Here is a 114071-nt window from a genome sequence, read left to right on the forward strand (position 1 = left end):
TAAAGTGGGTAGAAGAATGGCGTCGGAGGGGATGGCTGCCGTTTTACGGGCTGCTAACCAATTGTGCTATTTTGTGTGTTTTTTCCCGCATTATTTATAACTTATTTTGTATATAATATTGATGCTATTGTCTCTTATGACAAAAAATAGTTTCTCGATATCAGGACTATCAGGAAGTAGTTTCTCGATATCAAGGACGAGTCACCTCAAACTGGACAAAGATTTTTTCTTTGTTGAGTCTGAAGCAAATTATATAATGTTGCTCCCAGACAAGGCCCAAATCCTTGTCATTCACATGAAGAAAATGAGGAAATACAGAGGGCGGAGATCAGGATGCCTTGTGAAAATTATTCGGCGAGTGGGTAACCTGCCTCTAACATCCATTCTATTAGCCAACATGCAATTACTGGAGAATAAATTGGATGAGCTTTGTTTGAGACAATCCTACCAACGGTACATTAAAAACTGTAATATCTTATGTTTCACCGAGTTATGGATCAATGACGACACATATAATATACCTTTGGCTGGGTTTTCTGTGCATCGGCAGGACAGAACAACTACGTCTGTTAAGACGAGGGGTGGGGGTGTGTGTCTATTTGTCAATAACAGCTGGTGCGCAATGTCTAATATTAAGGAAGTCTCGAGGTATTGCTCGCCTGAGGTAGAGTACCTCATGATAAGATGTAGACCACACTATCTACCAAGAGAGTTTTCATCTATATTTTTTGTAGCTGTCTATTTACCACCACAAAACCAATGCTGGCACAAAGGCCGCACTCAACGAGCTGTATATATCAGGTATGAAGGTAAAACCCAGATGCATACAACAACGTATTAACGATGGTTTAATAATCCAACAAGTGCAGGCAATAGACAGGTCAAGTCAGGCAGGGGTCAGTAAACCAGAGGTGGTGCAACGGTACTTGTTTGCAGACAGGCTCAGGGTCAATGTAGGCAGAGGTCAATAATCCAGATGGGGAAACGGTACAGGTCGGCAGGCAGGCTCATCGCCAGGGGAAGGAAGGCAGAGTGGTCAGGCAGGCGGGCTCAGAGTTAGGACAGGCGAGTGTCAAAACCAGGAGGGCGAGAAAAAGAGACTGGGGAAAAGTAGGAGCTGAGACACAAACATGCTGGTTGACAAACAAGATGAACTGACAACAGACAAACAGAGAACACAGGTATAAATACATAGGGGATAATGTGGAAGATGGGTGACACCTGGAGTGGGGTGGAGACAATCACAAAGACAGGTGAAACAGATCAGGGTGTGACAGTCCTGTGGATTTAAAATAAAAATGTAGGACAAAACACACATCACGACAAGAGTGACACCACAACACTACATGAAGATAGAACTAAGACAACAACACAACATGACAAGACACACATGACAACACAGCATGGTAGCAACACAACATGAAAACAACACAGTAGAAACAACATGGCAGCAGCACAACATGGTAGCAGCACAAACATGGTACAATCAATATTAGGCACAGACGACAGCACGAAGGGAAAAAAGGTAGAGACAACTATACATCACGCGAAGGAGCCACAAGTGTCAGTAAGTGTCCATGATTGAGTCTTTGAATGTAGAGATGGAGATAAAAACTTAACACTGGAGAAATTAAGTTTTCACTTCAGTTCAATGAAACAAGCTGTCGTTACAGTACACCTAGCAGCATCGAACGCAACAGTCAATTAAGTAACAAAGTAACAAACAAGCAAATTTCTGGTCTGCAAATTTCTGCAGTGCAAACTTGAATGTTGTGAAAATTCTGTGCAACTTCCAGCACGCGTTTACTGTGAACACTGAGATTGTACCAACTTTAATGTACTGTTTTAGCATGACGAAATAGGATACTGTGGCTATTTTATTATAATGTAGGCCTAACAGAGTGGCCTTCCATAACAAACAATGTATAAAATGCATCCCATAACATTTTAACATGGAAATAGCAGTTCTATCATTCAGCCTACAGTAGCAGCCACTGTGTGGTGTTCATGAGACTTTTGAAAAAAACATGCAGGGCTTGACATTAATGTGTTTATCCACTTGTCCCTCAGACAAGGAGGTGAATGAAATTTATTTTGTGTTGTTTGATGCAAGAAACCACTTTACAAAATAAAAAGCATTTTTATTCGTATACCATTATTACAGAGAATCAGACAAATTATGCTACCCTCTGCCTATTGGCTCCTTAGGTCCAAAATGCAAACTTAAAGGTCCTTAATGATGTCAACATTGCCCTTGATTCTAAGAAATGTAGTGGTGGTGCTATTTTTATTGAGTTGGCCTAAGCTTATCATATGGTAGACCATTCTGTTCTTGTGGGCCGGCTAAGGAGTATTGGTGTCTCTGAGGGGTCTTTGGCCGGGTTTGCTAACTACCTCTCTCAAAGAGCGCAGTGTATAGAGGCAGAACATCTGCTGTCTCAACCATTGCCTGTCACCAAGGGAGTACCCCAAGGCTCGATCCTAGGCCCAACACTCTTCTCAATTTACCTCAATAGCATAGCTCAGGCAGTAGGAACCTCTCTCATCCATTTATATGCAGATGATACAGTCTTATACTCAGCTGGCCCCCCCGAATGTTCTGTGAAACGCTCTACAACAACACTTTCTTAGTGTCCAACAAGCTTTCTCTACCCTTAACTTTGTTCTGAACACCTCTGAAACAATGGTTATGTGGTTTGTTAAGAACAATGCCCGTCCTCCCCACTGGTGTGATTACTACCTCTGAGGGTTTAGAAGTACTTGAGAGTATGGCTAGACGGTGCAATGTCCTTCTCTCAGCACATAGCTGAAGGCTAAGGTTAAATCTAGACCTGACCTCCCGAGTGGTGCTGTGGTGCTGTGGTCTAAGGTACTGCATCGCAGTAGGTACTGCATCGCAGTGCTAGCTGTGCCACTAGAGATCCTGGTTCAAGTCCAGGCTCTGTCTCAGCTGGCCCTGACTGGGAGACCAATGGGATGGCGCACAATTGGCCCAGCGTCGTTCGGGTTACAGGAGGGTTTGGCCGGCAGGGATGTCATTGTCACATCATGCTCTAGCGACTCCTGTGGCAGGCCAGGTGCATGCATGCTGACACGGTTGTCAGGTGTACAGTGTTTCCTCCGACACATTGGTGTGGCTGGCTTCCGGGTTAATCGAGCATTGTTTTATTTATTTATTTCACCTTTATTTAACCAGGTAGGCAAGTTGAGAACAAGTTCTCATTTACAATTGCGACCTGGCCAAGATAAAGCAAAGCAGTTCGACACAGAGTTACACATGGAGTAAAACAAACATATAGTCAATAATACAGTAGAAACAAGTCTATATACAATGTGAGCAAATGAGGTGAGAAGGGAGGTAAAGGCAACAAAAAAAGGCCATGGTGGCAAAGTAAATACAATATAGCAAGTAAAACACTGGAATGGTAGATTTGCAGTGGAAGAATGTGCAGAGTAGAAATAAAAATAATGGGGTGCAAAGGAGCAAAATAAATAAATAAATAAATAAAATAAAATAAATACAATAGGGAAAGAGGTAGTTGTTTGGGCTAAATTATAGGTGGGCTATGTACAGGTGCAGTAATCTGTGAGCTGCTCTGACAGCTGGTGCTTAAAGCTAGTGAGGGAGATAAGTGTTTCCAGTTTCAGAGATTTTTGTAATTCGTTCCAGTCATTGGCAGCAGAGAACTGCAAGGAGAGGTGGCTAAAGAAATAATTGGTTTTGGGGGTGACCAGAGAGATATACCTGCTGGAGCGCGTGCTACAGGTGGGTGATGCTATGGTGACCAGCGAGCTGAGATAAGGGGGGACTTTGCCTAGCAGGGTCTTGTAGATGACATGGAGCCAGTGGGTTTGGCGACGAGTATGAAGCAAGGGCCAGCCAATGAGAGTGTACAGGTCGCAATGGTGGGTAGTATATGGGGCTTTGGTGACAAAACGGATGGCACTGTGATAGACTGCATCCAATTTGTTGAGTAGGGTATTGGAGGCTATTTTGTAAATGACATCGCCAAAGTCGAGGATTGGTAGGATGGTCAGTTTCACAAGTGTATGTTTGGCAGCATGAGTGGAGGATGCTTTGTTGAGAAATAGGAAGACAATTCTAGATTTAACTTTGGATTGGAGATGTTTGATGTGGATCTGGAAGGAGAGTTTACAGTCTAACCAGGCACAGGTATTTGTAGTTGTCCACACATTCTAAGTCAGAGCCGTCCAGAGTAGTGATGTTGGACAGGCGAGGTGCAGGCAGCGATCGGTTGAAGAGCATGCATTTAGTTTTACTTGTATTTAAGAGCAATTGGAGGCCACGGAAGGAGAGTTGTATGGCATTGAAGCTTGAATTGAACCCTGTGGCACCCCCATAGAGACTGCCAGAGGTCCTGACAGCAGACCCTCCGATTTGACACACTGAACTCTATCAGAGAAGTAGTTGGTGAACCAGGCGAGGCAATCATTTGAGAAACCAAGGCTGTCGAGTCTGCCGATGAGGATGTGGTGATTGACAGAGTCGAAAGCCTTGGCCAGACCAATGAATACGGCTGCACAGTAATGTGTCTTATCGATGGCGGTTAAGATATCGTTTAGGACCTTGAGTGTGGCTGAGGTGCACCCATGACCAGCTCTGAAACCAAATTGCATAGCAGAGAAGGTATAGTGAGATTTGAAATGGTCGGTAAGCTGTTTGTTGACTTGGCTTTCGAAGACCTTAGAAAGGCAGGGTAGGATAGATATAGGTCTGTAGCAGTTTGGGTCAAGAGTGCCCCCCCTTTGAAGAGGGGGATGACCGCAGCTGCTTTCCAATTTTTGGGAATCTCAGACGACACGAAAGAGAGGTTGAACAGGCTAGTAATAGGGGTGGCAACAATTTCCGCAGATAATTTTAGAAAGAAAGGGTCCAGATTGTCTAGCCAGGCTGATTTGTAGGGGTCCAGATTTGGCAGCTCTTTCAGAACATCAGCTGACTGGATTTGGGAGAAGGAGAAATGGGGAAGGCTTGGGTGAGTTGCTGTGGGGGGTGCAGTGCTGTTGACCGGGGTAGGGGTAGCCAGGTGGAGAGTTGCAGTGATGAGACAAGACTGTAACTACCAATTGGGGTGAAAAAAGTGTTTGACTTGGTTTCCTCTATTGTAATCACTCCTCTTTCACCTCAGCTGCCAAACTAACCCTGATTCAGATGACCATGCTAGATTACGGGAGATGCAATTTATAGATCGGCAGGTAAGGGTGCTCTCGAGCAGCTAAATGTTCTTTACCATTTGGCCATCAGATTTGTCACCAATGCTCCTTATAGGACACATCTCTATACTCCTCTGGAAACTGTTGCAAGACCCGAATGCTTATTTATAAAACCCTCTTAGGCCTCACTCCTCCCTATCTGAGATACCTACTGCAGCCCTCATCCTCCACATACAACACCTGTTCTGCCAGTCACATTCTGTTAAAGGTCCCCAAAGCACACACATTCCTGGTTCGATCATCTTTTCAATTTGCTGCAGCTAGCAACTGGAACAAGCTGCAGAAAACACACAAACTGGACAGTTTTAGCTCCTTCTCTTCATTCAAAGGCTCAATCATGGACACTTACTGACAGTTGTGGCTGCTTCACATTATGTATTGTTGTCTCTACCTTCTTGTCTTTGTGCTGTTGTCTGTGCCCAATAATGTTTGTACCATGTTATGTGCTGCTACCATGTTGTGCTGATGCCATGCTGTGTTGCTTCCATGTTGTTGTCATGTTGTGTTGCTACCATGATGTGTTGTCATGTTTTCCTGCCATGCTATGTTGTTGTCTTATAGGGAACATTGGTAACAAACATAACTGGCTGCATTAGTCTCTCAGGTCCACTGTTGTTTTACTGTTCTATTCTACTGTATTATATCCACTTGATTAGAAATATGTAATGTTTTTATCTTTATTACGTGTTATTATTTTTTTATGTATGTGAAGCACTCTGGACTACATTTATGTACGAAATGTGCAAGATAAATACAGTTTTATTTTATTTTATTTGAGACGTCATCAGGAATCTGCTGTCAAACCTCTCCCTCCCCTGTGAATATCCATCAGCTCTAAAACAGTCGGAGTATCTTGCCAGTATCTTTCATCTTTAAGCTGCCAGATGCCTCTTACTCTCTTCAAATCACTACAGAATGTGAGGATTGGTCTGTAATGCGGCTGCCACCCTGCAGAAAGTGAAAGGGGTGCTTTCAAGACAGGAACAACATACTTTACACATTGGTATCAAAATGAAAAAAATTGTGTTTCTCTTTTCTGGTGTGTGTCAGGCCCAGGAGACAGGACGGCTGGTCAGGAGGTCCTCCCACTATGTCTGAGGAGAGGATGGAAGTGTCTGATTCTTGCCTGAAGAGAGAAACATGACAGGGCAGCGAGAGAGAGCACAAGAGTGCAGGAGAGACATGGAGGGAGAGAGAGAGAGAGATAAGTACCCGTCTACTGTAGAGGATGTACAGTTATTCTCACCACCAGTGTGAGCTCCATCTGGGTGGCTTTAGCGGATCCTACTGATGAAACACCCTGAAATCATTATCTCCATTGCACTGTAACTAACAAAGTGATTTGCATGGAGATGATAATGATATAATTCACATCAAAGAAAACGTTCCGAAATCAAAATTGTTGACGACTAGTACAAAAGTGTTGTGAAATGTTTCCAGGCGGCAGGGTAGCCTAGTGGTTAGAGTGTTGGACTAGTAACCGGAAGGTTGCAAGTTCTGCCCCTGAACAGGCAGTTAACCCACTGTTCCTAGGCCGTCATTGAAAATGTGAAAATAAGAATTCTTTCTTAACTGACTTGCCTAGTTGAAAAAAGGTAAAATAAAAATATGAATTATGGTGTCTCAGAGAGCTTCAGGTGATATAATTCGGCATTACCAGCGTTTTGAAAAGTTTATTCACAATATTTTTTATCAAGTTCCCCCTGAATGAGAACCAACAAACCCAGACAACCACATCGTCGGATGTGGCAGGGCTTGCAAACTATCATGGATTACAAAGGGAAACCCAGCCGCGAGCTGCCCAGTGACGCAAGCCTACCAGACAAGCTAAATGTCTTCTATGCTTGCTTCGAGGCAAGCAACACTGAACCATGCATGAGTGTCCCAGCTGTCCCAGATGACTGTGGGATTACGCTTTCCATAGCCGATGTGAGTAAGACCTTTAAACAGGTTAACGTTCACAAGGCTGCAAGGCCAGACCGATTACCAGTATGCGTACTCAGAGCAGGATCTGACCAGCTGGCAAGTTTTTTCACTGACATTTTCAACCTCTCCCTGACCCAGTCTGTAATACCGACTTACTTCAAGCAGACCACCATAGTCCCTGTGTCCAAGAACGCCAAGGAAACTTGCATATATGACTATCGCCTCATAGCACTCACATCTGTAACCATGAAATGCTTGGAAAGGCTTATCATGGCTCACATCAACAACATCATCCCAGACACACTGCACCCATTCCATTTCGCATACCGCCCCAACAGTTCCACAGATGATGCAATCTCTATTGCACTCCACATTGCCCTTTCCCAACTGGAAAAAAGGAACAAGTGAGAATGCTGTTCATTGACTACAGCTCAGCATTCATAACCATAGTGCCCTCCAAGCTTGTCACTAAGCTAAGGACCCTGAGACTGAACACCTTCTTCTGCAACTGGATCCTGTACTTTCTGACAGGCCACCCCCAGGTGGGGAGGGTAGGCAACAACACATCCACCACGCTGACCCTTAACACGGAGGCCCCTCAGGGGTGCGTGCTCAGTCCCCTCCTGTACTCCCTGTTCACCCATGACTGCCCTGCCACTCACGACTCCAACACCATCATTAAGTTTGTCGACGACACGATGGTGGTAGGTCTGATCGATGATGAGACAGCCTATAGGGAGGATGTCAGAGACCTAGCAGTATGGTGCCAGGACAACAATCTCTCCCTCAATGTGAACAAGACAAAGTAACTAATTGTGGACTTGAGGAAAAGGAGGGCCAAGCATGCCCCCATTCACATTGACAGGGCTGTAGTGGAGCGGGTCGAGAGCTTCAAGTTCCTTGTGGTCCACATCGCTATCATGATCCAAAAACTCCAACACAGTCCTGATGAGGGCAAGACAACGCCTATTCCCCTTCAGGAGGCTGAAAATATTTGGCATGGGACCTCAGATCTTCAAAAATGTATACAGATGCATCATCAGGAGTAGTTTCATCACTGCCTGGTATGGCAACTACTCGGCATTCGACTGCAGGGCGCTACAGAGGGTAGTGCGAACGGCCCAGTACATCACTGGGGCCGAGCTTCCTGCCATCCAGGACCTCTAAACCAGGCTGTGTCAGAGGAATGCCCTAAAATAGTCAAAGACTCCAGCCACCGACATCATAGACTGTTCTCTCTGCTACAGCAAGCACCAAGTCTGGGACCAAAAGGCTCCTTAACAGATTATACAGCCACGCCATAAGACTGCTGAACTGTTAATCAAATGACTACCCAGACTATTTGCATTGACCCCCTTATTTATTATTATTTATCAGAATTTTTTGTACTAACTGTCTTGTGCAGCCTCAATGTACACTCACTGGACTCTAACACACACACACACACACACACACACACACACACACACACACACACACACACACACACACACACACACACACACACACACACACACACACACACACACACACACACACACAAACACATTCTTTCACAATCTTCACATAAGCTAATCAATTTACCCCTACCTACATGTACTTATTACCTCAACTACCTTGTACCCCTGCATTGACTTGGTATTGTTATTTTATAGTGTTACTATTTTTCCTTTAGTTTATTTAGCACATTTTGTATAAGGGCTTGTAAGTAAGCATTTCAGGGTAAGGTCTACATCTGTTGTATTTGGTGCATGTAATAAATAAAATGTTACTTTATAGAGTTTTTTTTAGTAAGTTCTGGCTTGCGGAGAGGACCTTTTCCAAAAATTCTATTTTTTTGGTGTCAGATGGTGAATGGCGCTAGCTATTACCGGATTATTAGCAGGCAAGGGATTAAGGTGTCAATCTGCTGAGGTCTATCCTATGGTTCTGTCTGCCATCTGTACTGACAGAGGAAACAATGAATCCCCTCGTATTAATTAATATGCAGATGAGACGCACTGAACCGCATCAATAAGATGCTTCCTGAACATGGCATCGGCATGGCAACAACTGCAGGTGATGCCACAGGACAATATAACCAGCTATATTTATAAACGACAATAATGGTTTCTCCAGCAGAGAGCCCAGTCAGTCAGTTATGTTGTCAACAATGGCATAATAACAATGCTTCGGGTCGTGCTGAAGAACAACCCTTAGCCGTGGTATATTGGCAATATATCACAGCCCCTCGGGCCTTGGTGCTTAATAAATATTACATAGCCGGTAAAGCCTATCTGGGTACAGAGGGGTTCTCAAACCACTAAAAGCTGCCATGATACTATGATACTAATGTGGTTGTAGCAGTAGAAGATAGAAGTTAATATAACACTGAGTGAATGCTGACTGACAATACAGAATAAAAGTGTGTAGAAATGGCCTGCGTGCCATTTGGGATGCAGAGATGGAAACCTTGAAGCTATCTGAGCCTTATCATCTGGTCATGGGGTAGGAGTTCCTCGGGAGTGGCTGTGTGTTTTGGTTTGGTATACCCTGCCTACACAGACACAACCCAGAGCTTAGTAACACAAGGCCCAAACAATTGTCATCCTGCTTCCGTACGTATACGGCTTCCAATGCTACGGAGGAAAGAGTGGTTCAAAACTGGGCTGAGTAGATATATTTTAGGCCTCTATTATTCCCTATAAATGAATATACAAAACTGCTTTGTGCCTTTAAAGGGCACATGGAGGCCAGTTACTTCAGTGAATGCCTTGAACACAGAGGATCCGCTAAATCAATCTATGTCCATTTCATTGGAGAACCTATTAGACATTATCTGTGGTGCGTCACAAGGTCTTATAATTTTTTTAGGTCAGTTCCATGGTTTTAGATGCAAAGAGAGAACAGACGTCAGGAGGCTGTTTTAAAGATTGCTGTTCTTTCAAACATAAGGTCAATTACAGTCGCGTCCCAAATGGGACCCTATTCCCTATGTAGTGCAATACTTTTGACAATACTATTCCCCATTATGTAGGGAATAGGATGCCATATGGGACACAGCCTAAGAATGTTGTTTTGGGACAGTGATGGAAATGAAGAAAACAAGTTCACATCAGTTCTGAATGATCAAATGATCATTTGATCAAATTATGTGTAAGAACGACAGTTGTATAAAGAGGGCTCCAACTCATCATTGTAACTGTAACTGCATTGTGGGTTAAGGGCTTGTAAGTAAAGCATTTCACGGTAAGGTCTACACTTGTATTCGGCGCATGTGACAAATAAAGTTTGATTTATGTGAACTTCTTGCCATGCCAAACATGACAAAGTGTGGCAAGGAGTGGCATGATAGGACAAACAGACTGGTGCCCAGACTGGCTGTGGAGAGGACCTCCTCACTCTGTCTCCTACTGCCTCTGACAGGGCTGTGGAGAGGACCTCCTCACTCTGTCTCCTACTGCCTCTGACAGGGCTGTGGGAGAGGGACTCCTCACTCCGTCTCCTACTGCCTCTGACAGGGCTGTGGGAGAGGGACTCCTCACTCCGTCTCCTACTGCCTCTGACAGGGCTGTGGGAGAGGGACTCCTCACTCCGTCTCCTACTGCCTCTGACAGGGCTGTGGGAGAGGGACTCCTCACTCCGTCTCCTACTGCCTCTGACAGGGCTGTGGGAGAGGGACTCCTCACTCCGTCTCCTACTGCCTCTGACAGGGCTGTGGGAGAGGGACTCCTCACTCCGTCTCCTACTGCCTCTGACAGGGCTGTGGGAGAGGGACTCCTCACTCCGTCTCCTACTGCCTCTGACAGGGCTGTGGGAGAGGGACTCCTCACTGTGGGAGAGGAATTTATCAAATAATCAATCTAAGAGATGGAGCATGTGCCACATCAACTTCCCTATCCTGTCTTCTCCTATCCTCTCTTAACTGTCAGCTTGTTTAAAGAAGTGAAGCATCGTCTTGACGTTGGGACATTTTCAACAACTCTGGATGTGCTCTGTCCTGTCCTCCTGACTGTCCTTATTTTTTTGAAGATGTGCAGTCTGCAGAGTCATGTCCCTGCTGCCGGGCTGATGGGAAACATACACAACTCGTACCTCTGCTCTGTCTCATTGTCCATGCTGACAGTGAGGAGAACAGAACCTGATGTTGTCATATGTTTACATGAGCTTGTAAAACAAAGTAGCCTCTTAATTATTGTAAGGATTGGTTGTACAGTGTTTCATCTTATGTAGGTTGTTTCTATAGAAAAGCTTCTCCAGTTTTATCTTGTAGGGACTTGATGAGGTGCTCTTAGATGTTCACTAAGAATGTGAGCACATCTACAGTACATGCTGATTGTAAATGCTGTAAGGATTATACAAATTGACAAATAATTCTGAAGATTTTAGGACACAATGCACAGAACATAAATGTTGCATGTCCCCAACTAAATTTTCCCACATCAGGTTCATTAGTCCTAACGCAATTTCTTCTGTTTCTCAGTCCTCCTAACTAAACGAATTGAATGTAACTCAATCAGATTATTAATACTAGTTCAATTAGTCAACTATGCCTCTTCAGTTCTCCTCTAATGTGATAAAGACAACTGTTCAGCACGAACATGTGTTAAACTGTCAGAGCCATGGGAAATGCCCTACTATGTTCAGCCCCTGTCCTCCTGCACTGAGGTTATTGTCTGTCTCTCTGTTTGCTTCAGGATGAATGTCACCTGGCTGACATTGGAATTTACAATATTATTTACAATATTAAGTTCCCTCAGGAACGTTCTATAGTTCTGCATTCTCCATCCCCTCTGTTCAGTCTTCCTAACCCTATCCAGTGGCTCCAAATTGAAAGCCATCACAATTCTCTTAGTTCTACTTTATTCAGAAGGATCCAAATTAAGTTATTGAAGTGTCTGGAGGAGCATAATAACGTTGCTCACTTCATCAACTGCATCAACATCCCATGACAAATTCAATGCCATCTGTTACACCTCATGAAATAGTTCAACGTCATGTTTTTCTCCACTACATTTATTGGAAAAAGTTGATTAAATTTGAAAAGGGTCACTCAGTTAAATGTGCAGTGGTTTGGATATTCCCTGCAATGTTGCCATATGTAATGTTGTCTCTGGCTGGAACAAGCTTTTACTTGGAATTATAAAATCTTTTTTTTTTTTTTACCAATCAATCAATTCACATGGACATGCATCTCAAAGGATGATAGTGGATTGTGCGTCTGTGTTACCCCGGCATGCTTTTCATTTGCGAACAAACACACTCCTACTGAGTCACGAGACCCTCCTGAAGTCTATCAACCGAAGAGCGCGCGAAGCTGGAGGCAGCGAAGAGGATGTGTGCGTCTCTTCAAACCGGCTTGATTGCGTGTTTGCGAATGTTTTGAACGAGGGTGGATTTCTTACACTTTAAAACGTCCAAGATCACACCTTCTACTGAATTGAATGCTTACGAGTCCCGATCATTCTGATGGAATTATGTTGATAATTCTGTAATATCATTTATTCTGCAAATATCTTTGATCGCGACCAGAGAGGAAGACACTATTAGCTTGCTCTAATTATAACGTTGTTACTTTAGGCTCCTTATTCAGTATATGCTACTACTGTCAACTGGAATACACAAAGGAACATGGTGGAATAGTTTTTCTTCGTCCTATTTCTGTTCTGCAACCCACAGAAGACCTGCTGTTGTAGGCCTATGTGTTTCAAGTAATGGAAGAGAGGTGTTTCATTTTTTGACAATCACATGTCATAGTCAAAACGTACAGGACCGAGAGGGTAAGTTCAGCTGTGTTTTTGCTTGCGTGTATAATGCATTTGTATAGTATATTGGCATCGATGGGATGCCCTGCGAACAACCACATTGAACGTTTGAGGAAATGAATGGCTTTAGCCAAATTCAGTTATTACCAGCAGTTGATATCATATTCATTTGATAATAAACTAGTACATAATTAAATTATCCATCAAATGTATATAATTGCTTTGCTGACTTTGTTGTTAGATTCTGCTAAATATTTTGCTTTATTGCCATGAACATCTGAATAAGTCAACCTGGCCTCAGAGTAAGATTTATTATGTAAATCGGACTCACTCTATTTAGTATTACACATTACATAATGAATGGAATAGCAGTCATATAATATCCTATGAATTACAGGACGTATAATGATGACCTGACTAGATCATAAATGAACAATTGTCCAGACAGAGGCTTGAGTTTACGAATTGACGGTTTATTACACCAACTTTACACAGGCTACTGTTTGGGCCGTAGCACACGCCAAATAGATGACAGATAACCCACAAGCCAATCGTGACCTTCTCTTGTGAAACCCAGACGTAAGAGAGAGAGAACAAAGGCTGAACCTGGTCTTAACTTCCAATGCTCCACCCCCTGCCCAACCCCCTCCCGCCACTCCGCCAACCACCAGGATGCCCGGCATCAGAACATTCCAGGCATTCCCGTGATTGGCAGATAGCAGATTGATTGACAGGTCGGACCCCGCGAACACCGGGTACTGGTCAGTACAACACAACCACCTCCTAGCCTAACACATAACACACAGCTGTCTGTGCGGGTCGCTACACAGCCCCCCCACCACAAAGTCCCTCGTCCCCGAGGGAACAAACAAAGTCTCTGAAGCGACCCGGAGGTCTCCTTTGCCTGCGTGGCCGTGATGGTCGCAGAGTGCCCCTCTGGGACCCAGGGGATGAAGGCAGGGATATGGGTGACAAGGAAGCGGGAACGGGTAATACAGTCCGTGGCTCTGGGGAACCACGCGGTGACACAGGGGGAGACAGGGGAGTGGGCTGTCTGGAGCCTTGTCTGCGGCACCTGAGGGTGGGTGCCTGGAGAATGTCATTGCCAGAGAGGGGAATTGTGGGGGTTCCTGGGGTTTGGGGAGAAGAGGCACCTCTGTATGGGGCTAACCTGTCCCGGTGCAGTGCCACCTTTCTCCCCCTGGGAGGAAGCTGCACCCGGTACACAACCTCCCCTACCCTCTCCAGGACACTGCAGGGTCCCACCCAGTGACTGTCCAACTTGGGGCATCTGCCTTTTTTTTCCTTAGGGGGCTGTAGACCCAGACCAGCTCCCCAGCCACAAAGTGCCTTCCCCGGGTGTGCACGTCATAGTTCCTTTTCTGCCTCACACCTGCATTCACCAGCTGCTCTCTGGCGAAGGTGTGGGCTGTCTCCAGGCGGTCCTGGAGTCTCCGGGCATACTCCGGCCCCGGAGGAACATGAGGGCTATCCAGGGGCCGACCAAACGCCATCTCCGCAGGGGTGCGGATCTCTCTCCCCAGCATGAGGAGGGCAGGCGTGCAGGAAGTGGAGTCTTGGACAGCGGAGCGGCATGCCATGAGGACCATAGGCAGGTGCTTGTCCCAGTCACGCTGGTGTTTGGAAGAGACGATGGCCAGCTGCTGTCCAAGCGTTTTGTTGAAGCGCTCCACAAGGCCATCACTTTGAGGATGGAGAGGAGTAGTGCGGGTCTTGTGCATACCCAGCCTCTCACACATGGTGGCGAACACACGGGACTCAAAGTTTCTGCCTTGGTCGCTGTGGATGGACTCTGCAGCTCCAAACCTGCTGAACATCCCCGCTGTCAGGGCGTCGACGATGGTCTCTGCCTCCTGGTCAGGCAGAGCATAGGCCTCGGGCCATTTTGTGAAATAGTCCATGGCCGTGAGCACCCAGTGGTTTCCACTGTCTGTGGTGGGGAACGGCCCAACTACATCCACTCCCACCATGGGAGCCCCCACTGGGAACTGTTGGAGCTGAGCATGAGAGTGGCCTGGGGGGCCCTTTCTCGCTGTGCAGTGGTCACAGCGACGGCCACATCCCTCTTGTGCTGCCCCCAGTAAAAGCCCTGAAGGAGGCGGCGGAGTGTTTTTGTAACCCCAAAGTGTCCAGTCCCCCACCCCCCCATGAGTACTCTGGAGCACAGCCTCCCGCAATGCTTTTGGGACCACCACCTGCCACCTCTCCTCTCCCGTAGCTGACTCCTTCCATGCGTGCTGTAGCACGCCATCAGCCAGCCACAGTCTCTCAAACTTTCAAACAACCCTTTGGTTGCGAGTGAGAGCTCTGTCACCTCTTCCCATGGTGGCCTCACCTGCACCTCTACCCACTGTAGCACTGGTTGTAGGTCTGTGTCCCGTCCCTGCTGCTGCCCTCATTCAGCCACGTCGACAGTCTGCAGCTCACAGCAGACAGGCCCGCTTGCCCGACACACTGTGGCACAGACCCTCTCCTCTGCACACAGCTCTCTCTCCCGTTCCTCTTTCCGCTCACAGTGGCGGCAGCCGTCTGCAGTACAGGGCCGACGGGACATGGCGTCGGCGTTGGAGTGGCGTGCCCCTGCCCTGTGCACGACCGTGAAGTCATACGGCTGAAGCTCCTCCAACCAGCGTGCCACCTGCCCCTCTGGCTCTCTGAAAGACATGAGCCACTGGAGAGCAGAGTGGTCAGTCCTTACAGTAAAGGGCAGACCACCCAGGTAGTACTTGAAGTGTTTGACGGAAGCCACAACAGCCAAGAGCTCCCGCCGGGTGACACAGTAGCGGCGCTCATGTTTGTCAAATGTTTTGCTGAAATACGCCACCACTCTCTCCCCCTCTGGCCCCACCTGGGCCAGCACCCCACCCATGCCCACATTGCTCGCGTCTGTGTCCAGGATAAAGGGGCAAGGTGAGGTCAGGGGGCGAGCACGGGGCCTCGATCAGTGCACGTTTGAGGGTGTTGAACGCCTCCTCACACTCCACTGTCCAAGTGAAAGCCTTGTCCTTCGGCAGCAGGCGGTTCAGTGGAGCAGCAACGCTTGAGAAGCCCCGTACAAACCTCCTGTAGTACGAGGCCAGGCCCAGGAAGCTCTTCAGCTGACGCTGGTCGGTGGGGGTGGGCCAGTCTCTAACAGCCCCTACCTTGTGCTCCATGGTGCTGATCCCCTCCTTCCCCACTCGGTGGCCCAAGAAGTACACCTCTCTCCTCATGAAGTGGCACTTCTCGGGGTGGAGCTTCAGACCTGCGGCAGCCACCCTCTCCAGCACACGCCGTAGCGCCCCCAGGGCTGACTGGAAGGAGCTGCCATGGGCCAGGATGTCATCGAGGTATACCAGACACTGCTGTCGGGGGATGCCATCCAGCACCCTGTCCATCAAACGCTCAAAAGTAGCTGGAGCGTTGCACAGGCCAAAGCACAGGACCTTGAACTGCCAGTGTCCTCTGTTAGTGGAGAACGCAGTTTTGGCTCTGGCCTCTGGGGAGAGGGGCACCTGCCAGTAGCCACTGCGGAGGTCTAGTGAGGAGAACCAGGAGGACCCCTAACCAGGTCCAGCGACTCATCGATACGTGGTATGGGGTATGAGTCCTTCCTGGTTACCTCATTCAGCCGCCTGTAGTCCGCACAGAACCTCAGCTTGCCCCCCTTCTTCGGAACCATGACGACTGGCGCCGCCCAGGGGCTGTCTGAGGGCTCAATGAAGTCTGCCCGCTGCATCTCCAACACAGCCTTGTCTGCCGCCTCCTGGCGTGCCAGCGGGATACGGCGGGGACGCATCTTGATGGGTCGAGCATCACCTGTGTCGATCTCATGCTGCACCAGATGAGTCTGACCCACCTCTTCCTCACTCAACGCAAAGCTGTCTCTGAATTCAAACAGCAACTGCCACAACCGTTCCTGCTGCTCAGGGTCAAGACCAACACAGTTCCTCCCCATATCTCCCTCACTGCAGACAGTGTCCTCTCCTCTCCCATCTGGGGTAGCTGGGCTGGGGGTGCGGCCCGGGCTCACAGAGGGCTGTGTCATGGAGGTAGCTGGGGGAATGTAACACACCGCCCGCCGTAGGTGACAGGGGGACTGGGGAAAAGTCACACACAGCTGTGGGGAGGGGCGCAGCCATGAGTCTCTGCTGCTTTAACTGTTGGAGTAAAGGGTTTGTTGGGTTGAGTGAATGTGACATTAGGGGGGCCATGGTGACTTCCGTCCCTCCCTGGAAGCTCAGTGTGCCCCTATTTAGGTCTAACTGGCAGCCTGTGCTCCTAAGAAAGTCCAACCCCAGAATACAAGGGTCCTGCACAGCCGCCACCCACACAGGATGACGCACAGTCCTGCCCCCTACTGTCAGAGTCATTATTCCCTTCCCTTTCATGGGTGCCAGCTCACCTGTGACTGTGCGGAGCTGCACAGTTGTAGGCTCACACTGAGTCCAACCTGGCACAATATCTGGCCTCACCAGGGTTACTGTGGACCCAGTGTCCACCAGGGCGGAGCAGGGCACCCCTCCACAGTGACAGGGACATGACAAAAGTCCCCAACACAGGTCCGGCCCACCACAACAACAGGCTCCATCCGCTTGCCCTCGTCTGCTTCTGGGGGAAGTGGAGCCTTGCTTCCCCGTCTGTGCCGGTGGGCTCCTCCTGAAGATGATGGTGGTTGGGATAGAAAGCCAGGGGTCCGCACTACCCGGTCTATGCGGACCCCGAGCCGTTTCCCTGAGCTCTGGGGGACATGGGGCAATCTCGGCGCAGATGGCCTGGCTGGCCACAACCCCAGCAGACCCTGGGACCAGGGCGTGTGTTTCGTTCCGCCTGTAGCGACACAGCACGAATGAGTTTTGTCATTTCGGCCACCCAAGCAGGCTTTTCCGGCTCCGGGCTGCTCTGCCCCCCAGCTCGCACAGAGGGTGTGTCTCCCTGCACCCCCACCAAAGCCCCAGCTGAAGCCCCAGCCCACACCAGCTCCCTCTCCAAAGCCATCTCCAAGGCTGTCTGCAATGACTCAGGATGAGCCAGCTGGGTCTGTATGCGCAGCTCCGTAGGAGAGAGCGCCTGTATGAACTGGTCCCGTGCTAGCTCGCTCTGCACGGAGGGGGCATGTGAGCATATGCCCGCCGAGAGAGGCTCTCAATGTCATTAGCTAGCACCCGTAGAGGCTCTCCAGGCTGCCTGCGTCTATTACTCAGTTCGGAGCGCAGTAGCCCGGGCTGTACACACTGTCCATAGCGCCTCCTCAGTGCTCCCACTAAAGCCCCATAATCATGCCTGTCCTCGGGGCTAATCAATATCAAACAGGCCAGAGCTTCATCCGTGAGGCATAAAGCCAACTGCAGTGCCCTTTCTTCATCCGACCACCCCTAAAATGAGCTAACAGTTCAAACTGAGCATGAAAAGCTTCCCAATCCGCCTTACCGGAATACTTCGGGGTCTTAACAGATACGGACGCAGCCGGGAACTGGGCGCCGCCATGTTTGTTTACATCCTGAGCCCCAGATTCCTCGTCACGCCACGTCGACGTCACCACTTCGGTCCGCCCACCAGAATCCGCGCGAAATACATTCGACGAAGCACTCATGCCCGCTTCAGCCGCCATCGCTCTAACGTCCTCCCTCAAGCGGCCTCTGCGCTCCGACGCCCTGGCGATCTCCTCAGACAGAGCCCCGACGTCCATTCACACGCACCTCCTTGGCCATAATCATCCCCTACCTCCACCTTCACTTTCGGATTCCCTCGAAGCATTTTCAATCCCCGTTCTCACCTACGGTAGCTAGCCACATAAGTAAGCTAGCTAGCTGGCTAACTTGTATCAACGTTTTTACTTCTGACACCAATGTAATGACCTGACTAGATCATAAATGAACAATTGTCCAGACAGAGGCTTGAGTTTACGAATTGACGGTTTATTACACCAACTTTACACAGGCTACTGTTTGGGCCGTAGCACACGCCAAATAGATGACAGATAACCCACAAGCCAATCGTGACCTTCTCTTGTGAAACCCAGACGTAAGAGAGAGAGAACAAAGGCTGAACCTGGTCTTAACTTCCAATGCTCCACCCCCTGCCCAACCCCCTCCACGCCACTCCGCCAACCACCAGGATGCCCGGCATCAGAACATTCCAGGCATTCCCGTGATTGGCAGATAGCAGGTTGATTGACAGGTCGGACCCCGCGAACACCGGGTACTGGTCAGTACAACACAACCACCTCCTAGCCTAACACATAACACACAGCTGTCTGTGCGGGTCGCTACAGTATGTACACATTGGATGACTTAAGTTATCATATTTGGAGGACATATAAACTCAGCAAAAAAAGAAATGTCCCTTTTTCAGGACCCTGTCTTTCAAAGATAATTTGTTAAAATCAAAATAACTTCACAGATCTTAATTGTAAAGGGTTTAAACACTGTTTCCCATGGTTGTTCAATGAACCACAAACAATTAATGAACATGCACATGTGGATCAGCCCTTAAGACACTAACAACTTACAGACGGTAGGCATTTAAGTTCACAGTTATGAAAATTTAGGAAACTAAAGAGGCCTTTCTACTGACTCTGAAAAACAAAAGAACGATACCCAGGGTCCCTGCTCATCTGCATGAACGTGCCTTAGGCATGCTGCATGGAGGCATGAAGACTGCAGATGTGGCCAGGGCAACAAATTGCAATGCCCATACTGTGAGATGCCTAAGACAGCGCTACAGGGAGACAGAACGGACAGCTGATCATCCTCGCAGTGGCAGACCACGTGTAACAACACCTGCACAGGATCGGTACATCTGAACATCACACCTGCGGGACACGTACAGGATGGCAACAACAACTGCCCGAGTTACACCAGGAATGCACAATCCCTCCATCAGTGCTCAGAATGTCCGCAATAGGCTGAGAGAGCCTGGACTGAGGGCTTGTAGGCCTGTTGTAAGGCAGGTCCTCACTAGGCATCACAACAACGTCACCTATGGGCACAAACCCACCATCGCTGGACCAGACAGGACTAGCAAAAAGTGCTATTCATTGACGAGTCGTGGTTTTGTCTCACCAGATGGTCGGATTCACGTTTATCGTCGAAGGAATGAGTGTTATACCGAGGCCTGTACTCTGGAGCGGGATCGATTTGGAGGTGGAGGGTCCGTCATGGTCTGGGGCGATGTGTCACAGCATCATCGGACTGAGCTTATTGTCATTGCAGGAAATCTCAACGCTGTATGTTACAGGGAAGACATCCTCCTCCCTCTTGTGGTACCCTTCCTGCAGACTCATCCTGACATGACCCTCCAGTATGACAATGCCACCAGCCATACTGCTCATTCTGTGCGTGATTTCCTGCAAGACAGGAATGTCAGTGTTCTGCCATGGCCAGCGAAGAGCCCGGATCTCAATCCCATTGAGCACGTCTGGGACTTATTGGATCGGAGGGTGAGGCCTAGGGCCATTCCCCCCAGAAATGTCCGGGAACTTGCAGGTGCCTTGGTGGAAGAGTGGGGTAACATCTCACAGCAAGAACTGGCAAATCTGGTGCAGTCCATGAGGAAGAGATGTACTGCAGTACTTAATGCAAGTGGTGGCCAGATATTCACTGTTGCTTTTGACCCCCCCTTTGTTCAGGGACACATTATTTCATTTATGTTAGTCACATGTCTGTGGAATTTGTTCAGATTATGTCTCAGTTGTTGAATCTTGTTATGTTCATACAAATATTTACACATGTTAAGTTTGCTGAAAATAAATGCAGTTGACAATGAGTGGATGTTTCCTTTCTTGCTGAGTTTAGTATTATACTATGTATAATAGTTTAGTATTATATTATGTCTTTCTCTGAGACCAGGTTGCTTTGTGCCTGCTAGCAACAAAGGAGAATTACAGGGAGAATTTACATTGGTGGTTTTAAAAAAGCAAAAAAAGTGTTATACCTTTATTTAACTAGGCAAGTCAGTTATGAACAAATTCTTATTTACAACGCCGGCCAGACCTCTGGGCCAAGACTCTGGGCCAGTTGTGCTGCCCTATGGTACTCCCAATCACTGCCGGATGTGATACAGCCTGGATGGTTAGGAAAATAATGACACTGATGAGTTATGTAAAAGACATGGAGACATGTTGGTTGAGTGGGGTTGGGGCAATGGATGGGTGGTTGGAGGTGGAGGCCCACTTCTTTTTGTTTCTATCCCTCTACATACTAAATGTATTTTGTACTTTTTAAACTATTTAATATGATCATAATTATCAATACTTCGTATTTATGTACTATTTTAAATGTTACATTTTTATTTTGGAGTGGCAGTCCACAATTAAATACAATATGAACTGAATATGCAGGTTAAGTTTTATGAGCCCCCCCCCCCCTCACCAATGAAAAAATGACAACATAAATACAAATGTTGACACACAAAAAAACATATTATACTTATTGGAGGTGCAAAGATGTAAGTAAATGACCAAAAGTCTGTCCAGTGAGTCCAGTCTGCAACCAAACCATTAAACCATTACTGATCTGTGTCCCTGTCTCTGTCCACTGCCTCCCCAAAATGTAGATAAGGGGTAATCAATGTTATCTAATCTAACCTGTCTAGGTGAGTGAGATTGCCTAGCAGTAGCAGCGATGTCTCAACTGTACTACCGGAGGACAGACAACTCTTAAGAGGAAAAGGAGGGAGGAAGGGAGGGATGGTGGAGAGGAGAGGAAAAGGGAGGGACTGTCTGGGCGAAGAGGAAAAGGGGAGGGAGGAAGGGGATCCTACAGGGACCGGATCCCTCTGAGGATTGTCAGGGCCGAGTCTGAACTGTCTGGCCTGGAAAGGAACTACCTGGGAGCAGTGGAGAAAGGAGACTATGCCTCAGTCAAACAGGCTCTAGAGGTAGGGATGCAGGGCGAAGAGGAAAAGGGGAGGGAGGAAGGGAGGGGATGGTGGAGAAAGGAGACTATGCCTCAGTCAAACAGGCTCTAGAGGTAGGGATGCAGGGCGAAGAGGAAAAGGGGAGGGAGGAAGGGAGGGGATGGTGGAGAAAGGAGACTATGCCTCAGTCAAACAGGCTCTAGAGGTAGGGATGCAGGGCGAAGAGGAAAAGGGGAGGGAGGAAGGGAGGGGATGGTGGAGAAAGGAGACTATGCCTCAGTCAAACAGGCTCTAGAGGTAGGGATGCAGGGCGAAGAGGAAAAGGGGAGGGAGGAAGGGAGGGGATGGTGGAGAAAGGAGACTATGCCTCAGTCAAACAGGCTCTAGAGGTAGGGATGAGGGAGAAGAGGAAAAGGGGAGGGAGGAAGGGAGGGGATGGTGGAGAAAGGAGACTATGCCTCAGTCAAACAGGCTCTAGAGGTAGGGATGCAGGGCGAAGAGGAAAAGGGGAGGGAGGAAGGGGATGGTGGAGAAAGGAGACTATGCCTCAGTCAAACAGGCTCTAGAGGTAGGGATGCAGGGCGAGGTAGGGAGAGGAAAAGGGGAGGGAGGAAGGGAGGGGATGGTGGAGAAAGGAGACTATGCCTCAGTCAAACAGGCTCTAGAGGTAGGGATGCAGGGCGAAGAGGAAAAGGGGAGGGAGGAAGGGAGGGGATGGTGGAGAAAGGAGACTATGTCTCAGTCAAACAGGCTCTAGAGGTAGGGATGCAGGGAGAAGAGGAAAAGGGGAGGGAGGAAGGGAGGGGATGGTGGAGAAAGGAGACTATGCCTCATTCAAACAGGCTCTAGAGGTAGGGATGCAGGGCGGAGAGGAAAAGGGGAGGGAGGAAGGGAGGGGATGGTGGAGAAAGGAGACTATGCCTCATTCAAACAGGCTCTAGAGGTAGGGATGCAGGGCGGAGAGGAAAAGGGGAGGGAGGAAGGGAGGGGATGGTGGAGAAAGGAGACTATGCCTCGGTCAAACAGGCTCTAGAGGTAGGGAAGAAGTGAGGAGAGGGAGGGATGAGTGGGGAACGGGGAGGGAGGGAGGGAGGGAGAAAAGAGGTGGAGAGAGGGAGGAAGGGAGGGGAGATTAAGGAGGTAGGAGAAAGCATACTATACTTCCATCAAACAAGCTCTAGAGGTAGGGATGGAGGGAGTAGAGGGATGGGAGATGGAGAAAGGTAAGAGGTGAGGTAGGGAAGAGAAGGGAGGGAGAGAGAGGGGAGGGAGGTAGAGAGGGAGGGAGTGAAAAGAAAGGAGGAAGGAATGGAGAGATGGAGAGAGAGACAGGAAAATGGAGGGAGGGACAGGAAGAGGGAAGGGAGGGAGGGATAAATAAGTCTCTAGAGGTAGGGATGGAGGGAGTAGAGGGATGGGAGATGGAGAAAGGTAAGAGGTGAGGTAGGGAAGAGAAGGGAGGGAGGGAGTGAAAAGAAAGGAGGAAGTTCAAGTACAATATCAATAAACATGATACAATTTGCTTTCTTGATACCGTAAAACTAAGTAATCATCCGTTGTCACCCCCCACGCTTGTAGGAGGCAGAGATATACTTCCGGATCAACATTAACTGTATAGACCCTTTGGGCCGCACAGCTCTGCTGATCGCTATAGAGAATGAGAACCTGGAGATTATAGAGCTGCTGCTCACCTATAATGTGTACGTTGGTGATGCTCTCCTACACGCCATCCGTAAAGAGGTGGTGGGGGCCGTGGAACTGCTGCTCAACCATAAGAAACCCAGCGGGGAGAAACAGGTAGGATACTTACAGTGTGCTTCCCAAATGGCACCCTGTTGTTGAGTGTTGGCTATAGTCACTTGGTGGAGGGGTGACTAGCCTACATTCACCTGCATACAGCACACTGTCCTTGTGTTATCACATACCAATAGGCTACCTGCTTTACAATCAGACTGGTCTTGGGAAAGGCCTTAGACCTGACATGTCGACATAGAACAGTCTCTACTATATGCCCTCTTGTTTTTCCTGTGCATTACACTAACCCATGCCCTACCAGGCACATACTCATTCCTATAAGGATACATTTTTTAACAACCTTTTTTTTAAACCTTTATTTAACCAGGCAAGTCACTTAAGAACAAATTCCTATTTACAATGACGGCCTACCAAAAGGTAAAAGGCCTCCTGCGGGGACAGGGGATTAAAAATGTAAATAAATTAAATAAAAATATAGGACAAAACACACATCACGACAAGAGAGACAACACAACACTACATAAAGAGAGACCTAAGACAACAACACAGCATGGTAGCAACACAACATAACAACAACATGGTAGCAACACAACATGGCAGCAGCACAAAACATGGTACAAACATTTGTCGTGGCTTTACTATCATTAAATGAGACTTTGTTTTTAACAAATATTCTCTGCAATTAGTATTACGCGGTTAAACTGATTAATCATGTAACTGTAATTAACTAGGAAGTCGGGGCACCAAGGAAAATATTCAGATTACAACGTTATAATTTTCCTAATATAACTTTTCAGATATGTTCATATCTGATCAATAGTCTTCTGAATTAATGAATGATTTATTTTACCTCACGTTAGTCTCATTCCAAACGTCTTAAATTGTTGGTTATCTGCACGAACCCAGTCTTCACTATGAGTCATCCATACATCAATTGTCTTAAATAATTTATTTATTAACTAAATAAAAAATCACAGAATTGCACACACAAACAAACAGAGTAAAAGTGGTTACAAGAAATGATAGGGGAATGTGCCCTAGTGGGCTAAACTGGCATGGCGGCTTGTTAGATAAAAAGGGAAGTGGGGGTCGACTGAGAAGTCCCTACAGAGTTGATAATTATAACAATTGAAATACTAATCCTTTGCACATGAACGCTCACTCATTCGGGAACAATTGCAATCAGATTCCAAGAACACAGGATGAGATGTTACTATCCTTTGTGCAAGCACTTCCAAGAGTTAATGAACAGTGAGCCTGGTGAAATTTGGGGAGCGCATAGTCAGTTGTGTACCTTTGGATCCTAGGGTGTTTCGGCCTTTCACACTATACACCCTCCCCAAAGGCGGCCAGTGACAGGGTGATCAATCCTACGCTTGCGTCCCATTCCCAATTAGTCATAGGAGTTGCCTTGTTGTTGATAGCCAACATCCCATGGGACTATGCATGGCAGGGGCTTCCTCCTCCCTGAGTCAAGCATTGTTGACCGCATACCTCCTGGCCCTCTCACTTCGGGGCCCAGCTGGGGACTTTCATCTTCATCCAGAGCCACTGACTGATGCCTTCTGCCGCCTCCGATACAGCTTTGATTTCCGAACACTGGCTCTGGCCCTTAATTCCCAGCCTCATCTACTGAGTCCTCCCAGGGTACTGTGAGCTCAATGATGAAGACCTTCTTGAGTGAACGGGACCAGAGCACCATGTCAGGTCTTAGGGTGGTGGTTGCAATCTCCGGAGAAAACACAAGTTGCCGGCCAATGTCAGCCAGCATTTTCCAGTCGCGGGCCAAGCGCAGCTGGTCTCGCTCTAATGGTGTAGAGCCACTCTTCGGTGGTTTAACCCCTTCGTGGACAAATGTCGTCCGTAAGGGGTGTGATGCTGCTGGGGGTAGTAGGGAGTTGGTGGCAGCTTGCTTGTCCTCCAGGGTGGACGCAAGGTTTTTAAGGACTTGGTTGTGACGCCAAGTGTAGCGTCCTTGGGTGAGGCTTGTTTTACACCCTGTGAGAATGTGCCTGAGGTTGGCTGGCATGGAACAGAGGGCACAGTCCGGATCTTCACCATACCATTGGTGAAGATTAACTGGTGTTGGAAGGACGTCATATGTTGCTCTGATGGAAAAGCTCAACCGCCTCGCTTCCATGGCCCACAGATCCTTCCAGCTGATCTCCATCTTCTCCACACTGTCCCATTGAGTCCACTGTCCCTGTTTGGCAAGAGAGACTGCCTTGGCCCACCTTGCAGCCTCCTCCTGATGGCGTACTTCCTGCACTTACCATCTTCCGGCGCTCTGGTGCAGTGGCCTTACTCCAAGCAGCACGGCTAGTTAGCCCAAGGCCTCCTCTCCCTTGCTGAACATGATGTCAGCATGTCTGAGGGCTGCTGTTGCCTCCTGGACTGCTTTTCCTGGCCTCCATTTGCACCCAGTTGCCAAGGTCGGCACGTTGTTGCTCACCACTGGGTCTCGAGATTCATTCAGTGTCATCTGGAGCCTGGTTTTTGCACACTTGAATTCCTCTGTTAGACTGGTGAGGGGCAGCTTGAGGACACCATCTCCATAGAGGCCTATGGTGGTAAGGCATCGTGGAACTTCGAGCCACTTCTTTAAGTAGCCTGTGACTCCTCTTTCCATCTTCTCCAATGTTGAGATTGGAACCTCATACACTGCTAGGGGCCACAACACCCGTGGTAGGAGACCCAACTGCAGACACCAGGCCTTTAACTTTCCAGGTAGCTAGGTGTTGTCGATGGACTGTAGGCTACTACTGATGTCTTTGCGCAGCTGTTGCACCTGGTCTTTGTCCTTCAGGCTTGCATCATACCACCTTCCGAGGCTTTTTACCGGCTGCTCAGACACTGTTGGGATTTGGTCATCTCCGATGAAGAATTTCAGGTCAGAGAGTACTCCCTTCACAATCGAGATGTTGCATTACTTGGTTGGTTTAATCTTCATACGGGCCCAGCTGATGTTCTCCTCAAGTTTTCTGAGCAGTCTCCTGGTGCATGGGACAGTGGTGGTCAATGTTGTAATGTCGTCCATGTAGGCTCTGAGTGGAGGGAGGCGGAAACCAGAGTCGACTCGCTGTCCACCAGCAACCCATTTTGAGGATCTGATGATAACCTCCATTGCCATTATCAATGCCAACAGAGGAATGGTACATCCCGCCATTATACCTACATTCAGGCACTGCAATGAGGTGGTGAACTCTGAAGTGGTGAAGCAGAACTGCAGATCTTAGAAGTACGACTTCACCAGGGTTGTGATGGTGTCCGGTATGAGGAAAAATCTGAAGGCAGACCACAAAAGTTCATGGGGCACAGAGCCAAATGCATTGGCGAGGTCGAGGAAGACTACATGGAGGTCCCTTTTCTCCACCTTGGCCATTTGGATCTGGTGCCAGATCATGCTGGAATGTTCCAAGCAGCCAGAGAACCCTGATATTCCTGCCTTCTGTACAGATGTATCGACATACGCATTCCTTTGCAGGTACTCGGCCATCCTCTGGGCAATGACCCTAAAGAAGATTTTACCCTCGACATTCAGTAAGGAGATTGGGCGGAATTGGCTGATGTTCACTGCATCCTTCTCCTTATGGATCAGGACCCCGCCTGCCCTACGCCACACTTTGGGTATGATCTTCTTCTGCCAAGCTGTTCTCATAAGACTCCAGAGGAACCTCAGGACGTCTGGTGCGTTCTTATATACTTTGTATGGGACTCCATTTGGCCCCGGGGCTGATGCTGTTCTTGCCCGTCGAACTGTGTTTTCCACCTCTTTCCATGTCGGAGGGCTGGTCTCAATATGATGTTCCAGGGGTTCAATGGGTGGGATATCTGATGGGATGGCCAGATGTTCATGTCGCTTTGAGTCAAAGTTTGTTGTTCTCAGGTGCTCCTCTATGTCTTTCTTTGTTGTTTTTAGAGCTCCACTTTTTTCCTTTGTGAAGAGACTTGAAGGGATCTTTATAGAATCGAGTTCTAGTTTGTTCTTTCTTCCTTCTGCGTTTCCGTAGGTTCTCTGCTCTACGGAGGGATGTCAACCGGGTTTTGATGTCAGCCTGAAGTGCCTCTATGCCCTCCTTTTCCACTCCCCGAGGCCTTCTTCCACTGTTTCTTAAGCTGTCTCCAACATGGTAGCAGCACAAAACATGGTACAAACATTTGTCGTGTCTTTACTATCATTAAATGAGACTTCGTTTTTATCAAATATTCTCTGTAATTAGTATTACGCGGTTAAACTGATTAATCATGTCACTGTAATTAACTAGGAAGTCGGGGCACCAAGGAAAATGTTCAGATTACAACGTTATCATTTTCCTAATATAACTTTTTATATATTTTCATATCTGATCAATAATCTTCTGAATTAATGAATTATTTATTTTACCTCACGTTAGTCTCATTCCAAACGTCGTAAATTGTTGGTTATCTGCACGAACCCAGTCTTCACTATGAGTCATCCATACTGTCTTAAATAATTTATTTATTAACTAACTAAACAATCACAGAAGTGCACACACAAACAAACAGAGTAAAAATGGTTACAAGAAATGATATGGGAATGTGCCCTAGTGGGCTAAACTGGCATGGCGGCTTGTTAGACAAAAAGGGAAGTGGGGGTCGACTGAGAAGTCCCTACAGAGTTGATCATTATAACAATTGAAATGCTAATCCTTTGCACATGAACGCTCACTCATTCGGGAACAATTGCAATCAATATATATATTTACACTCCGTGTGTCATCTTGATCGCTGTTGATAAGTTAGTTTCTGTTAGAGAGTTTCCATCTTCTCTCTCTCTCTCTCTATCTCTCTATGTCGTGGGTAGTTCAGAGTGACATTCATTCATGTTGTTGTAGAATGGATGTCTCTGCGGTTGTCGTTCTTCGCATTCAATGATACCGAATTCCTAGCTGCAGACTAGTAATTCATATCAAAGACTCGTTCTTATTCTGTTGGTATCGATAGTCTAAGAGTTTAACCACGTGGTATGGTTAAAAGATTCAGCCATCGTCTCAACCTTTGTCCTCTCGTAATGGAGAAAAACATGGTCTAGTGAGAATTTCTCAAAGTTGGGGTTTTATTCAGGAGTTGCAGAAAAGGGCCTGTCCCAGGATGCCCGACCCTAACTGGGTTCATGGGCGGTCCTCTGATTTAGTTTAACTCAAAAGGGAATTGGAGTTTTCTTCATTAAACAGTCCAGAATCACGTTACACAATTTTACAAACAGTATCATCCTCACTCATTCATCTTATACAACAATTAGATATAAACCTCATATCTGAGGCTATTATATAAACAGCGTTATGGTAATGTGGTCACACCGTCTCCCATGAGCTTCACCAAAATGTAACAAACAGACCAGTTCTTAGCTGAATTCTTCACCGATCTTTTATACCTTCTCCGGAACATAAATGTTGTTCGGACCTCAAGTTCTGTGAGGTGGAAGAAATTCCTTTGTTCTCTATGAAACTTCACTCTGTCTCTATACTGTGTGACCATGAGGCGGGGTCTTCCCTAGGAATTTACGACCTCTCTGACCACAGCAGCCTGGTTGTAGGAGCAGAGAGAGGGGGATGGTGCTCGCTGTACCCAAAGAGGGCAACGTCATGACAACAGCGTTATGGTAATGTGGCCGCACCGTCTCCCATGAGCCCCACAAAATTGCACCAAATGAACCAGTTTATAGCTGGGTTCTTCACTGATCTTTTATACCTTCTCCGGAATATAAATGTTATTCGAACCTCAAGTTCTGTGAGGTGGAAGAAATTCCTTTGTTTTCTATGAAAGTCCGCTTTGTCTCTATACTGTGGCCATGAGGAGATAATCTCCTCCAGGAATTTACGACCTCTCTCTGACCACAGCAGCCTAGGTGTAGGAGGCAGGGAGAGGGGGATGGGGCTTGCTGTACTCAAAGAGGGCAACGTCATGACACATTATTGGGCACAGACAACAGCACAAAGGCCAAGAAGGTAGAGACAACAATAATTCACGCAAAGCAGCCACAACTGTCATTAAGAGTGTCCATGATTGAGTCTTTGAATGAAGAAATTGAGATAAAACTGTCCAGTTTGAGTGTTTGTTGCAGCTCGTTCCAGTCGCTAGCTGCAGTGAACTGAAAAGAGGCGCTTTGGGGACCTTTAACAGAATGTGACTGGCAGAACGGGTGTTGTATGTGGAGGATGAAGGCTGCAATAGATGTCTCAGATAGGGGGGAGTGAGGCCTAAGAGGGTTTTATAAATAAGCATCAACCAGTGGGTCTTGTAACAGGTATACAGAGATGACCAGTTTACAGAGGAGTATAGAGTGGAGTGATGTGTCCTATAAGGAGCGTTGGTGGCCAATCTGATGGCCGAATGGTAAAGAACAACTTCAACCCTATTTTATTTTTAAGGGGATAGAAATTAGCAGATTTAAGTGTAACAAATTAGATTACTTGCAACTAATACCCCCCACCTTTTTTCTATATAATGTCCCTACCCCCATTTCCCCTGGTTTTCCCCTCAGTGGAAAACATACAAATTCAAGTCTAACTTTCAACTGAGAGAAAATGTGCATGTGCAATTTACACGTGTTTCTCCATGCTATTACACGCTGGATATTTGAACCATATGATGTTTGTGAATTACATATTTTTCCTCCTCCCCTCTTGCTTCTGCACATAATTCCCTTTTCACTTCTCTCTCTGTATGTATTGGTCTACTCTAATTAACAGGTTCTCTCAGAACTGAAAGGAAATACGCTACTATGGGCGATTTACACATTTTCCCCATTCACTTGCACTCTGGATATTTGAACCATAATTCTTACAGTATATTCTCCACAGCATCTTTTCTACACATAATTGCCTCTTCTCTTCCATCTCTGTGTTGATTGATTTGGTTGTATCCCAAAATGGAACCCTATTCCATATTTAGTTCATACTACCCTATAGGCCCATATCAAAATATAGTGCACTATATAGGGAATAGGGTGCCATTGAGACTTATCCATGAACAGGTGAACAGAGGTATGCTAAAACAGACAGGGTCTCCCTGAGGTCTGAAGGAGAAAGCTTAACTCTGTTCATTCGTCGCTTGATTTAAATCACAGCTGATCCAGTAGACTAGATCGTCCTCCCCACATCTCCGAGCCCTCATGTGACTCCCTCTATTTACAGTTTGTTTATTTATACACTCTCTTAGTAATATGTTAATCATCTGATTTAAATTTCTGTTGACCTCTTTAGCAAACGAGTCAATAGGCATGTACTGTCTTTCATCTGTATAGGCTACTGATTTGTGTATAGTGATACATCTGTAGCCTATTGACGACATCTTATTATGTGAAACTGTGAAAAGCTTATTTCCTGGGTTGGCAGGTAGCCTATTGGTTAAGATCCCTGGGACAGTAACTGTAAAGGTTGTCTGTTCAAATCCCTGAGCCGACTATGTGAAAAATCTGTCGATTTGCACCTGAGCAAAGTACTTAAGCCCAGTTGCTATGGATAAGAGTGTCTACTAAAATGAAATCAAACTGAACTTTCCTACTGGTGTTAGGAAACAGGCTGTGAGTACTATGACAACAAAATGGGCCTACAGCCTACAAAGATATGGACACTCTCCCCTTAAGAACTTAGAGAACACTGGCAATGCCATCTACGAGGGAGCTCAATGTATTTATATCTGCTGTGATAGAAAAATTACATATTTACCTGATTTCTTTGATATTAATGGTTAACAATTCATATTTAACTAATAGTAAGACATTTCTGTTCTACTAATGCTTTGTCTTTATGGTTTCCACTCGAGTTCCCTGGAAGAGTTTAGAACAAGCCCTCATTGTCTCATAACCATCCTGGAATCCCGTGCAGATAACCAGGGTGGAACCATCCATCCAAATACAACATTAAAAGTAACTGGAAGACAAACACAGTCCTGAAATGCAAACAACTTAATCAAATTACAGCGTGTATTATCAAGGTTACATTTATGTTTTAGCTAGTTTTAAACAAAGGACAGAAATAGAACAGAATACAGTAGGTCTGACACACAAACACACTCTGAAACACTTTGGATTCAACTGAGGCCCTTTTAACTAGATGGACAAGAACGCATAGAGCCACCCATGCAGTTAGCTATTGAGACAATGTCTACATATACCATACTGTATTACATCTGAATTAGGATTCTGTCCCTCCATCAGATGGAGAGAGAGAGGAGTGTAATAGAAGAGTGTATTTAATCCCTCTCTTTCTTCTATCTGAGGAGATTGTGGCATCTGTCTACTGTATCTCCACCTCTCTTTCTCCATCTCTCTTCTCCATCTCTACTGTATCTCCACATCTCTTTCTCCACCTCTCTTCTCCATCTCTACTGTATCTCCACCTCTCTTTCTCCATCTCTCTTCTCCATCTCTACTGTATCTCCACATCTCTTTCTCCACCTCTCTTCTCCATCTCTACTGTATCTCCACATCTCTTTCTCCATCTCTCTTCTCCATCTCTACTGTATCTCCATCTCTCTTCTCCATCTCTACTGTATCTCCACATCTCTTTCTCCACCTCTCTTCTCCATCTCTACTGTATCTCCACATCTGTCTTTCTCCACCTCTCTTTCTCCACCTCTCTTTCTCCATCTCTACTGTATCTCCACATCTCTTTCTCCACCTCTCTTCTCCATCTCTACTGTATCTCCATCTCTCTTCTCCATCTCTACTGTATCTCCACATCTCTTTCTCCACCTCTCTTCTCCATCTCTACTGTATCTCCACATCTCTTTCTCCACCTCTCTTCTCCATCTCTACTGTATCTCCACATCTGTCTTTCTCCACCTCTCTTTCTCCACCTCTCTTTCTCCATCTCTACTGTATCTCCACATCTCTTTCTCCACCTCTCTTCTCCATCTCTACTGTATCTCCATCTCTCTTCTCCATCTCTACTGTATCTCCACATCTCTTTCTCCACCCTCTTCTCCATCTCTACTGTATCTCCACATCTCTTTCTCCACCTCTCTTCTCCATCTCTACTGTATCTCCACCTCTCTTTTTCCAGCTCTCTTTCTCCACCTCTCTTCTCCATCTCTACTGTATCTCCACCTCTCTTTCTCCATCTCTCTTTCTCCACCTCTACTGTATCTCCACATCTCTTTCTCCACCTCTCTTCTCCATCTCTACTGTATCTCCATCTCTCTTCTCCATCTCTACTGTATCTCCACATCTCTTTCTCCACCTCTCTTCTCCATCTCTACTGTATCTCCACCTCTCTTTTTCCAGCTCTCTTTCTCCACCTCTCTTCTCCATCTCTACTGTATCTCCACCTCTCTTTCTCCATCTCTCTTTCTCCACCTCTCTTCTCCATCTCTACTGTATCTCCACCTCTCTTCTCCACCTCTCTTTCTCCACCTCTCTTCTCCATCTCTACTGTATCTCCACCTCTCTTTTTCCATCTGTCTTTCTCCACCTCTCTTTCTCCACCTCTCTTTCTCCATCTCTCTTCTCCATCTCTACTGTATCTCCATCTCTCTTCTCCATCTCTACTGTATCTCCACATCTCTTTCTCCACCTCTCTTCTCCATCTCTACTGTATCTCCACATCTCTTTCTCCACCTCTCTTCTCCATCTCTACTGTATCTCCACCTCTCTTTTTCCAGCTCTCTTTCTCCACCTCTCTTCTCCATCTCTACTGTATCTCCACCTCTCTTTATCCATCTCTTTCTCCACCTCTCTTCTCCATCTCTACTGTATCTCCACCTCTCTTCTCCACCTCTCTTTCTCCACCTCTCTTCTCCATCTCTACTGTATCTCCACCTCTCTTTTTCCATCTGTCTTTCTCCACCTCTCTTTCTCCACCTCTCTTCTCCATCTCTACTGTATCTCCACCTCTCTTCTCCATCTCTACTGTATCTCCACCTCTCTTTTTCCATCTGTCTTTCTCCACCTCTCTTTCTCCACCTCTCTTCTCCATCTCTACTGTATCTCCACCTCTCTTCTCCATTTGTACTGTATCTCCACATCTCTTCCTCCACCTCTCTTCTCCACCTCTCTTTCTCCACCTCTCTTCTCCATCTCTACTGTATCTCCACCTCTCTTCTCCATTTCTACTGTATCTCCACATCTCTTTCTCCACCTCTCTTCTCCATCTCTACTGTATCTCCACCTCTCTTCTCCATTTCTACTGTATCTCCACCTCTCTTCTCCATCTCTACTGTATCTCCACCTCTCTTCTCCATTTCTACTGTATCTCCACATCTCTTGCTCCACCTCTCTTCTCCACCTCTCTTTCTCCACCTCTCTTTCTCCATCTCTCTTTCTCCATCTCTCTTTCTCCACCTCTCTTCTCCATCTCTACTGTATCTCCACCTATCTTTCTCCAACTCCACCTCTCTTTCTCCATCTCTACTGTATCTCCACCTCTGTTTCTCCATCTCTACTGTATCTCCACCTATCTTTCTCCATCTCTCTTTCTCCACCTCTCTTCTCCATCTCTACTGTATCTCCACCTCTCTTTCTCCACCTTTCTTCTCCATCTCTACTGTATCTCCACCTCTCTTTCTCCATCTCTCTTTCTCCACCTCTCTTCTCCATCTCTACTGTATCTCCACCTATCTTTCTCCATCTCCATCTCTCTTCTCCATCTCTACTGTATCTCCACCTCTCTTTCTCCATCTCTCTTTCTCCATCTCTACTGTATCTCCACATCTCTTTCTCCATCTCTTCTCCATCTCTACTGTACCTCCACATCTCTTTCTCCACCTCTCTTCTCCATCTCTACTGTATCTCCACCTCTTTTTCCAGCTCTCTTTCTCCTCCTCTCTTCTCCATCTCTACTGTATCTCCACCTCTCTTTTTCCAGCTCTCTTTCTCCATCTCTCTTCTCCATCTCTACTGTATCTCCACCTCTCTTATCCATCTCTACTGTATCTCCACCTCTCTTTTTCCATCTGTCTATCTCCACCTCTCTTTCTCCACCTCTCTTCTCCATCTCTACTGTATCTCCATCTCTCTTCTCCATCTCTACTGTATCTCCACATCTCTTTCTCCACCTCTCTTCTCCATCTCTACTGTATCTCCACATCTGTCTTTCTCCACCTCTCTTTCTCCACCTCTCTTTCTCCATCTCTACTGTATCTCCACATCTCTTTCTCCACCTCTCTTCTCCATCTCTACTGTATCTCCATCTCTCTTCTCCATCTCTACTGTATCTCCACATCTCTTTCTCCACCTCTCTTCTCCATCTCTACTGTATCTCCACATCTCTTTCTCCATCTCTCTTCTCCATCTCTACTGTATCTCCACATCTCTTTCTCCACCTCTCTTCTCCATCTCTACTGTATCTCCACATCTCTTTCTCCATCTCTCTTCTCCATCTCTACTGTATCTCCATCTCTCTTCTCCATCTCTACTGTATCTCCACATCTCTTTCTCCACCTCTCTTCTCCATCTCTACTGTATCTCCACATCTGTCTTTCTCCACCTCTCTTTCTCCACCTCTCTTTCTCCATCTCTACTGTATCTCCACATCTCTTTCTCCACCTCTCTTCTCCATCTCTACTGTATCTCCATCTCTCTTCTCCATCTCTACTGTATCTCCACATCTCTTTCTCCACCTCTCTTCTCCATCTCTACTGTATCTCCACATCTCTTTCTCCACCTCTCTTCTCCATCTCTACTGTATCTCCACCTCTCTTTTCCAGCTCTCTTTCTCCACCTCTCTTCTCCATCTCTACTGTATCTCCACCTCTCTTTCTCCATCTCTCTTTCTCCACCTCTACTGTATCTCCACATCTCTTTCTCCACCTCTCTTCTCCATCTCTACTGTATCTCCATCTCTCTTCTCCATCTCTACTGTATCTCCACATCTCTTTCTCCACCTCTCTTCTCCATCTCTACTGTATCTCCACCTCTCTTTTTCCAGCTCTCTTTCTCCACCTCTCTTCTCCATCTCTACTGTATCTCCACCCTCTTTCTCCATCTCTCTTTCTCCACCTCTCTTCTCCATCTCTACTGTATCTCCACCTCTCTTCTCCACTCTCTTTCTCCACCTCTCTTCTCCATCTCTACTGTATCTCCACCTCTCTTTTTCCATCTGTCTTTCTCCACCCTCTTTCTCCACCTCTCTTTCTCCATCTCTCTTCTCCATCTCTACTGTATCTCCATCTCTCTTCTCCATCTCTACTGTATCTCCACATCTCTTTCTCCACCTCTCTTCTCCATCTCTACTGTATCTCCACATCTCTTTCTCCACCTCTCTTCTCCATCTCTACTGTATCTCCACCTCTCTTTTTCCAGCTCTCTTTCTCCACCTCTCTTCTCCATCTCTACTGTATCTCCACCTCTCTTTATCCATCTCTCTTTCTCCACCTCTCTTCTCCATCTCTACTGTATCTCCACCTCTCTTCTCCACCTCTCTTTCTCCACCTCTCTTCTCCATCTCTACTGTATCTCCACCTCTCTTTTTCCATCTGTCTTTCTCCACCTCTCTTTCTCCACCTCTCTTCTCCATCTCTACTGTATCTCCACCTCTCTTCTCCATCTCTACTGTATCTCCACCTCTCTTTTTCCATCTGTCTTTCTCCACCTCTCTTTCTCCACCTCTCTTCTCCATCTCTACTGTATCTCCACCTCTCTTCTCCATTTGTACTGTATCTCCACATCTCTTCCTCCACCTCTCTTCTCCACCTCTCTTTCTCCACCTCTCTTCTCCATCTCTACTGTATCTCCACCTCTCTTCTCCATTTCTACTGTATCTCCACATCTCTTTCTCCACCTCTCTTCTCCATCTCTACTGTATCTCCACCTCTCTTCTCCATTTCTACTGTATCTCCACCTCTCTTCTCCATCTCTACTGTATCTCCACCTCTCTTCTCCATTTCTACTGTATCTCCACATCTCTTGCTCCACCTCTCTTCTCCACCTCTCTTTCTCCACCTCTCTTTCTCCATCTCTCTTTCTCCATCTCTCTTTCTCCACCTCTCTTCTCCATCTCTACTGTATCTCCACCTATCTTTCTCCAACTCCACCTCTCTTTCTCCATCTCTACTGTATCTCCACCTCTGTTTCTCCATCTCTACTGTATCTCCACCTATCTTTCTCCATCTCTCTTTCTCCACCTCTCTTCTCCATCTCTACTGTATCTCCACCTCTCTTTCTCCACCTTTCTTCTCCATCTCTACTGTATCTCCACCTCTCTTTCTCCATCTCTCTTTCTCCACCTCTCTTCTCCATCTCTACTGTATCTCCACCTATCTTTCTCCATCTCCATCTCTCTTCTCCATCTCTACTGTATCTCCACCTCTCTTTCTCCATCTCTCTTTCTCCATCTCTACTGTATCTCCACATCTCTTTCTCCATCTCTCTTCTCCATCTCTACTGTATCTCCACATCTCTTTCTCCACCTCTCTTCTCCATCTCTACTGTATCTCCACCTCTCTTTTTCCAGCTCTCTTTCTCCACCTCTCTTCTCCATCTCTACTGTATCTCCACCTCTCTTTTTCCAGCTCTCTTTCTCCATCTCTCTTCTCCATCTCTACTGTATCTCCACCTCTCTTATCCATCTCTACTGTATCTCCACCTCTCTTTTTCCATCTGTCTATCTCCACCTCTCTTTCTCCACCTCTCTTCTCCATCTCTACTGTATCTCCACCTCTCTTCTCCATTTCTACTGTATCTCCACATCTCTTGCTCCACCTCTCTTCTCTACCTCTCTTTCTCCACCTCTCTTCTCCATCTCTACTGTATCTCCACCTATCTTTCTCCATCTCTCTTTCTCCACCTCTCTTCTCCATCTCTACTGTATCTCCATCTCTCTTTCTCCACCTCTCTTCTCCATCTCTACTGTATCTCCATCTCTCTTTCTCCACCTCTCTTCTCCATCTCTACTGTATCTCCACCTCTCTTCTCCACCTCTCTTTCTCCACCTCTCTTCTCCATCTCTACTGTATCTCCACCTAACTTTCTTCATCTCTCTTTCTCCACCTCTCTTTATCCATCTCTTCTGTGGGAGTTTAGAGATAATGATAGTAAGGTCAGACTCCATCTCAACAACATGACCTAACTGGCAGCGATACTGGTAATTGTTTCAACATCACTTTTTTATGCAAACACATTATCTGGACCACACACAAATGCACGCACACTATCAGGAACATCAGAAATCAATGACAAGAAGACCTGTGGTTTACGGGAACATCACTTAGATCTGAGTTGTTGCAGTAAAGGGAACAGTTAGCTAGTATTTCCTCGTACTGTAAGTGGTGGTCACTCAAGTGCCTCTTTCCTTATCATCTCCTCCCAGAGGGAGACCAATCAGACTGTGGTTGTGTCCCAAATGGCATCCCATTCCCTATATAGTGCACTACTTTTGACCAGAGCCCTATGATGGTGCCATTTGGGACCCACGTTAAATGATTAAACCCTGTCAATCAGGCAATCAAATTGATTTATAAAGCAGATGTCATGAAGTGCTGTTACAAGCCATGTAGCCCTGAGGCATAGTCCTAAGGCTCAGGTCCTCTGGGAAGAGAGAAAGAGAGCAAAAGAGACATGGACCAAGTAGAGGGAGCATACAGTACTTAAGATTAAAAAAAAGGACACCAGATAACACAGGAGAATTACACCAGACAGACTGACGCTAGCCCCTGGCATATAGACTTCTGCAGCGTGGATACTGGACATTGAGATGGAGGGGGGACACTGAGGCGACATCCGACGATACCCCGGGACAGGGCTAACGAGGCAGGATATAACCCTACCCACTTTGCCAAAGCACAGCCCACACACTACCAGAGGGATATCAATAGCCCACCAACGTATTACCCCTGAGACAAGGTGGAGTATGGCCCATGAAGATCTCCCTCACCGCAAGAGCCCGAGGGGGCGCAAAATCGGATAGGAAGATCACGTCAGTATCTCAACCCACTCAAGTCGAGTATAGCGATATTCAATGTGATGCACCTTCCTAGGGACGGCATGGGAGAGCACTAGCAAGAGAGTGACTCATAGGTTCAGAGGCAGAGAATCCCATTGGAGAGAGGGGAGCCAGCCAGGCAGAGACAGCAAGGGTGGTTCGTCACTCCAGTGCCTTGCCATTCACGTTCGAACCCCTGGGCCAGACTTTACTCAATCATAGAACCTACTGAAGAGATGAGTCTTCATTAATTAAAGACTTAAAGGTTGAGACCTAGTCTCCGTCTCTCACATGGATCAGCAGACCTTTCCATAAAATGTAGCTCTATAGGAGAAAGCCCTGCCTCTAGCTGTTTACTTAGAAATTCTAGAAACAATAAGGAGACATCTGTCTTGTGAGCTTACGTGTAGGTATGTACGGCAGAACCAAATTGGAGAGATAGATAGGAGCAAGTCCATGTAATGCTTTATAGGTTATCAGTAAAACATCGAATCAGCCCAAGCCTTAACAGGATGCTAGAGGCTTGTGCTGGAGTAATATGATCAAATGTTTTGGTTCTAGTCAAGATCTTAGCAGCCGTATTTAGCAATAGCTGAAGTTTATTTAGTGCATTATCCGGGTAGCCGGAGAGTAGAGTATTGCAGTAGTCTAATCTTGAAGTGACAAAAGACAAAAGCATGGATTAGCTCTTCGGCATAATTTTTGGACTAAAAGTTTGGACTAAAAAAAGCTGCTCTCTAAATATTTTCCACATGTTCGTCAAAAGAGAGATCAGGGTACAGAGTAACACCAAGATCCTTCACAGTTTTATTTGAGATTACTGTACAACCATCAATATGAACTGTCAGATGAAACAGCAGATCTCTTTGTTTCGTGGGACCTTTAACTAGCATCTCTGTTTTTTCCGTGTTTAAAAGTTTTAAAACATTCCTTAGGTCTGAAACACAGTCTTCCAGGGTAGGCAATTTTGGGGCTTCACCATGTTTCATCGAAATGTACAGCTGTGTATCTGTTGACATTATGTTTCCGAATAACATCACCAAAAGGTAGCATATATATAGTGAAAACAATAGTGATCCTAAAGCAGATCCTTGCATAGCTGGTCCTCTGTAATAGATCAGCTGGTCCTCTGTAATAGAGCAGCTGGTCCTCTGTAATAGAGCAGCTGGTCCTCTGTAATAGATCAGCTGGTCCTCTGTAATCAACACACAGACACACACACACACACACACACACACACACACACACACACACACACACACACACACACACACACACACACACACACACACACACACACACACACACACACACACACACACACACACACACACACACACACACAAACAGCTTCTTCTCAAGTAAATCCTAAACTCTATTGTATTGGTTCATAAAGGAGACATTATGGTAGTATTGATATTGATAATACTACGATGTTGTTATGAATTCAGTTTTGTTTAATTCAGTTTTCCTTCTTCAATCGATTTGTGGATTGAACACAACTTTTGTCTCTTGCCCACCATCATCCCTATCTGACTATGACCCATATTTATCTCTTCCCCTCCCTCTCCCCAGGTTCCTCCCATCCTATTGGACAAGCAGTTCTCTGACTTCACTCCTGACATCACACCCATCATCCTAGCAGCTCACACCAACAACTATGAGATCATCAAACTGCTGGTGCAGAAGGGGGTGTCTGTGCCCCAGCCACATGAGGTGGGTCTGAATCAGGATATATGCTACACAATGGTTTAGTACTATGGTAAATTATAAAATACTACATGCTACAGTATGATATAGTATGTAATGTAGTAGAGTACAATAGTCACAGCAGGCTACACTACACTATACAGTATGATACAATAGTAGAGTACAGTATGATAGTTACAGTACTGCCCTCCGTCCCCTAACTCTCCACTACCGGTGTGTGTTCCAGGTGCGCTGTAACTGCATGGAGTGTGTGTCCAGTTCTGATGTGGATAGTCTTCGTCACTCCCGCTCACGTCTCAACATCTACAAGGCCCTGGCCAGCCCATCACTCATAGCCCTCTCCAGTGAAGACCCTTTCCTCACAGCCTTCCAGCTCTCCTGGGAACTGCAGGAACTCAGCAAGGTGGGGGTTTCAACAGATATTTGCTAAGTTTATTTAATTTAATTTAATTGAGCTGGAGGATGAGTTTGAGTCGAAGAAGAGTGAGGAGTTGTTTCAGCAGTGTACTTTATAAGCAGTTTATGGACTATTAATGTACATACTTAATTATTATTTGGAACATAAGGCTTCCACAATAGAGTGCCACAGACGCCCATCTTCTGCCTTTTAGGAGATGGACGGTGTTCCATTTATTTGTGCTCGACTTTTAACTAACGTTTCCTGACTGTTTCAGGTGGAGAATGAGTTTATGTCGGAGTATGAAGAGTTATCTCAGCAGTGTAAACAGTTTGCCAAGGACCTGTTGGACCAAACCAGAAGTTCCAGAGAACTAGAGCTGATCCTGAACTACAGAGATGACATCAACCCTCTACTGGATGAGAACACCAACGATCTGGCCAGACTCAAACTGGCTATCAAATACACACAGAAAGAGGTAAGACACAACCAATGTGTTTATTGTCATTTTTCTGCTTGTTGACACTTGGCCAGGTGACTCTCCCTCCCAATGTACAGCTGAGGGTTTTGCATGTTATATTGCAGTGGATAAAGCATGAAGCTAACTGCTGTTATCTTTAAAATAGGATTGAGAAGTAGTAGCTGGCCGGATTTGGGTGGAGACTTCCTATGGGAGTTGGAATTATGTGATAATCACCAGGCTGTGTCTGAAAATGGCATCCTTCCTTAGTAAAACAACACATTACTGGAGCTCCACAACATTACCAAAAGTATGTGGACACCTGCTCGTCGAACATCTCATTCCAAAATCATGGGCATTCATATAGAGTTGGTTCCCTGTTTGCTGCTATAACAGCCTCTACTCTTTTGGGAAAGCTTTCCACTAATGTTTGAACATTGCTGCAGGGACTTGCGTCCATTCAGCCACAAGAGCATTAGTGAGGATGGGCGCTAATTTTGGGCGATTAGACATGGCTCGCAGTCTGCATTCCAATTCATCCCAAAGGTATTCGATGGGGTTGAGGTCAGGGCTCTGTGCAGGCCAGTCAAGTTCTTCCACACCAATCTCGACAAACCATTTCTGTATGGACCTCACTTTGTGCACGGGGGCATTGTCATGCTAAAACAGTAAAGGTCCTTCCCCAAACTGTTGGCAGTAAGTTGGAAGCACAGAATTGTCTAGAATGTCATTGTATGCTGTAGCGTTAAGATTTCACTTCACTGGAACTAAGGGGCCTAGCCGAAGCATGGAAAATTAGCCCCATACCATTATTCCTCCTCCATCAAACTTTACAGTTGTACTCTGCATTTGGGTAGGTAGTGTTCTCCTGGCATTCGCCAAACCCAGATTGGTCCGCGGACTCCCAGATAGTGAAGCGGGATTCATCACACCAGAGAACACATTTCCACTGCTCCAGAGTCCAATGGCGACGAGCTTTACACCACTCCAGCTGACGCTTGGGATTGTGCATGGTGATCTTAGGCTTGTGTGCGGCTGCTCTGCCATGGAAACCCATTTCATGAAGCTCCTGACGAACAGTTCCTGTTCTGATGTTGTTTCCAGATGCAGTCTGTTGGAACTGAGGACAGACAATTTTTAAAAAGCTACGTTCTTCAGCACTCGGCGGTCCTGTTCTGTGAGTTTGTGTGGCCTACCACTTCGTGGATGAGCCATTGTTGCTTCACAATAAGTTTCCACTTCACAATAAGAGCACTTACAGTTGACCGGGGCAGCCCTAGAAAGGCAATAATTTGATGAACTGACTTGTTGGAAAGGTGGCATCCTATGAAGGTGCCACTTTGAAAGTCACTGAGCTCTTCAGTAAAGCCATTCTACTGCCAATGTTTGTCTATGGAGTTTGCATTCAATGGAAACATAAATACCTTATTTACATAAGTATTCAGACCTTTTGCTATGAGACTCGAAATTGAGCTCGGGTGCATACTGTTTCCATTGATGATCCTCGAGATGTTTCGACAACTTGATTGGAGTCCACATGTTGTAAATTCAATGGATTGGATATGATTTGGATACACCTTTCTCCCACAGTTATATAAGTACCCATGTCAGAGCAAAAACCAAGCCATGAGGTCGAAGGAATTATCCATAGAGCTCCGAGCAGGATTGTATCGAGGCATAGATCTGGGGAAGATTACCAAAAGAATTCTGCAGCATTGAAGGTCCCCAAGAACACAGTGGCCTCCCTCATGGAAGAGGTTTGGAACCACCAAGACTCTTCCTAGAGCTGGCCGCCCAGCCAAACTGAGCATTTGGGGGAGAAGGGTCTTGGTCAGGGAGGTAACCAAGAACCCGATGGTCACTCTGACAGAGCTCCAGAGTTTCCCTGTGGAGATGGAAGAACCTTCCCGAAGGACAACCATCTCTGCTGCACTCCACCAATCAGGCCTTTATGGTAGAGTGGCCAGACAGAAGCCACTCCTCAGTAAAAGGCACCTGATAGCATGCGTGTAGTTTGCAGGAGGCACTTAAAGACTCTCAGACTACGAGAATCAAGATTCTCTGGTCAGGTGAAACCAAGATTGAACTCTTTGGCCTGAATGCCAAGCGTCACGTCTGGAGGAAACGTCTGGCATCATCACCGACAGTGAAGTATGGTGGTGGCAGCATCATGCTGTGGGGATGTTTTTCAGCGGCAGGGACTGGGAGACTAGTCAGGATCGAGGCAAAGATGAACGGAGCAAAGTACAAAGAGATCCTTGATGTAAACCTGCTCAAGAGTTCAAACCGAGGTAAAGGTTCACCTTCCAATAGGACAAAGTCACTAAGCACACAGCCAAGACAACGCAGGAGTGCCCGGACTTGAACCGAATCTCAGGAGAGACCTGAAAATAGCTGTGCAGCAACACTCCCCATCCAACCTGACAGAGCTTGAGAGGATCTGAAGAGAGGAATGGGAGAAACTCCCCAAACAGGTGTGCCAAGCTTGTAGCGTCATACCCAAGAAGACTCGAGACAGTAATCACTGTCAAAGGTGCTTCAACAAAGTAAATGATCTGAATACTTAAGTAAATGTGATATTTCAGTGTTTTATTTTTTATACATTTCAAAAAATCTGTTTTTGCATTGTCATTATGGGGTATTGTGCGTAGATTGATGTGTGGAAAAAAGCGATTTAATACATTTTCGAATAAGGCTGTAACGTAACAAAATGTGGAAAAAGTCAAGGGGTCTGAACAGTTTCCGAATGCACTGTATGGTGTATGTCTCAGTCTGCTGTCCAGTCCCTTGATGGGAACATAATGAAACATAATGATACAGCAATAATGATGCTACAAATACGATAATGCTCTGACTGAATGTTTCCTTGGAATACTGACTCACAATACATCTAAATGACACAGAAAGCAACATGTTACACAGGAAAACAACAACCTTGGCTACATTGCATATGGCACCCTTATCATGGCTGGTATGCCGTCAGAAGTTTGTGGGAATATTGTCTCATGTTAAGTGTACAACACTGTATTGTGAATGTTTGGTTTATGGTTGGTTGCTGCTAGACTTAGCATGTACAGTACAGTTATGAAATGTTGCCCCCTCCTGAGTAGAATAGGATGCTGCATCTGTTTTCATGAACAGAGTGAAGAGGACCGAGAACTGCAGAAGAAAACACAAATTCATTGCTTAATACTTTAAACCCTTTCCATGAGACGGACATATACAGTATGACACTACTGAAAATACACAACATGCTATATCGCTTTAAGGTTATGGATAGAACAGAGATAAGACTCCATAGAGAGACATTTCTAACGAACTCCATGTTCCTGTTTGAAAGAGTGCCTGTCTGTCAAATCTGTTCCTCATTAAACATCATTATGTTTTTGTCTCTGTGAGATTTGATAGAACCATCTGCTGAACATTTGCGCTGCCTCTGTGTGACGTAAAGTTCATCTCAGTCTAATGGAATTACGAACAATTACAACCAAATGGATCCCCATCACTTAGAGCAGGGCATTGTGGGGGATGAGGTCATTAGTGAGGTCATCAGTCAGAGAGCGACTGAGACAGAGAGTGTTTTAGACAGTGCCTGAGACGGATAGAGTGTTCCTTATCCTGTAAGCAGTGGCAGATCTGAGAGAACTGTAATGCTCTGGTTACACACCCACCCCAGTTCCTGGAACTGTGCTGACAAGGACAATATGAAGAGAAAGTATCCGACACAGCGCAGTGTGTGAAGAGGATATTAGAGAGGAACAGAGATGCCAGGGAGGGACACTTGGGACCAGGCCAAAAACAGCTGGTAACACTCATCAGAATGATCAGGCACATTAAGGTCATTAAGAGCTGGAGGTGCTGCTGGACTAAACCAGACTAAACAGTCATTGACCGGGTCCCAAATAGCACATAGGGTGTAATTTGGGATGCACACAATGTAATCTGGGACGTCAATTGACCTCCTCCATTAGCTGAGTATGTTTACTGCTGTCAGTATGCTGTATGCCTTACCCGTGTCAGTTGTGGAGTGGAAAGCAAGTGAGAAAGAATATTAAACATTGTGAAGTTGCATTAGACACACAGGTCTCCAATAACAGCTAATCAGTAATGTATCATAAAGGCTGACCCTCTCCCTCCCTCCCTCCCTCCCTCCCTCCCTCCCTCCCTCCCTCCCTCCCTCCCTCCCTCCCTCCCTCCCTCCCTCCCTCCCTCCCTCCCTCCCTCCCCCTCCCTCCCTCCCTCCCTCCCTTCCTCCCTCCCCTCATACCCCTCTCGCTCCTCTTTCTCCCCCTCTCTCTTTCCTCCCCTCCTCCCTCCCTCAATCTCCCTCCTCCAGTTTGTAGCCCAGCCTAACTGTCAGCAGCTGCTTGCGTCTCGTTGGTACGATGAGTTCCCTGGGTGGAGGCGTCGTCACTGGGCAGGGAAGTTCCTAACCTGTGTCTTCATCGGCCTCCTCTTCCCCCTCTTCTCCCTCTGCTACCTGGTCTCTCCTAAGAGCCGCTATGGACACTTCATCAGGCAAGTATCCTAGACATTAGAGAGGCAGGCCAGCAACTGGAGGGTTGCCAGTTTGAATCCCTGGTCTGATGGGAAAAATCTGTCAGGAAGCTGAAGTTGAATTTATGTTAGACCTAATGGACAATAAAGTAATCTTCTTCTACATCATTAGGAAGCCCTTCATCAAGTTTATCTGCCACACAACGTCGTATCTCACCTTCCTGTTCCTCCTGCTGCTGGCCTCCCAGCACATCGTCTCTACAGACCCCAACAGACAGGGGCCGACTCCTACTGTGGTGGAATGGATGATACTGCCCTGGGTACTGGGTAAGAGTGTGTGTGTGTGTGTGTGTGTGTGTGTGTGTGTGTGTGTGTGTGTGTGTGTGTGTGTGTGTGTGTGTGTGTGTGTGTGTGTGTGTGTGTGTGTGTGTGTGTGTGTGTGTGTGTGTGTGTGTGCGCAGAGGTGCACAACATGATTGGTCAAGAAAGGATAGACCCGGACACATGCTGCTCCCTCCAAAGTGATACATGATAGAGTGTCATTCGAGACATACCACGTAGACTGCTATTGGTGTTAATGATACTAGTTGATGATAATTCTGACAGGAAATGGTAGAAACCAAGCTTGTGTTTCAGCCAAATACCCTATCTACCTTTTACAGCTGGTTTTCATGCATTGTACACACACTGTATTGTAAGACAATCCAGCCCATGTGTTTCCTATTTAACTCCCATTACGGTGTTATGTTCAGTGCAACTGCATGGCAGGATGCATGGACTTGCAACCAGTCTACCTGTTCATACCTGTCTACCTGTTCATACCTGTCTACCTGCCATCTGGGACATAACTAGCCCTGCTGGTCTGTTCTCCGTCCTGTAGGCTTCATCTGGACAGAGATTAAACAGATGTGGGATGGAGGGTTCCAGGACTACATCCATGACTGGTGGAACCTCATGGACTTTGTTATGAACTCTCTGTACCTGGCTACCATTTCTCTGAAGATCGTTGCCTATGTCAAGGTACTGTATGATGGTTGTTGTGTACTAGATAATATGAAATACGCTTCAATAAATTGTCGACGAATTCTTGAAAATACAACCACCTTACACTCAGGCTTAATTTAAATGAGTAGGAGCGCCTCACGCTCGTCAAAAGTTGTCCAGTGAGCCTCCCGGGTGGCGCAGTGGTTTAGGGCGCTGTACTGCAGCACCAGCTCTGCCACCAGAGACTCTGGGTTCGCGCCCAGGCTCTGTTGTAACCAGCCTAATCGGGAGGTCCGTGGGGCGACTCACATTTGGCCTAGCGTCGTCCGGGTTAGGGAGGGTTTGGCCGGTAGGGATATCCTTGTCTCATCGCGTACCAGCAACTCCTGTGGCAGGCCAGGTGCAGTGCACGCTAACCAAGATTGCCAGGTGCACTGTGACACATTGGTGCGGCTGGCTACCGGGTTGGATGCACGCTGTGTTAAGAAGCAGTGCGGCTTGGTTGGGTTGTGTATCGGAGGACGCATGACTTTCAGCCTTCGTCTCTCCCGAGCCCGTACGGGATTTGTAGCGATGAGACAAGATAGTAGTTACTAACAATTGGATACCATGAAATTGGGGAGAAAAATGGGTAAAATGTTTAAAAGAACACACAAAAAAATTGTCCGGGGGAGAAGGCCTATTGGACTTACTATGTAATGCCACCTCTCACCCCCTTCTCCTACGCCTCTCCCCTCTCTGTCTCTCCCTCTCTTCCACAGTAAACTCTGATCTGTCCCCTCTGTCTCTACCTTTCTCCCACAGTGTTTTTGACCTCTCCCCTCTCTGTCTCTCCCTCTCTCCCACAGTACAGTGGCTTCAGGGCCAGGAACGAATGGCAGATGTGGCATCCTACCTTGGTAGCAGAGGCTGTGTTTGCCATCGCTAACATCTTCAGCTCCCTCCGCCTCATCTCTCTGTTTACAGCTAACTCCCACCTGGGACCTCTACAGGTCAGGATTATCATACTAGATTTACATGATTTGTCATTTAATACTATGTTTCTGTCATTATGTCCAGGAGCAGTATGTATTAAGCATCTTAGAGTAGCACTGCTGATTTAGGATCAGTTTTTCCTTTTAATTCACAATGAATAATATTATATGGTCGGGGAGGACCTGATCCTAGATCAGTATTCCTACTCTGAGACTTGATACATACAGTATGGCCCCTGATCTGTAAAGCACTGAGCTGCAATTTATTGTATGAAAGGTTCTCGTTTATGATGATGATTATGATTATGAATATGACGATAATCCTCATGATTCCAGATTTCTCTGGGCAGGATGCTGCTGGACATCCTTAAGTTCCTGTTTATCTACTGCCTGGTGCTCCTGGCCTTCGCTAACGGGCTCAACCAGCTCTACTTCTACTACGAGACAGACGAGGGACTGAAGGGATGCAAGGGCATCCGCTGCGAAACACAGAACAACGCTTTCTCAACGTTAGTAAAGACCTGATAATGTGTTCCTCTGTAACATGTTTAACTTTTGGGAGGGTTAACAAATTCTGTTAACTTTCCCAAAATGCCCAGAATCAGGAGGCAATTAGCAGGAAAACCAGGAATTTGGGGAAAGTTACTGGAATTTTGCAACCTTACATTTTATTTTATTTAGATGGATATGTATGTTTTGCCAGGATTAGGGCAAAACTGGAATGGCAGCCTTTTATGATATCTTGACTATTCATGTAGATCCTGCTTTCCTTATATATTTAGAAATATAAACCCCCCTCTCTTGCATCCCCCTGTCTCTCTCTCTCTCTCTCTCTCTCTCTCTCTCTCTCTCTCTCTCTCTCTCTCTCTCTCTCTCTCTCTCTCTCTCTCTCTCTCTCTCTCTCTCTCTCACTCACTCTCTCTTTCATCTGTCTCTCTCTCTTTCATCCCTTTCTCTTGCTCTCTCTTTCATCCCTTTCTCTCTCTCTCTCTCTCTCTCTCTCTCTCTCTCTCATCTCTCGCTCTCTCATCTCTCTCTCTTTCTCCTCTAGGTTGTTTGAGACACTCCAGTCTTTGTTCTGGTCTGTCTTTGGGTTGATCAGTTTGTATGTGACCAACGTGGAGGCAGACCACCAGTTCACAGAGTTCGTAGGGGCCACCATGTTCGGAACCTATAATGTAATCTCTCTGGTGGTTCTACTCAACATGCTGATCGCCATGATGAACAACTCATACCAACACATCGCTGTGAGTGTAACCCTATCCTTAACCCTAACACTAACCCTAGCCATGATAGACAACTGCTACCGTTGTGAGTCTTATGCTATCACTGGAAAGCAAAATCATTCATTCATTCACTTGTTTGTGAGCCCAACAACTTGTCTGCGGTCATTTTATATCACACAGTTTTGTTCATATTACTTGTTCAGATGCTTAGCATGTGTTGTTTCTGTTCAGGATCATGCAGACATTGAGTGGAAGTTTGCAAGAACCAAGTTGTGGATGAGTTACTTTGAAGAGGGAGGGACTCTACCTTCTCCATTCAACATCATCCCGAGCCCCAAGTCAATCTGGTACTTCATCTGCTGGATCAGGAAACACATCTTCAAGATCACCAGGGCCAAGAAAACAGAAACATTTGGAACCATAGGGGTGAGGATGAAGTCTCTAGTCTACATCAACAATAATTGTACTGAACAGTAGGGTTGTAAAATGTCAGTAATTTCCCCCAAATTCCCAGGTTTTCCAGAAATCCTGGTTGGATTTCCTGTATTTCTTGTTTATTCCACTCTGATTCTGGGAATCTTCCAACTGGGATTTCTGGAAGACCTGGGAATTTGGGGAAAGTTACCGGAATTCTGAAACTCCACTGAACAGGTCACAGTTGAATCTTCTACTTTTTCTCCTCTGCTCTCGCCTCAGAAGGTTGTTCTCAACAAATTATCGTGAATGAAATGACCTGTTCTTCCCAGAATGGTTAGACGTGTGTCATGAGACATAACTGTTCTGATAGCATCAGCAGTTAGAAGTTAAAGGGATAGAGGGATCTTTCGGGAACTAAAGGGATAGTTCGGGATTTGGGCAATTAACAATCTTTATGTCTCTGCATCCAGTATGAAGGGAGTTACTGGTACTTTCGCAAGCCAATGCTAACTCGTATATGCGCTAGTTTAGCGAAAAAGAATAGTGCAAAGACTGGAAGTCTTCACGTAATGTTAGTTAGCATTGGCTCACAAAACAACCTTCCTTCATACTGGATCCAGAGACATTAAAATGGTATCCACGAGTTCATCTGACTCTGGAGAAGAAGATAAAGGGTTTCATTGCCCAACTCCCAAACTATCCCTTTAACAGAAAATGGGCAGGTGATGACAGAGCTAGCTGGCCAACTCTCCACCAAGAAGGAAATCACATGAACTGATTAGTCATGCTGCCTGGTTTGCTTTTGGAGTAAGTTAATGTTCCTCTTTTGTAGAGACGGGCTGCTATAAATGTAAGAATAAACCACCAGTATCAGGTATTTATATTTAAAATTATTATTTCTCATTCATTATGTGTCAGTTTTCAATGTTTTTTATTCTGCTGATGCACATATTTTGAACTCGATTTTTCCCAAATGGCACCCTATTCTCTATATAATGCACTACTTTTGACCAGAGTCCCGGTGAAAAAGTAGAGCTCTATGGCCCCGGTGAAAAAGTAGAGCTCTATGGCCCCGGTGAAAAAGTAGAGCTCTATTGCCCAGTCAAAAGTAGAGATCTATGGCCACGGTCAAAAGTAGAGATCTATGGCCCCGGTCAAAAGTAGAGCTCTATGACCCAGTCAAAAGTAGAGCTCTATGGCCACGGTCAAAAGTAGAGCTCTATGGCCCAGTCAAAAGTAGAGCTCTATGGCTCAGTCAAAAGTAGAGCTCTATGGCTCGATCAAAAGTAGAGCTCTATGACCCAGTCAAAAGTAGAGCTCTATGACCCAGTCAAAAGTAGAGCTCTATGGCCCCTGGTCAAAAGTAGAGCTCTATGGCTCGATCAAAAAGTAGAGCTCTATGGCCCCGGTCAAAAGTAGAGCTCTATGGCCACGGTCAAAAGTAGAGCTCTATGGCCACGGTCAAAAGTAGAGCACTACAGCATATAGCAAATAGGATGCCATTTGGGACACATACCTGTACCTGTCCACTCTAAGGGTTATGTTTTCCATTTTATCTACAGAAGTTGTTAGTAACCCAGGAGTAGATGTGTTTGGTATGATTCTATCAACCTGTGGACTGTGTTGTTTTCAGGAGGTTTTGAGGAACCTGGTGAAGAGATATGTGGCAGCCATGATCAGAGATGCCAAGACAGAGGAAGGACTGACTGAGGAGAACTTTAAGGTAAGGTTTGGTTTCCTCTGACATTCCACATTTCTTTAAAAACAATCTGAATTCAGCACCAGACAGGGACTAAACACTAAAAATAAGCATTGTTTCTGTCTCCGGCAATGAATGATAATTGACCTGCACTGTCCACTGTAAATGTCATAAATAGATAAAAGTTGTATGTGTGCATGTTTCTTTCCCCAGGAGCTGAAGCAGGACATCTCCAGCTTTAGGTATGAGGTCCTGGGGATGATGAAGGGGAAGGTGGGGCCTGGGGGTGGGGGCGTGGCTATAGCAGGAAGTAAACCCAGTGAAGTGGCAGGGGCCTCCAGTCTGGTCTACCCTGACCACTCCTTCAAGTACTCCCCCAAGTTCCCCCCGGCCACGCTTAAGACCAACATGTTTCACGTCACCACATCCATGCTCCAGCAGAGGGCAGCCCCCTCCTCCACCTCCTCGTCCACATCCCCTTCCACCTCTCAGGGCTTGAACCGACTGGTCAACGGCTCTGTGGTACCCTCTTGGACCTCCACTGACACCTCCTCCATCCCCACCTCCTCCACTTCCATCTCCTCTCCCTCCTCCACTCCCTCCATCAATGACGGACTGGCCAGGAAAGATATCTGTGACATTGGGCTCTACTCTGTGTCTGAGGAGATGGGGGAGGCTGACCTGGAGGAGCTGGACTGTGATGGAGAGAAGGAGGAGCAGGGTGGAGCGAGGGAGAGGACGTGTACAGAGAAGGAAGAAAACGAAGAGAGGGGAGAGTGAAGAGAGAAGGGTTCATGTTAGAACAGACTGTTGAGGATGAGACTGCTATGTAGAAGGACTATAGAGTGAATACTGTTCAAAAGACCACAAGCGATTTGAATGTATCATTATGATACGTCTTCATGGAGACCTGTGTAGTAACTTGTCTTGCGACTCCAGAACCAATTCAGCTCTCAGACTAATATATTCTGGTCTAGAACGTATAAGCCGGAGACCTGGAGACTAGAAGTCTGTTTCTTGGTTTGTGTACCAAATAGCACTCTATTCTCTATATAGTGTACTACATTTTACCAGGGGACATAGGGCTCTGGAACCAGGGGACATAGGGCTCTGGAACCAGGGGACATAGGGCTCTGGAACCAGGGGACATAGGGTTCTAGAACCAGGGGACATAGGGCTCTGGAACCAGGGGACATGGGGCTCTGGAGCCAGGGGACATAGGGTTCTAGAACCAGGGGACATAGGGTTCTGGAACCAGGGGACTTAGGGCTCTGGAACCAGGGGACATAGGGTTCTATAACCAGGGGACATAGGGTTCTGGAACCAGGGGACATAGGGTTCTGGAACCAGGGGACTTAGGGCTCTGGAACCAGGGGACATAGGGTTCTATAACCAGGGGACATAGGGTTCTGGAACCAGGGGACTTAGGGCTCTGGAACCAGGGGACATAGGGTTCTAGAACCAGGGGACATAGGGTTCTGGAACCAGGGGACATAGGGCTCTGGAACCAGGGGACATAGGGTTCTAGAACCAGGGGACATAGGGCTCTGGAACCAGGGGACTTAGGGCTCTGGAACCAGGGGACATAGGGTTCTAGAACCAGGGGACATAGGGCTCTGGAACCAGGGGACTTAGGGCTCTGGAACCAGGGGACATAGGGTTCTAGAACCAGGGGACATAGGGTTCTAGAACCAGGGGACATAGGGTTCTAGAACCAGGGGACATAGGGCTCTGGAACCAGGGGACATGGGGCTCTGGAGCCAGGGGACATAGGGTTCTAGAACCAGGGGACATAGGGTTCTGGAACCAGGGGACTTAGGGCTCTGGAACCAGGGGACATAGGGTTCTATAACCAGGGGACATATGGTTCTGGAACCAGGGGACATAGGGTGTCATATGGAACAAGCATATAAGACGTCATTCTCCGACCAGGATTTCTGGAAAACCTGGGAATTTGGGGAAAGTTACCTGAGTTTTGTAACCCTAGACGTGATAGATCTATCAGTATTTTATTAACAAGCACTGTCTCTGCTGCTTCCTCTCGTCAGCCCCCTGCTATGTCACAACAATCCCTTGTCATAATGCATAACGGAAAACACTAATGATTCTTACAGGTAGATCTGTACAATGTCACACCTTAGCGAATTATTCAAAACTAGTTTGAACCCTATTTCCTATATAGTGCACTACTTTTGACCAAGTCAAATGAATTTATTGTGTTGGAGGTTTCATGATGCTTGTATCATGTTGATGATTGTAAGATTGTTCTATACATCATTTGAGGTTAAGTGTATCCTTGTAGCTGTGTGGGCTAATAAACAAAATGTTTGCCTTGGGGTAATTTGAGCCAATTACCACAGGGTATGTTGAGCCAATGACCACGGGGTATGTTGAGCCAATGACCACGGGGTATGTTGAGCCAATGACCATGGGGTATGTTGAGCCAATGACCATGGGGTATGTTGAGCCAATGACCACGGGGTATGTTGAGCCAATGACCACGGGGTATGTTGAGCCAATGACCACGGGGTATGTTGAGCCAATGACCACGGGGTATGTTGAGCCAATGACCACGGGGTATGTTGAGCCAATGACCATGGGGTATGTTGAGCCAATGGCAAGTTGAGCAAATGTAAATGTTTTCTTCCCATGCGTAATCCAAGGCATTATCGATGGGATAGGAGGTAACAACAGGGACTGTCCTATTTTAAAAGTGTTTAAAAAAGTAGAGTGTTTATTAGGTGTTAAGCCTGTGTTAAAATATGTTTAAAATTATTTAAAGACAAAAAAAGTGATTGTAATTGTGTTAAAGATAGACATTGTTTAAAAAGGTAGTGGTAATATTTAATCCAGTACAGACATTTGAAGGCGGCTTAACTTACCCTGTCCCACAATTCATATCACCCTATACCCGGTGTGTTGTGCCAAGAGACTACTTTCTTTGGACAAGCTATGTTTTCAGAACTGTAATGTTTACATGAATTCGGATTATTTCCATGTTAGAAATAATACTATATTTCCCTTTACGGAGTGATACAGAATGGAAAACTTAACTTACCCAACAACTGAATGTTGACATAGCTTAGCTTGTGAAATACAATTCATTAGCTTTTTTGTGAGGAATTCCCCACGTTCTTACCATATGATGCTATACTCAGTACTGACAGTAACACTGCACACTAACTCAGCTCCCAGCATCCCATTGTTAACCTTAAAGGGGCAATCCGAGAGTGGTACAGCCATTTGTGCATATTTTGGGGGGCTTTTTATAGCTCCGTTTATTTGAGTGTTTTCTTCTTTAGGCCCATCCCTCAGCCGTTTACCAAAACAAGTGGTGGAGTTACCACTTTGTTGTTATCATGTCAGGATGTAAGGCAGATGGTTCAAGTCTCAGAGATTTATTGACTATAGAGGGGCAGGCAAAAGGCAGGTCGAGGACAGGCAGGGGTTCGTTATCCTGTAATAGTTGGCAGACGTAGACGGTAGGCAGGCTCAGGGTCAAGACAGGCAAAACAGGTCGTAACCGGGGAGACTGGAACAAAAACAAGAAAGAGGAACGGGACAAGGCAAACTGGCAACAGTCAAAACAGAAAGCACAGGTATAAATTCACAGGGGATGTATGGGAGACACCTGGTGGGAGACACCTGGTGGGAGACACAAGACAAGGTGAAACAGATCAGGGTGTGACAGTTGTTTTTTGAATCCTAGATTTGCCCTTCAAGGTAAGATACTGGGACTCAGCATCCCATTGTTAACCTTAAAGACATACTACTGCATTCACATGTGAAGTATTGCATTGTATTCTGCTATTCTGATTATGCAAATTGATTACATATGTATACTTTCTGAGGGAGTGCTAATGTTGTGTTTTATTTCTGGCAATCATTCAGCCTCCAGAGGGCTATACAACATGAATCAATAAACATAATATGTTTTTAACATATATGATTTGAAATCAGTATCACCATCTTTTAGACAGACAGTGAGCGTTTTCTCACATATATATCACCATATATCACACGTTCCTCATTCATCTTTTTGCACTTCCATGGATATTCTCAGCTTCACACCTACAGATCTGCTGGAGTGTCTCATCTACTCATTAGATCTCTGTCTCCATGGTAACATGAATTGGAAGAATCATTTTCTAATATGAAGGTACTTCACTGCTACTTCAGACTGGTTAAGGTCACACAGAGGAACATTCGCTTGGCTGAGAAACCTGTTGAAAAATAAAAATCCCGATCCTCTTACATATAATTCTTTAATCATTTTTATGGTAGGACAGATAGGAATAGTTTGTGAGCCAGACATAAAGGATTTAAGGGCACAGACAGGCGGCTGAGCAGAACTAGTGCACTTTATAGGGTACCATTTCAGAGTCAGACATAGCCCATGTGTCTGCTGCTCCTCTCCCCAGTCACTCAGTGTTCCTGCAGTCTGCTGGCCTTTACAGGGAAAAGTCACACTGCATGTGTTAAATGAGTTAACCAGCCTGGGTGTTAAAACACTGTCATTACTCTCTCATCTAACAGGGACATGCTGCTCCGGGAGATTTCCTGGTTCCTCTGGCTAATGGAAATACTTAATTATGGATTGCAGAGTGAATTGATTGTAGATTGTTTAATAGGATTAGAAACTGTAACAAATCACCATCGATGTGGTGAGACCCTGAGCCTGACTGTCAGTCTGTGGTGGTCTCATGCAAATGATTTTTCACTCATTGTTATGCTTGGCTTGACAATGACAGCGATTGGAGTTGGGAAACATTGGCTTTGGACGATGGGCTGAAAATAACTTTCTGCATTCTCCAGCATGTGTCATAAGCTGTAAGGGTTAGGGTTCAGGGGACATGTACTGTGTAGTTTCTGGTGTGTGTACTGTATACTGTGTAGTTTCTGGTGTTTGTGCAGAATCTAGTGAACAGTAGGAGTGTTCTGTTCCTCTAACCAGAGAGAGAAGCACACTGCCCTCCCTGACGGTAGGGTTATCTCTATGATCCTGCCGACCTCACATAGTGCATGTGGAGCAGCAAAACAGTGATTGACTTGTTAGTTGGTTTGTGTGGTGCAGACACATCTCTTAAAATAGCTCAGAGAAGCAATTAGATTTGGTTGCTCCATTTCCAAAGGTACAGTAAAGTTGCACAGCTCACACACTTGAAAAATGACATTTCAAACACATGCGAACAATCAACAGATCATAGAAATATATTATCTTATTCCCTTCTGTTAGAAGTTAGATGATAACTGACCCTTATCATCCACACACACTGGTATGATTGTCTATAGGGTTTTCTTCCTCAAAAACATTTTAGAATGGTGTTGTGTTTTTCTGTTTTTTTTATGCCCATAACACTGGGATTTTCTCCAATTTGCCTCCCACAACAATTGAGTTAGTTCAATTATGAATTATATTTTTTAAAGGCTCTATGGACATATGAAACATAGGCGTGTGTTTGTGGCATTGTTTGTTCCTCTGACGTGTGGGCAGAGACGCTGAGCGAGGCTTCCTTCCCTAACATCTTGAGTGTATTAAAGAGTTCATCTGGCTCTGGTATTTACAGCCACACTCTGAACCCTCTCCTCTCCTCTCCTCTCCTCTCCTCTCCTCTCCTCTCCTCTCCTCTCCTCTCCTCTCCAATAGTCATAGATTCCTCTATGTCACACTCCCCTCAGTCCACTAGGTGGGGCTAAACACAAACTGTTACATTTGACAGATTACTTCTCAGTCCTACCTCTTGTGTGTGAGTTTTGTTTATGTGGTTTAATAATTAGGAGTTGATACACAGATTAGTGACTGGCATTGCAGGACTCAGCTTCTGTAGGTCCATCTGGAGTGTGTTTGTGGCTTTCTAAATCTGGAGGCCAGCTTTGTTCTGAATAAAATGACTTACAGCCTCCAGTGGTGCCTGCCTGTTCACAGAGGTGACTAATAGTGCAATATGGTACCATGTCTGTCTAGAACAAGATAACTCTCTGTCTAGCGACTTGTTTTCAGAAAGGAACGGTGGATGTATGTTCTGTCTTCTACATTGCCAGTGTGGTTTCTACAGGTGTTTTCCATGGCATAAATAAATATCATTGTGATTTTTTGTGTGGTTTTTCCTTAAATTTAAACGGAATCTCAACAGAATCTGAAGTATAAAATCTGAAGTGGGAGCAAATTATATCAGTATCAAAATGATTACTAAATCAAAAATCTCAATGATGACAATATCTTCCATTAATCTTACAACTATTTACAACTATTTCCCCGTATAGTAGCGCGTAACATGGTTTTGGAGGGGTGCTGGGTGGTCCAGGCGTGAGTCTGGCTTTGGTGTGTTCCAGTCCTCCCTCTTATTTCCTCAACCAGCCAGCCTAGTGAGTCTCTCCTACTATATAAGTTCCCTCACCCCAGCCAGATCCCATTTCTCAGTGTTTCTGTGTACCTGGAGGAGCTTCCTGGGATATCATCATGAAGATCCTGTTTGTAGCTCTCTTTGCTGTGTTTGTCCTGTCTAACTTTGACATGGCGGACTCCTCTTCTTATGATAAGATAGTCTACCACAGTAAAGTCAGAGCAAGAAAAGAGGGGTAAGTTTATTATTTTAAATTAGTATTGTTATTATTGGTATTATTATTTGTATTATTATTATTGGTATTATTAGTTGTATTATTATTATTGGTATTATTATTGGTATTATTAGTTGTATTATTATTATTTGTATTATTATTGGTATTATTATTATTGGTATTATTATTGGTATTATTAGTTGTATTATTATTTGTATTATTATTATTGGTATTATTAGTTGTATTATTATTATTGGTATTATTATTGGTATTATTAGTTGTATTATTATTATTGGTATTATTATTGGTATTATTATTGGTATTATTATTTGTATTATTATTATTGGTATTATTACTGTTATTATTATCTGAAGGACTTGATCTGTATTTACTGATTTATACTGATGCTACACAGTCTCTACAAATGTGTCATGCAGTCCAAACTTTTGCTGAGTTGAAACACTACTCTTTTTCTGCTTTTATGATCATTTACAGAAACAAATTATATCATTAAACAAATTATATCAGAGACTTTCATTCTGAATATAATTATTTCATAGTTTCTAAATTAATCATGCTTTAAAGTTCAACATTTAAGAGCTAATGTAAATAAATTGCTATGTCAGATACATTTTTATGAAAGCAAAATTAACAAAAGTGAAATAACAAAAGTGAAATATACTGTGAATATGAAATAAAGATAAGAAATCAAACAGGCATACAGTATTTATTACATGGTATGCTGAGTGCGGAACACTTGAGATATTCCAAATGTGTTCATTTAACCATCTGTCTCCTCTGTTTCCCTGCCGACCGTTAGACCCAACGTGTGCGCTCTGCAGCAGGCCATGGGGACCAAGAAGAAGTACTTCAGCACGTGTCGTAACTGGTATCAAGGGGCCATCTGTGGAAAGAAAGCGTAAGTGAAGTTTCGTTTTTTGGGGGCTCCTCCAGGACACATTCTTTCCTTTGTGTTCAAATATGAATAATATGACACTGCTAGGTTAGGGTCCTCTGTATGGACCACAGAGGATGTGTCCCAAATTGCTCCGTATTACCAATATAGTGCACTACTTTTGGCCCATAGGAGGTCATGGGGCTCTGGTCAAAAGTAGTGCACTATACAAGGAATAGTGTGCCATTAAGGACCCAGGAATGATGAAGTCTCATGTGCCACACAGAAATGTCCAAATGGACACAGGGTGATCCCTAGTGCCATGGAAACTCCTATGGACCACATAACGTCAGAGCAGAGCTTAATAATAACAATAATAATAATCATCATTTGGTGGGTGCTTATATTTGTCCTTTTTCGCACATGTACAGGTGTGTATTAATACACGTGTGAATTGGTAATTTTTTTTTTTTTCATATCCCCAACTCCCCCTGAGACACCCTCAGAGAGTGGGTTCAAAGCCAAGGGTAACATTCCCTCACTTGGAAGTCAGTGTAACAGATTTATGTGCCTTTCGTGAGGCACGGATTATACTGGGTATGTGCTATGGTACGGTTTATACGGTGTATGTGCTATGGTACGGTTTATACTGGGTATGTGCTATGGTACGGGTTATACTGGGTATGTGCTATGGTACGGGTTATACGGTGTATGTGCTATGGTACGGTTTATACGGTGTATGTGTTATGGTACGGTTTATACGGTGTATGTGTTATGGTACGGTTTATACGGTGTATGTGTTATGGTACGGATTATACAGGGTATGTGTTATGGTACGGTTTATACGGTGTATGTGTTATGGTATGGATTATACTGGGTATGTGCTATGGTACGGATTATACAGGGTATGTGCTATGGTACGGTTTATACTGGGTATGTGTTATGGTATGGATTATACTGGGTATGTGCTATGGTACGGTTTATACGGTGTATGTGTTATGGTACAGTTTATACTGGGTATGTGTTATGGTATGGTTTATACAGGGTATGTGCTATGGTACGGTTTATACTGGGTATGTGCTATGGTACGGTTTATACTGGGTATGTGCTATGGTACGGTTTATACTGGGTATGTGCTATGGTACGGTTTATACTGGGTATGTGCTATGGTACGGTTTATACAGGGTATGTGCTATGGTACGGTTTATACGGTGTATGTGTTATGGTACGGTTTATACGGTGTATGTGCTATGGTACGGTTTATACTGGGTATGTGCTATGGTACGGTTTATACTGGGTATGTGTTATGGTACGGATTATACGGGGTATGTGCTATGGTACGGTTTATACGGTGTATGTGCTATGGTATGGATTATACAGGGTATGTGCTATGGTACGGTTTATACTGGGTATGTGTTATGGTACGGCTAATACGGGGTATGTGCTATGGTACGGATTATACAGGGTATGTGCTATGGTACGGATTATACAGGGTATGTGCTATGGTACGGATTATACAGGGTATGTGCTATGGTACGGTTTATACAGGGTATGTGCTATGGTACGGTTTATACAGGGTATGTGCTATGGTACGGATTATACAGGGTATGTGCTATGGTACGGTTTATACAGGGTATGTGTTATGGTACGGATTATACGGTGTATGTGCTATGGTACGGTTTATACTGGGTATGTGTTATGGTACGGTTTATACTGGGTATGTGCTATGGTACGGTTTATACTGGGTATGTGCTATGGTACGGTTTATACTGGGTATGTGTTATGGTACGGATTATACGGTGTATGTGCTATGGTACGGTTTATACTGGGTATGTGTTATGGTACGGTTTATACTGGGTATGTGCTATGGTACGGATTATACTGGGTATGTGCTATGGTACGGTTTATACTGGGTATGTGTTATGGTACGGTTTATACTGGGTATGTGTTATGGTACGGATTATACTGGGTATGTGTTATGCTACGGATTATACTGGGTATGTGCTATGGTACGGTTTATACTGGGTATGTGTTATGGTACGGTTTATACTGGGTATGTGCTATGGTACGGTTTATACTGGGTATGTGTTATGGTACGGTTTATACTGGGTATGTGTTATGGTACGGTTTATACTGGGTATGTGTTATGGTACGGTTTATACTGGGTATGTGTTATGGTACGGTTTATACTGGGTATGTGCTATGGTACGGTTTATACGGTGTATCTGCTATGGTACGGTTTATACGGTGTATGTGCTATGGTACGGTTTATACTGGGTATGTGCTATGGTATGGATTATACAGGGTATGTGTTATAGTACGGGTTATACAGGGTATGTGCTATGGTATGGATTATACAGGGTATGTGTTAAGGTATGGGTTAAACAAGTATGTGTAGTACTCCCGGGTGGCTCAGTGGTCTAAGGCACTGGATGCTGAGTAGTGTTCTATCCTCCTGGATGCTGAGTAGTGTTCTATGCTCCTGGAGCATATAGGGAGTTCCCTATATAGTGCACTACTTTTGACCAGAGCCAAAAGTAGTCCCCTATATAGAGGATAGGGTGCCATTTGGGACTTAGGGAGAGTTTTAGGAAAGATAACAAAAGGTCTGTGTTATCTTTGACTAATTTTGCCACTAACATCAGAGGAATGTCTAATGTATAAGGATGACCTGCCATCAAATGCCCTCTCATCATCTTCATCCATGTTGAGAAACAAAGAGACCTTTAATGGTACTATGACTGAACTTGAACTTGAGAGGGAGAGTAGTTGTGAAGGATAGGTTTAATTAACATAAACACGAACAGCAGTAAAGAATAATCTAGGAGGATGACGGACCATCAAATACCATCTCTTCATCTAGTGTATGTTGGGAAACAAAGACTAGTCTGAAGAGAGTTCAGAGGGTTTAGTAATGAACGTCAAAGGAACAAGATTTAAGATTATACCCAAGCGACCCTTCAACTCCTACATCAATGCACAATCCCAAGCATTATAAAGGTCCTGGTTACTATGGTTATGATGGTATTATTGTATGGTGAGCGTGGTCGCCGTAGGGACGCCACAGTGGTGCACCGCTGGTTCCTGGCTCTGATAGGGCAGTAATGTGTCAGCCATATTTACTGGTTGGAGGTTGAAACAGTGGAAACTCTTTGAGCACAGACAGAAAGGACAGAACCCACATAGGGCAGAGAGGTTTCCACATAGTGCTGCTCACACGAAACAGACACAGTATAACCACATATTATAACAACCACATAGTATTTCAAGGATCACATTGGAAAAAAGTATATTCCAAAGTACTTTCATGTGAAATCTATTATTGTTAGTGTTCTATGCTAGCTATGCTCCTGGATGTTGAGTCGTGTTCTATGCTCCTGGATGTTGAGTCGTGTTCTATGCTAGCTATGCTCCTGGATACTGAGTAGCGTTCTATGCTAGCTATGCTCCTGGATACTGAGTAGTGTTCTATGCTCCTGGATGTTGAGTCGTGTTCTATGCTAGCTATGCTCCTGGATGCTGAGTAGTGTTCTATGATCCTGGATGCTGAGTAGCTTTCTATGTTAGCTATGCTCCTGGAAGCTGAGTAGTGTTCTATGCTAGCTATGCTCCTGGATACTGAGTAGTGTTCTATGCTCCTGGATGTTGAGTCGTGTTCTATGCTAGCTATGCTCCTGGATGCTGAGTAGTGTTCTATGATCCTGGATGCTGAGTAGCGTTCTATGCTAGCTATGCTCCTGGAAGCTGAGTAGTGTTCTATGCTAGCTATGCTCCTGGATACTGAGTAGTGTTCTATGATCATGGATGCTGAGTAGCGTTCTATGCTCCTGGATGCTGAGTAGTGTTCTATGATCCTGGATGCTGAGTAGTGTTATATCCTCCTGGATGCTGAGTAGTATTCTATCCTCCTGGATGCTGAGTAGTGTTCTATGATCCTGGATGCTGAGTAGTGTTCTATGATCCTGGATGCTGAGTAGTGTTCTATGCTCCTGGACGCTGAGTAGTGTGCTATGCTCCTGGATGCTGAGTAGCGTTCTATGCTAGCTATGCTCCTGGATACTGAGTAGTGTTCTATGCTCCTGGATGTTGAGTCGTGTTCTATGCTAGCTATGCTCCTGGATGCTGAGTAGTGTTCTATGATCCTGGATGCTGAGTAGCGTTCTATGCTAGCTATGCTCCTGGAAGCTGAGTAGTGTTCTATGCTAGCTATGCTCCTGGATACTGAGTAGTGTTCTATGCTCCTGGATGTTGAGTCGTGTTCTATGCTAGCTATGCTCCTGGATGCTGAGTAGTGTTCTATGATCCTGGATGCTGAGTAGCGTTCTATGCTAGCTATGCTCCTGGAAGCTGAGTAGTGTTCTATGCTAGCTATGCTCCTGGATACTGAGTAGTGTTCTATGATCCTGGATCCTGAGTAGCGTTCTATGCTCCTGGATGCTGAGTAGTGTTCTATGATCCTGGATGCTGAGTAGTGTTATATCCTCCTGGATGCTGAGTAGTGTTCTATCCTCCTGGATGCTGAGTAGTGTTCTATGATCCTGGATGCTGAGTAGTGTTCTATGCTCCTGGACGCTGAGTAGTGTGCTATGCTCCTGGATGCTGAGTAGCGTTCTATGCTAGCTATGCTCCTGGATACTGAGTAGTGTTCTATCCTCCTGGATTCTGAGTAGTGTTCAATGCTCCTGAATTCTGAGCAGTGTTCTATGCTCCTGGATGCTGAGTAGTGTTCTATGCTCCTGGATGCTGAGTAGTGTTCAATGCTCCTGGACGCTGAGTAGTGTTTACATTTACATTTACATTTAAGTCATTTGCTCTTATCCAGAGCGACTATGCTCCTGGAACAGATGCATCTAAATCTGAAGGGGGGGTGAGAAGGATTACTTACCCTTACTTACCCTATCCTGTATTCTTGAAGAGGTGGGGTTTCAGGTGTCTCCGGAAGGTGGTGATTGACTCCGCTGTCCTGGCGTCGTGAGGGAGTTTGTTCCACCATTGGGGGCCAGAGCAGCGAACAGTTTTGACTGGGCTGAGCGGGGAACTGTACTTCCTCAGTGGTAGGGAGGCGAGCAGGCCAGAGGTGGATGAACGCAGTGTCCTTGTTTGGGTGTAGGGCCTGATCAGAGCCTGAGGTACTAGTGCGAGCACCTATGCTGGAAGCCCTGAGAGAACTTGGGAAGGTTGAACACCAGACGGGCTGCGGCGTTCTGGATGCTGGCACAGGCAGGAGCCCAGCCAACAGCGTGTTGCAGTAATCAAGACGGGAGATGACTCCTGGATTAGGACCTGCGCCGCTTCCTGTGTGAGGCAGGGTGTACTCTGCGGATGCATGAACCCAGGAACGGGACACCGCCTTGATGTTAGTTGAGAACGTCAGGGTGTTGTCCAGGTCACGCCAAGGTTCTTAGCGCTCTGGGAGGAGGACACAATGGAGTTGTGTTGGCGAGATCATGCAGTCCTCCCCCGGGAGGAAGAGGAGCTCCGTCTTGCTGAGGTTCAGCTTGAGGTGGTGATCCGTCATCCACACTGATATGTCTGCCAGACATGCAGAGATGCTCGCCACCTGGTCTCAGAAGGGGGAAAGGAGAAGATTAAGTGTTCTATGCTCCTCGATGCTGAGTAGTGTTCAATGCTCCTGGACGCTGAGTAGTATTCTATGCTCCTCGATGCTGAGTAGTGTTCTATGCTCCTGGATGCTGAGTAGTGTTCAATGCTCCTGGACGCTGAGTAGTGTTCTATGCTCCTCGATGCTGAGTAGTGTTCTATGCAAGCTATGCTCCTGGATACTGAGTAGTGTTCTATCCTCCTGGATTCTGAGTAGTGTTCAATGCTCCTGAATTCTGAGCAGTGTTCTATGCTCCTGGATGCTGAGTAGTGCTCTATGCTCCTGGACGCTGAGTAGTGTTCTATGCTCCTCGATGCTGAGAGGTGTTCTATGCTAGCTATCCTCCTGGATACTGAGTAGTGTTCTATTCTCCTGTATGATGAGTAGTGCTCTATGATCCTGGATACTGAGTAGTGTTCTATCCTCCTGGATACTGAGTAGCGTTCTATGCTAGCTATGCTCCTGGATACTGAGTAGTGTTCTATCCTCCTGGATTCTGAGTAGTGTTCAATGCTCCTGGATTCTGAGCAGTGTTCTATGCTCCTGGATACTGAGTAGTGTTCTATGATCCTGGATGCTGAGTAGTGTTCTATGATCCTGGATACTGTGTAGTGTTCTATGATCCTGGATGCTGTGTAGTGTTCTATGATCCTGGATGCTGAGTAGTGTTCTATGCTCCTGGATGCTGAGTAGTGTTCTATGCTCCTGGATACTGTGTAGTGTTCTATGCTCCTGGAGGCTGAGTGGTGTTTGCTATAACATACTTTCATAGTCGGTTTTGTTGACTCTCACCTTAAACTGCCCTAAACAACTTCTGAGTCTTTTGGAGATGATCAGCTTGAGCAAAATGATGTGTAGTATCACTGATCTACAAAGTATAGTATTCCCTGACAAATAATAGTATTTGTGGAACCTGGGTCCAGCGACTGTCAAGCCAACACCTTAACTGTTACACCAACAGGTTCAAACCTCTTGGCTTAACGGTTAATGTGTTGGCCTGACATTCGCTGGATCAGGATTCGGGTCCCGGTCAGGGCTACCTTCCGAATTCGCTACAACATTCTTCCATAGTTGGTTTCATTGACTGTCCCCTTACCTGCCCATAATTGACACATTTTAAGCTTCAACTTCCGAGTCTGTTGGAGAGGATTAGTTTGAGCAAAGTGAGGTGCGGAACAGTTCCTAGCATTTTCTACCTGCAGCAAGCCTAATGGATAGTGCTGGATAGAACCCCCCCCACACACACACACACACAAAAACAACCAAACAACTGGCCCTGCTCATAATGATAGGACACATCATTAGTAATGATCTGTTTATTGGGAACAGCACAGTTTTTGTGCCAGATGCCAGTACTACAGTAGTATTGGTTTGGCTAGCTGACATACAGAGATCTCCAGTCTAAAGTAGAGCTGCTCACCAGACAGAGGGAAGTTTCCAACCCCTTGGCCAAGCCAGAGGGAGTCTTGGTTCTCCTGTATGTGCGTGGGAGAGTGGAGATGGTTTTGCTGACTGTGCCTCATCAGGGCATGTGTGATCTCATGCCTGGCTCGTCCCCCCCACTCTTCCCCTTCTCTGTGTTTCCAGGGGCTAAGTTCAAAAGAACTTATGGCAGTCAGCCATGAGCCATGAACTCTCCTCATCTGGCACCATAGCCAATTCCCTCAAAACTCAAATCTGGACCTCGAAGGCAGTTCCACTGCGTTCTTTCATAGTTTCCCTCTAACCAGAGACTTATTTAGACCTGGGACACCAGGTGGATGCAATTAATGATCCGGTAGAACAGAAAACCAGAAGGCTCCGGACCTCTTAGGGTAAGAGTTGAATACATCTGTCCTATATAGTGCAATACTTTTGACCAGAGCCCTATGGGTCCCTATGGGTCCTGGTCAAAGAGGTGCATTATATAGAACATAGAGTGCCATTTGGGACATAGCCCCTCTCCTCGTACGGCAGGCCTTGATATGCTCTGTTTCTCTCTGCTGACTCTTACTGAGGGATGATAGCTCTGTGTGTGCATACACGCTTGCGTGCAACACACTGTAGCCTCATCGTCTGTCGCTCTGAAGGAAACAAGCCACTGTAAACCTCACTCCATCCTGCCCTCGACCCCCCTCTCTCTCCCGTCAAACTGTTGATTTAGACAAGGCTGTCTTGTCCTATTATGGACCCAGCTACCACTGGAACACTGGAGATCATGTGGAAATGTTTTTCTGGTTTGTAGGGGGACCGCTGATGAAGAAGCACAGCTGGACTTAAGTTCCAAGCTACCAAAGACTGAGCAACAAGCAACCATTATTCAAAAACTAAACTACCATTATCCAGACATGAGTTAGTGAGTTATCCAGGATCAGCATCATGCAGTGTCAGCTCACTGGGCACAGATGTAAATTCCACATCTAATTTTGTTAAAATATCTTGGGAACAACATTGATTCAATCTGTGTGTGCCCAGCTGGAGTGGTCATGCAACATAATGCTTTCTACAGAGATCTGTAACCCACAATTGATATTTCAGTTTCACAACCATGTAAGGTCTGGTCCACTTCAAACTGGACACTACTATAGCCTACTTCATGTATCATTGTATTTGTATATTCAGCATTTGCTGGTTTGTGGTACTGTTTAGAATTTCTGCAGCTGAAAACAGTGGAATGGCATGCTGTCCAGTGGTGTACTTGTAAATCACGCTGCCTCACGTCTGCCTCTGGCTCAGAAAAGGCTTACTTACATTTGACATTTTAGTCAGTTCTTCTTCTTAATCAGTGGAATACACCCTGTGGCATTTACTGGCATATCATAAAGCAAGGTCTGTGAGTTCTCCTCTCTCAACAGTACCTCTGGCTCTGCACAAATTGAAGCATACTTGTTCTGTTTTAACGAGTCATGTCATGGTTTATGAGGTGTGGAATTATGAAATGGACGAGCTAGGTGGTTCTAGTTTACGTCCCAAATGGCACCCTTTCCCCTTTATAAACTGTAGTGCACAATATATAGAGTAGGGTGCCATTTAGGACCCAGATAGTGTCTTTCTGTGGTTTTTGTCTATTAAAACAAGGAAGGGCTCTGCTTATAGTAAATTGGTTTAACTTTGATGCCAACTTGGTGCCCATGTGGTACTGTTTACAGTTTGAATACCTTTATAGGAGCTGATTACCACTAAAGAGAGAGATGGAGAGTAATTACGTGGCCTCTGGGGTTTCTTAGAGTGGATAAATCAGACTTTCACTGTACTGTAACTCTCACTCACAGTCAAAGTGTGCACAAACACACACTAAAACACACACAGATACACTCGCTCTCACGCACACACACCCATGAACACACACGCTCAGACATGCTGATCTACAGGTTAAGGCCCTTTATATAGTTAACAGCTGCAGGTTGGATTTCCGCCTCTTTATAACTTAATAATTCTTCGCAGTAATTTATAGCTACTGTGTCCTGTTCCCATTCAATTAGAATAACAGAACTTCCCTTCAAATCAAATCAAACTGTATTTGTCACACAAATACAAATGTGCCGAATACAAGTGTAGACTTTACTGTGAAATGCTTTACTTACAAGCCCTTAACCAACACTGCAGTTCAAGAAGAAGAAAATATTTACCAAGTAGACTAAAATAAAATGTAATATTAAAAAGTAACACAATAAGAATAACAATAAAGAGGCTATATACAGGGGGCATCGGTACAGAGTCAGTGTGCGGGGGTACAGGCAAGTTGAGGCAATCTGCACATGTAGGTGGGGGCGAAGTGACTATGCATAGATAACAAACAAACTGCGAGTAGCAGCAGTGTACAAAAGAGAGGGGGGTGGTCAATGTAAATTGTCCGGTGGCGATTTTATGAATTGTCTTATGGCTTGGGGGTAAAAGCTGTTGAGGAGCCTCTTAGTCCTAGACTTGGCGCTCCTGTACCGCTTGCTATGCAGTTGCAGAGGAAACATTCTATAACTTGGGTGACTGGAGTCTCTGAGAATTGTATGGGCTTTCCTCTGACACCACCGATTATATAGGTCCTGGATGGCAGGAAGCTTGGCCCCAGTGATGACCTTATGGTCAGACGCCGAGCAGTTGCCTTACCAAGGCGATGATGCAATCGGTCAGGATGCTCTTGGTGGTGCAGCTGTAGAACATTTTGAGGATCTGGGGACCCATGCCAAATCTTTTCAGTCTCATGAGGGGGAAAGGTTTTGTCGTGCCCTCTTCACGACTGTCTTGGTATGTTTGGACCATGATAGTTTATTGGTGATGTGGACACCAAGGAACTTGAAACTCTCAAAACATCTAACAGCTGCCTGGGTAGACGAGATTACAAAACATCAGAATTTGAGACAGTCCATGTGCAGAGGTGTCATATGAATACATGGGATATGTCCCATTTGGCACCCTATTCCCTTTATAGTGTGCTACCTTTGTGTCACGTTTTTTCAAAATCGAACCCAGAAGCAGACCAGGACAAGGAGAGTAGGAAGAAGGTGAGTATTTATTTACAAGTGAATGTGAATAGCTAACGATCCGGCAGGGAATGGATGTCAGGTCCGGGCTTATGAAGAGGAGAGATGATGATCAGGACCAGGTGTGCAGATAGCTGATGGGATACAGGTGCGGGTAATCAGAACTCCCAACTAGCTACATTGCCCGGCAACCAGACAGGGTGCGTTCCAGGACGCCGGAAAAAACACTCCAGGACAGAACACAGGCAAACACAGACTCAGGAAGCGGGATTCGTGACACTTTGACCAGGGCCAATAGGGCTCAGGTCAAAAGTTATGCGCTATGAAAGGAATAGGGTGCCTTTTGTAATCTTGTCCACCCAGACAGCTGTTAGATGTTTTGAGACTTGTATCAACATGTGAAGAGAAGTTCTGTTATTCTAATTGAATGGGAACAGGACAGGACACCGTTACTACAACGAGTTATTAAGATATAAAGAGGTGGAAATCCAACCTGCAGCTGTTAGCTATAGTCTGAAAGCATCAGTTCATGTGTACTGCAGAGGTGTCATACAGATAGATGATGATATCAAACAGTTTCTCAGCTAACAATTCTAGGGAGCGAAAAGGGATTTGTAATGTTCTCACAATGTTTGTAGCTATAACGTGGTTACCATGTTCTCAGAATGTACAATAATAATGTTCTAGACACGAGTCATGGGACGCTGCAAGAACATTAATGTGTCCAGTTTTCTGTGGGTTAGGAGAATATTCCATCAACTTCCCCCCCAAAAGCTCCTCCAAACATACCAAGTTCTATTTGACAAGAACCCTTTTCCTACAATTTCCGTGGCCCAGCGGAAAACGAATTGAAATAATAAAAAAATCCTCATCAAAATCTGCCTGTTTAAGCTACACTCATAGAAAAAAAAGTGCTATCTAGAACCCAAAGGGGTTATTTGGCTGTCCCCATAGGAGAACCCTTTCCACAGAGGGCTCTACATGTAACCTAAAAGGGTTCTACCTGGAACCAAAAAGGGATCTTCAAAGGGTTCTCCTATGGGGACAGCCAAATAACCCTTTTGAAACCTTTTTTTAAGAAGGTAGAGGCATCAGTTTTTTTGCATGAGCTGCATCTCAATCCACCATATCTCTCTGGCAGAGTTAAAGCAATGTTTGTCAAACCATAAGACATGCCGAAAGTAAGTCTTCTCGCGAAAACATCTAAAAGCGTCTGAATGTTTTTGGCCTACCCCTCTGTGGTAAGAAGAGACTCTCACCACGCTGCTCTCTGTTTTGCTCTTCGAACCCCACAAGCATCAAGGAACTTGTCTGAACTCGATACAGCCTCTTCTGACAGCTTCTGTCTGTAGCGTCCGAACAGTTCGGGCTACAAACTAATATATGTCTCTCACAGACACACTACTGCACATATCGGTTGTTTTGCTCTAGGATGCCCACAAGCCTCACAAGACTCATCTGAAGGTCCCCAGTACCAGTTTAAAAAATGAATGGAAATACACTAAACAAAAATATAACACAACATGTAAAGTGTTGGTCCCATGTTTCATGAGCTGAAATAAAAGATCCCAGAAATTTCCCATATGCAGAAAAATCTTATTTCTCTCAAATGTTGTGCACACATTTCTTTACATCACTGTTAATGAGCATTTCTCCTTTGCCAAGGTAATCCATCCACCTGACAGGTGTGCCATATCAAGGAGCTGATGAAACTGCACGATTATTACACAGGTGCACCTTGTGCCGGGGACAATAAAAGGCCACTCTAAAACATGCAGTTTTGTCACACAAAACAATGCCACAGATGTCTCAAGTTTTGAGGGACTGTGCAATTGGCATGTTGACTGCAGGAATGTCCACCAGAGCTGTTGCCAGAGAATGTAATGTTTATTTACCTACCATAAGTCGCCTCCAACTGTGTTTTAGAGAATTCGGGCAGTACATCCAACCGGCTTCACAACCGCAGACCATATGTATGGCAACGTGAGGGCGAGCGGTTTGCTGATGTTAACATTGTCATGCCATTCATCTGCTGACATCACCTCATGTATCAGCACGATAATACACGGCCCTATGTCGCAAGGATCTGTACACAATTCCTGGTAGTTGAAAATGTCCCAGTTCTTCCATGGCCTGCATACTCACCAGACATGTCACCCATTGAGCTTTTTTGGGATGCTCTGATCCATGCCCCTACCTTTTGTTTTTACTGTATCTGTGACCAACAGATGCATATCTATATTCCCAGTCATGTGTAATCAGTCCATAGATCAGGGCCTAATGAATTTATTTAAATGGACTGATTTCTTTATATGAACTGTAACAGTAAAACCTTTGAAATGGTTTTATTTTGCATTTATATTTGTGTTCAGTATATATATGGAGATAGTTCAGTGCCTAAAATAAGGGGTTGAATACATGTAAAAAAATATATATATATATCGTTTCCTGATCATTCTTGTACTGTATCTCTCAGATATAGGACAAACATTTCAGAACAAACTCTCTCCTTGGGACCCCAAGGGGTGCACATTTAGGTTTTTGTCCTAGCACTATACAGCTGATTCAAATAATCAACTAATCATCAGGCTTTGATCATTTGAATCAGCTGTATACTGTTAGGGCAAAAACCAAAACGTGTTCCCTTTGGGATTCTGAGGACCGAGTTTGGGGAAGCGCTGCTCTAGAGGGTTAATGACTTAAAGTTGTGGGAATGTTTGTTGTTAGCTGGGTTGTAATGTCATGGAGTTTAATTAAAGAGCCTCTGAAAACCTAATGAGGCCTGTTCTGTGTTTGTGTCTCTGTCATTACGATGGCTTTTAAAAGCTGTTTAATTTAGATGAAAGATTACAGTGCCATTTCCTCCCATCATTTCCCCCCCAAGTCATTTCTAATGAGCTAGTCTGTTACAGTTTCCACACAGCCCATTCAATAGTTTGTGGTAAATGAGGGAGTTGAAAGGTTAAATTTCATAACCAAGGTTTCCGACTGCTTATGGATTTGATTGCAACGCGCTACTTCAAGACCCAAAACATAATGTCTTAGAGCTTAACCAAGGCTGATTCATGGACTAGAAGGCGAGACTAATAGTTTAGTTGCAAAGGGGCAGGGTCCTTGGTAAATGGGACCCTATTCCCTACAAAGTGCATTATATATGGAATAGGGTGCCATTCTGGAGGCAGACATTGTTTATGCATACAATGTGGTAGCGTTACCCTGGAGGCGTGCTGGCCTGGGCCCTGGGACCACATGGCCTTATGGGTAATAAAACAGATAATGAGGACCATGTGGAAACATCTGAACACACACACACACATACACACACACAGGAGCATGAAACAGCCTTTCTATAAAGACATGAGTGATGATTCAGCTGAAATATACTAGGATGAACTCCAGGATAAATATACGATGTGCTCTGTTGTACTGAAAGACCTTCTAGAACACTGTAATTACATGGGATGTGGGGATCACTGTTTATGTACCCCGACTCTGAATATTCAAACAGAGGATAGGGTATGTCTCTGTATCTAGCTTGTGACCTGTCTATCTGTCTGTCTCTGTGTGTCGTCTCTGTCTCTAAAGCGTGATCTGTGTGGGATGTCTCCATCTCTCCCTCCTTTCTGTCTCTAACGTGTGTGTCCCTGTGTTATCTGTAGGACGGTGCTGTATGAGTGATCTGTCCCTAAACATGACGTGTCTGTGTCTCTATGTCTGTAGGACGGTGCTGTTTGAGTGATCTGTCCCTAAACATGACGTGTCTGTGTCTCTATGTCTGTAGGACGGTGCAGTATGTGTGATCTGTCCCTAAACATGACGTGTCTGTGTCTCTATGTCTGTAGGACGGTGCTGTATGTGCGATCTGTCCCTAAACATGACGTGTCTGTGTCTCTATGTCTGTAGGACGGTGCTGTTTGAGTGATCTGTCCCTAAACATGACGTGTCTGTGTCTCTATGTCTGTAGGACGGTGCTGTATGTGTGATCTGTCCCTAAACATGACGTGTCTGTGTCTCTATGTCTGTAGGACGGTGCTGTATGTGATCTGTCCCTAAACATGACGTGTCTGTGTCTCTATGTCTGTAGGACGGTGCTGTATGAGTGATCTGTCCCTAAACATGACGTGTCTGTGTCTCTATGTCTAGGACGGTGCAGTATGAGGATCTGTCCCTAAACATAACGTGTCTGTGTCTCTATGTCTGTAGGACGGTGCTGTATGTGCGATCTGTCCCTAAACATGACGTGTCTGTGTCTCTATGTCTGTAGGACGGTGCTGTTTGAGTGATCTGTCCCTAAACATGACGTGTCTGTGTCTCTATGTCTGTAGGACGGTGCTGTATGAGTGATCTGTCCCTAAACATGACGTGTCTGTGTCTCTATGTCTGTAGGACGGTGCTGTATGAGTGATCTGTCCCTAAACATGACGTGTCTGTGTCTCTATGTCTGTAGGACGGTGCTGTATGTGCGATCTGTCCCTAAACATGACGTGTCTGTGTCTCTATGTCTGTAGGACGGTGCTGTATGAGTGATCTGTCCCTAAACATGACGTATCTGTGTCTCTATGTCTGTAGGACGGTGCTGTTTGAGTTTATGCGTGATCTGTCTGTGGTACATTGTCTATGTCTCTGAACTTAGTCGATCTGTGTCTCTCTGTCTATAGGACGGTGCTGGTGCTGTACGAGTGATCTGTTTATGCGTGATCTGTCTGTGGTACATTGTCTATGTCTCTGAACTTAGTCGATCTGTGTCTCTCTGTCTATAGGACGGTGCTGTATGAGTGCTGTCCAGGGTACATGAAGCTTGACGGAATGAAAGGATGTCCTGCAGGTATGTAGCTACAGTCGGTTACAGTATATGTAATGTTATAGGGTACAAGATACGCAGTGTATTTTTGTAGTGCACTTAATGTTATAGTGTACTTCAAAGGTTAAACAGGAGGTTCAACGGAGACATACCAAGGGGTATTACGTTTTCTCATTCAATTCACGAGTCACAATGCCACACCAACATAAAGATTCCGCTGGCACATCGTCCTACCCCTGCATGTTTCCTTTCAGCTTCATCCGTCTGTTTTTGGGGTTCTTTAGGGTTGTTAGAGTTGTTTCAATGAGACTTGTGTGCACCCCAAATGCCCCCCTATTCCCTATGTACTGCACTACTTTAGGGCTCTGGTCAAAAGTAGTGCATTGTATAGGTTATAGGATACCATTTGGGATTACCCCCGGTATGTAGGGAGATGCAATCATCATGGTACCTTCTATTCCCTGTTCCACAGTGGCCCCTATAGACAATGTGTATGGTACCTTGGGCCTGGTCAAGGCCATCTCCACCCAGGAATACTCTCACATCTCCAAGCTGCGGGAGGAGATAGAGGGATCTGGGTCATACACCTTCTTCGCTCCCAGCAACGATGCCTGGGACTTGTTAGATGAGGTAAGTCAGGATAAGTATCATCTCTTACAGCTGGAAAATTCCAAGTCAGACAATCAGTTGAATCCACCAGCGATAGTTTTAGTTTTTTTCAGTGCCAAAACCATTCTGTGCTCGTAATGTGACCATTTAAAAGAGCTACAACATAAAACACCAGAATGTGTAGGTTGCTGTAAATCTTTGTCATCACTTTATGTTTAGCATTTATGTTATCTTAAGCCTTTCTATTCTGCATTTCTTTAACAGGAAGTGCGTAGCGCGTTGGTGAGCAATGTGAACATTGAGCTGTACAATGCTCTGCACTACCACATGGCTAACAAACGCCTGCTGACCAAAGACCTGAAGAACGGCCTGGTGGTCGACTCCATGTACAACGACCTGGGACTCTACATCAACCACTACTCCAACGGGGTGAGCATCCCACTAGACCTACACCACATCATCTCTGCATCCCAAATGGCACCCTACTCCATTTTTAGTGCACTATTTTGACCAGCGCCCATTGAATTTATTGGAAATCCGATGGTTTCCATGCCATGAGATAGGAAAGTTGCCATCATGGAAAGCTAAGGCTTTATTGTGTGCAGGTAGTTAGTTGTTGAAGGCTGTGTTGAGTGCACATTGGAGATTTAAGGACAGGATGCTGTTGTGTGTTGTGTGCAGATACTGACTGTGCTGTGCATGTCCTATGTGGTGTGTTGTTATGTATGAAGATCGTGACGGTGAACTGTGCCAGGATTATCCATGGCAACCAGGTTGCCACCAACGGGGTGGTGCACATCATCGACCGTGTCATCACTGCCGTGGGCAACACCATCCAGGATGTCATCGAGGTTGACGATGACCTTACCACTCTCAGTGTAAGTCTTCTCTTTTGCCCTTTCCTACCTTTCCTTTCTACCTTTCCTTTCCTACCTTTCCTTTCCTACCTTTCCTTTTCTACCTTTCCTTTTCTACCTTTCCTTTCCTACCTTTCCTTTCCTACCTTTCCTTTCCTACCTTTCCTTTCCTACCTTTCCTTTTCTACCTTTCCTTTCCTACCTTTCCTTTCCTACCTTTCCTTTCCTACCTTTCTTTTCTTACCTTTTTCATCTATATCTTTTCTCCTCTTTTCTCCTTTTCTCCTTTTCTCTTCTCCTCTTGTCTTTTTCATTCTATTTTATTTGATTTACCGATTCGTACAGTATAAATGGAGCATATGTTGGAGGATATGATGTGTTTTCTCACTACAGGAAGTGGCTCTGGCCTCAGGCCTGCTGGACAAGCTGGGACAACCCGGCCAGTACACCCTGTTCGCCCCCACCAACGATGCCTTCGCGAAGCTGGACTCAGACGTGCTTCAAAGACTGATGGGTGACAAGGGTGTCCTCCAAGGTAAACCAAACCGCTGGGCCAGGCTTCAGAGCTCCCATCACCTCTCTGGAATGCCTTCTAGAAATACAGAGAGCAGCTCACAGGAGAGTACTTTAAATCAGAGGGGAGACATAGAGACTTTATATAGATCTCCACCCTCAGGCCATATCCGTGTTTAATGAGATGAAGGTGCAGGAAAAGTAACTCAATGGTTCCCGCTCGCCATGTTTGCAGGGCTGAGTAACCGCAGAGGTTTTCCATGTAAGCGCTTTTTCATACTCAAAAAAATGGAGCCAACTAGTTACAGTCTGTGCTGTGGATTTGTAATCCTCAGGCAGTTGGCAAACTGAGCGTTCACCACAGTTGTAAGAGTGAGTAATGAAAAAGAAAAGAGCTCTTGTTTCAGATGTTGGATCACATATGGCCTACGAAATAATGGCTTTTGAGACATACACTTTCATATGGTGAAGCTTTTTGATAATTTGACAAGTTTACAATCTAAACATTTACCGTCACACTATAATTTATGTCTGGGTGGCACTCCCATAATAAAACACGCTAACTTGTTCAAAAATATTTCCAAAAAGGTGTTGTTCTTATGGTGCTAAACACCACAGGGCAGGAAGCAGAAAGCAGCTGGCTCTGCCTGTGTCCGAAATCGCAACCTATTCCCTACATTCCCTACCTCATACGGCTCTGGTCAAAAGTAGTGCACTATTTAGAGAATAGGGTGTAATTTTGGGACACATCCCAGTCAAAGGGTTGGGACTGGAAAGGTTCAGAAGGTTCAGAGCATTAGGATGGTTGGCAGTGGGGTGATGATCCCTAACGTCCCTGAGCTGTGAGATCCCGTCACTTCACACACAGTAGTAAAACCTTCTCCCTGCACTCACTAGTCTCCCAACACCAGGACCCAAGGGATCTAAGGGATCTCCAGGTCTCCCGAGTTTCATAGTCTGCGTCCCATATAGCACTTGATTCCCTACTTAGTGCACTACTTTTGACCAGGGCCCATAAGGATCTGGTCAAATGTTGAGCACCTAAAGGCCCAGTGCAGTCCAAAACAATTTATTACCTAAACCCATCTAGTACCGGGTCTAAAAAGTTGTTCAATTCGTATCAAGGGACATAACCTGTGCCAGGAAAACATTCCCCACACCATTACACTACCGCCACCAGCCTGCCTGTTTCATTGACATCAGGCAGGATGGGTTCATGGACTCATGCTGCTTATGCCAAATCCTGACTTTGCCATCAGCATGAGGCAACAAGAACTGGGATTCACCGGACCGGGCAATGCTTTTCTGATTCACATGACTCACTGTCTGTAGGAACAAACTATTTCCGTGAATGGGGTGGTGCACCTAATAAACTGTCCAACGAGTGTATATCTCCATATACAGTATTTTGTTAGCTAATGTTAGCTAAACGGTTAGCAACTCTATTTAGCACAACATACAGTAGCTACTCCAAAAAATCTCGACAGCTAACAGGCAGCTGCTTCGTTCAAAAAATGAATCCATTGTGGTTTACTTATGTTGCTATCTACACTAGTCATTTAGTTGTGGCCATCTGGTTAGTATCAACAAGGGCTTATTACAAATTCTAGCTAGTAACAACATTAGCGCGGTTCTTACTATTGGCTATATCGTAAAAATGTATGAAAACAAACATTTGCTTTTTGGTCTTTATTTAAGTTTAGGGTTAGGCATAAGGTTAGCAGTGTGGTTAAGATTAGGTTTAAAATCACATTTTATAAAGAAAAATTGTGGAAATAGGCGGGGTTTATGACTTTGTGGCTGTGGGAACTAGTGATCACCCATTAGCGGAACTTGCTAGTTATCTTACATTATTTACAGCAGGCACAAGCCAAAAAAGCTACTACCACCTTATGGCCTGGAGTATTTAAACGAAGCAAATCGGAGGTAAACTCAATCAATCAATCAAATGTATTTATAAAGCCCTTCTTACATCAGCTGATGTCACAAAGTGCTGTACAGAAACCCAGCCTAAACCTCCAAACAGCAAGCAATGCAGGTGTAGAAGCACGGTGGCGAGGAAAAACTCCATCGAAAGGCCAGAACCTAGGAAGAAACCTAGAGAGGAACCAGGCTATGAGGGATGGTGGAGATTATAACAGAACATGGCCAAGATGTTCAAATTGTTCTATGTGAACAACAAAAAGTTAACTGTCAACACTGGGCAGAGGTGCAAAGTACCCATTGGCAGTCAGATTTCCCGATGTATCTGACCCTTTAAAGTTGTTTGAAACGACCGCCTGAAGTTTCTGCAAGATTTGGTGGGAGGGAGTTTTGACATCACCATGAGCTAAATGAGCTAATAGACCAACAAGAAATAGAGTTCCAACCCTCTCTGCCAAAAACAGCTCATTTTAAGTTTTTCCCTGCCCACTCAAACCACTCACAGACAGTCCTAGCAAAGTTCTTGCTCGAAAACAATCACACTAAGTTACTTAATTGTTTAATGGAGAATAGGTTGCCATTTGGGACGTAACCTGTGATTCATTTGCTATTCTGAAGCCATGCTGGAAATGACATAATCCCATGCATAGGCACCTCTACTACCATTCATTTGTATTGGTTACATTCAGAAGAACCCAGTGACACTTGTGAAGGATGTAGAGTAAAACGAGTGTCTCCCCTTTCCACAGTGAGGTCAAACTAGTTTGTAGCCCAAAAGGTTGGGACGCTACAGACAGAAGTTGGCAGATCAGCGTTACCGACCTCAGACGTGTCCAGCAGGACGTATTCATGAGAAGACCGATTTGTGGGATGTCTCATGAGTAGCTCTGACAAACACCACTGTAGCTCGGCCACCTTTCACCTCTGATGTGGAAGGCCGACAAATGTGATGTAGTTGATTGAGACGGAGCCAATGCAAAATATCTCTAGCTTAAACTGACAGGTTTTGATGGTGATTTTTATATTTTTTAGGATTAAAATTACGCCTGGCTAGTAAAGTATATGAAGTCAAACACATATCACTTTTCCCGGGATGCTGGTCCAGTCTAGTCTGTAATGTAGTAACCCAACCAAATGAAAATGCTGTTAATCAATGAGGATATACTGTATGTAGGAGTATCGGAGTGTGTGGGACCGATTGACACTTTTCTCCTCTCCTCTCACCTCTCTCTCCAGCTCTGCTGAACTTCCACATGCTGAACTCTGTCCAGTGTTCAGAGGGCATTATGTCCGGCCAGACCTTTGAGACCCTGGAAGGCCACAACATCGAGATTGGCTGCGACGGGGACAGCCTGACGGTCAACGGCATCAAAATGGTGTTGAAGAAAGACATTGTCACCGCCAACGGAGTCATCCACCTCATCGACGAGGTCCTCATGCCTGACTCAGGTTAGCTCCCCCATCTTGACCCACCTAATAATTATACATGTCATTTGTATAGTGCTTTGATTTCAGAGCTGTGCTCCTAACACACAGGTTTTTGCATTTGCATTTGTTTGTTGGAATGTAAATGGCATGAACTGTTTTCACGAAATACACACCACCTTTATTTAAATCTCCCTTTGCTGTTATACTATTATACAAGTCAGCCATACACATAGGCAAATAGATGGAAACAATGACACAATGACGGCAAGACTAAGATCAAATCTGAAAACGGAATAAGTGTAGAAGTGTTGATCTTTCAGTGGTAGAGAAGCTTTTAATGGTGTTGTCTGTGTCCTCTAAGCCAAGCAGGTGATGGAGCTGCTCACCCCTTCCCAATCCACCTTCAGTGACATGGTGTCAGAGCTAGGTCTTTCTGCAGCCATGGCAGCTGAGGCAGAATACACACTACTGGCTCCGCTCAATTCTGTCTTCACTGGTGAGTACACATCATGGACCCACTCAATTCTGTCTGTAACACATCCCTCGTTCCCCTTAAATACTGTTGAACGTCCTGAACTCTTTCTTTTCTTGGTCCTCTTCCTCTCTCTAGCTCCTCTCTCTGTCCCCCTCTTTCTCTTTCTAGCTCCTCTCTCTGTCCCCCTCTTCCTCTTTCTAGCTCCTCTCTCTGTCCCCCTCTTCCTCTTTCTAGCTCCTCTCTCTGTCCCCCTCTTCCTCTCTCTAGCTCCTCTCTCTGTCCCCCTCTTCCTCTCTCTAGCTTCTCTCTCTGTCCGCCTCTTCCTCTCTCTAGCTCCTCTCTCTGTCCCCCTCTTCCTCTCTCTAGCTCCTCTCTCTGTCCCCCTCTTCCTCTCTCTAGCTCCTCTCTCTCTCCCCCTCTTCCTCTCTCTAGCTCCTCTCTCTGTCCCCCTCTTCCTCTCTCTAGCCCCTCTCTCTGTCCCCCTCTTCCTCTCTCTAGCTCCTCTCTCTGTCCCCCTCTTCCTCTCTCTAGCTCCTCTCTCTGTCCCCCTCTTCCTCTCTCTGTCCCCCTCTTCCTCTCTCTAGCTCCTCTCTCTGTCCCCCTCTTCCTCTCTCTAGCTCCTCTCTCTGTCCCCCTCTTCCTCTCTCTAGCTCCTCTCTCTGTCCCCCTCTTCCTCTCTCTAGCTCCTCTCTCTGTCCCCCTCTTCCTCTATCTAGCTCCTCTCTCTGTCCCCCTCTTCTTCTCTCTAGCTCCTCTCTCAGTCCCCCTCTTCCTCTCTCTAGCTCCTCTCTCAGTCCCCCTCTTCCTCTCTCTAGCTCCTCTCTCTCTCCCCCTCTTCCTCTCTCTAGCTCCTCTCTCAGTCCCCCTCCTCCTCTCTATAGCTCCTCTGTCACTACTTTATCACTGCTCTCCTTCTTTCTCTCCTCTCCACAGGTGGGTAATGCACACTGAGCTCCAAACTGTGACATTAGTCTTGCTGTCATGCGGACTCACTAGTGAGCAGTATACTATACATACTGCATACTGGTCTCCTGACTGCTGGAATGATTAATAGCTGGAGCTTTATGCCGCGCAAACCCTAAGAATACATCATTACCCCTGCGCACACACATACACACATACACAGCATAGGAATATTCTAACCTCACAAGGCGTGGGGAGAGATATCTCCTACCTGAATCCAACATTTGTAACGCATGTGTGATAAACTGAACCGAAGTATATTAATCAGTTGTATGATACACTAGCCTGCTGCATGCTGTAGGAAAGGAAAAAGTCCCAGGCTGGAATAGCTGAGTTACGGCTTATAAATTCCTCCACTAAATTGTTCTCTAATTTAGACTCTACATGATTGGCCCATTGTCGACGTACCGTACTGTACAGACCAGAACAGCTCTATTTCTCAGACAGCACTTGTTAAAACGTCCTCTGTTATTAGAGCCATAGTTTCCTCTCTGGAGGAGGTAGCACTTCTCCCGGCGGGATATCAGTATATTACGTACGGGTAATGCAGACTGGAACAGTCACTGCCTGTGTCCCAAATGGCACCCTATTCCGTATATACAGTAGTGCACTACCTTTGACCAGAGCCCTATGGGAATAAGGAAATAAGGTGCAATTTGTGACGCAGACACTGTTACAATGTGGCTGATCAATCTGTCTGTGGGGAAGCTACAGAACCCGGGAGATTTCCTGGAAAATAAGGTTGACGTTTTACAATTGACGAGACCAGCAGACTGCATCATTAACCTATATTATGACTCATAATGACGATAATAATCATAATGGAACTTTTTTATGGTCTTCGTCCTAGGAAAACGTTTGATCTACATTTTTGCGAAATTTGGGCTAGCTCCTAGAAAACATATTGTTTACAAACAGATGTATTGTAATCTTTTGATCTGTACACGTCTGAGTTTTGCCCAATACCGCAAGATCCCCTGCATTTGGCTGTAGTTTATTGTGTCTTTTTGTTTATCTAAGTATGCTATTAACCATGTAGTATATACTGTACTGTATATACAGTGGGGAGAACAAGTATTTGATACACTGCTGATTTTCCTACTTACAAAGCATGTAGAGATCTGTAAAAAAGAAAATATCACATATACACTTCAACATATACACTTCAAAATCCAGAAAATCACATTGTATGATTTTTAAGAAAATGAATTTGCATTTTATTGCATGACATAAGTATTTGGTACATGAGAAAAGCCAAACTTAATATTTGGTACAGAAACCTTTGTTTGCAATTACAGAGATCATATGTTTCCCTTAGTTCTTGACCAGATTTGCACACTCTGCAGCAGGGATTTTGGTCCACTCCTCCATACAGACCTTCTCCAGATCCTTCAGGTTTCGGGGCTGTTGCTGGGCAATACGGACTTTCAGCTTTCAACTTTCAGCTCCCTCCAAAGATTTTCTATTGGGTTCAGGTCTGGAAACTGGCTAGGCCACTCCAGGACCTTGAGATGCTTCTTATGAAGCCACTCCTTAGTTGCCCTGGCTGTGTGTTTCGGGTCATGTTGGAAGACCCAGCCACGACCCATCTTCAATGCTCTTACTGAGGGAAGGAGGTTGTTGGCCAAGATCTCACGATACATGGCCCCATCTATCCTCCCCTCAATACGGTGCAGTCGTCCTGTCCCCTTTGCAGAAAAGCATCCCCAAAGAATGATGTTTCCACCTCCATGCTTCACGGTTGGGATGGTGTTCTTGGGGTTGTACTCATCCTTCTTCTTCCTCCAAACTCGGCGAGTGGAGTTTAGAGCAAAATGCTATATTTTTGTCTCATCAGACCACATGACCTTCTCCCATTCCTCCTCTGGATCATCCAGATGGTCATTGGCAAACTTCAGATGGGCCTGGACATGCGCTGGCTTGACCTTGCATGTGCTGCAGGATTTTAATCCATGACGGCGTAGTGTGTTACTAATGGTTTTCTTCAGGTCATTGACCAGGTCCTGCCGTGTAGTTCTGGGCTGATCCCTCACCTTCCTCATGATCATTGATGCCCCACGAGGTGAGATCTTGCATGGAGCCCCAGACCGAGGGTGATAGACCGTCATCTTGAACTTCTTCCATTTTCTAATAATTGCACCAACAGTTGTTGCCTTCTCACCAAGCTGCTTGCCTATTGTCCTGTAACCCATCCCAGCCTTGTGCAGGTCTACAATTTGATCCCTGATGTCCTTACACAGCTCTCTGGTCTTGGCCATTGTGGAGAGGTTGGAGTCTGTTTGATTGAGTGTGTGGACAGGTGTCTTTTATACAGGTAACGAGTTCAAACAGGTGCAGTTAATACAGGTAAAGAGTGGAAAACAGGAGGGCTTCTTAAAGAAAAACAGGTCTGTGAGAGCCAGAATTCTTACTGGTTGGTAGGTGATCAAATACTTATATCATGCAATAATATGCTAATTAATTACTTAAAAATCATACAATATGATTTTCTGGATTTTTTCTGGATTCCATCTCTCACAGTTGAAGTGTACCTATGATAAAAATTACAGACCTCTACATGCTTTATAAGTAGGAAAACCTGCAAAATCGGAAGTGTATCAAATACTTGTTCTCCCCACTGTATATTCCATGTATATCACCCTTCCAGATGAGGTGTCTACACATCTGGGTTTTCTTTAATAGAGAAGTTTACCATGTTTATATTTATAATTTATACCATCCACCCAGTGGAGGTGAAGGTCCTGAGAATAACTTCTATCTCCATTCTTGTAGAATTGGGGCTAGTTTCTGAAAAACGTGTTGTTTACAAACAGATTTAATGTAATCTTTTGACCTCTTACAATGTATCTATATGAAATATCTCCTCCACCAGATGAGGTAATGGCCATTGACCAGAGCTTTCTGAAGATGATTCTGGAGAACCACATCCTGAAGGAGAAGATCACTCTGGGACAGCTGTACAACGGACAGCGCCTGGAGACTATCGCCGGGAAGTTCCTCAGAGTCTTCATCTACCGCACAGTGAGTCTCTGTGTGTGTGTGTGTGTGTGTTTGAGTGTGTGTGCTGGTATGCGTGTGCATACAGTATGTGTGTGTTTGTGAGAGAGAGAGTTTGTGTGAGTATACAAATGTGTGTGTGTATGTGTGTGGGTGGGTGTGTGCATGCGTGCAAGTCCATCTCTTGTCTCTGAACAGCTGGTCAAACACAATGGCTGTCTGCCATACAACACATATCCCTTTCACTGGGCTATCCATCGACTGGACTGACTAAGAGTCTGTTAATTCAGTAGCTAGTAGACTATTAATTTCCATGTCTTAAAAAGGGCTACTTCAGCAGATGTTCCAACTCAAATTTCAGTTTTAAAGATGCTCAAAACAGAAGTTAGCTGTCTAGAGGATCAATTAGCCTAGCTTGCTCACTATCTGGCTAGCTAACTAGTTAGGTGCTTATGCTAGCATTCCAAAATGCCCACATAGGTCATACTTTTGCTAAAATTAGGATATTAGGACTAGTTACATCATTAGGATAAAATACGTTTTCACTTAAGTGGATCTTTAACCTGTATACCCTGTGTCCTGTCTGTCTGTAGGCGGTGTGCATAGAGAACTCCTGCCTGGTGCGTGGCAGCAAGGAGGGCAGTAACGGAGCCCTCCACCTGATGAAGACTCTGATGAAGCCAGCTGAGGCCACCATGTTCCAGATCCTCACTGACAACGGAGGATTCAAGTAAGCTGCTTGTGGACTTATAGACTGTGTGTGCTTTAGCCTTGTCCCACATCTGTATGAGCTTCAGCCAATGAAATAGTCAGGGAAGTTAGCTCAAGCTCATACAGATCTGAGATCAGACTAGTTGAAGGATCAAGGGACAGATGAAGATTGTTCCGATTTTGTGGCCAACTCATGAATATATTGTATATTAAACAGTGTTGGATTTGGAGTACAATCCTGTCTCACCTCCTACTCCTGCTTGAGAAAGGATGTTCTTTAGCCAACCCAATAGCCAGAGAGTCAGAGAGTTCACTAATCAGACAGAGTTCAATCAAATTTATACAGACTGGGGAGCAGGCTGGGAAATGTACTAAGTGTTTATACAGACCAGTGGGCCAACTTCTTTCCAAATCATGTACAAGAGTGATCATGTAAGATCACTCTTGCAAGTGATCTTTTCATCTAAATAATACCAAGGATCTCATCACTGAAGAGGATCCTTTTCTATAGCTCAATCGGTTCGTATGGGCGGTCACATGTGTTGGTAAGGTAGAGAACCCTGGTTAAAGCCCAGTCAGAGACAAGTTCAGGAACGAGTTCTATATGCTAAGCTATCACACTGGCACCAGTTATATCTACCCTCAGTGGTTGTCATGAGAGCCAGGTAACTGCTTCCTTCATCATGTTTTGGTTGTAGGATCTTCCTGTCACTGATGGAGATGGCTGGTCTGACTGACCTGCTCAAACAGGAAGGAGAATACACTCTGTTCGCTCCCAGTGATGAGGCCTTCGCCGGGGTCAGCGACAGTGACATGGCTCTGCTCAGAGGTTGGTTCATCTCTCAGACTCTCCCTCTCTCCCCGTCCCTGTTAGTCTGTCTCAGTCTCTCAAACAAATATCAGAGCCAGAGGTTTTTCTTGTCAGGCCACATTGTGGTGGTCAGGAAAAACTGCTGACCTTAACCATAGCTATCATAGCTACAAGCTATGTCAAAGGAACATCCATAAGTCTTAGAGTTAGTAGATGTATGTACGATATGTACTATGGATCCATCGTCTTCCATCTAAAACCCTGTCTGTTCTGGCCAGGTAATATGGATGCCCTGCGTACCATCCTGCTCTACCACTTCAGTAACGGAGTGTTCATCGGTGGAGGTCTGGAGACTGGGGTGACCAACCTCCTCAAATCTCTGCAGGGAAACAACCTCCGAGTGCTGCATGTGAGTCCAAACCTCTCAACACTCAACAGGGCTGTAAATATAAGAAATTATGGCATCATGGCTGCAACAAAATCAAGAATGTATCACAAAGATCCTGAAGAGATTATACAATGTTTTTACAGTGAATCAAGAGACTCTCATCCTGATCCACTCCGTATTACTAACAACCTCAATCCTTTGTCATCGACAATGTCAACAAACGTTTAAACTAGGAGTTATGGCTAAATTTGACTTCTTGGAACACATATATAACACTTAAACATGTTTGGGAAAAGATAACGTCTAAAATAACATTAATTTGATGAATAAGAAACCAGAACCGCATTTGTTGGATGAACTTCCCCAGAGACAACTTCCCCAACATAATTCAGCATTCTGACAAGACTTAGGATTTTGCAAAGGTATTTACTATTTTCATTTTGGGTTAATTTTATTCTTAGCTTTTAAGTTGTGTTACAGCAGTGTCCTTAGGATCATATTCTAAGACGATAAAAACATTTCCTTTCTTAAAATAAAGCAGAAAGCCATGTGAGGTCTCTGGATGTTTGTTGTGCAGAATATTCATGATTTAGTTTAGATTACATTTTACCCCAAAACAGACAGTTGCATTCCACTGCTACCAATGACTTTACAGAAGTTAAGCTATACTAAAGCTACCCTTAACAAACATAGTTTACTGAACTAAAGTTACCTTGAAAAAGTAGTGCACTGTATCCAAACTACTCTCTGATAAATGATCATATGGAAATCTGAAATGTCATAGACTACAAATTGCAAGAAAACATTACTTTGACCATATGTTAATAGCATGTTTAATTTAGCCCATTAAACACAAAAACAACGCTTCAAGCAAGAATTAGTCATGTCTAATGCCAAAAAATTAAGTAAATTCTTGCCTACTTCACCCATATTTTATTTTTGTGTTAGTAGTTCCAGTAGTTACCTACACTGCTACATGGTGAAAACGTAATTGACTACTGAAAACACTACGTAGATTTGAATTTAGTTTAACTACCACCAAGTTACTGCAAAATGTAGTTACATGTAGTTCACTATTCCCCAACACTGACTGTTGCAAATGTTCTGTAGCTTAACTACATTCAGAAAGTATTCAGAACCTTTCACTTTTTCAACATTTTCTTACGTTAAAGCCTTATTCTAAAATGTATTAAATTGTTTTATTTCCACACCAGTCCACAAACAATACCCCAAATTTATATTAAAGAAAAATGGAAATAGTCACATTTACATAAGTATTCAGACCCTTTACGCTGTACTTTTTTGAAGCACCTTTGGCGCCGATTACAGCCTCGATCCTCTCAAGCTCTGTCAGGTTGGATGGGGAGCGTCGCTGCACAGCTATTTTCAGGTCTCTCCAGAGATGTTCGATCGGGTTCAAGTCCGGTCTCTGGATGGGCCACTCAAGGACATTCAGAGACTTGTCCCAAAGCCTCTCCTGCATTGTCTTGGCTGTATGCTTAGGGTTGTTGTCCTGTTGGAAGGTGAACTTTCGCCCCAATCTGATTTCCTGAGTGCTCTGGAGTAGGCTTTCATCAAGGATCTCTCTGTACTTTGCTCCGTTCATCTTTCCCCCGATCCTGACTGGTCTCCCAGTCCCTACCGCTGAAAAACATCCCCACCGCATGATGCTGCCACCACCATGTTTCACCGTAGGGATGGTATTGGCCAGGTGATGGTTGTGTCTGGTTTGCTCCAGACATTAAACTTGGCATTCAGGCCAAAGAGTTCAATCTTGTTTTCATCAGACCAGAGAATCTTGTTTCTCATCATCTGAGAGTGCTTTAGTTGCTTTTTAGCAAACTCCAAGCGGGCTGTCATGTGCCTTTTACTGATGAGTGGCTTCTGTCTGGTCACTCTACCATAAAGGCCTGATTGGTGGAGTGCTGCAGTGATGGTTGACCTTTCTGGAAGGTTCTTCCATCTCCACAAAGAAACTCTGGAGCTCTGTCAGAATGACCATCAGATTCTTGGTCACCTTCTTGACCAATCCCCTTCTCCCCCTTTTGCTCAGTTTGGCCGGGTGGCCAGCTCTTGGAAGAGTCTTGGTGGTTCCAAACTTCTTCCATTTAATGCTGGAGGCCACTGTGTTCTTGGGGACCATCAATGCTGCAGTTTTTGCTATCCTTCCACAGATCTGTGCCTCGACAACATCCTGTCTTGAAGCTCTACGGACAATTGCTTCAACTTCATGGCTTGGTTTTTGCTCTGACATGCGTTGTCAACTGTGGGACCTTATATAGACAGATGTGTTCATTTTTAAATCATATCCAATCAATTGAATTTACCACAGGTGGACTCCAATCAAGTTATAGAAACATCTCAAGGATGGTCAATGGAAACAGGATGCACCTGAGCTCAATTTAGAGTCTCATAGCAAAGGGTCTGGATACTTATGTAAATAAGGTATTTCTGTTTTCTTTTTTAATACATTTGCAAAAACTTCTAAAAACCTGTTTTTTCTCTGTCATTATGGGGTAGTTTGTGTAGATTGATGAGGAAAAAAATGTCTTTAATCCATTTTAGAAAAAGGCTGTAACGTAACAAAATGTGGAAAAAGTAAACGCCAACCTAATTGAGAGACATATGGCACATTACCAGCTGGTACTCATAACTCATCTCATTGTGGCTGTCTTATCTGTAATCATCCCATCAGTGTTTGTATCTTAATCCCCTCTACTCCTCTCCTCCAGGCTAACAACACAATTAGAGTGAACACTATTGAGGTCCCTGAAAATGATATCATGGCCACTAACGGAGTCATTCACTTTGTCAAAACCCTCCTCTACCCTGGAGGTAAGACTGACTCAAACCTCTCTGACTGCCAGCTCCTCTGTTGGAGAAACAAATTATACCCTGATTAAATTGTCATGTGTTGAGAGACGCACTGTGCAGGGAATCTGTTCTTGATATATTATATATATTTAGCAGTGCTAAATGGTTCAGTACGTCTAACACCCTGTTCTGTGCTGTATGTACGCTAATGTAAAGTGTTACCAGTACGTCTAACTCCCGGGTTGTGTTGTATGTACGCTAATGTAAAGTGTTACCAGTACGTCTAACACCCTGTTCTGTGCTGTATGTACGCTAATGTAAAGTGTTACCAGTACGTCTAACACCCTGGGTTGTGCTGTATGTACGCTAATGTAAAGTGTTACCAGTACGTTTAACACCCTGGGTTGTGTTGTATGTACGCTAATGTAAAGTGTTACCAGTACGTCTAACACCCTGGGTTGTGCTGTATGTATGCTAATGTAAAGTGTTACCAGTACGTCTAACACCCTGGGTTGTGCTGTATGTACGCTTATGTAAAGTGTTACCAGTACGTCTAACACCCTGTGTTGTGTTGTATGTACGCCAATGTAAAGTGTTACCAGTACGTCTAACACCCTGTTCTGTGCTGTATGTACGCTAATGTAAAGTGTTACCAGTACGTTTAACACCCTGGGTTGTGCTGTATGTACGCCAATGTAAAGTGTTACCAGTACGTCTAACACCCTGTTCTGTGCTGTATGTACGCTAATGTAAAGTGTTACCAGTACGTCTAACACCCTGGGTTGTGTTGTATGTACGCCAATGTAAAGTGTTACCAGTACGTCTAACACCCTGTTCTGTGCTGTATGTACGCTAATGTAAAGTGTTACCAGTACGTCTAACACCCTGGGTTGTGCTGTATGTACGCTAATGTAAAGTGTTACCAGTACGTCTAACACCCTGGGTTGTGCTGTATGTACGCTAATGTAAAGTGTTACCAGTACGTTTAACACCCTGGGTTGTGTTGTATGTACGCTAATGTAAAGTGTTACCAGTACGTCTAACACCCTGGGTTGTGCTGTATGTACGCTAATGTAAAGTGTTACCAGTACGTCTAACACCCTGTTCTGTGCTGTATGTACGCCAATGTAAAGTGTTACCAGTACGTCTAACACCCTGGGTTGTGCTGTATGTACGCCAATGTAAAGTGTTACCAGTACGTCTAACACCCTGGGTTGTGTTGTATGTACGCTAATGTAAAGTGTTACCAGTACGTCTAACACCCTGGGTTGTGTTGTATGTACGCTAATGTAAAGTGTTACCAGTACGTCTAACTCCCTGTGTTGTGCTGTATGTACGCTAATGTAAAGTGTTACCAGTACGTCTAACACCCTGGGTTGTGTTGTATGTACGCCAATGTAAAGTGTTACCAGTATGTCTAACTCCCTGTGTTGTGCTGTATGTACGCTAATGTAAAGTGTTACCAGTATGTCTAACACCCTGGGTTGTGCTGTATGTACGCTAATGTAAAGTGTTACCAGTACGTCTAACACCCTGGGTTGTGCTGTATGTACGCTAATGTAAAGTGTTACCAGTACGTCTAACACCCTGGGTTGTGCTGTATGTACGCTAATGTAAAGTGTTACCAGTACGTCTAACACCCTGGGTTGTGCTGTATGTACGCCAATGTAAAGTGTTACCAGTATGTCTAACTCCCGGGTTGTGTTGTATGTACGCTAATGTAAAGTGTTACCAGTACGTCTAACTCCCTGTGTTGTGCTGTATGTACGCCAATGTAAAGTGTTACCAGTATGTCTAACTCCCTGTGTTGTGCTGTATGTACGCTAATGTAAAGTGTTACCAGTACGTCTAACTCCCTGTGTTGTGCTGTATGTACGCCAATGTAAAGTGTTACCAGTATGTCTAACTCCCTGTGTTGTGCTGTATGTACGCTAATGTAAAGTGTTACCAGTACGTCTAACACCCTGGGTTGTGCTGTATGTACGCTAATGTAAAGTGTTACCAGTACGTCTAACTCCCTGTGTTGTGCTGTATGTACGCTAATGTAAAGTGTTACCAGTACGTCTAACTCCCTGTGTTGTGCTGTATGTACGCTAATGTAAAGTGTTACCAGTATGTCTAACTCCCTGTGTTGTGCTGTATGTACGCTAATGTAAAGTGTTACCAGTACGTCTAACACCCTGGGTTGTGCTGTATGTACGCTAATGTAAAGTGTTACCAGTACGTCTAACACCCTGGGTTGTGCTTGTATGTACGCTAATGTAAAGTGTTACCAGTACGTCTAACTCCCTGGGTTGTGCTGTATGTACGCTAATGTAAAGTGTTACCAGTACGTTTAACACCCTGGGTTGTGCTTGTATGTACGCTTATGTAAAGTGTTACCAGTACGTCTAACTCCCTGGGTTGTGCTGTATGTACGCTAATGTAAAGTGTTACCAGTACGTCTAACACCCTGGGTTGTGTTGTATGTACGCTAATGTAAAGTGTTACCAGTACGTCTAACTCCCTGGGTTGTGTTGTATGTATGCTAATGTAAAGTGTTACCAGTACGTCTAACACCCTGGGTTGTGTTGTATGTACGCTAATGTAAAGTGTTACCAGTACGTCTAACACCCTGGGTTGTGTTGTATGTACGCTAATGTAAAGTGTTACCAGTACGTCTAACTCCCTGTGTTGTGCTGTATATAATCTAACGAAAGTGTTACCAGTATGTAGAGGTAACTGCCAAAATAAAGGAAACGCCAACGCCAAAGTGTAGGGTGTTAGGCCACCATGAGCCCAAACATGGTTTTATGCCATGTAAACCATACCATATGGTTTACATTGTTTTCATGCTCATCAAATAATTCAGTGATCACTTGTGCCCTGTGGATGGGGGCATTGTCATCCTATCGGGGCAAAGCCATGGTAGCAAAAATATTGGCCAAAATAATGGCCTGCCCAACATTTTCATACATGAACCTAAGCATGATGGTATGTTAATTGCTTAATTAACTCAGGAACCACACCTGCGTGTAAGCAACTTCTTTCAATATATCTTGTATCCCTCATTTCCTCAAGTGTTTCCATTACTTTGGCAGTAACCTTTATGTACCCTAGTATGAAGTGTTACCAGTATGTCTTACACCCTGTACTGTGCTGTGCTGTATGTACCCTAGTATAAAGTGTTACATGTATGTTTAACACCCTGTACTGTGCCGTACTGTACAGTATTGTACCCTAGTATGAAGTGTTACCAGTATGTCTTACACCCTGTACTGTGCCGTACTGTACAGTATTGTACCCTAGTATGAAGTGTTACCAGTATGTCTTACACCCTGTACTGTGCCGTACTGTACAGTATTGTACCCTGGTATAAAGTGTTACCAGTATGTCTAACACTCTGTACTGTGCCGTACTGTACAGTATTGTACCCTGGTATAAAGTGTTACCAGTATGTCTAACACCCTGTACTGTGCCGTACTGTACAGTATTGTACCCTAGTATAAAGTGTTACCAGTACGTTTAACACCCTGTACTGTGCCGTACTGTACAGTATTGTACCCTAGTATAAAGTGTTACCAGTACGTTTAACACCCTGTACTGTGCCGTACTGTACAGTATTGTACCCTAGTATAAAGTGTTACCAGTATGTTTAACACCCTGTACTGTGCCGTACTGTACAGTATTGTACCCTAGTATAAAGTGTTACCAGTATGTCTAACACTCTGTACTGTATTGTCCTGTAGAGCTGCCTGCTGGAAACTCTGACCTTCTGGGGCTGCTGAGAAGACTCATCAAGTACATGGAGATCAAGGTACTGTACCAGGCCACACCCACATAAAGGAATTAGGGAGAACCCTGAGATAGCAAGATGAGATTAAAGTCTAAGTGTTTGTTACAAAATGACCTTAAGATGACAAGACAATATGTAAAGCCTTGAACAAATACAGTACCTACCACATTGGAGTTGAGCAGAACGATGTGTACACAGACCTACAGTAATATGGTTTACAGCCTCTAATCCTTCTTTCTATTCATTCACAGTTTGTGTCAGGATACAGATATAAGGAAATCCCTCTCACATTCATGAGTGAGTACAACTGTATCAGTCCAAGTCTTAGATGTCTGCTGTACCTTTTTGCGTTGCAACTATTTGTAACTTTGCTGTTGTCCTGTGATTAACTGCTGTGTGTTTTCTGTTTCCTTCAGAGAGGACGATCGTCACACGCGTCATTGAGTCAGGTAAGTTACAGTTAAAGGATTGAAACAATGAGGGCCTCCCGGGTGGCGCAGTGGTCTAGGGCACTGCATCACAGCGCTAGCTATGCCACCAGAGACCCTGGGTTTGCACCCAGGCTCTGTCGCAACCAGGAGGTCTGTGGGGCGATGCACAATTGGCCAAGTGTCGTCCGGGTTAGGCCAGTAGGAATATCCCTACCGGGATGTGTGGCTTGGTTGGGTTGTGTTTTGGCTGACTCCCACAGTTATGTCAATTTGGCTGGATGTCTTTTGGGTGGTGGACCATTTTTGATACACAGGGAAACTGTTGAGTGTGAAAAACCCAGTGCGTTGCAGTTCTTGACACACTCAAATTGGTGGCTGTCTCCTCCCCTTCAGCTACACTGATTGAAGTGGATTTAACACATGACATCAATAAGGGATCATAGGTTTCACCTGGATTCACCTGGTTCGTCTATGTCATGGAAAGAGCAGGTGTTCCTAATGTTTTGTACACTCAGTGTAAATTCATTTTATATGATATATCATGGGTAGTCTTGGAAAGACTTGAAGACATTGTGCTACAGGAGTTGATAGACTAGTTGGCACAGTTCAGATAAGGACAATCTCTGTCTTCCATGAGATTCATGACCCACGTTCAAGAGGAAAAACCATTGTGGTTGTTCAGATAATTACAGTACAGACAGCAACAAGAGAAGACTTGCCATAGCAGCAGACACCTGGAAAAGTTTTATCTGTTCTGGATAAAATTACCGTTCTTTATTGGGATTTGACTTTTAAGGTTAATTCTTGATGTGAAAAAGAAATATGCACATAAGTTCAGGTTACTGTTTATGCAATTATCTCCAGTCAAGATTCTGAGGGGAAAACTAATGTCTTGGAGAAAGCCTTTACTCTGAACGTATCTGCAAAGCACATATCCACGTGTCCTTTGATTATGCAATATATTCCTGTCATGTGAATTCTTTTAAAGCCAATGGAAGGTTGGGCTTCAGTCTAATTCGATACAGACAATATTTTAATCAAGGAGTAGAGGAACCAATGACACACTACATGTCTGTAGTTCATGGAGTCTGGAGTTTTTAAGTTCATTCGGACCTTCAGATCTCACTAGTTTGCCGTTTAAATGTCATGTTCTTCAATTATGCTTTTGATGTTATTTATTTCAGTTGTTAAACTTGTTTTCCTCTCTCTCTTTCTAAAGCGCCTGATGTGACCCATGTGACTAGGGTTATCGAAAGGGAACCTACCATCACCAAGGTGACCAGGGTGATTGAGGGACAGCCTACCATCACCAAGGTAACACCAATGCAACAAACCATGTTTCAACCATTGTATCCACCCATGTAACCACCAAATCACATTGAGCATCGGGAAAAGCGTTATATCAATATAATACATGATTATGATTATTAGGTGACGAGAGTCATTGAAGGCGAGCCAAAGTTCACCAAGGTCACTAGAGTCATCGAGGGAGAACCCAAGGTCACCAAAGTTACCAGAGTGGTCTCAGGTACGTACCTCACAGACACACAGGTCTTTCTTGACTCCTGTCCATGAGGTCTGAAGAATAGTATAGTTGCTATACGGTGTATTGATGCACTATATGAAACAAAGAAGTGAATATTTGGGTTGCTGAGGTGAGACACAGGTCTACAGATGTTAATATGTTGTACTGAATTGCCTTGACTCTACGTCACCCCTGGATCATGACTCTTACATCTGCCACTCTGTGAAAACAGTATGTTTCTATGTGAAGACTGATGTAGTGTTTCATTATGATGTCATCCACAGGTCCTCAGTATTCAGCCAGCAGCAGTGGCTCCAGCAGTGGTATCTCCAACATTGAGCTGGAAGGTCAGTAACATCACCCCTTTGGTTGTAGATAGATAACTTCATATAGAGGAAATAATGCAATGTTAAATTGAAAATGACATATATGCATGTCACTGGGTGACAGGTTCTGTTAGAATCTGGGTTGAGAGACTGACAAACAGGATTCAAACTAACTGTTACATTTCCACCCTGTGATATTTGGCATAGTCGGCAGAATTAGTCAATTGTTCAACATAATTGCTTGTTTCGTTAGAATATATAATAGTCCCATCTGTGACATATACAGTAACATCCCTGTCTCCGTCCTGTAGGTGCTGACTTCTCCCGTATCACCACCATCGAGGGAAACCCCTCAATGCTCGACATGGACTCTGAAAAAATCACCAAGTTCATCCAAGGTAAGAGACACATCTAAACTCTACTCATCCTCACTTGGTTCTGTAAGGATCTGAGGTGATTAAAATATGGTTTCTGTTATGACTGGAGTTTGGATTCTGTAGGGTTCAATTGTGGCAGAGGTTTGGTTCTGTAGGGTTCTATAATGACTATGGTTTAGGTTCTTTAAGATTCTGTAGTGACCAACATTTGGGTTCTATAAGGTTCTATAATGACTGGGGTTTAAATTTGTCTTCACAGAGGGAAACCCGAGACGAGTAACTGGCAGGAAAATTCCAGGTAAAACATGAGTCCTTGATAACATAACATACTGTTTGACCGTGTTGGGGGATTCAAATGATGGGTAATGTCATCCTATGAGGATCTTTAATTGCGACCATTGAAAGAGAATGACCACCCATCATTGAACATTGACTTGAACTTTATTTCTGTTATTTGAGTGTATGATGATCTTTCTGTTGTCTTTATCCCTAGCTGGTGCCAGGAGGAGAGTCAGACCAGAGGAACAAAGAGCATGAACATGGACAGACCAGGTGACTAAAGATGCAGCAGCAACCAGAGAGGAACAACAGAGATAATGTCAATGAATGGTCTCCCATAAAAGCTCTACACTCCAAATGATGCGTGTGTAGACATACAGAACTTGAAATTAGTGAGACCAGTAAAGCCATTTGCTAAACAAAACAAAAATCATTGATGCATGTATCTAAAGATAACTAAAAGCCATCAAGATATGTAAATAGCGTACGCATATTTGTGGGTTTTCGGTGTATATTAGAGATGAAAGATTAGAAGCTAGCCAGAGGTAGCAAAATAATCTTTGAAACCAATCTATTGGAAGCCTTGACCATTGGTTGAGGTGATACAACAGGATTTTTAGGAAGATTTTGTAATTTACCTCTGCATGATATCGAGTTTGTGGTGCTCACATAAAAATAAAAATAATAAAAAATAAAATGTGATTGCTGTTTTCTGACAGTGACTTCATTTCTGCAAATGTTTATATTTTTCTACCAGATGTAATTTCAGCTCTGATCTGAGTTTCACAGTAGTGTGTTTGCTCTCTCTTTCTGCCTTTCTGTCTGACAAGATAACCATAAAGATATTGAGCTTGTCTTTGCTTTTAGAAGTTTCAAATGTGCAACACTCTTAACAAACTTAACTTTTCACATATTCTCAATAGCTTTTTTTACTGCAGTTTTCAAACCTTTTTCAATCAAGTATATTCTTGGAGATGAAGTGAATAATTATCCAGGAGAAAAACTTTATTTGAAAAACTTGTTAGTAGTTCATCGTTATAAGGAATTCAATTCAAGTTACATTTTAGAATCACATTTACACAATTTGAGGAGAAGATGTATGATCGCAATCTAATTTGTGCACGTGTCTACTGGGCCCTGCCTACTCAATGAATCCCATTTTTTGTATAACGCTAGTTGTTTGGGGGGGGGGGTTTAAAAAAAAGTTTTTTAGTTCTCCTAAAATCTATAAAAGAGTCTGACAATGCTACTAATGTCAATCTGTGTCCTTTAAAAGGTCAGAGTGTGAATTATACCATGATTGTCAGGGTCTCATTTTTGGGGGACTTGACCTCCTATGTGTGCCCGCGCTTACATGACATTTCTTATGGGCCTTTTTTATGACCTTTTAATTTGTCGTGAACACAACCATCTTATTGTCAAACAAGTCACCGTGCACTGTTTAGGTGCTGTGATGTTTTTGGAGTGGACAAACATGCACAGGTAGACTACCTGAAGCGATTTGTTTGTCTATAAGATTAAAACATCTTGACTGGTTGTGTTCATGCCCAAATTAAAAGGTAATAAATAGAAAAATACCGTTAAATTACATATTTACTCTTAAGTCCATTAAAAAACCATGCAAGTTCGTGCCCGCATAGGAGGTCCAGTCAAAAAAAATCCCAGAATGTCAGACTTTTCCCACACCATTTGCTGAATGGAAATATACATGGTTACTAAACACCAAAAAGTGTAATGACATTATACTCTTCAAGACTAAATTAATTGATGTATCTTGCTGACTGACAAAGGACCTTTTTTGTACAAAGAAAAAGTAGGGGACTATTGTAACGTATATGCTGGGAGTCAGAAAGAAAGTGCAGGTGGTGAGTTTAATAATAATTGGAACATCGGACAAAATAACAAACACGAGTAGCGTATAGACATGAAACACAAACAATATTGACTGGGGACTGCCAGATATAGGGGAGGTAATGGAGTCCAGGTGTGCCTGATGATGACGTGCAGGTGCGCGTAATAAATCATGCTAGTTGTGCATAATGATGGATCCCAGGACCAGTGATTAGTATACCGGCGACGTCGAAAACCCCCCAGGACGAGGAGCGGGCCGGTCCGGGTGGCGAAAGTGGAAATCGCGGATGATGTTGGGATCCAGAATGTGCTCCACTGGAACCCAACACTGTTACTCTGGGCCATAACCCTCCCAGTCCACCAGGTACTGGAGCCGACCACCACGACTTCGGGAGTCCAGTAGAGATCTGACGGCTTAGGCCGGACCCCCTCGATGTCCGGGGGGGGTGGAGGCGTGTTGTGGGGGACAGCATCGGTTAGGGGACCAGGAACCTCTTGTACAGATGGGACCAGGGATGCTGAGGCACGGGAAGGGGAAGGAGATTCCCTGCTGAAGCGTTCCGGGGGGATTTGGTTTGGGCACATACGGAACAGGAGTTGACGTAGTGAGTGACATCCTGTGCCACGGTGGGCCACCAGTACTTCTCAGAGATGGATTGGGTAGTGTGAGAAATAGCTGGATGTCCAGAGACGACAGCTGTGTGTGTCCAGGTCAGCAGCCGATCCCTTATCCTCATAGGAACGTAGATGCACAAGGGAGGACTCCATCTCCAGAGCCTGACAAATGTCCACATCAACGTCCCAGACCACAGAAGCTACGACTCGGGAGGATGGGATTATAGGTGCATGCTGGACAGGACCATCACCCTAATCGTAGAGACGGGACAGGGCATCGGCCTTGGTGTTTTTTTAACCAGCTTGAACTTAAACCTTGTGAAGAAAAGGGCCCACCTTGCTTGGCGCGGATTCAGCTTCCTCACTGTCAGTATGTACCTCATGTTCTGATAGTCAGTGAGGATGAGGAATGGTTACTTGGCGCCCTCCAGCCAGTGTCTCCACTCCGCTAACGCCAACTTCACCGCCAGGAGCTCTTGATCACTGACGTCGTAATTCTTCTCTGCAGGGGACAGTGAAATGCCCCTTGAGTAGACAGAAGACCCCGTCAGCTGCTGGGTTCCACACTAACCTTGAGAGAGGTGAGAGGGGCGGCGACGGAGCTGAAGTTCCTGATGAAACCGCGATAGAAGTTGGCAAACCACAAAAACCATTGTAACCCCTTTAGGGTGACCGCATCTACCTTCTTGTCGTCTATCCTCACTCCCTACGGGGTGATTTGGTAGCCTAAGAAGGAGACGGCCTTCTGATGAAATTTACACTTTTCAGCCTTGACAAACAGTTGGCTAGCCAGGAAGCATTCCGGGACTGATCGAACGTGAGTGACGTGATCCTCCAGGGTAGCCGAGTAGACCAGGATGTCATCGATATACACAACCACCTGGTGTCCGACCCTGTAACTGAACACCGCGTTAACAAATGCCTGGAACACTGACGGAGAATTGGCTAAACCAAACGACATCACCAAGTGCTCGTAGTTACCAGACATTGTGCTAAAAGCTGTCTTCCATTCATCCCCCTTCCGGATGCGAATGAGATTGTATGCACTCCGCAGGTCCCGTTTGGTAAAGAAATGGGCCCTGCGGAGTTGTTCTATGGCTGCTGGCACCAACGGGAGAGGGTAACGGTACTTTGTGGCGATTTCATTGAGTCCTCTAATCAATACATGGGCGTAACCCTCCATCCCTCCTGCCGATGCAGGAGAAGTGGACGTGCGGATGAAACCTTGCTGGAGCGCCTCTTGGATGTAATCCTCCATGGCCTGGGTCTCAGCCACCGACAGAGGGTAGATTCATCTGCGCAGACCCTACCAGCAGGTCGATGGCACAGTCCCAGGGGCAATGAGGTGCGGCAGGGTAGCCTAGTGGTTAGAGCGTTGGACTAGTAACCGGAAGGTTGCAAGTTCAAACCCCCGAGCTAACAAGGTACAAATCTATCGTTCTGCCCCTGAACAGGCAGTTAACCCACTGTTCCTAGGCCGTCATTGAAAATAAGAATTTGTTCTTAACTGACTTGCCTAGTTAAATAAAGGTAAAATAAATTAAAAATTAAAAATGAGGAGTAAGACAGGTGGTGCAGGTCTTGAAGAAAACCTCCCTGCAGGTCCTGGTATACCTCTGGGATATTGGGCTGAAGGGCAACCATAGGACTCTCTACCTAATTGGAAACACAGGGAACGGGGAAGCAGGTCCTCCGTTATTCTTGTGACCAGTTTGTGATTCTCATCCTCGACCATAAAATGGTGGGATTATTGCGTTGCAGCCTAGAGATGATCTTGTGAACTGGTGATGAAGTGTATGTTCTCCTGATGAATGGATTTCACGGTGAGGGTGAGGGGTTGAGTGATGTGTGTGATGTTTCCGGATCCTAATGGCCGACAATCGAGGAGTTGAACTGGGAAAGGAGAAGAGAGCGGGTATGAGACGATGTTAAGAGAGGAGGCAAGTGTCTGGTCAATAAAGTTCCCCTTAGCAATGGAATCCACTAACGCTGTAGACACAGGACATGAGGGACAGTCAACTAGTGTGATGGACACCCCAGGAGGTGGAAAAACACATGACTCTCCCTCTGCTCTTGTGAATCCCAGATTGGGAAGTGCTTGACACCGCTGGAGCCCTCCTTGACCACAATACAGACAGAGCCCCAGCTGTCACCATCTGTGTCGCTCCACCGCGGGGCACGGGGCGTGTGGCCCCTACTTCCATGGGTTCAGGCTCTGAGCCAGAGTGTTCACTGAGGGAGAGAAGCGTTGAGAGTACCGACACTCCCGAAGTAGGTTATCCAGACAGATGGCCATCGCAATGAGTGTGTCCAAGGAGAGTTTGTCGTCTCGACAGGCCAACTCTGTCTGAACCTCCTTGCGCAGACCTCTTCTGAATAGCGTACGAAGCATCGGCTCATTCCATCCACTGGATGCTGCTACTATCCAGCAGGTGAACGTGTACTTGGTAGCCGTCTGGTCCCCCTGCCGTAATTAAGTAAGCTCTCACCTCCCTCTCTACCCTCTGGGGGATAATCGAAGATGCATTTGAACTGAGCCATGAATGAATCTAGCTCCTCTCCTCGCTCCCAGATGGCCGTGGACCATTCCAACGCCCACCCAGTCAGCAGAGAATTAACCGTAGCAACCTTGGACTTATTGGTGGTGGGGGCTCCCATCTGGTGTGTAAAGTAGAGGGAGCACTGAAGTAGGAAGCCACGGCATTTATATGGGGTACCATCATATTTATCCGGGAGGGACAAACGGCCATAGCTGACCAGATCGGGTTGCTGAATGGGCTGTTGTGCTCCCTCGCTGGGTCGACTGGTTGTAGAGTATCCTCCGCTAGTTGACGGCCATGCCTTCTGGGTATGTTCGAGACGTTGCACACTGCGAATAACCTCTTCCATAGCCGTCCCCAGTTGTGCCAACTGGTCATGATATTGACGCAGAAGGAATCCCTGCTCGTTGACAGTCTGGGAGACATCCTGTGTTCCTGCTGATTCCATTGTTTGAGTCAGTATTCTGTAACGTATACACTGGGAGTCGGGAAAGCAAGTGCAGGTGGTGAGTTTAATAATAAACAGAACATCAAACAATATAACAAACACGAGTAGCATATAGACATGAAACACATAAACAATACTGACTGGGGAAAGAACCTAAGGGAGTGCCAGACATAAGGGAGATAATAGAGGTAATGGAGTCCAGGTGTGCCTAATGATGTGCAGGTGCGCGTAATGAGTAATGCCAGGTTTGCGTATAATGATGGATCCCAGGACCGGTGGTTAGTATAGCAGCAACGTCGAACGCCGGAGGGGAGGAGGGGGAGTAGACGGGACGGGGCTAGTTTAATTTGGAAGAAACGTTTATTTTCATATTTACCACTGTAGCAGTACAAATTGCATTTTAAACAAATAGGAGAGTGGTTAAATTAACATTATTTAGAGACCCCCCAAAATGTTGACTTTGTTGCATTTAGGGGGACTCATGACTCATTCAGCCCCTCCCCCCTAATTTACACTCTGCTGAATGTTACAATTCTCTGGATGGGAAGTATCTCCATATGTTCTTAGATAATCAAAAACCAAAATGTTGGGAATCACTACACTGAGAAGAAATCTATTCCAAATGGCACAATATTCCCTATATAGTGCACTACTTTTGACCAAGGCCCAAATGGCTCTGGTCAAAAGTAATGCACTATGTAGGGAGTAGGGTGCCATTTGGGATACACAGGATTCTCCGATGACGTACATGTTAAAATACAGTGTTACACGACAGCTAGACACACAGAGCCAGAGCTTTAGCTAGTGAAGTCCACTCAGGAGTTAAAATACTACGATACAACATTAGTTCGATGTTATTACACTATACAAACACGTGTGATGGTATGATGTGGGTTTAAGGTATTATAAGACAATGATGGGAAATGTATGGTTTAGAGCAGGGTTATTTAAATCCAAGCCTGGAGGTCCAGATTACTGCGGCTTTTCTGTTCTACATGATAATTAATTGCACTCACCTGCTGTCCCAGTTCTAAATCAATCCTCGATTAGAGGGGAAGGATGAAAATCAGAAGTAGAACTGGCCTCGAGGTCCAGAATTAAATGTACCTTGTGAGTGTTTGAAGGGTCATAGTGTACTTGCTTTATGATTGGTACGCCAACTATCTGCTTCCATCCAGACTATAACTACAACCAGGTGATCCCAGAAAAGGAGATGCATTGATCTGTCAGAAATATAGATCAGATCAGGATGTATTATATTATTATCTGGCTGCAGTGATAGTGTACAACCCCATAAAACAGTGTTTATGGCAGTAAAGTTCAACAGTCACACCAATAGTTCATTTTACTGGATCCTCTTTTATAAAAAGGGGTTTGAAAGGGTTCTCCATCTGTACCCACAAGTCCTAAATCAAGTGTTTTTTTCTACGAGTGTAATGCAATTACATATTCCATATCACACCACCTTGTAACGGTTTTCTTTAGGTGAAGTAGAGGCGGACCAAAATGCAGCGTGGTTGTTATTCATTGTACTTTAATAAAGAAACTGTACACGAATAAACTAACAAAACAACAAACGTGCGAAAACCTAAAACAGTCCTCTGGTGCAAAACACAGAGACAGGAACAATCACCCACAAACACATAGTGAAACCCAGGCTACCTAAATATGGTTCCCAATCAGAGACAATGACTAACACCTGCCTCTGATTGAGAACCATATCAGGCCAGACATAGAAATAGACAAACAAGACATCCAACATAGAATGCCCACTCAGATCACACCCTGACCAACCAAAACATAGAAACATACAAAGCAAACTATCGTCAGGGTGTGACAGCCCTGTCAATGGTGGGTGTAGCTGCTACATGGAAGTCAGACTCAGGAGAGCAGAGATGAATGGACAAAGCACTTTACTTAGGCAATCATAATACAGAACGCAACCGCGTCACAACACAAATGCCCAAAGAACAAGTGAGGCAGCACAAAGTACAAAACCCAAGTACAAAGTACCGGCTGCCACAAAGCACGGGTATAAAACAAAACCTAACGGAAACCAGCCGGAAGCGTGCCAACCTTGACAATAAACAATACCCCACACAGACATGGAGGGAACAGAGGGCTAAATACACATGTTAATTAGTAGGAGATGTAAACCAGGTGTGCAGGAAGACAAGACAAAACAAATGGAAAATGAAAGGTGGATCAGCGATGCCTAGAAGACCGGTGACGTCGACCGCCGATCACAGCCCGAACAAAGAAGAGGAACCGACTTCGGCGGAAGTCGTGACACCCCCTGTCATTCTCATTGAAAGCAAGTCTAAGAAGCGGTAGAACTGTTCTATGTGCGCTATTTCTATGCTTCCCATTCTTAAGTTTAGTTTTTGCATCTTTTACTTTCGGTTTTGTACACCATCTTCAAAGAGCTGATAAAACAATCTTTTTGGTTATGGAAAATATATTTTAGAACGGTTTAGATGGTACAATTATTCTCTACACGATGCATAAACTGAATTTTTGCAACCAGGAAATGGCTGAGCGATTTCTGCAAAGCGCATCTTTGAAAAAAAACTTTCAATTTTCATATTTCTGTTTACAGTGGTTGCTTTCCAACTGTCATCTGTTTTTCTTTCTTTGTTTTTCTTTGTTTTTCTGTTTTTCTTTTCTTCATTCTGAATTAAACCCTGTTCCGGACAACTGTATGATCATGCTCTCCGCAGCCGATGTGAGTAAGACCTTTAAACAGGTCAACATTCACAAGGCCGCAGGGCCCAGACAGATTAACAGGACGTGTACTGCAAGCATGCGCTGACCAACTGGCAAGTGTCTTCACTGATATTTTCAACCTCTCCCTGTCCGAGGCTGTAATACCAACATATTTTAAGCAGAAAACCATAGTCCCTGTGCCCAAGAACACTAAGGTAACCTGCCTAAATGACTACCGACATGTAGCACTCACGTCTTTAGCCATGAAGTGCTTTGAAAGGCTGGTCATGGCTCACATCAACACCATTATCCCAGAAACCCTAGACCCACTCCAATTTGCATACTGCCCTAACAGATCCACAGATGATGCAATCTCTATTTCACTCCACATTGCCATTTCACACCTATGAGAATGCTATTAATTGACTACAGGTCAGCGGCTAACACCATAGTGCCCTCAAAGCTCATCATCAGGAACCTGGGACTAAACACCTCCCTCTGCAACTGGATCCTGGATTTCCTGACGGGCCGCCCCCAGGTGGTAAGGGTAGGTAACAACACATCCGCCACACTGATCCTCAACACAGGGGCACCTCAGGGGTGCATGCTCAGTCCCCTCCTGTACTCCCTGTTCACTCATGACTGAACGGCCAGGCATGACTCTAACACCATCATTAAGTTTGCCGATGACACAACAATGGTAGGCCTGATCACCGACAATGACAAGACATTCTATAGGGAGGAGGTCAGAGACCTGGCTGTGTGATGCCAGGACAACAACCTCTCCCTCAACGTGATCAAGACAAAGGAGATGGTTGTGGACTACAGGAAAAGGAGAACAGAGCACGCCCCTATTCTCATCGACGAAGTTGTAGTGGAGCGGGTTGAGAGCTTCAAGTTCCTTGGTGTCCACATCACCATTAAACTAACATGGTTCAAGCACACCAAGACAGTCGTGAAGAGAGCACGACAACACCTATTACCCCTCAGGAGACTGAAAAGATTTGGCATGGGTCCTCAGATCCTCAAAAGGTTCTACAGCTGCACCAGAGCATCCTGACTGGTTGCATCACTGCCTGGTATGGCAATTGCTCGGCCTCCGACCGCAAGGCACTACAGAGGGTAGTGCGTATGGCCCAGTACATCATTGAGGACCAAGCTTCCTGCCATCCAGAACCTCGATACCAGGCTGTATCAAAGGAAAGCCCTAAAAATGGTCAAGGACTCCAGCCACCCAAGTCATAGACTGTTCTCTCTGCTACCGCACAGCAAGCGATACCGGAGCACCAAGTCTAGGTCCAAGAGGCTTCTAAACAGCTTCTACCCCCAAGCCATAAGACTCCTGAATATCTAATCAAATGGCTACCCAGACTATTTGCATTGCGCCCCCCACCCTCCTCCCCTCTTTTAGGCTGCTGCTACTCTCTGTTATTACTGAGAGAGACACAAACTCCCATCCAAAAACAGGTGTAAAAACTTCACACAAGACAGGCAACCGACCATCTATTATTCTTTTTTCTATTTATTTTTCATTTGCAGTACATCAATGAACAACTCGCTTCACTTCTTCAGGTTCATTTGTTTACTGTACAGCAGTTGTTTATTTCTCAACCTGAAAAGAGTTTACTTCAGGTATATTTATCTTTCATTTTTCCTCTGCTCTGCATCAACGAACAGTGCGTTTCTTGTACAGCTTCTTCAGGTTCTCATGTTGACTAAGACAGTTATTTTTTTTATCAACCTGAAAAGAGTTTCAGTTCAGTTCAAGTTAACCACAGATTGACATGCACACTTGCAGAGGCAAGTTCCGTGATTATATCTCCCTGCAGCTGAGGACTACAGTACCACTGATGTGTTGTATTCTAACCTCAGAGTCAACTGGTCTATATGCCCATACTTGTATGGAACCGTCTTGCAAGAGCTATCATTGGCAGGATCTTTTCCATCTTTTCAATGTCTTTGTTGTCTTAATGGAGACCATCAGCAACCACCACATGACATAATATGTACTGCAGTAAAGGCCTTTTTCCGTTGTATTACAGTACTTCTTATTCCACTGACGGGACTTTTCCCCTCTTTCCCCCATCCCTCTCCACCCCCGTCCATCCTCTCCTCTTCTCTCCTCTCCTCTCCTCTCCCCATCCCTCTCCACCCCCGTCCATCCTCTCCTCTTCTCTCCTCTCCTCTCCTCTCCCCATCCCTCTCCACCCCCGTCCATCTCTCCTCTCCTCTCCTCTCCCCATCCTCTACACCCCTGCCCCCGTCGCCAGTCCTTAGTTCGTCCAGGCTTTCCATAGGCCTCTGATTTAGTGTGATAGCAGGACACAACACATGAGGAGGAAGTCAGTAATGGTCATTACTGCAGGGTTTAAAAAGAGCCCTAACACTCTTCATACAATCTTGGAAAAAAAGGTACTATCTAGAACCAAAAAGGGTTCTTCGGCTGTCACCATTGGAGAAGCCTTGAAAAAAAAACGTTTGGTTCCATGTAGAACCCTTTTGGTTCCAGGTAGAAACCTTTTGGGTCACATCCAAACAACTGTAAACCCTGTTTGCCTCCGTTCCATTAATTCCATTCCAGTCAATACAATGAGCCTGTCCTCCAATAGCTCCACCCACCAGCCTCCTTTGATGTAGAACCCTTTCCACATAGGATTCTACATGGAACCCAAAATAGCTCTACCTGGAATCAAAAAGGCTTCTACTGTACTTGGAACCAAAAATGGCTCTTCTAGAGGACTGCCACAGAACTCTGTTGGAACTAAGAGTGTACTGCTTTGCCAGACTAGAGCCCTGACACTAGGATCTTTAGATGCACACCCAGTGAGACACGGATGAATCCCAAATTACATTCTATTCCTTATATAGTACCCTACTTTTGACTAAAACCTTATGGGTCCTGGTCAAAAATGTGTGCACAGCAAAGGGAATAGGATGGCATTTGGGATGCAGCCTATGATTCAAATGGTGTAGAGATAAATCAATGAATTTTCCACTATGTTGCTTTCAGTGCTTGCATGTTTGATTCATTTTGAATCTGTTGCTAATATCAAGAACATACAGTGCCTTCAGAAATGATTCATATCCCTTGACTTATTCCACACTTTCTTGTTACATCCTGAATTCAAAATGGATATATTTTTTAACAATTCTCACCCATCTACACACAATACCCCATAATCACAAAGGGAAAATGTTTTTTTTTTTAATGTTTGCAAATTTAATGAAAATGAAATACAGAAACATCTCATTTACACACGTATTCACACCCATTTGCTATGACACTCCAAATTGAGCTCAGGTGCATCCAGTTTCCTTTGATCATCCTTGAGATGTCACTACAACTTGATTGGAGTCCACCTGTGGCCAAATCAATTGTTTGGACATGATTTAGAAAGAAACACACATCTTTATATAAGTTCCCACAGTTGACAGTGCGTCAGAGCATAAACTATACCATGAAGTCGAAGGAGCTGTCCGTAGATCAATCAATCAATCAATCAAATTTTATTTATATAGCCCTTTGTACATCAGCTGATATCTCAAAGTGCTGTACAGAAACCCAGCCTAAAACCCCAAACAGCAAGCAATGCAGGTGTAGAAGCACGGAGGTGGAGACCAGCTCCAGAACCAAGTGGAGAACATGTCTGTCAACGATTCTTAGACACCATCATCATTCCTATCCTTAAGTTCATACTTAATACTGATGAGATCTCTGAGATAGAATTGTGATAAGGCATATATCTGGGGAAGGGTATAAAACAATCTCTATAGTGTTTCAAGTTTCCAAGAGCACTGTGGTCTCCATCATTGGTAAATTGAAAAAATATGGAGCTAACAAACTCTGCCTAGAGTTGGCTATCTGTCCAAACTGAGCAATCGGGCAAGAAGGACCTTGGCCAGGGATGTGACCAAGGACCCAATGACCACTCTGACAGAACTACAGAGTTCCTTGGCTGAGATGGGAGAACCTGGCCAGAAGGACAACAGTCTCTACAGCAACAGCACTTCACTAATCTGGGCTTTATGGGAGAGTGGCCAGACTTAACCACTTGACAGCACGCCTGGAATTTGCAAAAGGGCACGTGAAAGACTCTAATATATTCTGTGGTCTGATGAGACAAAAATGTAATTATTTGGCTTGAATGCAAAGCGCTATGTCTGGAGAAAACCAGGCACAGCTCATCACCCGTATAACATCATCCCTAACGTGAAGCATGGTAGTGGAAGCATCATGCTGTGGGCATGTTTTTTCAGTGGCAGAGACTGAGAGACTGGTAAGGATAGAGATAACAATGAGAGAACAAAATCCTCGATGAGAACCTGCTTCAGAGTGCAGACAACCTTTAGACTGTGGGCAACGATTTACATTCTAACAGGACAATGACCCTAAGTAAACAACCAAAGCAACACTGGAATGTCTTCAGAACAAGAATATGAAAGTCCTTGAGTGGCCCAGCCAAAGCCCAGACTTGAATCTCATTGAAAATCTGTGGAAAGACTTGAATACTTGCTGTTCCCTGCAGCTCCCCAGCTAATTTAACAGAGATTGAGAAAATCTGCAAGGAAGAATGGGAGAAAACCCCCAATTCCAGATGTGAAAAGCTGATACAGACATGCCTAAGACGACTCAAAGCTGTAATTGCCACCAAAGGTGCACCCACAAAGTATTGACACAGGGGTGTGAATACTTATGTAAATGTGATATTTCTGTATTTAATTTTCAATACATTTGCTTAAAGATGATTTTTTAAATCCATTTTGAGTTTAGGCTGTAACACGAAAACATTTGAAGAGGTAAGAATACTTTATCAAAGCACTGTAAATATCCTGAAGGTCTGAAGGACTGATGTTGAATGTGTCCTATGAAATTACAGACATGTTTGTGAACAGAATTCTGAACTGAGCCTGGTTTATGCAAATCTACTCAACGCTAGAGGGCATCACTATCAAAAGGGGTGACTGCATGCTGTGGCAAAGGAAAGCTTTGTATCAAATAATTGTAGCTCTTGTCAATCAAAATAAACCTGCACACGATAAATGCAAATAAATGTTTGTTTAACCAATCATGTTGCAGATAGCTAGAGTAACTTGTTCAGACCAGAGTGAGTTTGAAGTATGGGACTAGAAGTGGTTAACTGCCATGGCTGGAATCCTCTGGGCGACGCTTCCTCTGACACCATACGTGTTTTAATGGATAGCTTACATTGGCAGCTCCAGTGAGGGGTTTGCCAGTGCTGAAGCCCTCTCAAGAATAAGCCTAGCACCCCGTTAGCAATTTATTAGCACATACACACATGTACTCCATAGACTGCCAACACCCCTGCTTCACGTGGTGAAAACCCTTTGACTAAAATTCAGCCACTGCTTTCCGAGAAAGACCAGTATTTTGAAACATCAATTCAATAGGCTGCCGTCGGCCTGTTTGTGTCTGCTGTGTTCTGTTCATCATTCTATATTATGGTATTAAGATTTATAGAAGTTAAGGACATTATTATTTTTATTTTTCCTGATGGGAATCAGGGAATTGGGGAGATCTGACCACAAAGAGGCTGGCAAAGAGTTCCATACTTCACAATACTGACAATTACATGTTATTTCCAGTCAGAAGCCTATTCAGAAGTGTTTACAGCATTCTCTGTATTGTAATAAAGTACATGTACGTAGAAACCATGTAAAAGTGATTCCTATTGCTTTTCCATGTGGTTTTGGAAGTACAGAAATATGCTTAGCCCTGATCTTTCTATCATTCAGTTTATATTTTATGAGACTGTGGAAGAGATGGGGGAGATCACCCACAGACAATACCAAACTCTGACAGAGGTTTTCAAGGGGAAAATTACCTACATTCAAAGTGCATCCAGAATGGCACCCTATTCCCAATATGGTGCACTACTTTTGACGGGGGCTATAGGGCTCAGGTCAAAGATCAGCACTATATAGAGAATAGGGTGCCACTTCTTTGTGACGCATCCTAGCTCAATTCTGTTCCATGCTGCCAGTCTGATGTACCATTTATGCCAACCTTCGTCCTGACCTTTTCCTTGTTGTAAAGGCATGCACCTTCTTACCAAACTGCAATGATACACCTTAAATGCTCTTTCGGCAAAGTAAAGCTGTGTCCCGAATTACACCCTATTCCCTACACAGTGGGCCTGGGTCAAAAGTAGTGCTCTAAATAGGGAATAGAGTAACATTTGGGATGCATCTCTTCATTGAATTCAATAACACACATACCCTCAGGCATTATATTCTCTTTATGAGCAGTTAGTGGGGAATGTCTCATTATTACCATCTGAAAAGGCTTTTATAGGCGTGGTTGAATAAAGCCTTGGAGATATGGGAAGGGAAAATGTGTGTTTAGTACTGTATGGGATATTAGTTGTCATACAGAAAGATGTTTTCAGGACTGAACTGACTTTTATATGTAAAGGTCTTTGTAAAGAGTCTGTAACTCATAAAACCTCCATTGTGTCACAACTCAATGCCAGTTTTTCACTATGAAGTGTCTGTATTTTGGACCTGAAGTCTGCAGTGTTCGCTGCCTTTCTTGACTTGGAATGATTCCTGCTGCGAGTCTATAGCTCTGTCACAATTCGGTGAGGTTTATGGTCTGTCTTTGAGTCGGGCAGCCGGCATGTTTTGTTCTTATCAACAAGCACACACTTTCTCATCAGGGTCTTCCAGATTCAGTGATGTTTGAGCTCTTAGACCAGATTGTGCCAAACCCTCACATTCAGTTCGAAGGAACAACAGAAAACAAGAATGGGTGACTCTGAGTGAGTAGTAGTAAGCAACAATCATCCTGGGACTCAGTTTTCCTCCTAAACCTCTCTATCATATGCTTTCACGATACAATGTCATCTATACAGTTTTTGTTCCTTATGTAAACCATCACCTCAGTCAGAGTTCCTAGTTTGGGTGGTATAGTTTGTGTCACCACAGCTGTTCCTGCCTTCACATGTCAACTCAGCTAGGCTAAATCCAGAGGAATGTCTGTAAGAGAAAAAATGCTGGCAGAAATTGCTAGTGTAACAAATCTACGATATATATATATATATATATATATATATATATATATATAGAAGAAATCACTATGTTGCATTGTAACCTGCTGTCCACTGAGCCTGCTTTTTCCTACTCCCACATCCTCCGTGTCAGCTCATCACAGAGAAAGACTCGTGCAGCATCCCAATTACCAGCCTTGCTGTTTTACGACCCAGAGTGTGTATCAGTTTATAAAGATGTTACGGGTGTGCTGTCTGCCTCGTTGGATGCCTTGGCTTTGCATCCTCAGTGTGAATGTGATTAGACAGCTGGTTGCAACATTACAGTTCTGGAATCTGAGCAGGGTTTTACTGACTGTGGGCTTTTGCTGAGGTAGGTAGGGCCATTTATGAGTCTTACCTATAGCACAACGACTTAACCCTTGTAGTAGTACTACAGAGGAACTACACTGGGGTGTCACCATAGGTTTTTAGGTGCTTTCACTGGACACGTAAAGCTTTTTCTGCCATGAGCAAAGGTTACACATCCAGTGTAACATGCCTGTTAGATGCAGAGAGAACCCATGTAGTCATGTTTGGTATTTTATTAGGATCCCCATTAGCTGTTGCAAAAGCAGCAGCTACCCTTCCTGGGTTCCACACTAAACATGGAACATGACATAATACCAAACATTAATAGACACGAACAGGACAGACGTACATACAGGTGTTACTTTATCTGTTTTTTTAAACCAGGTTTGCTGTTCAATTGAGCAATATGAGATGTAATGGAGTTCCATGAAATAATGGCTCTATATAATACTGTACGCTTTCTTGAATTTGTTCTTAATTTGGGGACTGTGAAAAGACCCCTGGTGACATGTCTGGTGGGGTAAGTGTGTGTGTCAGAGCTGTGTGTAAATTGACTATGCAACATTTTTGGATTTTCAACACATTAATGTTTCTTATAAAAAGAAGAAGTGATGCTCAACTCTTGGCCAAGAGAGACTGGCATGCATAGGATTATTATATCAGCCCTTTGATTACAATGAAGAGCAAGATGTGCCGCTCTGTTCTGGGCCAGCTGCATCCTAACTAGGTCTTTCTTTGCAGCACTCGACCACAAGACTGGACAATAATCAAGATAAGACAAAACTAGAGCCTGCTGGTCTTGTTTTTGGGAATGTGGTGTCAAAAAGCAGAGCATTTCTTTATTACGGACAGACCTCTTCCCATCTTTACAACCATTAAATCTACAGTACCAGTCCAAAGTTTGGACACACCTACTCATTCAAGGGTTTTTCGTGATTTTTACTACTTTCTGCATTGTGCATCTTTAAAACTATGTCCGAACTGAATTTGGTAAAAGGGCCATCGTCTTGGAACTCCTTACAAATACTTTTAAACTGGAAGAACTTGTCCCGATTCGTATTTTTAAATCACTGATGAATGATCTTGAGACTGATTCCCTGACCTGTCAATGTTTTTAATTTGCTGTTTTTGATTTTGTTATACTCTTGTGAATTCTATGGTTTTTACTAGATATAAAATATATTTTGATTTGTTGAAAACTTTTTTGGTTACTACTTGATTCCATGTGTTATTTCATATTTTTAATCTGCAATGTAGAAATGTGTAAATTAATAAAAATAAAGAAAAACCCTGGAATGAGTAGGTGTGTCCAAACTTTTGAATCGTAATGTATATGTTTTGACCATGACAGTTTACTCTCTAAGTTAACACCAAGTAATTTAGTCTCCTCAACTTTTCAACAGCCACATTATTCAGTACCAGGTTCAGCTGAGGTCTAGAACTTAGGGAATTATTTGTACCATGCTCTTAGTTTTAGAGATGTTCAGGACCGATGTATTACTGGCCACCCATTCCAAAACAGACTGCAACTCTTTGTTAAGGGGTTCCGTGACTTCATTAGCTGTGGATGCTGATGCATATATGGTTGGATCATCAGCATACATGAACACACATGCTTTGTTTAATTCCAGTGGCAGGTCATTGGTGAAAAGAGTAGAGGGCCTAGAGAGCTGCCCTGTGGTACACCACACTTGACATATTTGACATTAGAGGAGCTTCCATTAAAGAAAACCATTTGAGTTCTGTTAGATAAGTAGCTCTGAATCCACAATATGGCAGATGTTGAAAAGCCATAACACATACGTTTTCTCAACAACAGGTTATGGTCAAAAATATCAAGGCGGCCCCCCGAGTGGTGCAGTGGTCTAAGGCAGTGCATCACAGTGCTAGCTGTGCCACTAGAGATCCTGGTTTGAGTCCAGGCTCTGGTGCAGCCGGCCACGACCGGGAGACCCATGGGGCGGAACATAATTGGCCCAGCGTCGTCCGGGTTAGTGGAGGGTTTGGCTGGCAGGGATGTTCTTGTCCCATCATGTACTAGCGACTCCTGTGGCGTGCCGGGCGCAATCCACGCTGACACGGTCGCCAGTTGTACGGTGTTTCCTCCAACACATTGGTGCGTCTGGTTTCCAGATTATGCGAGCAGTGTGTCAAGAAGCAGTGCAGCCTGGCTGGGTTGTGTTTCGGAGGACACACAGCTCTCGATCTTCGCCTCTCCCAAGTCCGTACGGGAGTTGCAGCAATGGGACAAGACTAACTACCAATTGGATACCAAGAAAAGAGGTAAAAATATTGAAATAAATATCAAAGGCTACACTGAAATCTAACAGTACAGCTCCCACAATCGTCTTATTATCAATTTCTTTAAACCAATCATCAGTCATTTGTGTCAGGGCAGTACATGTTGAGTGCCCTTCTCTATAACCATGCTGAATGTCTGTTGATATTCTTTTTTTTACAGAGAAATAGCATTGTATTTGTTCAGAGAGAGTATCTTCCTATAAGAGCCATGGCACAGAGCATGTGTATCTTTAGGTAATTGGAATAACAGTTGTTCTCAAGTCTGACATAACTGAATGGACTCCCTCAGAGTCAGTACTCTCCTAGTCTCTCCCAGCTGCTATAGTACTCTCCCAGCCTCAACCTATCATCTGTTAAGACAGAGAGAGTTTTCCATTACCATTCCATTGGTGCATGGTGTCACACAGAGGAACTGATTCAACAGTTGCACAATCTTTCGTGCACTGACAGGAAGCCAAAAGGCATCGCAAGTGCAACATAAATGGAACCCAATAAATAATCCTCCTCAGCTCAGCTGCGGCCCTTTAATAGGTAAGCTGGTGCCAGAAATGTTTTTTTTGATTTTTTACTTATGCTACGTGGCTTAAAATGTGGTTTACTATAGGCCGTGTGTTTTTCTTTATTTTTCCCTGTTAGACCAATGTTCATGTTTCTCAAAGTATTTGAGACATATCTCTTTCTGTTTACTTATCAAGATACGTTTCTGCTTCTGGATAGGTTACTGATTCATGTGTTTTTAACTTTAAACATTGTTAAGTCTTAATTAAAGTCACACAAAAATTATTGGATCAAACAAAATATTTGAAAGCGGCACTTTTTAGTTGTACTGTCGTTGATTTGCAATACTGCCCCTATGGGAATCTGTTCACGGTATGTAACTTGTATCCACATGGAGACTGTTGTCAGAATCTTGTCCAAAGCATTCTCAACAGGCAGTGGTTGAAAGTGAAGTTCCGAGATGCAATAATCCTGCAGTATGATATCACAGACACATCCATCTTATTTCAATGTCAGCCAGCGTGCATGGACACATGATTGATTTAAATCCAGGTGACGCTCCAATAATAATGGAGACCAAAGAGTTACGTAACGTTGGTCTGGAAATAGTTTTTAACTCTGGAAAGCAATGTTTTTTTTTACGGCTGTTCAAATGCTTTGATGGATGTAGAGTGGAAGACAGATCCAACTCAGATTTCCCCTGGGAAATACAGCTCAGAAGAAAAGAGCTCAGTGGAGGTTCCAGCGACTATAGCCTATAGGGACTAGACTCACTGGGGTTCAATCATCAGCTCCCTGCTGTAGACCTGTATACCTACCACTGTATGCATGAGGTGCCTCCAGAGATGTACTGTATACTGGCACTGAATAATCATAATGTCTTTTCTAATGTTATTTATTTCCCAAAAAATGGCATAACTGTTTGTATAAATCAATGATTTGAGTCAAAGTACTTTTTGGTTGTTTAACATATTAACATAATTCTACAAAACTCAAACAAAGCTTGTGAATTTGTTATTTTGAAACCTTATTGGAGTGTTGTTCATCCTCTTGGGTAGTTGAATGAATTGATCCATCCCATGTGTCCAACACGCATCATTGTTCTTACTGAAAATGCAATATTCCTATCTATGCTGTATTTCATAAAACACTATTGTAGATCATGTTGGAATATTTCTTAAGTTATCATGGATGTAGGATTGCAAAAGGAGGGTATATTACTAATAACTTTCAAAATGTTACATGGCCTTTTTGGGTACATCAGATTATCACAGGTGTCTGTAATCATCTCTGGCCCTCTGTGTGGCCTTATAACTGTCACGGTTTTCATGTGGTGAAGGAGAGTCGGATCAAACTGCAGCGTGTATATTGCGATCCATGTTTAATCACACAACGAATAAACACAAACACTACAAAACAATAAACAAAACAAAACCCAAAAAACAGCCTATACTTGTGTCAACTAACACAGCAC

The 114071-nt window shown here is 44.7% G+C and overlaps 2 protein-coding genes across 2 annotated transcripts; both read left to right on the forward strand.

The window, feature by feature from the left end:
- Positions 1 to 18496: 18496 nt before the first annotated feature.
- Positions 18497 to 57012, forward strand: LOC118395726 (short transient receptor potential channel 4-like). Its single transcript, XM_052518480.1, has 16 exons — positions 18497 to 18588; positions 21638 to 21785; positions 23343 to 23561; positions 39977 to 40117; positions 40338 to 40514; positions 40786 to 40986; positions 45305 to 45490; positions 45642 to 45792; positions 46346 to 46485; positions 47298 to 47441; positions 47760 to 47932; positions 48475 to 48670; positions 48881 to 49075; positions 49899 to 49940; positions 50700 to 50789; positions 50979 to 57012. The coding sequence occupies exons 1-16, from the start codon at positions 18497 to 18499 to the stop codon at positions 51543 to 51545; spliced, it is 2862 nt and encodes a 953-aa protein (XP_052374440.1). The 3' UTR covers positions 51546 to 57012.
- Positions 57013 to 57163: 151 nt separating this feature from the next.
- LOC118375160 (periostin-like) lies at positions 57164 to 95007 on the forward strand. The gene is made up of 23 exons (XM_035761763.2): positions 57164 to 57344; positions 58144 to 58242; positions 73038 to 73102; positions 73551 to 73708; positions 73952 to 74116; positions 74419 to 74565; positions 74938 to 75079; positions 78217 to 78429; positions 78770 to 78904; positions 82719 to 82867; positions 83437 to 83573; positions 84253 to 84383; positions 84644 to 84774; positions 87486 to 87588; positions 91296 to 91363; positions 91594 to 91639; positions 91759 to 91791; positions 92993 to 93087; positions 93205 to 93301; positions 93583 to 93645; positions 93936 to 94022; positions 94261 to 94299; positions 94495 to 95007. The coding sequence occupies exons 1-23, from the start codon at positions 57226 to 57228 to the stop codon at positions 94536 to 94538; spliced, it is 2466 nt and encodes an 821-aa protein (XP_035617656.1). The 5' UTR covers positions 57164 to 57225; the 3' UTR covers positions 94539 to 95007.
- Positions 95008 to 114071: the final 19064 nt, after the last annotated feature.

Source organism: Oncorhynchus keta, chromosome 1 (genome assembly GCF_023373465.1).
Source record: "Oncorhynchus keta strain PuntledgeMale-10-30-2019 chromosome 1, Oket_V2, whole genome shotgun sequence".
Classification (NCBI taxonomy): domain Eukaryota; kingdom Metazoa; phylum Chordata; class Actinopteri; order Salmoniformes; family Salmonidae; genus Oncorhynchus; species Oncorhynchus keta.

Excerpts from the sequence above, each read along its gene's own strand:
- LOC118395726 (XM_052518480.1), top strand. The coding sequence starts at position 18,497 with ATGCCCGCTTCAGCCGCCATCGCTCTAACGTCCTCCCTCAAGCGGCCT. Across the intron at positions 48,671-48,880 it reads ACTCATACCAACACATCGCT|GATCATGCAGACATTGAGTG; the intron begins GTGAGTGTAACC and ends GTTTCTGTTCAG. Across the intron at positions 50,790-50,978 it reads TGACTGAGGAGAACTTTAAG|GAGCTGAAGCAGGACATCTC; the intron begins GTAAGGTTTGGT and ends TTCTTTCCCCAG.
- LOC118375160 (XM_035761763.2), top strand. The coding sequence starts at position 57,226 with ATGAAGATCCTGTTTGTAGCTCTCTTTGCTGTGTTTGTCCTGTCTAAC. Across the intron at positions 57,345-58,143 it reads GTCAGAGCAAGAAAAGAGGG|ACCCAACGTGTGCGCTCTGC; the intron begins GTAAGTTTATTA and ends GCCGACCGTTAG. Across the intron at positions 94,300-94,494 it reads AACTGGCAGGAAAATTCCAG|CTGGTGCCAGGAGGAGAGTC; the intron begins GTAAAACATGAG and ends CTTTATCCCTAG.